The sequence below is a fragment of the Rana temporaria genome, chromosome 12 (assembly GCF_905171775.1).
Source record: "Rana temporaria chromosome 12, aRanTem1.1, whole genome shotgun sequence".
Taxonomy (NCBI): domain Eukaryota; kingdom Metazoa; phylum Chordata; class Amphibia; order Anura; family Ranidae; genus Rana; species Rana temporaria.
Window position 1 is genome coordinate 12,139,540 of NC_053500.1, and position 144,179 is coordinate 12,283,718.

General features: G+C 47.3%; 3 protein-coding genes across 9 annotated transcripts in view; 2 read left to right on the forward strand and 1 right to left on the reverse strand.

Annotated features, from left to right (window-relative positions):
- Positions 1 to 18,333: 18,333 nt before the first annotated feature.
- Positions 18,334 to 66,871, reverse strand: MAPRE1 (microtubule associated protein RP/EB family member 1). 6 transcript variants are annotated; one of them, XR_005744559.1, is made up of 9 exons: positions 50,285 to 50,392; positions 38,721 to 38,846; positions 31,097 to 31,242; positions 29,262 to 29,475; positions 24,553 to 24,618; positions 24,241 to 24,362; positions 22,889 to 23,041; positions 21,723 to 21,809; positions 19,562 to 19,651 (listed from the first exon to the last, which is right to left on the reverse strand). XR_005744559.1 is itself a non-coding variant. In XM_040331490.1 (8 exons), the coding sequence occupies exons 2-8, from the start codon at positions 38,839 to 38,841 to the stop codon at positions 19,595 to 19,597; spliced, it is 879 nt and encodes a 292-aa protein (XP_040187424.1). In that variant the 5' UTR covers positions 38,842 to 38,846; positions 66,816 to 66,871; the 3' UTR covers positions 18,334 to 19,594. The 6 variants fall into 6 exon arrangements, 5 of the variants coding, with proteins under 5 accessions (XP_040187424.1, XP_040187422.1, XP_040187423.1 ...); XM_040331490.1 differs by lacking the exons at positions 21,723 to 21,809; positions 50,285 to 50,392 and adding an exon at positions 66,816 to 66,871 and having other exon boundaries at positions 18,334 to 19,651; XM_040331488.1 differs by lacking the exon at positions 21,723 to 21,809 and having other exon boundaries at positions 18,334 to 19,651.
- A 3,821-nt stretch (positions 66,872 to 70,692) lies between these two features.
- On the forward strand, positions 70,693 to 88,632 carry COMMD7 (COMM domain containing 7). Its single transcript, XM_040330015.1, has 9 exons — positions 70,693 to 70,835; positions 74,382 to 74,435; positions 76,134 to 76,236; positions 78,842 to 78,898; positions 78,975 to 79,012; positions 81,462 to 81,552; positions 85,481 to 85,530; positions 86,876 to 86,924; positions 88,253 to 88,632. The coding sequence occupies exons 1-9, from the start codon at positions 70,755 to 70,757 to the stop codon at positions 88,327 to 88,329; spliced, it is 600 nt and encodes a 199-aa protein (XP_040185949.1). The 5' UTR covers positions 70,693 to 70,754; the 3' UTR covers positions 88,330 to 88,632.
- Positions 88,633 to 112,976: 24,344 nt separating this feature from the next.
- Positions 112,977 to 144,179, forward strand: part of NOL4L (nucleolar protein 4 like) — a 31,893-nt gene continuing 690 nt past the window's right edge. The window contains exons 1-8 of one of the 2 annotated variants that reach the window (XM_040331409.1): positions 112,977 to 113,164; positions 113,268 to 113,397; positions 124,243 to 124,502; positions 126,061 to 126,249; positions 131,259 to 131,477; positions 135,760 to 135,882; positions 138,447 to 138,633; positions 139,059 to 144,179. The exon at positions 139,059 to 144,179 is cut by the window's right edge and continues 690 nt beyond it. In XM_040331409.1, the coding sequence (XP_040187343.1) occupies positions 113,027 to 113,164; positions 113,268 to 113,397; positions 124,243 to 124,502; positions 126,061 to 126,249; positions 131,259 to 131,477; positions 135,760 to 135,882; positions 138,447 to 138,633; positions 139,059 to 139,258 (1,446 nt within the window). In that variant the 5' untranslated portion in view covers positions 112,977 to 113,026 and the 3' untranslated portion in view covers positions 139,259 to 144,179. The remainder of the gene's footprint in view (positions 113,165 to 113,267; positions 113,398 to 124,242; positions 124,503 to 126,060; positions 126,250 to 131,258; positions 131,478 to 135,759; positions 135,883 to 138,446; positions 138,634 to 139,058) is intronic. The other variant, XM_040331410.1, reaches the window with a different exon arrangement.

A 144,179-nucleotide genomic window follows, 5' to 3' on the forward strand; every position in this document is an offset into this window, starting at 1 on the left:
CGCAATCCTAAAACGACTAATCCTAACACCCCATTATATCCCACTGTGCGCAATCCTAAAACGACTAATCCTATCACCCCATTATATCCCACTGTGCGCAATCCTAAAACGACTAATCCTATCACCCCATTATATCCCTCTGTGCGCAATCCTAAAACGACTAATCCTATCACCCCATTATATCCCACTGTACGCAAACCTAAAAGTACTAATCCTATCACCCCATTATATCCCTCTGTGCGCAATCCTAAAACGACTAATCCTAACAACCCATTATATCCCACTGAATGTATACTGATGACTCTTACCTTTCGTTGGTCCATTTTTAGAGCATTGATGTCCTTGGCCATGGCGTCGATCGTTTCATGCAGGCTGTAAATCATCTTGGCTGGAAACAAAGAATATTGTTATTAGTTGATATTGTTCTACCGCTATAAAGAAAGTAATCTATCTATATTATTACCTACCTGTGGTTTCCTGCAGGGCCTTGTCCTCGGCCCGTGCCTTCTCAGGGTGCGCCTTTTCATCCTGTGCCGCCATCTCAGCCAACACCTTCTCGGCCCGCACGTTCTTGGTCTGAGCCTTCTTATCCGGTGCCCTCTCATCATCCTGCGCCTTCTCAGCTGGCACCTTCTCGGCCCGCACGTTCTTGGTCTGAGCCTTCTTATCCTGTGCCCTCTCATCATCCTGCGCCTTCTCAGCTGGCACCTTCTCGGCCTGTACGTTCATCTCTTTTACCTGGAAGTAGAAGAAGAAAATGTATGAAATCTCAAACCATTTAGTACCTTACAGTGTGTGATATGTAATGCAGATTATGGAGGCCGGTGGCACAAAGCATGATTTAACCCCTTTTGCTGCCTCCTATGTAAGACTTACACTGGCAGTAGCATGGGCCTACATACCACCCTGCCCCCCCTTTAGCCACCTCTCAGCTTTCTGATGGAAGTTAATAAGGTGGCTGCCATTCTCCCACCTGACCCCCCTTCCCCCTGCCGCCATGTATCCCAGGCTCTGCTGCTACCCCTGCAGGCTAGGGGTGGTCATGGCGGGTGTTGGGAGGAGATCAGTGAACTTCCATTCACCCATCGTCCCTTCAAGGGGACCAAATGTAAAAAATTTAATTTGTACTAAATTTTAGAAAAAGACAATGTTTAAAGCCCCCCCCCCCCCATATAGTCTTAGTTTACACAGCTCTGCCACACAGCACAGACCTCCCTAGCAGGGGAGAATACCCACTGTTGTAGTTCAGTAGGACTCACAGGTCTTGTCCTTCCCTTATCCCCCCCAGACCAAACAATGAAGAAGAAGCAAATGACTGGCTCCATATGCTTCTCCTTCCTTCCCCAGTCTGAGCTATGCTGTACAGGGACTGATGCCAATTCTTAGACCCCTAAACCCTAAGGCTATATTAATGAATGCAGATCTGCATTCACTTGTGTCTTTTATATCTGCATGGGGTTTGCATTTAGATATAATCTATGATTTTGTCTGCCAGTTCCAGAAATCAGACATCTATGGTGTTAATCATTAAAACTTTGCCATGGTCCTGCAATATCCCCTAAATATTCAATGATATCCCAACAATACTTACCATTGCCTCTATCTTTTTGTTCATCTGTCCCTCCATCTGCTTCCTGTCCTGGTCCCGTTTTACTTCCATCTCCTTCCTGTCCTGGTCCCGTTTTACTTCCATCTCCTTCCGGTCCTGGTCCCATTTGTCCTCTCTCTTTTTCATTTTGTCCTCCATCTCCTTTCTTTCCTTTTCCACCTGGTCTTCAGTCTTCTTTAATTTCTCCTCCATCATCTTCAGTTTGTCATCCATCTTTTTACATTCATTCTTTCCTTGGCTCTCGGCCTTTTTCAGTTTGTCTTCCATCTCTTCTAAGACCTTCTTTCTTTGGTCCTCCATCTCCCGTTCTTGCTTCAGATGGCCCTCGATCTCATTAAGTTTTCCTTCCAACTTCTTACATTGGTCCTCTTCCTCCTTTAGGGCCTTGTTTTGTTGGACCTCCATCTCCTTGCTATTATTTTCCATTTGGCCCTCAATCTCTTTCAGTTTCTCGTCTATCGCCTTTCTTTCGCGGTTCCATTTTTCTTCCATCTGCATCCTTTCATTGTTGTATTTTTCATTCATCTTGTTTTCCATATTCTTCTGTTCATCTTTCAGATGGTCCTTTTGGTCTTCCATCTCCTTTTCCCACGTTTTGATTTGGCCCGTAATCTTCTTCAACATTTCCTCCATCTTCCAAAGACTCTCATCCATGTGCCTGCGGTTGTTGTACACGTCAAAACTGATTTCTGCCAATTTTTTCTCTATCGGCTTCTTGTCCTCATTCCATTTGGCTTCCAACCCCCCCAGTTTGCCTTCCATGGCCTTCAAATTCTCTGTAAGTACTTTTCTCTGTTGGCTTTCGATCTTCAGTTTATCTTCCAACTCCTTCTTGTCTTTGTTACATTTCTCTTCTAGCTCCTTCCTCTCATTCTTCCAAGTTTCTTCTCTATTTTCCATTTTGGATTCAATTGCCTTCAGTTCTTTGTTGTGTTGGACTTCCATCTTGTCCACTTTCTCTTCCAACACCTTCACTGGTTCCCCCATGTCCTCTCTAGCAATTCTTAGTTGCTCCAGGACATCTATCAGTTTTCCATCCATAATTTTCATTTTTTTAACCATATAATGCCACTCGTTCTCCCTTTGTTCTTCGTTCGTTCGCCAATTCTCCCTAATGTTGTATTGAAGGTATTCCAGTTCCTCCTCTGTCTTCTTTTGTTCAATTTCCCTTTGCTCCTTCAATTCCGCCTCAATCCTCAGCCTCTCCTTCTTCCATTGCTCTTCTCTTGCTGATACTTCCTGTAAATACAACAAATAGGAAACATAAGTTCAGATCCTTCTTTTATAGAACACAGACACGAGTTACAACTTTCATAAAACTATTCTGGATGTTCTGCTGAATGATAGACTTCAATCTTCCCTGAGTACCGACCCCCAACCACAACCATGGACGAGCGCCAAGTTTAGTAGAATTTAAGTTTGCCGTGAAATTTGCCGTTTTATATTTGACCAAATATTAGCGGAATATAGACAAAATAATCCACGAGGGGGAAATATATCACTCCGGCAGCAGCTAACTGACACATCCAATCCTGCGGGAGTAGTCACCAGGGCCGCTGATAAGCCAGTACAACTGGCCCTGTTGTAGCTGGCCCCGGCCAGCAGGGGCCCGGATGGCAACCCCCTTAAAAAAAAAAAAAGGGGGCCCCAGATGGCAACTCCCCTTTTTTTATAAAACAATATATATTTTTTTTAATATATTTTTATTTTATTTTTTATTAAAGGGCCATTTTTTTAGAGGTCCGGAGGTCCCCAGGGGTCCGAAGGCCCCCAGGGCCCCGCATGTAACCCCCCCTTTTTTTTATTTATTTTTTCTAAAAAATATATATTTTTTCTAATATATATATATTTTTTTTACTATTAAAGGGGCAATTTTTTTTTCTTAGGGGTACGGGGGTCCCAAGGGGCCCGGAGATCCCCAGGGCCCGGGATGAAAACACCCCTTTTTTTATAAAAAAATAAATACATTTTTATATATTTTTTTATTTCATATATATATATATATATATATATATATATATATATATATATAATATTATTATTATTATTATTATTAAAGGGCCCAGAGGTCCCCGCATGGCTACCCCCTTTTTTTTATAAAAAATATTATTTTTTTATATTATTTTCTTTCATTTATTTATATATATATATATATATATATATATATATATATATATATATATATATATATATATATATATATATATATATCTTAATTAAAGGGCTCATGGGGTCTCCAGGGCCCCATGTGGCAAACCCCCTTTTTTTTATTTATTTTTTAAATGTTTTTATTTTATTTATTTTCTTATTAAAGGGCCCAGAGGTCCCCAGGGCCCTGGATGGCAACCCCCCCCTTTTTTTTTTTAAATAAATGTTTATTTATTTATTTTATATATTTATTTATTATTTTTTTATCAAAGGGCCCAGAGGTCCCGGATGGCAACCCCCCTTTTTTTGTAATTTCTTTTTATAAAATTTTTTTTTTTGTAAAGGGCCCCCCTCCGCTTCTCAATTTGCGGCAGCCCCCCCCCCCTCCCGCTTCTCAATTTCAGACGGCAGCCCCCCTCCCGCTTCTCAATTTCAGACGGCAGCACCCCCCCCCCCGGTTCTCTGCTCCAGGGGGCCCATGACTGAAGCTGTGTAAGGGGCCCCATAATTCCTGATGGCGGCCCTGGTAGTCACCATGAAGTCCTGGAAGTAGCGCTCACACTTCTTTATAAAGGTGGTACTCTCACACATTGGAGTACCTACCTTACAGCATAAGTGTGAGCGACCATCATCCAAAAGGAGACCGCCCCCCCCACAGTTAGAATCACTTCCTAGGTAACACATTTAACCCCTTGCTCGCCCCCTAGTGTTAACTCCTTCCCTGCCAGTGACATTTATACAGTAAACAGTGCATTTTTATAGCACTGATCGCTGTATAAATGACAATGGTTCCAAAATAGTGTCAAAAGTGTCTCCGCCGCAATGTCACAGTCACGATAAAAATCGCAGATCGACGCCATTATCAGTAAAAAAAATCAATAATAATAAAAATTATGTAAATCTATCCCCTATTTGATCAAACACCACCAAAAGAAAGCTCTATTTGTGGGGCATGGCGTTGAATGTCCGCGCAATTGTCATTCAAAATGTTACAGCGCTGAAAACTGAAAGTTGGCCTGGGAAGGGAGGGGGTAAAAATGGCCACTATTGAAGGTACAGGGATTAGATGCTGTGATAGGTATAGGGATCAGATGCTGTGATAAGTATAGGGATTAGATGCTGTGATAGGTATAGGGATCAGATGCTGTGATAGGTATAGGGATTAGATGCTGTGTTGGGTATAGGGATTAGATGCTGTGTTGGGTATACCTAACACAGCATCTAATCCCTATACTTCTCACAACATCTGATCCCTATACCTATCACAGCATCTAATCCCTATACCTAACACAGCATCTGATCCTTATACCTAACACAGCATCTGATCCTTATACCTATCACAGCATCTAATCCCTATACCTAACACAGCATATAATCCCTATACCTATCACAGCATCTAATCCCTATACCTAACACAGCATATAATCCCTATACCTATCACAGCATCTAATCCCTATACCTAACACCGCATCTAATCCCTATACCTAACACAGCATCTAATCCCTATCTGATCCCTATCACAGCATGTAATCCCTATACCTATCACAGCATGTAATCCCTATACCTATCACAGCATCTAATCCCTATACCTGGGATTGCATGCTATAATAGGTATAGGGATCAGATGCTGTGATAAGTATAGGGATTGGATGCTGTGATAGGTATAGGGACCAGATGCTGTGATAGGTATAGGGATCAGATACTGTGTTGGGTATACCTATCACAGCATCTAATCCCTATACCTATCACAGCATCTAATCCCTATACCTATCACAGCATCTAATCCCCATACCTAACACAGCATCTGATCCCTATACCTATCACAGCATCTGATCCTTATACCTATCACAGCATCTGATCCCTATACCTATCACAGCATCTGATCCCTATACCTATCCCAGCATCTGATCCCTATACCAGCATCTAATCCCTATACCTAACACAGCATCTAATCCCTATACCTAACATAGCATCTAATCCCTATACCTAACACAGCATCTGATCCCTATACCTAACACAGCATCTGATCCCTATACCTATCACAGCATCTAATCCCTATACCTAACACAGCATCTGATCCCTATACCTATCACAGCATCTAATCCCTATGCCCATCATAGCACTATACCTATCACAGCATCTAATCCCTATACCTATCACAGCATCTAATCCTGATACCTATCACAGCATCTAATCCCTATAGCTATCAAACATTTGCTAATATAAATAAAATAATAATCTTACCTTCACCGGCTGCTTGTTTTGGGTCGGCACTTTGGAGACTACGGGTGATTTCGCTTTGGGTTTCAGGTTGCGGATCACAGCCGCCCCTGCATTCTTGAAGCCCTGGTAGGCTGTGACACGGGGGGTGCTGCTGGTGGTGGCGGTGGCGCGCTTCTCAATGGTCTTTCTGGGAATCATTTTTGTAATTTTTTAATAAGAATTAGTAAATCTGGCTCTACTAATTTGTCTTTTCTCGCTCTGCGACGCTAAAAAAAAAAAACGCTATATGTGTATCTCTTTTCTCTTTGTTATCAGAGAGCTCCTCCTTCACTTCTGCTTCGATCCACACTCGACAGCGTTATGACGGAAGTTCCCTCTGCACCCCTTAAGTTGGCTTCTGCTATGACATGTTCTGTTGCCATGGATACCAACTGCCACTCTGCACTCTGCTGTGACATCACAACAACTGCCAGTCTGCACTCTGGTAAGGAGGCTACTTCCACTCTGGAATGTTCTGTTGCCATGGATACCAACTGCCAGTCTGCACTCTGGTAAGGAGGCTACTTCCACTCTGGAATGTTCTGTTGCCATGGATACCAACTGCCAGTCTGCACTCTGGTAAGGAGGCTACTTCCACTCTGGAATGTTCTGTTGCCATGGATACCAACTGCCAGTCTGCACTCTGGTAAGGAGGCTACTTCCACTCTGGAATGTTCTGTTGCCATGGATACCAACTGCCAGTCTGAACCCGGATTCAAATCTCCCAGCTGTGTGCAGTCCCAATAAAGTGCAATGTCAATCAGAATCACACGGCTATATCTGGGAAGAGGGCGCCTAATACACCAACATATTTATATCGTTTGAAAGATCAGCCCGAGACCTTCGATATCATCCCACATCGGTTATATGTTATGGGGGGGGGGGGGGGTTGTTTAAAAAGAATGGGAGTTGGCACTGTGCCAGGATTCTGACCGTTTTTTTTTTTAATTGCAAATGATTTCTGTGCTAGAAATATCCCACAATACAAGTAGATGGGGGAGGGGAGGATATTATTAACCACCTTAATGAGAGTTAAAAACATTTTATTTTGCTAGAAAATTACTTTAGAACCCCCTAGCAAAATAAAACGTATATACTGTGTATATCTATATATATATATATATATATATATATAAATATTTTTTTCTAACACCCTAGAGAATAAAATGGCGGTCGTTGCAATACTTTCTGTCACACTGTATTTTGCGCAGCGGTCTTACAAGTACACTTTTTTGGAAAAAAAATACACTTTTTTTTTATTAAAAAATAAAACAACAGTGGCCCGGATTCAGGTAGATTTGCCCCTTATTTACGGAGGCGCAGGGCAGCGTTTTTGCCCTGCGCCCCCGCAAATTTACTGCTCTACCCGCGATTCACGGAGCAGTAGCTCCGTAAATTGCGTGTGCGCTGTGTAAACTTGCCCTGCGTAAGGGCGCCTAATGTAGGGGGCGGGAATCATTTAAATTAGGCGCGCCGAGCGTAGAGCGCATGCTCCGTCGGGAAACTTTCCCGACGTGCATTGCCGCAAATGACGTCGCAAGGACGTCATTTGCTTCAAAGTGAACGGCGTCCAGCGCCATTCACGAATCACTTACGCAAACGACGTAGATTTCAAATATCGTGACGCGGGAACGACGGGTATCCTTTAGCATTGGCTGCGCATGCTATTAGGATGTGCAACCTTACGCGAAACCCGACGTACGCAAACTACGTAAATTGCGTACGCAGGGCTCGCGCAACGTTGTGAATCGGTGTTAGTATGCAATTTGCATACTATACACTGAGCACAATGGGAGCGCCCCTAGCGGTCATCGCTAGAATGCAGCCTAAGATATGCGTGGCATAAGAGCCTTATGCCACGCAGATTTTAGGCTGCAGTCGGCGTTACGATGTTCCGGAATCAGGAGCATTCGTAACGCCGGGGCAAGTAAGCAATTGCGCTGTGTAACCTATGGTTACACAGGCGCAATTGCTTCTTGAATCTGGGCCAGTAAAGTTAGCCCGATTTCTTTTTCATATTTTGAAAGATAATGTTACACCGAGTAAATTGATACCCAACATGTCACGCTTAAAAATTGCGCCCGCTCGTGGAACGGTGACAAACTTTTACCCTTTAAAAATCTCCATAGGTGATGTTTAAAAAATTCTACAGGTTGCATGTTTTGAGTTACAGAGGAGGTCCAGGGCTAGAATTATTGTTCGCTTCTGCACGCGAGCTCGGCGGGACGGGGCCCGTTTAAAAAAATTATTTTCTTATATATTTTACTTTTAATTTTTTACACAGTTTTAAAAAAATAAAAATAAAATTGTGTATCACTTTTATTCCTATTACAAGGAATGTAAACGTCCCTTGTAATAGAAAAAAAGCATGACAGGTCCTCTTAAATATGCACTAAAATGCAAAAAAAAATGTATTAATTAAATGTCATTTGAAAAAAAAAAAAAAAGTCTCTTTAACCACTTAAGCCCCAGGCCATTTGGCTGGCCAAAGACCGGAGCACTTTTTGCGATTCGGCACCGAGTCGCTTTAACTGACAATTGCGCGGTCGTGCGACGTGGCTCCCAAACAAAATTGGTTTGGTTTGCGCAAAAGTTATAGCGTCTACAAAATAGGGGATAGTTTTATGGCATTTCTATTACATTTTTTTTTTAATAGTTACGGCGGCGATCTGCGATTTTTATCGTGACTGCGACTTTATGGCGGACACATTGGACACTTTTGACACATTTTTACAGCGATCAGTGCTATAAAAATGCACTGATACTGCGAAAATGACACTGGCAGTGAAGGGGTTAACCACTAGGTGGCAATGAAGGGGTTAAGTGTGTCCTAGGGAGTGATTCTAACTGTTAGAGGGAGAAGCTACCAGTGACACGTCAATGATCACTGTTCCCAATCACAGGGAACATCAGATCACTGACGTGTCACTAGGCAGAACAGGGGAATGCATTGTTTACAAAGGCTTCCCCCTGTTCTGCCTGTGCCGACCGCAACATCGAGTTCCCGGTGCTCGCGGGCGCACTCATAAAGCATGCGGCGAGACGTACAGGTATGCCCATTTGCCTGCCTATGCCATTGTGTCGACGTATATCCGGTCAGGGGGATCTGCGCTGATTATCAGTGCAGCCCCCCCCCCCCGAGGATGCCCACTTCAGACCACCAGGGATGCCACCAGGACCACCAAGGATTTCCACCACTGATGACCACCAGGTATGCCACCCATGGCCACCAGGGATGCCAATCTGTGCCCAAAACCAATGCCAATCAGTGCCCACAAATGGTGCTAGTCAGTGCCCATCACTAATGCCTGCCAGTGCCTCCTATCAGTATCCATCAATGTCACCTATCAGTGCCCATCCATGCATATCTATCAGTACCACCCATAAGTACCCATCAATGCACCCCATCAGTGCCACCCATAAGTACCCATCAGTGTAGCCTTTCAGTGCCCATCAGTGCTGCATATTAGTGCCCATCATCAGTGCCACCTCATCAGTGCCGCTTTATCAGTGCAGCCTCATCAGTGCCCATCAGTGAAGGAGAAAACATACTTATTTCCAAATATTTATAACAGAAACAAAGAAACTTTTATTTTTTCAAAATTTTCTGTAATTTTTTAATTGTTGCGCAAAAAAAACCCCCAAGCAGTGATCAAATACCACCAAAAGAAAGCTCTATTTGTGGGAACAATATGATAAAAAAAAATGTAGTTTGGGTACAGTGTAGCATGACCGCGCAATTGTCATTTAATGTGCGACAGCGCTGAAAGCTGAAAATTGGCCTGGGCAGGAAGGGGGGGGGGGGGAGTGTCCAGGATTGAAAAAGTGGCAACCCTACATGGGGCACGGGTTGATGCATCCTAAGTGGCCTTGGCTGCCCATGTAAATGTACACAATGTGCAGGCAAGGAATAATCTCGGCCTTCATTCTGAAGGAGACAGATTTCGCTCACCATTGTGTTTTTTCTGAGGGATGTTGTTCAGCAGTTTTTACGGTTAATGTGATCAGCTGTTCTCATCCAGCTGGGAGGCCTCACTATAAAGCCATGGGACCTGATTGACTTTCTTCTCATGGTGGTCAGTGGTTGGAGAGGGAGGTTCTTCTGGAAGACTGTGAGCTTTACTAAGCATTTAACCACTTAACCACCGCACGCTGAAAAATAACGGCGGCAGGGTGGTTCCTTAACTCTGGGAGGATGTTATATAACGTCCTCCCAGAATCATGCTCCCGCGCGCCCCCTGGGGTGTGCACACGGGAGTGTCCGTGAACCACGGGAGTGTCCAGAGGACCCGGCGCATCACGGATCACGGTAAATTGCTGTTGATAAATTGCTCCATCTAATGACCGATCGGTACAGTAGGAGAGGGGGGAGAGCAGGTGGCAGCAGCGCTGTGGGCTGGATCTGTGACAACTGCAGTCACAGATCCATCCATCCATGCAATACTCTGCCATCACTGCAATACCCCGCCATACCCCAATACTCGGCTATACCCAGCCATACTCTGCAGTCTTCCCAGCCTAGAGGTGAGATGTGGGGTCTTATTGACCCCACATCTCACTGTAAAGAGGACCTGTCTTGCCATATTCCTATTACAAGTAATGTTTACATTCCTTGTAATAGGAATAAAAGTGATCAAAAAATATATTTCTCTTTCGTTCATGGACGGACACAGCCTTAATCTTGACTTAGTGGGTATTTGCCTTCCTTTAGGAGTTGACTAGGCAGAAACTTATATAAAAGGTTAACTTATCATACACACCCTATAGCCCCGCTATAGTAGTGCAAACATAAAAAGGAGGGGAGGGTGCTGTGTCCGTCCATGAACTCAGAGAAAGAGATTTTCCGGTGAGCATAAAATCCTATTTTCTCTTTCGTTGATGATCTTGACTTAGTGGGACGACCCAAAGCAGTGTCAAAATGAGGGGTGGGAACAGCAAAAAAATTAAACTTCACCCCAAAACAGAGCTCCTCAACTGAGGAGTTGTAACTCTAAACAGCCGCCTGCAAAACTTTGCGGCCGAAGAAGCATCCGAAGATGCACTCACATCAACTTGTAATGTTTAGTGATAGTGTGACCGGGCGACCAGGTTGCCACCTTACACACCTGGGAAACAGACACTTGATGTCAGAAACCCCAAGAGGCACCATTGCCCTGGTCGAATGCATCGTGATAGGGAGGCGCCCTAACCTTTATGGCGTAAGCCTGATCAGGATCTGTCAGGTCCACCTTGAAATGGTGGCCGATGAGACCGCTGGGCCCTTCTTGGGACCAGCCACCGAAACAAACAGTGAGTCTAAACTCCGGAATGGAGCAGTAACAGACAAGTATCTTCTCAGAGCTCTGACAGCGTCCGAGGAATGCCACGTTGTCTCCTTAGGATTTGACGGATGAGGACACAAGTATGGCAGTATAATGTCTTCCTTGAGATGGAAGGTCGAAATGACCTTAGGAAGAATCTAAGGCTGCGAACGCAGCACCATCTTATCCTTGTGGAAAATCAGATAGGGAGCCTTTCATGACAAGGCTGCCAGCTCAGAACCCGTCTTAGCTGACATAACAGCCACCAAAAGGACCACTTTCTGAGAAAGTGTCAACAAGGGAACTTCCCTAATGTTCTCAAACAGTGGTTCTGAGGCACCTAGAGGTCATGGCGTTAAGGCCATTGACTGTAAAGCAGGATGACCTATGGGACCTTGCGACAGCAGATCATCTCGTAGTGGTAGACGTCAAGGTGCGTCTGCTATTCAAATCCCCACAGAGGTAGTGGAGGACGGACCGGAAGGGCCACCTGCCGAACCCCCTGTAGAAATGTTCTCACTAGAGAGTGAGTCGCCAGGGGTTGCTGAAAGAAAACAGCCAGGGCAGATATCTGTCCCTTAACCAAATAAGTCCGTGGATTCCACTTCATTTCCTCGCAAAGGGCTAAGCAAGCTCTCCAAGTGCGATAATAAATCCTCCTAGAGGATAACTTCCTAGCCTTCCTTATGGTAGGAATCACAGAATCTGACAGGCCCCGGTTTCTTAGTACCTGGCTTTCAATAGCCATGCCGTTAAGCCAGCGACCGTAAAGCAGGATGAAGTATGGGACCTTGTGACAACAGGTCCTCTCACAGCGGTAGATGCCAAGGGGCGTCTGCTACTAGCCGCACTAGATCGGCGTACCAAGGACACCGAGGCCAATCCGGAGCAATTAGGATCATAGGAATCCCGTCTGCCTCCACTCTGCGAAGCAGAAGAGGCAGGAGCTTTAGAGGAGGGAAGGCATAGATTAGCCGGTACGGACTCCACGGCGCCACAAATGCATCTGTCGCGTCCGGCCATGGGTCTCCTGACCTGGCCACAAACCTCGATTGAGTCGAGATGCCAGGAGATCTACGTCTGGCGTGCCCCATCTTGGGCAAAGGAGCTGAAACACCTCCGGGTGCAGAGACCATTCAGCCTCTGGCAACACATGTAGTCCGCCTGCCAGTTTTCCACATCCGGAATGTATATAGCCGACAGTGCCGGTATGCTCCTTTCTGCCCACTTTAGGATGTGAGCGACTTCTGACGACCCTTCTGGGATGTCAACTGCCGCACCGCAGCCTGAAGGGTCTGCAACTTTTCCACAGGGAAGCAAACCTTTGCCTCTGAGGAGTCCAGAATCAATCCCAGATACACTAGGCGTTGAGTCGTTATCATTACTGACCTTTGAATGTTCAGTAGCCACCCAAGTGTCTGATGTTCTAGACACGCTCACCTCTAATTCTGAGGCTGAAGCGGCCAAGTAGCACACGACAGCGATGCCACGTTGTCTTAGTAGGGCGAGAATTGGGGCAATCACCTTGGTGAACACCCTTGTTGCCGATGCCAGGCCAAAGGGGAGAACCACAAATTAATAGTGGTCTTCCCCGACCGCAAAGCGCAGAAGTTTCTGATGCTTTGTGCATATGGGGAAATGTAGATAGGCATCCCTGATGTCCAAGGATGCCAGAAAGTCCTCCGGCTGGAGGGTAGTTACGACAGAGGGGATTGATGCCATCCGGAATCCTTGTACCTTCACAAAGCAATCGAGGACCCTGAGGTCCTTCTTTGGTACAATGAACAGATTGGAGTAAAACCCCTGAAAACGATCTTGTACTAGGACAGTAATAACCAACCCGCGTTCCAGCAGGTCTTAAACTGCCCCATCTAGGGCTTCCCGACGAGCCGGCAGTAGCTGGAGGTTGGAGGGAAATAAAATCTGTTTGGTGGGTAAGATAGGAGCTCTATCTTGTACCCTGATGAGACTACCTTGCGAACCCACCGTTCGGTCTGTGGGAGTAAGGTGCTCTTACCTCCCGGGCTGACAGCCATGCCGTAACTGCGTGGACGTTGGTTCTTTCTGGATTGTCTCCAGCCGGTGGTCGCAGGAGGGGTAAATAGCCTCCCCTTGCCATGATGGTTCGGCTGGTGCATTCCTGGGGAGGTCAATTGGGGGTCCACCCTACTTTCCTCTCTCTCCTTCCCTGCATTCTGAGTGGTCGGCCGTAAGGTGGGGGGTCCGCCTGGGGGGCTCTGTTCTGTGGCTGGGGGCTGCGGCTGCTGTCGGAGGTGCTGTGTGACCTTTGATGCTGTGTGTGCGGGGGGGGGGGGGAACCTGCAGTGGTCCTGGATGTTTTGCGTTTTTTTTTACTGTGTTTTTCACTGTGTGCGTTTTGCGACGTGCACTGCTGCCATTTTGCCGGTCACGGCCGCCTTTGACGATCAGCAGCCATTTTCTTGTAGCCCGCATGCTGTTTTTGCATGTCGGTGGCCATTTTGGATGGGGTTTTTGCCTCTAGTGGCCAGAAGAACGGCTCCAGCACACTGCCTGAGGTACGGCACATGGATGCTACGACGGCAGTCCTTGAGGCGTTTGTTGCCAGGATCGAAGCCACCAGTGGCCAAAAGGGGGTAAAAAAAAAAAAGCACCCCCTCCCCCCACCTTCTTCTGGGGGTGTCTCTGACACGGAATCGGGCCCTGCTACTGCGTCCGGCCCTGGTTCGTAATGTCAGAGGTTGCAGGCCTAGCCCACACGGACAGTGAGGATGACTCTGCTTCAGGGTCAGCGCTCTTATCACTGCAGTGCGGGATACTCAAAAACTTGAGGATTCGGCAGAGAAATCAGAGATGTCGGTCCCTTATGGGTTTCGCAAGCCAGCCCGCACCGCAAGTGTTTCCTTGTGTTCCTTATCTGAACAAAATTTTGTACAAGGAATGGGATCGGCCGCAGAAAGTTTTTTCTGTTCCAAAATGCTTTGCGGTCTGTTACCCGTTGGAGGACTTCCTAAAAAAAAAAGTGGACCTCTCTTCTGTCGGATCCCCGTGTCCAGACTGAACAAGGCGACCACGTTGCCTGTGGAAGGGGCTCCCGCTTTTAAGGACCCCGCAGATAGGAGAGCTGAGGCTGTGGCCCGCTCCATGTTCACAGTGGTGGGGTCGGCGGTGAGACCGGTCTTGGCCGGGGCTCGAATGTCCAAGACACTTACCCAACAGTCAAAGTTGTTGCTGCAGGAGCTGGAGGCGCATAATGCCTCAGATCTGTGTGGAGCTGGCCGACCAGTTGGTGCAGGGCCTAAAATTTGTCTGAGTCGGCCCTGGATACGCTTCCCCTACTTTCCAGGGCCTCCGCGGTAGTCTTATGCCGCCTTGTGTGGCTGAAGTGTTAGTCTGCAGACCAGTCTTCTAAAAAGGCCTCGGTGGACTTACCCTTTAAGGGTGAACGGCTTTTTGGGGCATATCTGGATGACATCATAAAAGATGCCACTGGAGTGAAGAGTACTCTGCTCCCACAATCGGGAAAAGGTAAGAAGCCTCGCCGTAAGCAGGGGCCCTCCTTTACCGCCCCCAAGCGTTTCTTTCGTCCGCCCGGTAAAAGTTTCCAGGGCGCCCGCTGAAAGGCAGGAGCGCCTCTGGTTCCGCAAGCCTGCTTCTGCATGAAGGTCTGCCCCCGCCCGTATCTCGGGTTGGGGGCCGGCTTTGCAGCTTGGTGGAGGTCTCTTTTTTCCGACCGGTGGGTTTGCGAAGTGGTTTCCTCGGGGTACAAGATAGAGTTTCTCTCTTGTCCGCCAAACAGATTTTTTCAGGGGTTTTACTCCAATCTGTTTATAGTCCCCAAGAAGGAAGGGGTCCGTCCAATCCTGGACCTCAAGCCCCTCAACTGTTTTGTCAAGGTGCAAAAGTTTAGGATGGAGTCGGTTTGCTCTGTAGTGGCGACACGCCATCAGGGGAATCCAAAAATGCAGGAAGAAAAGAGAAAAATCGCAAAAAATCTCCAGAGAACATGGGCCCAGAAGAGCCATGTCATCTCCTTTCGCTAGGCAGAAAAAAAAAACCTGAGGTTGCAGAACAGAGAATGGTGAAGTACCCGGGGGAACCGCCCCCTGGGAGGTACTGTGCTGTGTGTCTTAACACGCTGTTTTTCTGCCTAGTCAATCACCTAAAAAGAAGGATAATACCCCAAGGTCAATTGCTGCTGTGTCCGTCCATGAACGGACGAGAAAGACCCTTCAGCCATTAAAAGGTGCAGCCAGGGCATGTTGAGTCGGCGATGGACAGAAAGTAAGTAATAGCTAGATGGCTTTTTCTTTCTTTGGTATAAACCCAATTTAAGTGAAGTGTATGTGTACATTGGGCTATAATGGGGTGATAGGATTAGAACAGTTTGAGCCTTCTTATTTACATACGGACACCATGGAGCCCAGGGCCCTTGCCACCAGGATGAGGGAGAGCTCAGAAGACATCCTGACCAGCCAACTATTTCCCTCTATAGTGTGAAATATTGTATGTCTCTTTGTTTTATCCCTCAGGAAAGCCGAATCCCGTAACTCGGCGATAATCCAAAGGTGGCTGTCTGTAAAACCAACGCAGAAAGATTATGATTTTTGATTTACTCCGGCCCCCACAGTCATGTCTCTCACATGGTCGGGATTAGAGAGTTAGGGGTAAGCGGTTAGGGTTAAGTCATGGGGTGTGGGATGGGTTAGGAAAAGGGATGCGGTTAAAGGTTAGGATAAGGGTTAGGGAGTTGGGATTATGGTTAGGAGCTAGGGTTTAGGGTGTTGGGATTAGGGTGCTAGAGTAAGGTGTTGGGCTAGGTGGCTATGAGTTAGGGATACATTATTAAGTCATGTTGGGCACCGGCCTACCAGGGGGTCAGGAAGGAATTGTTCCCTATTGAAGCACATTAGACTGCACTTTAATAGGGTTTTTCGCCTTCCTCTGAATCAGAACCCTAGATAGCTGATTCAGGAAGTATGCAATCGTCCTGGAAGGTTAGGGCCATGGGTTAAGGTTTGGGCCATGGGTTAAAGGATCACTAAAGGAAAAAATTTCTTTGCTGAAATGACTGTTTACAGGGTATAGAGACATAATAGTTAACTGATTGATTTTTATCTATTTTTAAAAGCAATCAATCATATAATGTGCCTCTTAGACGCAAAAACGAAACTGAAAGTAGTTTAGTCTTTGCATGTTATTTTATGCCTCTGTGCTGGACAGTGCCATAGAGAGTCATGGCTAGGAAAACTAAACTCTCCCATGACTTTTATCATACAGAGCCAGACAACCAGGAAGTGTCCAGAGCAGTTTTACAGCAACATCAGAGCAAACACAGGCAATGAGGACATGAAACCAGGACTGCAGTAATGTAAAGGAAGCCATTTAGCAAAAAAAAAAAAAAAAAAAAAAAAAAAAAAAAAAAAAAAAATTCCTTTAGTGACCCTATTTGGTTTGGATTAGGGTAGACATGTGCAGAACCAATACATTTGTTTAGCTTTGAATCGGATAGATGCGTCATATTACTAATCTAGTGATTAGTTTTATTTATTCATTTTCTAACAAATTAAAACATGTGTCGAGAGTAGCTGGTTAAGGAGGGGGGGGGGGGGGGTTGGAGTCGGCTGCCGCATTCTTGACAGCCGATGAGTCATTGGTTGTTAGCGCGTTTGACAGCTGAAATGTAAAGAAAAGAATGCCGGCAATAAAAAAAAAAAACACACATTTTTTTAAATGTCATGGGGTCCCCCCCCCAAAATCTACACCAAACCCTTATCTGAGCATGAAGCCCAGCAAGCCAGGAAAGGGGGGGGTGGGCGAGTGCCCCCTGCTCCTGAACTGTAGCAGGCCATGTGCATTCAACATTGGGGGAGCCCCCTGCCCCAAAGCATCCCCCTAAGATCTTTGACCCCATTTTTATGGGGACAATGGCACTTCCCTATAACCCTGGCCCGGTGGTTGTGGGGGTGACCAATCAGAATCTGGAAACCCCTTTATCAAGGAGGCCCCCAGATTTCCACCGCTCCCTATGCGAATGATTATGAGGTTCTATAGACCCCATATTCATTCATATGGGGGCAGGGATCTGGGGGGACCCTTGTTAATAAAGGGGGCTTCCAGATTCTGATACGTCACCCTCTGCAACCCCACAACCACCAGGCCAGTATTGTGAAGAGCCCCTTGTCTCCATCAACATGAGGACCATGTGCTTTCCAAGATGGTTCATCAGCGCCCTCCCACAGTTCATTGAGAATTACAAGCTGTCTGCCACAGTGGCCTGATGGTACTAATAGTTCATTCAGAACTCTGAATGAATGACACAGCTGTGTGGATAGATCCCCACACTGCATTTGAATTGCGACAGCAGGTGTGGTGAGAGAATCCCCTGGCCGCTGTCACAATAGAGGATTGGGAGTGGCGGCAGGTGCGTTCGCAACACGTTACATCCTAAAAGTCACCAAGCCCTCGTTCGCATTTAAATCCCACAATTTCAGACAAGCGATTGACAGACATGCGTGACTTCATGCCCAGATGTCTATGCAAGTTGCACCTGAAAAGGGAGTTTGAATGAGTGAGTTTTGTAAAAAGGACTGTTTGAGAGTGCTCTGGCTCCTTTCGCTGCAAGCCTGTGCATGAGCCCGATGGGACCAAGCCATGCGGCCCAGACCTCTCAACATCTGAGCTCAGCCATAAAAGGAGCCTGCCTAGAGGACATGTTAAGTATATATACTGTTCCATTATTGTCATAGACTACATAGATAGCCACGGTTAGTACATGATATTCCTATTTTCTTGGGAAATAAATGCAACAGTGTTTACTGAGCTTATTGTATATGTCTTCATAATTCACACAGTATCATTAGGCCTAGCATACTCTGATAAAATAGCCTATTATAAACTGATACATATATGCAATAGTATAGAGTGTATAGCATTTAGAATTTTACTTTTTGAGCCAGCACAGAGCACGTCTTTACCATTTATATACAATTTACCCAAATAGAAAGACAAAAAACAAACATACAACACTGGAGCTTAATTCACTCTTGAAATACAGAAGTTTTTATTTAGAAATGGCTTAAAAGTAGAAAAAAACTGTTGAGAAAGAAAAGAAAAAAAAAAGTCGGACTAAAAATTGGAAGAAACTGAAAAAAAAAAAAAAAAAATAGGAGGGAATACGAGTCTTAAAAAAAGGCCACAAGAGATTTAGAAAGTATAGCACTGCAGTGTCTGACGGCTGGCTCAGTGAGGGGCGCGCACACGTCTTCCGACGCAGGGGCCCTTGGTACGTTACATGCATAACCACCAAACCATCCGTTCCAGGAGTGAATAACCCAGTGATCTGTAGGATACAACAGATACATAGAAAAAAAAAACACATCAAGAAGGAAGATATTAAATAATATATGTTGGCAAAATAAAGTTTTACAAAAAAACAAAAAAAAAAAATGGGAAGAACAGGATGGAGCATTAGGCTGCAGGACATCCGGTAGGTCTCTGAGCCTCGGTAAAATCTCACACTTAATGTCAATTAAATTTCCATTTGACTGCCGGAGGGCTGAAGCCATTTTTGTCGGAGGCGAGAAGGTAAAAAGGAGACAGAGGTAGAGGTAGAGGCAGTCACGCCAACTCGCCCCTCCCCTCAGCATCTTTACACCTTGAGCAGCACATTGGGACCACTCTACATGCAAGCATTAAAGAAAAAAAGAACCCCACAAGAGCAACCCCCAAAACTCGCAGCGAGGTGAGCACCTACCTAGTGAGACACAAACACTTACTAAGCCATATTATTACACTGAAAGAGCTTAGATATGATAACAAACTCCTTAAGGCATTTTCATCTGTCAACCATATTATATCTAATAGCAAATTTCCTTTTTTTGTTCAAAACGTCACAACTTGACAAGTCACCCGTTAAACTTTTCACTTCACAAAATTTCAAGTTTAAAACATTCTTGCTTGCTAGCGACTGAAAACCTTCAAGAGTCCTTAACTGAACGTTCCCGTGGGAACGGCAAAAAAAAAAAAAAAAAAATTGGGGGTGAGGGGGATAGTTTAATACTTTCTTGCTACAAAAAAAACAAAGGGGGGACATCTCCAAGGTTTAGCCACTGTAAAATGAGTGAAACTTTGGCAAAGTACACTTCTGAAAAGTGAGGAGCTGACCCAGGCCTCCGAGAATAAAAAGGGATTTTTTTTCTTTTTTTACAGTTAAGCATATGGACAAAAAAAAAAAAAAAAAAATATATAATAATTCCCAAAAAATATATATGACGGCATGGAGAAAAGAATCACATTAATATTCTTCCTGGTCCTCAGGAGGCGCGCCTTCATCTGGAATAACGAAACCCTCCTGCAGGAGAGAAGACAGAAGAGATCAGACTGATGGCACAACACAACCACATATTTAGAGACAAGTGAACGTGGAACGATTTGTACCATCAAAATTGGAATCCGAGGTGTGGGCTTGTTCACTAGCATTACATTGAATGGACCGTTGCGCAGTCATGCAACAATGTGCCCATATGACATTTTTATCAGTTTTGGTGGCACTTAATCACTACAGGGTGTTTTTTCTTTTGCTTAAAAAAAAAAATCATATTTTGTTATAAAAAAGGTAATTTTTTGCCTTCACTCGTGTGCCAATGAGGTGGCACTGATGGGCATTGATTAGCAGCAGTGGATGGCACCAAGGGGACGAATGTCCCTCTAAGGCTGCTTTCACTGGGGCGGTGTCGGCGGTAAAGCACCCCCATTTTTTCTGAGGTTTTCGGCAGCTAGCGGGATGCTTATAACCCCCGCTAGCGGCAAGTTAAAACAACCCACAAAGCTTTGCTGTAGCGGCTGTGCTGCCCATTTGTTTCAATGGGCAGGAGCAGTAGACTGCTCCAAATATTTTTTTAGCGCTTTTCAGGCACCTTTTTCAACCCAAAAGCCCCTGAAAAAAAAAATTATATTATATATATATTATATATATTATATATATATATATATATATATATATATATATATATATATATATATATATATATATATATATATATATATATATAATGCCCCAGTGTGAAAGGAGTCCAACAGAAACCAGTTAACGTCTTTTCATGCTGACAGCTTGAAAAAAAAAAAAGGAAGCGGATAACCGGCTTCTGTTCACGTCTGATCAGCTGTCATTGGCTGACAGCTGATCACATGGTAAAGGGCCCACTGTGATAGGCGCTTTACCCTGATCTGTAATCAGCTTGTCCCAAGGACTCTGCAATCAATGAGCACAACGCTGGCGCCCCAGGGCGATGCAGGCATAATGAACAATCCATGGACGCCTTCCCGGTGCATTGCCACGAAATGAGATTTGCCATGGAATGAGATGGTCCGCCTCCATCACATCCTATTGGCTCACTCCTGTCACGTGACATATTTAAACGTCAAGTATCGACGCAAACATCAGTCTCAGCTAGGCTATCATAGGGAGAGGATCTCCTCTCCCTGTGATAGCTGCTGGTGCACGGAGCTCGCCATCATGCCTCCCCGCGAGCGCGATAGATCCACAGCGCTATCGGGATCCCAATGCACCCAATAGCGTAGACTCACGCATGCGTATAGCACTTTTCACATATTAGAAAATACTTTAGAACACCCTACGCTATTTGCGTAGTGCTGCGCCTGCACACTACTACTTTACCTGCAGCCGATGCTGTACTTTCTGCTCCCCGTTCCCTGAGCCTTAACAGGGGACGGGGAGTAGAGCTGCGGGCGCGGGGTGTAGTTAGCGCTGGCAGGAGGCACGCTGACAGCGCTATTGGGCATTGGGATCCCGATAGCGCTGTGGATCTATCGCGCTCGCGGGGAGGCATGACAGCGAGCTCCGTGCACCAGCTCCGTGCAGCTTCAGCTATCACAGGGAGAGGAGATCCTCTCCCTATAATAGCCTAGCTGAGACTGATGTTTGTGTCGATACTTGACGTTTAAATATGTCACGTGACAGGAGTGAGCCAATAGGATGTGATGGAGGCGGACCATCTCATTCCATGGCAAATCTCATTTCGTGGCAATGCACCGGCATTTTAAGCCCATGCTTTAGTCTATAGCGTGGGCACCAAGCGGGTAAAGGCCAAGTTGAATATTTTGGAAAAACTAATAAATGCACATATTTTTGCATGAGAGAGAGAAGAAAAAGAAAGGGGGATAAAATGTGTATGGGGGGGGGGGGGCGCACATTTTAAACTGAGTTATATTCGCCTTTACTTAAAATGTTAAAGTCTACACGGGGGTTGTGGCGATGCACCCTCTCAAAATCCCAAGAACTGGAGGTGTGACCATAATACAAGTGCAAAGTGGAAAGATTCAGTGATGCCGGTCTTAGAATACTATAAAGTGACTGTAAACCTCAGACATGAAACGAACAAAAACATATCTACAGTGTGTACTTGTCTCAGTCCAGAGCACGAAGTGTAATTTTTGTCTGCCGCCTCCTTCCTCTGCCATCAGGGTGAGTCACTTCTGACAGGATTGTCCTGACACCAAGAAAAAATAAATAAAAAAAGGTGACAGGGGAGGGAGCTCCAGCACACAATTTGTGATCGACAGCCTCGCTTTCTTCCTCTGTGCTGTGTAAAGGAGGGGGGGGTGGTGTCCCTTCCCTCCAATCAGCTCTCACTGAGCTCTTCAGAGTGCAACTTCAGCTCCTTGAAATCTCAGACAAGCTGTAAAAATTCTGCACTTTGAATGGCTGTAAATTAGAGATGACTGAAGATAAACAGGTACATCTTATGTAGGAGTATTTGTTTAATCTTTATCACCTGAGGCCAGTCACTTCACAGGGTATATGTGTTTACAACCACTTTAAAGCACTCCAGCCAAAACGTTAACAATTTGGCGTTCGAGCAGAGACCGGTCGTAGCCTGTGCCAGGTTTTTACCACCATCTGGGTCTCTTTAGGCCCCTTACACACGGGTGCCTCCGGACGGATTCCGCTTGCTCAGTGGGGGATGGCTCCATTGATCCCTGGCTGAGCAGGCGGATGACAGGTCAGCATCTACTCACTATGCTGAGCGGAGACTGACAGTCCCACTCTCCTCTGAGGAGATCGGATGAAAACAGACCGCTTGTTCATTTTCATCCGATCCACAGATGGAACATAAAACCACCATCCATCTGGATTTGGCAAACAGGTTCAGATCAGATATCGGCGGACGTGTCACCGCTGACATCCGCTGCTCCATAGGGGTGAATGGAGGGTCCAATAAGGCCCGCCTGGAAAACCGACAGGTGGACCCGATGGGAGAGCCTGTGTGAAAGGGGCGCAAGGGGAGATTTCCCATCACTTCCCATCCAGGACAGGAAGTGATAGCAAATCTATCCAATCAGGTTTAGAGGCGCTGAAGTAAACACGAAATGTGTGTCAGTGCGAAAAGGAGGGCGAGTGAAGCACTTAAAGTTGCCTTTGCCTTACCTAAAATTGAGGAGATTGACATTATATATATATATATATATTTTACAGCCCGAGTACATGAGCAGTAAAAAGGAAGATGTATGAAAAAGCACACAACACCATGCAGGCTTTTTATTTGTCTCTCAATGGGATGATACTTACATCTGTGGCATACAGAATCTCTATGATCTTCTGGAGGACTGGGTCACTTTCTCCCTCGTTCTCTTGGCAAATCAGCTCAATATTCCTTAGCTTGCCGAAATAAAAGTCTCTTTCTTTCTCTAGATCTTCAACGGTGATCTTAAGAACATTTATCTAAAAAATGCCAAAGTGTACAAGTTACACACTGGAGACATGAAAGAAATCCAAAATGGAAAAAAAAACAACCTCTCATAATTGAGTATGTAGGAAGGTCTAAGGCACAGTAAATTAGAATTTTTTTAAAGAGGAACTTTAGTGTAAAGGAAAATTTGTTTTATTGCAGAAGTGACATAATAGGTCTCTCCACATCCAGGCCATTTTTTTGCAATACAGCACTGTAATTTTGACAATTGTGCGGTTATGCAATGCTGTACCCAAATTACATTTTTTGCGCTATAAACAAAATACACCCCCCCCTAAAATTAAATTTTTACTCAGTTATAAAAAAATAAATACAAAAAAATTAAAAATAAAGTCTTCATAATTAGTTTAGCATAATGTATTCTGCTACATATATTTGGTAAAAAAACTAAAATTCCAAGTGTTTGTTGATTTCCACACAGTGTATACAAACTATGAGATACATTTATGACATTTTTATCTCTTTTTTTATACTAGTAATGGTGGCAATCAGCGAATTCAGGCAGGACTGCCCTATTACTGCAGACAGGCACTGTTTGGGGACCAGTGATATGAACACAGACCAAGTAAATTGAGAGAGAATATATATATATATATATATATATATATATATATATATATATATATATATATATATATATATATATATATATATATATATATATAATCTCAATGTGTTTAATCCAGTGGAACTATTACATTGCAAAGAGACACAAGTAACTGCAGTCCCACCAGAACTTGGCAGAATTAGGTGGTTAAAACTTTTTCCTCTTGAGTGACCAACGTGCTTTGGGTCTAGTTTGCGAATGCCTCATATTGTAAGAAATATAAAGAATGAACATCTTCATGTCTAAAAGATGGCAAGATCTCCAACTGAAAAGAAAGATTAAGTAGAGCTGCACAGTGGCTAAGTGGTTAGCACTTCTGCCTGACAGCACTGGTTCAAAGCCCAACCACAGCACTACCTGCCTGAAGTTTGCATGTTCTCCCTGTGTGGGTTTCCTCCCACTCTTATACATACTGGCTCCCGTCTAAACTTGCCCCAGTATATGCATGTGACTGAACAATATACAGTATGTATAGTGCAGTGTAAAGTGATGGAGTACCAATGACAGCTGCAATGTCTCCTGTACCGACATGGCAGTCCTAGTATTCATGGTCACATGGCCTACCTGTTGGACCAGCTCTGCAGACTCCTCTTCTCCGTTGCCGATACCTGCGGGTTTCCTGGCAATCCCCTGGACAGGTTTGTTAGGGGCGGGGGTCCTCTGGGCTGGTACGGCCCTCTGTGGAGCTAGAGAACAGATACACCCATTATATACCGGGACCCATTTAGCGCCATAACCACAGTGAGCAGAAACTGTGCCAGACAAACCACCATAACCCAGAAACTGGTGAGACACCTCTAAGAAAAAGTGCACCCCTCTCCCTGACAAACAAGTACCAATCTTTATGTGCACCCCTCTCCCTGAAAAAACAAGTACCAATCTTAGCCATTTTCCTGCCGTCTTCTGTAGCTTTGGGAAGCCTTGTGGTTTCACTGGATTCATCTGTAGGGTAAGGTACAGTATTCATAGATCATAGACATTCCCAACCTCTGGCTGGTCACATTCAAACCTTTTAACAGATATTAATACTCAGGAGAGAAAAATAAAAATATTTCCCCAAAATTAGGCAGAAAAGTCAGTTTACAGATCTTTAAAAGAGAAAAAATAAAAATAAAAAACTAACCCAAGTTTCAGTATGGCGGTAAATGATAAATCCAGACTGACACCAGATTAGGAAAACACAAGTCTGCCCACCAATCCCTTCTCTCCACCCCAGCCATAAACTTTATGACTGCCATCAGTCAACGTGAACAAAATCACCTCGGGGGGGGGGGGGGGGGTAACGTGAGCATCAGTACAGAACTGGAATGACATTTTCTTTTACATCAAGTGGACAGCCAAGTTTGTGTGTCACTTACCAGGAGTAGAGTCGGCACCAGGATGCAGTATGGGTAGGTGGCAAGCTGGTAAAGGTAGCGAGATGCTTTGGGCAGTGTTCTGCGGGGAAACCTTGAGTCCAGCCATTCATTGGCATGGCACTTTTCACACATACACCACCTACCTACCTAAAAATTGTTGCTGGCAAAATACACTCCTTCAAGGAAATTGTATTCTGATGGCAGTGGCCTTTGTTTTACAAAAAACTTGGTGTTTTATTGAAAAGCGTAAAGGCAATATACAGTAAATGCAATGGCATAATCCTAACATGGTAGGTAAGTGTACATGAACGTGGTCATACATAAAATGTGTGTAGAAAATCGATCTTATATTACTACACTGCAGGAGTTAAAGTGGAGGTTCACCCTAAAACAATTATCCAACATTACATCCAGCATACTAACGACATGTACAGTATGCAGGTATTTTTTTTGCCGTACATACCGTTATATTGTTATTTTTCCCCCGGCTTCCGGGTTCTGATTTCCACAGGACTGGGCGTTCCTATTGAGAGGGTAGATGATTGACGTCTAGTGAAAAACTTCCCATGGCGCATCACCAGTTTTTCGTAAATAGCCGACCTGAGAGTCCGCGCTATACGGCGCCTGCACCCGCCGTGTAGAGCCGACTGCGCAGGCGCCATATAGAGCCGACTCCCAGGTCGGCTATTTATGGAAAACTGGTGATGCGCCATGGGAAGTTTTTCACTAGACGTCAATCATCTACCCTCTCAATATAAACGCCCAGTCCCGCGGGAATCAGAACCCGGAAGGAAAATATAACGGTATGTACAGCAAAAAAAAAAAAAAAACACAACTACATACTGTACATGTCGTTCGTATGCTGGATGTAATGTTAGATAATTGTTTTAGTGTGAACCTCCACTTGAAGGCGAGTACATGAACAATTTAGTTGCAGGATCTACCATCGGGAGGGCTCGAAGGCCCAGCATAGCTTGAGAAATGTTTTTATATTTCTGTCATTCAACCATCTCATTGCACGTAGCAGCATTACCCAGCCAGTCATCCCAAATCTTGCCATATTTTGCTGGGCATCCCCTGTGGACAGATTACCTTTTTATATGGTAGGACCTTATTAACCGCAACAACCCATTCCTGAATCGATGTGGGGTGCAGCCTGAAGCCACTTCCTCGCTATGAGTAGCCTGGCAATAAAAAGTGATTCTTGGAGGAATAGTTTATGGAACTTATCAGGATCTGGGAATATCCCCAGTAAACATAGTTTTGGGCATAGTGTCAGGGGAGATCCCATCTCATGAATGAACTTGACACTATGGGTCCAGTAGCCCTGTATTGCTGGGCATGACCATAAAAAGATGGAAGAAAGTGCTAGAGGGGCTGCTGCATCTTGGGCATAGGGGACTGTAGTCAGGTTTGCATTTGGCCAGCCGGATTGTGGGTCAAGTATGATCGGTGCAAAATGTAAAGTTGCATGGGGCGGTCAGACAACTTAGTTGACCCCTTCTTACAGGCATCAAGAGCATCTTCCCACTCGTCCTCCAGTCAGCCCACATCCCCAGACCACCCATCTTTCACCTTATAAGCAAAAGCCGCCGTAGTTGGACGAAGAAGGCAGTCATAAAATACTGAAATAAGTTTGCGGGAGTCTTGGCCCTTTATAATACATAGAATATCCAATTGTTCCAAGTTAAAGGGGCATCACAGAATTGTCTGGAGGGCATGGCCGAGCGGGAGGCAACGAAACATGGAATTAGCCATAGCGAACTCATCCTTAAAATTGCTGAAACGATTTTGGTTGAGCCAAAGGACATGGTCTGGTATAGTTAACAGTTCTTGTAGGCAGTGGCCTTTTAGCAGGATAATGTGCCTTGCCATACTGTAAAAAATAGTTCAAGAATGATTTGTGGGACACAACAAGTTAAAAGGCGTTGACTTGGCCCATATGTTCCAGATCTCCAATCAAGCAACTTTGGGATGTCCTGGAAAAAAAACTAATGCCATCCAAGTAGGGCCCACCTCACAACTTAAGTGAAATTCCACCCAAAAAAAAATAAAAATAAATAAATAAACTTCCGCTTTAAGTACAGATGACCACCTGACATTTTTTGTGGGGGATACTCTTTTTAGAGGCACCCAGCTCCTACTTCCTCCACTGGCACCCGAAGGAAGGAAGATCACCTCTCCATTTTCTGGGACACATCACAGGTCCCAGAAGCTTGGCTGGCCATTTCACAGCACAGCTTGCGCATGGACAGTCTGAAGCCACAACCGGGCACAGTTAGAATGAGGCATTGTAAAAGCGACATTCACAGACATGACTAGGCATGATGGGAATTATAGTACCTGAACTGGAAGGCCATAGCTTGGAGACCACTGCTTTAAAGGATCTGGATCTGTTACTGACGGCTTATTGCCGGATACCACAGGATACCTTCTAGTGGGGTCCATGCCTCAACAAGTCAGGGCTGTTTTGGCCGCAGAAAAGAGGCCTACTCAATATTAGGAAAGTGTTCAAAGTTATGGCTGATCAGTGTATACCCAGCCACCCTCCCCCTGTCTTGTCCCCTAGTGTCTGAGCTTACACTGAAGAGGACACAGCACCTCTCATGTGATTAGGTTTGGGCCTGGGGATTGCTCGCTCAGACACAAGCTCTGTTAGAAGAGGTCACTTGCTCCCCATCAAACCCTACTTTAGCAGAAACACAAGGTGCCAAGTGCAGAAAATGTCACTGTAAAAAGGTGACTGCCGCTTAAAAACAAGCAACACTGCAAAAAGGATTCCGCCCCATGTATAAAGCCTCACACACGATCGGATTTTCCATGGACAAATCGTAGGACTTTTGTGCGAAGGGCGTTTGCCGTGAACTTGTATTGCATACAAACGGCAAAGAACTGTTGGCCAAACATGAAACTACGTTGTTTTTCAGCTCTTTAGCGCCACCCTTTGGCCAACTTCTGGTAATGTTTTGTTATGGTGAGCACTGCTTATGAGCATGCATGTTTGTACTTTGGATTTTCGCGCAACAGACTACTGTACACCCGATCAGATAATCCATCACCACACATTTGTCAGAAAGTTTTAAAGCATGCCATCCCACATAAGTTGGCGGAAAACCCGGCAACAATTGTCCAATGGAGCATACAAACGGTTGGATTTTCCGACAACAGATTGTCTCACACAATTCCCGACGGAAAATCCAATCGTGTGTACAAGGCTTAAGATGTTTTGTTCCATATGCAAGCTAAATAAGTCTCATGGGCATAAGTCATATGCCTTGGATTGTAATCCAGTGGAAAATGATAGACTCCCCTTCCAGGACCACCAATGTGCCTCTGGTTGAACATGTGATCTACTTCCATACAATGCCGAAGTACAGCTGAATCTGGGAGGTAAAAGGAAGCGCTGCAATCTCACGCTTGTTCGTGATCTTATAAACGTGGAGATCTGCATACTCTGCACTGCAACACACCTGATTGGCTGTGTGCTGCACCCCCCCCCCCCAAGCTCTGCTATACAGAGGATTGCAAGAGGCTAACAGAAGAGTCCTAGAAACCAAAAACACTATGCCAATGGCTGTGCAGTATGATTGAATACTTATACCCCAAAAGGTAGTGAAGGGTCTCAATGACACCTGGCAAAGAAGGCTGGGGTGGTAGACCACAATAATGTAAAGCCGGTATGATTATTTGGCCTTACAAAGTGATTGTTACTTTGCCCATTTTAGCCGATGCTTTCCAATCGCAGCGAAATAAACAGTTCCTCAACTGTACTTCCCAGCTTCCCATTTCCATGCCTTCGCCATAACAATTGTGTGAGTGTAAACATTTTCTTAGCAGGAGTAAGTCTACTAAAGGCAGTGTAGTGTTTCTACAGATCTGCAACACACAAACACATGGCATTTTGCATACCAATCTACAGACCTGTATACCCATTACACCCTGCACTGTCTGATGCATGCTACAGATCCCTGAGCAACACTGGGAGTAGTGGGAGCAGAAACCAGACCCTAGCCCTGGAATGTGTAAACCACCGCTCAGCAACCCCTCTGTTAAAGACCAATGAAAACTAAAATGTCTTCGTTTATCTTCAAAGAACCCTTCTATAGGACTACATGAATAAATAAAGAAACCCTTTCATAGCACACCGCCCTCAGCAAAAAAAAAAATCTTACTGGCTGATCTGAGAACAGATGAAGCATTTACAAAAACTTCTCTACTGCCAGATACCTGAATTTGTTGATCCAATGGGTTTCTTGGGTTTGTTCAGGACTGGAGTTGGGAGAACTGGAGCAGGAGTTGATTCTTGTCCTTGCCCTTGTCTGGTAGCCACTGGGTCGTAGTCTTTTCCATCGTAATTTGCATCGAAAAACTTTTTAAACCACTGTACAAATTCAAAGTTGTCTTGGAACTTTCCTTTCACCAATCTGTCAACTGGAATTATCTACAGAAAGGGGATAAATACAATATATAATAAACTTTAATATACAACTACTATAATTTTAGAGATTGTAAGAAAAATATTATAACTCAGACATGCTGGCCGGTTAATCGGATCCTGTCTAAATTTGAGACCTTAGATTATAGGCTTGAGGGCAGGGACTGATGTGAAAAAAAAGTGTGTACACACACACACCACTACTTAAATTGATGCCGCTAAACATACACGTAAAATTAGGGCTGCAACCAACGATTATTTTCATAATCGATTAATCGAAACAATAATCGGCCAACTAATCGGATAATGGCCTTAAAAAAATAAAAAAAATCTGTTGGGCAGATTACAAAACACAAATTGCCGCAAAAAAAAAAAAAAAACACATTACATGCTTTTCTGCAGCTTCTCCATTGAAGTATATTGAACCAAAAAAATAAATAGCATCGTTTTGCATTAAAAAGTCCTTGCCCTTTCCAAATACTCAGCAGCTAAAAAAAAATCTTGGATGTGAACGTGTCCCATAGGAAAACATGTAAATGAACTGTAGTGTGTTTCTGCAAAAAGCACCAAAAAACAGAGGTGTGACCCCTGGCCTGAGATGTTTAGTAACATAATGGGGTTAAAAAAAACAATAAGTTAAAGAGCAAATAATTGCTACTGTAAGGGGTTCATTTTTTTACCGTGGGACAGTAAAAGTAATATTTACAGTAGTGATTTGCTTTTTTGTACTATAATATAAAGGGCTAATTTTAGTTTTAACCCCATTATGTTACTGGCCGATTAATCAATGAAAATTGTAATCAATTAATTTCATAATCGATTAGTTGTTTCGGCCCTAAATAAAATATCAAAATAAATGCATGCACAAATCTAAGTTTTGAATTATGAGTGGCACAGAAAGGATGCTCGTGCCGCGTTTTTCAAAGTGTACCAAGCCTGTGGTGGCAATGCTCACTCACTGTACTTATGGAGAAGTAGTGCTGCCACCCTAGGACAGGATTAAAGAATAATGTCTGCTCTCCTCCATAACATGGGGGGGGGGGGTTCTGTAGTCCAGAGGTGAACTGGACACCTCGCAGTAGAGGATCATGGGACCACCATGCCAGTATATGAATACAGAAAATACTGACATAGGACCCATGCAGTCATTTAACTTCATAGGCAAATGCCATTCTGTGAGTGTAGGATGTCATGGACCCCTCCCCCGAGCTGCCATCACCACACATCCATACTCTAAAGATGCAAATGGTGCCACTGATGTCTCATTAGCAATGGCATCCGCGAGACTAGAAGTGAGGCTGGAGGTGATCTTTAAAAACATTTTTTTATTCTTATATGTACACAACCACTATACAGTTCCCTTTAAAACAAAGTGGATTTCACTTTTCACTGCCACAGGCAGCATCAATATACAATGAACCCACAGTTGAATAAAATTACGTAACCCTGGCACTTTAGCCTAAAAACAAAACCATGCAGGAAAAGCTTTTGACCAGTCTTTACTTGTCTGAGAAATATTTCTTGCGGTAAAGGCTTCCTGTTTACAATCCCCCGCACAATGACAGACAGTGAGGAAGCCGTGAACAGGAACTTCTCATAGAAAGAGCAGTCATCACATCGCACTCACTTTATCAACACCCATTTTCTTGAAGCCGGCCTGCAGGACTTTGAAATTCTGGATGTACTCGTGTTCAAGCTTGGCTCCGAATTTCACTTTCTTTAGCGTGACGGATCCAGGAAACAACATGTCCATGAACTGACAAAACATGCTACCTGCGGGTACACAAAGAAATGGTGGGTCAGTGGACAGACTGGGAACGATGACATATGTACACGTAAATCTGAGCTTTACTCGCCCTCACCCCAACCATGCAAGGTCTCAGCACTCAGTTAGCAGGTGCCGATATCTATGGTCAGGCTTATGCCAATTTCTGATCTTCGGCCATTTTAATTGGCTGAGCCAAGATGACGCCACTCCTGCTTTAACCCACTTACCGACTGCCCAACTGTAATTATACGTCATTACTTTGACGTTAAATACCAGCAGCTAGCCGCCTTAACCCTCTGTGTATTTTCAGGAGGCGGCCAGCTTTGATAAAAGTGGTCCCAGCGGCGGATTCGCCACAAGAACACTTTTATACCTCTATGCCAGTCACAGAAATCAGGAGTGTATACAAAAGGCCATTTGCTCTCCAATAAACACTGCAGGCGCAGCCCTTATTACATTTCTTCACAGTCCATATATGAACAGTTCTCATCCAAATGGTCTTCAGACATCTATAACCCCAAACAATCACTTGCATTGCCCTACCACCGCTGCTTACTAGGACCAACGAACAACACAATCCTTAGCGCACAAACCGGATTGTTTGGTGACAAAATGTTAGGGATGCACCTAAACTGCTGCCGACGAAACACATCGCCCGAAAATTGCGTTTTCGGCACATTGCCAAAAAAAAAAAAAAAAAAGCTGATAATGGAGCCGCCCAGTACGGGGGTGTCATTCTGGAGCGCCCCAGTCCAAACCTCTCCCCTCCCTCCTCGATGCGATTTCCGTGTTTCACGGACAGAGCCGTCTATACCACAGGGCAAACAGCGGTTTGTGTGGAGGGAGACTGAAATGACTAGGAAGCTCAGGGGCACATATCTATCACGGTACACAGTGCTCAGCTGAATAGGAGATGGCTGAAAAGTTTTTAGAGGCAGAAAGCAAAACAGTGCTCTATGGAGGAAATCTGTCAGCACATAGTGTCAAGCAGCGGCTTGTCGGTATGATCAGTGGGAGGAGCATTGTCATTGTGCAGCACCCACGGGGGGGGGGGTTTAGAGTGCAGGACTTGTTTGATATGCTATTAGAAACAGGTGTCCCCTATAGGTCATCAGTTTAGCAATAATGGAGGTGGTCTGGTGCTAGAATTATTGCTTCATGGTCAGAATCCGCACCCGAGCCTGATCCAGCCAATCCTACCCCTATCACAGCCATTTACTCCAGCATGCGCAGTGATATGCAACATGCGAGTCTCAATCAATGTTTTCATGTGTAGACTTTTGTACGCATGTTTGTGTAGGGGGGGGCTCACATTTTTTGGGTGGTGGATTTTATGCTGGTGTGCAAAAAATATTAGGCAAAAAATAAATTTAAAGCAAAAAAATCCAAGTTAAGCCCAAGCGCATAAACTACCCCTCCAAAAAAAATTGAGCCCCCCACATGTACAAACAGCCAAGCATGAAAACAATGATTGCGATACATGTTACATATCATTGCGCATGCCGGAGTGAGAGCAATATTTCTAGCACCAGACCTCCTCCATTAACACCAAGTCGATTACCTATACGGGGCTTTTAAAGCGCTGCCTATGGAAAACATCAGGGAATTAAGGTTCGTTGCCATTTGCCGGGCGCACGCAAGTTTAAAGGTTTGACATGTTCGGTATTTACCTCGGTGCAACCTTGGCTTTTAAAAAGGAAAGTATAACCGAGGGCAGAATTTTTTTTTTGTTGTTGAGAGGGATTAGAGCCCCTGTCGGTTTTTTATTGCCGTCTATGCTTCCGTTAAGGAGATTCACCCTCTGTCTTGTTTACCATTATTCTTGAAAGCAAAAGAAAGAAAGAAAAAACAAAACAAAAAAAAAAAAAAACAGTTTTGGGTTGCCCCCAGAAAAGTAAGAGGAAATCGACCATTGGTACCAGGGCTGTGGAGTCGGTAGGTAAATGTTCCGACTCCTCAGTTTTATGTACTTCCGACTCCCCGACTCTGACTCCTCTGTATTAATATGCAAATGTATTTTATACATTCCTTGAGGGAAAGAAACGCAACCTACCACAGGACTACTGGCTGGGAAGCCAACAGTCTACTGTATTGCACAGTTTAAGCAAAAGACAAACAATGAAAACAATCAAGTGGCTGGATAGTAGCAGCAGGCATAAACATCAGGAACAGGATCTTTACCAGTTCAAAAATACAAACCACATTATTTGGTTGTTTTAGAACAAAAACAAAGCTTATCTATAATGAACCAAAAACAAAATCTGTAAAACCTAGAAATGGTTTATATTAATCTTGAAATGTAGTTCTAGGCTTAGCAAATGCAAATCAATTCAATGTAGAGTTCTAAGGAAGAGAATTGCCTCTGCCAGATCCTCTTTCATAGAGGCTCTTAAGTCAGACTTTATTATTTTTAGGGCTGAAAATAATCTTTCGACACTGACTTGGGTGGGTGGCATTGCAGTAACTATTCTGGCCACATCACTAACGGTCTCTGGATAAACAAGGATGGCTTCTTCAACAGTAAGTTTTGATGAGCGATCATACTTTTCAACTTCTTTTAGTGTTTTATAAAACTCCTGTTGGAATTTTTTTATTTGGACACTTACTGGTTCTCTAACATGCGTTCCCTGTAAAAGCAGAACACAACACTATGGAAAGTATAAGTATTGCAGCTCCTAATTGTGCGTTGCGTGCCATATAGTGAAGCACATGAAAAGCGCGCTTCTTCACGGTCACTTAACGTGTTAGTTTTGCGGTTACGTGAGGCACTGCATGCATTGGTCTTTATTCTTACAGTAGAGAAGTCATTAATTATAACTTTTTGTGAATTGGGACATTTAAACTTGCTTTTTTTTTTATTCCAATCTAAATTTAGTAGTAAATTTAGTAGAAAAAAAAACACACAGGGTATAGCGCCCCCCCCCCCCCCATGAGTGTCAGGGGGTTCACCAGCACTTAAAGCAGGAAGTTCCATTTTCGGGTGGAACTCCACTCTAAAGGGTTAACTTATTTTTTGCCATCTTTGTCCCGTTGGTGAGGGACCCCTTTGTTTCCTGTTCCATAGGAAAACAGAAGCGAGAGGAAAATCTCTGCAAATTAAGGAAATCTCTAGGGGTCCTCCAGGTCACCAGCACTAGTGTCCCCATTGCAAGATTTCCCATCCGACTTTTTGTCGAGACAACCCAAGATGTGGGATTTTCCCTTTACTTGTAAACTTGACAAAGACCATGAATCTCCCCCAACAGGGGCACAGAAAGCAATAAAAACCTCAGACGAGATTCCGCAATTCATCATTACTCTACCATGGGGAAAAAAAAGGGGGGGGGGGGTTAACTTTAGCTATACTTTGTTGTCCTAGCACTGGAAGCTTTAACGATTTTAACCAGTAGTCTCAACTGACCAGTTCTTTAGCATTCTCAAAGCAGGCATTGTTAGAAATGGGACAATAGAGAGTCACTGAGCAACAACACAGAAGCCACACAAGAGAAGGCTGCAAATGACTGCAACTCAACTGTCAATGACAAAAAAACAAAAACACATTCTCCTGACACCAAACAGAGAAACCTAAGCCAACTAAAGCTAGCCATAGATGGATCAAAATTCAGCAGGGAGTGAGCAGAATTAGATCTACGTGGGACTGCTTTCGCTCAACAGAAGTCAAGCCAACGATCGACTTGTAGGAATACGTCTCGATACGCGGGCTGCAGCCACAGATCAGTGCATCCCGACAGCAGAGGAATAGATGCACATTTTGTTTTACCTACAAAAATGTACATATACAATTTTTCTTAGGAGCCTGTAAAGCATTGCACTTGAGATCAGATTGTGGGTGCAATGCCACGCTGCTGCAGACTTGTCAGTGTAGCCATCTACCCGTACTTCCCATACAGGAAATTCTATGGAGTGCGCTCACAAGCACACTCGCAGCTCACTGAACTAGGGCTGAAGCTAACGATTATTATCATAATCGATTAGTTGGCCGATTATTGTTTCGATTGGATAATAGCCTTAAAAAATAAAATAAAAGTTAGTTACTTTTGGGCAAATTTGTTGTTGGGCAGATTACAAAACACAAATTGCCACAAAAACACATGTTTTTTCTGCAGCTTCTCCATTGAAGTATATTGTACCTAAAAAATTTAAATAAAATGGCACCGTTTTGTTTTAAAAACTCCTCGCCCTTTCCAAATACGCAGCAGCTGAAAAAAAAATAAAAAAAAAATAAATAAAAAAAATCATGGATGTGAAATTGTGTCCCATAGGAAAACATGCAAATGAACTGCAGTGTTTCTGCAAAAAGCACCAAAAAACAGAGGTGTGAACCCAGGCCTGAGATGTTTAGTAACATAATTGGGTTAAAAAAATAAACAAAAAGAAGTACACAAAGAGCAAATAATCACTACTGTAAGGGGTTCATATTTTTTTTTACTGTGGGACAGTGAAAGTAATATTTACAGCAGTGATTTGCTTTTTGTACTATAAAGGGCTAATTTTAGTTGTTTTAACCCCATTATGTTACTGGCCGATTAATCGATTATGAAAATTGTAATCGATTAATTTCATATTCGAATAATTCGTTGTTTCAGCCCTACACAGAACTACAAGCCATCAGCCTTCTATAGTCAGTCATTCACAGAACTGAGTAAATGATGCAGCGGCGGCATTGGCAGAGCTCCGCATGGCCACGCTTTTTTAAAATTTTGACGGGGGGAACAGCTGCAGGAACATGATACACTCTAAAAATGGGTGTAACCTGTAACATATTCCCAAAGGTGAACTTATTCTTTAATAGTTGAACAATGTGAGAACTTCAGAACAAAAATCCCTGAGCACCAGTAAAGCAAAACTAAAACCGTTGATTTACAAGTGGTGCGCTCTCTGCGCTGCCCCCCCGTGCTCACCGGAGCACTGAGCTGTGGAGGGGTAGGATTGGCTGATCAGGCTCACTGAGAGGAGTGCGGGTTCAGGCATGGGTGCGGATCCCGAGCCATAAAGTCACAATCTTTGCCGAGCCTGGACTGGCTCTGTTGACAGCAGGCCTCAGGATGAACTGCACTCCTGTGATTCACATAAGTACAGCCCAATGAGCTTTGGCTGTACACAATGTGATAACTTCAGAACAAAAAACTAGCACACCCAATGAAAAAGAATTCTCAGGAGGTCATAAATACAAGAAACAATACACATCGACACCGCCGCTTTATGTAGTACTCTGTGCGCTTAACTATAAAAGTCATGTATCAATATATTTTTGTTGTTTCATTGGAACTAGGGCTGCAACTAACGATTATTTTCATAATCGATTAGTTGACCGATTATTGTTTCTGTTAATCGGATCATAGCCTTAAAAAAAATAAAAAAAAAATTGAATTTTTTAATTTTTTTGCGCCAATTTGTTGTTGGGCGGATTACAAAAAACAAATTGCCGCAAAAACACATGACATGCTTTTCTGCAGCTTCTCCATTGAAGTATATTGAACCAAAAAAACAAAATGGCACCGTTTTGCGTTAAAAAGTCCCCGCCCTTTCCAAATACGCAGCAGCTGAAAAAAAAAATCATGGATGTGAACGTGTCCCATAGGAAAACATGTAAATGAACTGCAGTGTTTCTGCAAAAAGCACCAAAAACAAAGGTGTGACCCCGGCCTGAGATGTTTAGTAACATAATGGGGTTAAAAAAACAAAAATAAGTACAAAAAGCGCAAATAATCGCTACTGTAAGGGGTTCATATTTTTTACTGTGGGACAGTGAAAGTAATATTTACAGTAGCGATTTGCTTTTTTGTACTATAAAGGGCTAATTTTAGTTTTTTTTAAACCCCATTATGTTACTGGCCGAGTAATCGATTATGAAAATTGTAATCGATTAATTTCATAATCGATTAGTTGTTTTGGCCCTAATTGGAATGCTGGCTTTTAATTCTGGAGGTTTTTAGTGCTGCATTTGAAGCCCATCTCCAGGAAAATATTAAACCCACACCTTCCAAGTGATCACTAGCATGCCAAAAAAACACCACACACACACTGCCATGGTCATCTGATACTCCAAGTCCCCCCTCCTGTTTAGTTACCAGGAGGAGGGGTGCTTTTTCAGGTGTCAACGTCACTGCCTGCACAATATGGCCACTTCCTATTGTCTATCCAGCAGTGGAGTCCTCAGGATCCAGAAGAGGAGCAGGAACAAAGATTGTTTATGGACAGCCGCACTAAGCTATGAGCCATGAGCTATGACTAAGCACTAGTTTCAGTGCGAAACGCATCAGGGGTCGGGTTTTATTTTGCTGTGACTTGTAGTGCTGTCCTTTTTTTAATAAAGGCTACAATTTTTTCAGAGTGCGGCTGTCCAGAGACAATCTTTGTTCCTGCTTTGCCTGCACCTGAGTTGTCTGCAACGGAGGATATTCATCTGGGTTCCCACCTGGAGCGGCTACTCCCTGATGCAGAAGAGGAGCAAGCAGCCATGATGTCAGGGAAAGGGGACGGTACCAGGCCTGGTACAAGAAGTGGGGGGGGGGGGGGGAGAGAGGAGAAACGGAGAGCTGCGCATGATGGAATCATGCAAATGAACCAGTGTCAGGGCTCAGCAGCCATGATTATCTTGGTCTGTCTGCAGAGGGGAGGGTATAGTCAAACAGGATAAGCCAGGTTTTTTTAGGGTATACAGGGGGACAAATTAAACAGCAAACGCACTAACCCCTAAATAGCTTCCTTTACCTTAGTGCAGTCCTCCTTCACTTACCTCATCCTTCCATTTTGCTTTTAAAGTGTCTTAATTTCATCTGAGAAATCCTCACTTCCTGTTCTGTCTAACACAGTAATGTGAGGCTTTCTCCCTGGTACTTGGCCCCTCCCTTGGACTACAGGAGATCCAGGACGCTCTCTACGTTGCAGATAGAGTAAGGAGCTGTGTGTTAGTGGGTGTCCTGACTCTCCTGTAGTCCAAGGGAGGGAGCGAGCACGACACTCCACACCAGGGAGAAAGCCTTGCATTACTGTGTGGAGTTATAGACAGAAGAACAGGAAGTGAGGATTTTTCTGAAGAAAAAAAAAAAAGGCAAAAAAAAAAAAAAAAAGGGGAAGGATGAGCCAAGTCAGGGGTCTCCAAACTGCGGCCCGAGGGCCAGATGTGGCCCTTTGCTAGCCTTAATCCAGCCTTTGGGACACAATTCCTTCCACTGATATGAGGCACTATTTCTCCCACTGACACCAACAATGGGACACTATATCTTCCACGAATGACAATGATGGGATACTATTCCTCCTACTAATAGGGGGAATACTCCTCCTATTGACCACCAACCCTGAAGCCATATTTGTTCTCACTGATGCCGGGTCCGTGACATTTTCTGCCCCCGCTGGCCACAATCCGGCCCTCCTAAAGTCTGAAAGGCAATAAAGTGGCCCTTTGTTTGAAAAGTTGAGACCCCTGCCTTAGAATACCATTATTCACGTTTCTCCATTTAGTAGGACATTGTCATGTTACCTGAACAGAGTTGCTCTATCTTGGTCAGGTTGAGTTGCAGAGATTCGTTGATCCATGCCAGCATGTCATGACGACTCAGATTGTCACTTGTCACTGATGTGGAATAAACATTAACCGCCATGTCGTCTGAAATAAAAATGAAAAACATACATAAATCGAACTGAAAACCGGGTTTTCCATACAGGCCCTACTTCATCCCCTTCATGTTACTGCGATGGCAGACCGTTGCATCATCCTTGCCTGCACAGACATGTACCAATGTTAGCTGCTGGCAGGAATTATTGTTCTTGTAAATGGATTTTCCTGCCAATACTGAAACGCTGATTCTATTTAAGTGATTGTAAAGCTTTAATATATTTTTTTAACTGCACGCCTGTAATCCACAGATGTAGTACAGCCCAATGAGTTTTGACTACTTCTCCTTGAGCCCTTTCACACTGCCAGCGCCCGAAAAACGCTGGTAAAGCGTCGCTAAATCTAGCGGTGCTTTACCAGCGTTTTTCAAGCGCTAGCGGGGAGCTTTTAACCCCCGCTAGTGGCCAAATAAAGGGTTAAAAATAGGGTTGTCCCGATACCAGTATCGGTACCGATACTGAGCATTGCCCCCGATGCCAGATCCGATACTACCCCCGCCCCGCATACCGCAACGCCCCCGCCGCCTATTTAATCAGCGTGCAGGGAACATTACAGCTTTCATTTGAATAGCTGTCTGTTCCGCGCCGCGCATAGACACTCCCCCTTGCTCGGGATTGGACGGGTGATCTGTCTATCAAAGTGCAGATCACCCGTCCAATCCCGAGCAAGGGTGAGTGTCTATGCGCGGCGGGGAACAGACAGCTATTCAAATGAAAGCTGTAATGTTCCCCGCACGCTGATTAACTAGGCGGCATCTAGGTATGGGGGGGGGGGGGGGGGACATGGCTGCATCTGTGGGGGACAAAAAAAAAAAAAATAGGTATTGGCGAGTACTTGAAAAAAAAAGTATCGGTACTTGTACTCGGTCCTAAAAAAGTGGTATTGTGACAACCCTAGTTAAAAGCGCCACTGCCAAGGCGTTTGCCAATTGATTTCAATGAGGAGGTGCGCGTTAGGAGCGGTGTATTCACTGCTTGCAGGACTTTGACGCCCTGCCAGCGCAGCCCCTCAGTGCGAAAGTACTCAGGTTTTCACATTGAGATTGCAGATGAGGCTTCTTTCAGGGTTTTTTTTGGCGCTTAAGTGCCTAAAAACACCCCAGTGTGAAAAGGGGGTCTAAAGGCTTTCAGCACATCGCCCTCTACAAACTCGGCCGTGTCTAAAAATAAAGAACTACTGAGCATGTGCAGAGCAGCATGCCGTGTATTACTGGATTTTACACAGTAGAGGCACTTCTTTGGAATTATGTTTTGCATAGCTGTACCTGCAAAAGAGACCAACCTGCAGCAGTCTAGTAGGACCTAATTTTTCACTTTAAGCTCATTTGCCAAATCATTTCTGGAATCTGTTTGCATCCCATTTACAATCCCCTAACTGAAGACATTCCTCAACCTGCTACTGTCCCAACAGAATGTCTGAAAGGGAGGTTACAGAAGGCAGATTGCAGCAGGGTACTGCAGCCTGTCCAATAAAGCACACTCAGCACAACGTTTACAATGGTTTCCATGAAAACCATTTGAATTGCAAACGATCTGTAAACAAGACCATCCCCCCCCCCCCCCCCCCCATACAAACCACCTTCACTGTGTGCTCAAGGACACAAAAAAAAAAAAAAAAAAAGCTTTAAAAGGAAAACTCCACTTGTGACGTGGTGCCAAGCAGACCTTCATGTCATTCATTTATGGAGATCTGTGAATAAATAAACTACAGGTGCCATCTGCCACTGCTCATGTAGTCCATTGATACGTTAGAAAGCTGAAGGAAATACACACCTCAGATGGAGCTGCACGAAAGTTGGGCACTGCAACTGCGGTTCATCAATAAGACCCCTTTCACACCGACACGTTTTTCAGGTGGTTCAGCGCTAAAAATGGCGCCGCTATACCGCCTGAAAAAAAAATCGTGCCGTGCAGGCTTCAATGTGAAAGCCCGAAGGCTTTCACACTGAAGCGATGCGCTAGCAGGACCGCTCCAAAAGCCCTGCTAGCAGCATCTTTGGAGCGGTATATGAGCGGGGTGTTTACCGCTCCTTACAAATTGAAATCAATGGGAAACCGCAGTAATACCGCCCGCAATGCGCCTCTGCGGGCGGTATTAACCCTTTTTCGGCCGCTAGTGGGGGTTAAAACCGCACCGCTAGCGACCGAATATCACGGAAAATACGACGGTATATCAGCGCTAAAAATTGTGCCGCTATACCGTCACCGCACCTCCACTGCCCCATGTTTAAGGGGCCTTAGAGATGGAACGCTCTGCAAATAAATACACTTGTTTCTGCACATATATGTGCATTGGTTTATTTTTTTGCAAAAAGGTGGACTTAGCCTTTGAAGCGTCAAAGTGGAGCTCCATCCAAAAGGAGAAGCTCCGCTTATTTGCCTTCTGACCCCCCCCCCCCCCCTTCCACATTTGACACCTTTCAGGGAGTGGTACCTTTTGACAGGTACCCGCTCACACTACCAGGTGACTTCACCGTGGCAAAGTCACCCTCAAGTTCAGCTCCTTGACCTGCTGCTGGGCCATTCACACAGAAGTGCACTTCTTCATGCATGCGTTGTAGGGAACAGGCAGTTAAGCCCTTACAACAAATGGCGGCGGCACCCGAGAGCAGACTGAAGACACCGCTGGCTTTCTGGACAGGCAAGTGCCCAAATATTAAAAGTCAGCAGCTACAGAATTTGTAGCTGCTGACTTAATTTTTCTGAAGAAGCCTGGAGCTTCGCTTTACCACTTGCCGTCGGCATGATCCCGCGAGCGGTCATCGCTTACAAAAATATGTAAAGCTGGTAAAGCACCGCTAAAACTAGCAGCGTTTTTCGATCGCTGGCAGGGCGCTTTTAACCTCCGCTAGGGGCCGAATCAAGGGTTAAAAGAGTCCACAAACCACCGATACCAAGGACCTTTGCAGACGCTTCCCATTGATGTCAATGTGAAAGGGCGCTTTAGGAGCGGTGTATTCACTGCTCCTAAAGCGCTGCAAAGAAGCTGCTTGCAGTACTTTGACATGCCGGCACAGCGCCTCAGTGTGAAAGCACTCGGGCTTTCACATTGGGAATGCAGATGAGCCTTTTTTTTTACGTGAAAAACGCCCCATTGAGTTTTTCATTGTGTCTTAGGCCCCGTTCACACCTAGGCGTATATACGCCTGTAGTGTGAACGCCGCTGCCGCCCCGACACGCCAGAGGGATGCTTTAGCATTGCCCTCTATGGAGATGGTTCACATCTCCACGCCGGACGCCTGCAAAAAGGTCCCGGACCTTTTTTTCAGGCGTCTTTCGGCGTTCGGCTAGGAGATGTGAACCATCTGCATAGAGGGGGTCACAGGCTGCATTCACAATCGCTGCGTTTTGTCGCCACGAATAGCGGTACAAAATGCCGCTATTTGCCGCCGCAATTCGCGGGACAAAACGCGATTCAGTACGCTATAGTATGAATGCAGCCTTAAAGTGATGCAGTTTCATATCGCAAAAAAATGGCCCAGTCATTAAGCACCCAAATCTTCCAGGGCTGAAGTAGTTAAAGCAAGGGTCTCAAACTGGCAGACCTCCATCTGTTGCAAATCTACAAGGCCCATGAGGCAGTTGCAAAGCTGACCGTTACAAGCATGACGGAACTTGTAGTTTTGCAACAGCTGGAGGGCTGCTAGTTTGAAACACCCTGCTTTACGGCTACTTTCACACTGATGCGCTTTACAGGCGTTTTAGCGCTAAAAATAGCACCTGCAAAGAGCCTCTCCTGTAACTCCAGTGTGAAAACCGAGTGCTTTCACACTAAGGCGGTGCACTCTCACTTAAAGTCCTGCAAGCAGCATTTCTGGAGCAGTTTAAAGCGGTGGTTCACCCTCCATAACAACTTTTTAGCATAAAATTCGGCATAGTAGCGCGAGCTACAGTATGCCTGTCTATTTTTTTACCCCGTACTCACTGTGTACTCGTAGATAGAAGATTCCGACTCCCCGCGGGGAATGGGCGTTCCTATGGAGAGGGAAGGTGATTGACGGCCGGCTCTGGCACGTCACGCTCCCCGAAGACAGCCGGAACAGGCCTCGGCTCTTCACGGCGCCTGCGCACAGACTATGCGCAGGCGCCATGAAGCGCCAAGTCCTATTTCGGCTATTTCCGGAGAAGCGCGACGTGCCAGAGCCGGCCGTCAATCACCTTTCCTCTCCATAGGAACGCCCATTACCCACGGGGAGTCGGAAATCTTGTGTCTACGATTACACTGCGAGTACGGGGATAAAAAAATAAAGACAGGCATATTGTAGCTCGCGCTACTATGCCGAATTTTTATGCTAGAAGGAAAACATTTATTTTTTTTTTTTTTATCAATAGGGTGAACCCCCGCTTTAAGAGCGATTATACACCGCTCCTAAACCGCCACTGCCCATTGAAATGAATGGGTACCGCTGGCGAAGCGCCTGCAAAGCAATTCGGTGCTTTGCGCGCGCTATTAACCCCTTCGGCCTCTAGTAGGGGTTAAAAGAGACCCCGCTAGTGGCCTGAAAAGCACCGCTAAAACTAGATTGAACTAAAATTGGTGCAAAATCTTGAGCAGCTCTGCATAGAAACCAACCAGCCTCCATGTTTTATTGTCAAAGCTTAACTGAAGTAAGACCGCTTTCACACTGGAGGCGCTTTTTTCAGGTGCTTTAACGCTAAAAATGGCGCCTGTAAAGTGCTTGAAAAAAAGTCTAATCTGCAATCCCAGTGTGAAATCCTGAGTGCTTTCCCACTGGGGCGCTGGTAGGGCACCCAAAAAAGTCCTGCAAGCAGCTTCTTTGAGGCGCATTAGGAGTGGTGTATGTAGCCCCCACCCCCCTTCCCATTGAAATCAATTGGCAGCTCTGCCAAAGCTCCTCTGCAGCGGCGCTTTGAACCCTTTATTCAGCTGCCAGGGGGCAAAGTGCTGCTAGTTTTAGCGGCGCTTTACCGGAATTTTTGGGGCGCTGGCAGTGTGAAAGGGCTCCAAGAAGCCGATTGTTTTCCATGCACAGCTGCACCAGATTCTGCACTCTCCAGTTTTAGTACCTGAACCCCATTAGGACAGACTTCCCTGTGAGGAGAAGCCCTCCAGCACTGAGCTCCCAGTTCTTCCATCTGCCCAGTCCTCTTCAGCTGCTAGACCGCCAGGATTTCACAGCTGCACATTGCAGTCACCATGATGCATTAAAACCCCCAACCCGATCCAGCAACATGCAGCGCCGTCTCCTTTCCACAGCGCCGTCTCCTTTGCACAGCGCCGTCTCCTTTGCACAGCGCCGTCTCCTTTGCACAGCGCCGTCTCCTTTCCTATTGGACAGAACGATAGCAGCAGCCATTGGCCGCTGTTGCTGTCAAATACTGCGAGGAGGGAGCCCAATCACCCAGTCTGTCAATAGACACAGTCTGGGTGGCTCAGGAGCGAGCATGCATTGGAGCCAACACGCCCCCCCAGGAAAGTGGCTTTCCCTGGGGACGCTCGCCGAAGAGGAGGGGTCTAAAGCGCAAGTGGGGGACCCCAGGAAGAAAAAAAAAGTGCCGCTTTGTGCCAAACCATTGCAGAGCCAGCAAGTATCCATTTGTTATTGTAGTTTTAAAAATAAATGGAATAGGTGTGTGCTGTGAAGACTGGGTAGAATTTTATGGATGCCACAACCTTTTCACAAAGGACAATATAGGGATAACGGTTACAACATGACTCCTTTTCTGCATTAATTTGTATTTAAAGTGTCCATTCATGCGTCAGGCAAGGGAAATGCGCACAAGAAGCTACCTGAACTGCTGATATCATGACAGGGACTAGTTCCTTCTTTACCCAATTCAGCTACCCCCCCCCCCCCACGTGGTTGAATCTCAGGCAGTGTTATAAAATAACAAAGCTTTATTGGATCCTATACAGGTTACTGCCTGCCCTTCAAAAGGGTTCCCTTCCAAGCCATGAACAGGAGACAACGCAGAGGATCCTCTACAACAGAACATATAAAAAAGTCCAGCAATTCTGGGTGCTCCGATTTCCTCCCACACTCCAAAGACATGTTAATTGTCTCCTGTCTACATTAGCCCCATTATGTGTATGTAGAATGCGAGTTAGGGGACGTTAAAATGTTCCTCCTTGAAGGCAGGGGCCGATCCGAATGTATAAATATGTAAAGCCAGGGCTTGACAAATCCCAGGCGCCAGGTCACCATGGCAACTAGAAATTGCATCCTGGCCTTTGTCAGCCCATGCCTGTAGACGGCTGCACTGCGTGTCCTCCGTCTCCCACACTCCTCAATCTCCCTTGCACTCGCTGTCATTGGTTACTAGGACTGACAATGTCTTAGCAACCAATGCCGCTGTGTGCACGCACATGGGATTCCCGTCAGCTGCAGCACAACTGCGCATTTTTTATGGGTCATCTGCACACCGCATTCAGATTGGTTGCCCAGCCACCATCGCTCTGCTCTTATTGGCTGTAGAGGCGGCAGGATACGCATTGACTGGCTAAAGGAGTCACACTTTGATTGGCTCGAGCAGCAGCGCCGCATTGTTTCACAGAAGACGTGGCTGCCGCTTTACCCGACAACCTAAAGAGAGAGTAAAGAGGAAGGCATGCCCACTGCCATCATCATTATCGCTCTCACCAGAGACCACCCAGAGTAAGGCCCCATACACACCATTAGATTTTCTGCAGATTTTTGTCTTAAGATTTCCCAAAACTATTAAATATGGAGATCAAACCTTAAAAGAATTTTTCACTTCCTGTTTCTCCTCAGTAAGCGGTTCGGCCTGACTAACCCCCAGCCAGATGATGGGGGCAAGTTTACCGAGGAGGAACAGGAAGTGAGAAATTTAGACAGAAAAAAAAACATTTAGAAGGGAAATTGAAGGAAAAGGTAAGGGAACCAACAATGCATGAGCTCAGGGGTCTCCAAACTTTCTAAACAAAGGGGCGAATTACTGTCCTCCAGACTTAAAAGGGGGCCGAACTGTGGAGTACAAAATCCCGCCCCACCACTGGCGTCACCGGGAGGAACCCTGCCCCCACCACTGGCGTCACCGGGAGGAACCCTGCCCCCACCACTGGCGTCACCGGGAGGAACCCTGCCCCCACCACTGGCGTCACCGGGAGGAACCCTGCCCCCACCACTGGCGTCACCGGGAGGAACCCTGCCCCCACCACTGGCGTCACCGGGAGGAACCCTGCCCCCACCACTGGTGCCAATGAATAAAAAAGCACCCGAAGCCGGATAAAAATCAAGCAAAGGGCCACATCTGGCCCCCAGGCCGCAGTTTGGAGACCAATGCACTAGGTTAAAGGAACCAATTTATAAAATAAAAAACAAACCTTTACAACCCCTTTAAAGCAAAGTACTGCTGAATTTTTTTTAAAAAAAGTCAGCAGCTACAAATACTGCAGCTGCTGACTTAACATTAGGACACTTGCATGTCCTGGGCGCCCGCGATGTCGGCGCCCGCGATGTCGGCACCCGAAGCCAATCTGTGTCAGCTCTTGGGTGAAAGCGCCGCCATCTTCGGTAAGGGAATCGGGAAGTGGAGCCTTGTGACTTCACTTCCTGGTCCCCTACCGCACATGCCTGAGTCCTACTGTGCGATCCCACTGGTCTTTGCTGTTTTCTGGGACCTGCGAGTCTTCAAGACGACAGCGGTTGGGGGGGGGGGGGGGGGGGACGACGGAGGAGATGGACATTGTGTAAATCGCTGCAGATACTGCAGCGACCTATGCCCAGAAGTGGGAGTAATTACCTGGATTACACAGTTATCTGCTCCCCCGGAGGGGGGGGGGGGATACAAAATGCAGAAATTCCATTTTTTGGGCGGAACTCCACTTAAGGCTGCATTCACACCTGAGCGTAGCCTTTTTACCGCTACAAGACAGTGTTTTTTACCGTGACATAACGCAGCGTTTTTTTACCGCGGTTTACCGCCTAAGGCTGCATTCACATCTAATCGCGGCGTTTTGTCCTGCGATTTGCGGCGACAAAACACCGCGATTTTAACCCCCAGGTCCACATCTCCTAGCCCGAACACCAAAGCCGCCTGAAAAAAAGGGTCCGGGACTTGTTTTGAGCTTTAGGCGTTCGGCATGGAGATGTGAACCATCTCCATAGAGGGCAATGGTATTTCTCCCCTCCAGCGTATCGAGCGTCGGGCGTAAATACGCCTAGGTGTGAATGGAGCCTAAGAGTTTCAATTTGTATGCAATCAGACAGGCATTGCACTACATGGTTTTGGTAAAGCTGCAGAAAATCTAATAGTGTGTATGGAGTCTAAGACACTGAGCACAATGCCGGCATCACCCCGGGAGATAGAGAGAGAGATAGAGAGATAGAGAGAGATAGAGATAGAGAGAGATAGAGAGAGAGAGATAGAGAGAGAGAGATAGAGAGAGAGAGATAGAGAGAGAGAGAGAGAGATAGATAGAGAGAGAGAGAGAGATAGATAGAGAGAGATAGAGAGAGATAGAGAGAGATAGAGAGAGATAGAGAGAGATAGAGAGAGATAGAGAGAGATAGAGAGAGATAGATAGAGATAGATAGAGAAAAGACCAACGCCTAACTTGGTTAGCTGGCTCCTAGATTCAAAGGATATGTGTCAAGCCTTGTGTAAGGCGCTGCGTTAATTAGATGGCGCTATACATGTAATAGTAATAATAGTCCATTTAGAAAATCAAGTACTGCAGTCATGACTGTACATTTCTCATAGCAGAATTTTAAATCCACCCAACAGAGACGGCAGATCATTTAAAGGGCCCTTTCACATGGGGAAGCCTCTGATCCAATCAATGGGGCGTCTGTCTGCTGATCAGGCTCAGTTTAGGGCAGGGGGTCTCAAACTGGCGGCCCTCCAGCTGTTGCAAAACTACAAGTCCCATGAGGCATTGCAAGGCTGACAGCTACAAGCATGACTCCCACAGGCAGAGGCATGATGGGACTTGTAGTTTTGAAACAGCTGGAGGGCTGCCAGTTTGAGGCCCTTGATTTAGGCTGCATTCATACCTTCGCGTATTTACGCCCGACGCTCGTGCCGCTGGAGGGGTGATTTTACATTCTTGTCTATGGAGATGGTTCACATCTCACGCCGAAACGCTGTACGCCTGAAAACAAGTCCCGGACCCTTTTTTTCAGGCGGCGTTCGGCATAGACATATACATAAACAATGTGTTGTAAAAAAAAAAAAAAAAAAAAAAGGTTAAAATGACCCGTTTTGTCGCGGCAAATCGCGGTACAATACGGCACAATTTGTCGTGGCAAAATACGCCGCGTTATAGTGTGAATGCAGCCTTAGGGAGACCGGACGCCGCTGGGCTCTATTGGCAGCCGGGTGTCAACGGTAACCTTCATCTTTTTATTTAGTGGGCCTGAGCAGACCCAGAGGTAGGCGACCCAGACACAACCCATTTACCCCCCCCCGCCCCGCCGGTCCAGAGGAAAACATGGACCTTCTGATCAGGTCCGCCTGAATAACTGACAGGCAGACGCGATTGGAACGCCCGTGTGAAAGGGGCCAATCATACATGTTGATATATTGAACACTGTCGTCTTACTTCCTGCCCTCCCGACGTCCGCTCAACTCATTTCCTGTTTGGAGCTCATCTCCTCTATGCAGGCACAGGCAATAAAATCTGACAGATGTTCAACTATTCCATTAAAAAGCCAAACCGATCCGATGCCGTGGGTTACACACCAATGTAAAAGATTTAAAGTTCCATTGTGGGGGAGATTTACTAAAACTGGAGACTCTGTGCATGGAAACCAATCAGCTTCCAGGGTTTATGGTCAGAGCTTAAAGTGGTTGTAAAGGCGGAAGGTTTTTATTTTAAACCTTCATTTATTCTGTAAAGGAGGAAGAACAAAAAAAAAAAACACACACCTTGTGTCCCGCTGCCACCCCCCCCCCCCCCCCCAAATCTACAAGCTACATGTGACGCCATCATTTGTAACGACCGGGGAGTTTTTAATGCGACAAGGAATTCTGGTGAACGCCAAGAGAATAAAGTTACATCAGCCGCCATCACTGACCGCAAACTGAAATCGCAGTTTTGAGGGGAGATAAGACCGTTAAAAATGTAACCCGCTAGGGTGCCAATGATAATGACAACCACTGACCTGACAGGTGCAGCACAATACAAGGCGGGTAAAAGGTGACAAGTAAAATATACCAACTGAGTATATAGAGTGACAAATCACCAGTGTATTATACATGGTGAGTATTTAAAGTAACAGATGACATAAAGGGGTCTGGGAGATCAGGGGCACGGGCTCACAAGCAAATGGGCAACAAGGGGGCGTGAGAATCAATAGGCACAGCAGAGGGGGGGGGGGGAAGAGTTGTGACGAGACAATTGATAGCTGAGAGGAAGGGGCAATCAATGGGCACAGGGGGGTATGGTGAGAGGAAGGGGCAATCAATGGGCAAGGGGTGTATGGGGAAAGGAAGGGGTAATCAATGGGCATGGGGCTCACAATCAAGATAGATATATGAGGAGTGGGGTGACAATTGATATATGGGGGGTGAGAATTTATATAAATGGGGAGAGGAAGGGGCAATCAATGGGCACAGGGGGGGTATGGGAGAGGAAGGGGCAAGCAATGGGCACAGGGGGTATGGGGAAAGGAAGGGGCAAGCAATGGGCACAGGGGGTATGGGGAAAGGAAGGGGCAATCAATGGGCACAGGGGTATGGGGAAAGGAAGGGGCACAGGGCTCACAATCAAGATAGATATATGAGGAGTGGGGTGACAATTGATATATGGGGTGTGAGAATTTATATAAATGGGGAGAGGAAGGGGCAATCAATGGGCACAGGGGGGTATGGGAGAGGAAGGGGCAATCAATGGGCACAGGGGGGGTATGGGAGAGGAAGGGGCAATCAAGGGGCACAGGGGGGGGGTATGGGAGAGGAAGGGGCAATCAATGGGCACACAGGGAGGGGAAGTGGCAATCAATGGGCGGGGGGGGGGGGGGGGGAGAATCAATGGGCATGGGGCTCACAATCGAGATAGATATATGAGGAGTGGGGTGACATCTGATGGATAGATGGGGTGTGACAATTGATATATACGGGGAAGACAATTGATAAATAGGGGGTGAGAATTGATATAAATGGGGTGTGACTATCGATATATACAGGGGATGACTATCGATATATACGGGGGAAGACAATTGATAAATAGGGGGTGAGAATTGATATAAATGGGGTGTGGGGGTGACAATTGATGGATAGATGGGGGAAGGGATGGCCAATGAATGACTGGCGGCTCCCCATAGGTCAGGCTTGGAGTCTCTCCTCACACCGGCTATGAGGTAAAATGAAGGAAGACTCAGCATTAGACGGAAGCGGTGACAGGTCCCCGGTAACGGGTGCCCCGTAGCGCACACAGTCCCGGTGGCCGGCTCCCATCCCCTCCCCCAGGCCCGGTTCCCGCTCCTCACCCGCTCCGGCCGTTACCTTCTACTCCTCGCTCAAACCGGCCTCACCCGTGCTGATGTCACGCGCTTGAAGAAGAGCGTGCCGTGCGTCTTGACGTCAGCTCATGAATCATTCACGCCTTGCGCTTGTTGCTAGGTGACGCTTTATCTGCCCGAGCCCCGGACCCCGCCCAGCGACCACGTGACCCACCCTCGTTCTTTCTCAGTGGTCTCCTTCCGCGGCGCCATTTTACGTGAGGCGAAACGCCCTGGTTCCCGTGACCCGTCTTGTCCACAGCAATATGGAGGGCGCCCTAGAGAACTGCGCGGACTGAGGACAGGTTGTGAATAGGAAAGGTGTTCCTCTGTGGTGTGCGGGGAGATGGATGTGAACGGTTAGCATGCAGACACTACCGCAATGAGCCGCTGGTGGGCGGGGAGCTAGACACTGCAGAGCCACGCCTGCTGCCTGTCATACTGCAGCGCTGTAGTACCCGCAATCCGCCGCCAGGGGAGCCATAATGGCCGATGTATATATATAGACACACATAGGGGGCATATAACCTATATATAGAGATTTTTATCTCTTACAATATTAGTATAATTATAATATTTTATCATTTATTATAATTTATAGTTAAAGTATTGTTAGCTGGTATTATTATTATAAAAATACAATTTTTATTAATATTTGTTATAATTAATAACAATGAGATAAACATTATTTTAATTATATTTATGTAGCATTAATCATTTTAATATATATATATATATATATATATATATATATATATATATATATATATATATATATATATATATATATATATATATATAAAAAATACAAAATATTACATAAATATAATAAAAAAATTGCATTTTTTATTTTATTATATATTAAAATTATTTATTATATTTATTATATATTGGAATTACTTTATTATATTTATGTAATATTTTTTATTTATTATTTTCTTTAAAGTATTATTATTATTATAAATACAATTTGTATTAATATTTGTTATAATTAATAACAATGAGATAAACATTATTTTAATTATATTTATGTAGCATTAATCATTTTAATTTATATAAATAAATAAAAAAAAAAATATTAAATAAATACAATAAAAAATTGCATTGTTATTTTATTATATATTATAATTATTTATTATATATTGGAATTATTTTATTATATTTATTATATATTTTTTATTTATTATTTTCTTTAAAGTATTATTATTATTAATAATAAATAATAGTATATTTATGTAGTTTTATTATTAAATTGTATTTGTATGCTTATTACTAACAATACAATGACATTTTCTATGATATTTATGTATAGTTTTAATTATTTAGTATTATTAATCATATTGGTATTATATTTCTGTATTGTTATTTAATATTATCACTTATGAGGATGTTGTTGTTAATATTATTAATCACTTATTATTAACCTCCGGAAAAGTTTTACCCCCTTCATGACCGGGGCATTTTTTTTTTTTGCTATTCAGCACTGCGCTACTGTAAATGGAAATTGCGTTGTGCATCTCTGTACGTTAATAAAATTTATAAACGCTAGAAAACGCTAACCTTGAAAAACGCAAGAAAACGCTAACCCTAAAAAACCCTAGAATAGATGATGCTAAAAACATTGAAAAACTCGCTGCAAAGCTACTGGCGTTTTTTATAAGGTTATTATAACGTCCAGTGGGCATGAGGCCTCAAAGGGTATTTAGTAAGAGTCATGGCGAGTTTTTTTGAAGTTGTAACTTTTTACCATGTGATCAGCTGTGTCCAATCATAGATCAGCACGTGTATCACCTGAAATACCTGGCTGATCCTGCCAGTTTCTACCCTCTCCTCTGTATGCTGACCACGATATATCAGGGCTACTGAGCCCTGACACCGTTGTCAGCGTACGTGCCTCCGTCAACCGCTTCTATCTGCAGCTCTCCTGTCTCCCTCTGTCCTCCTCCCCCCTCCCTGTCTGTCATCTCTCGCTATCACTGATCTGCTCATTTCCCCACTGTTTAAAAACGAAATAATCTGTTCATCATCCCTTCTGTCAGATACAGAGGGGATGATATAAAGATGAGATAGTAGCTTAACAACCACTTCAAGCCTTTAGAAACACTAAGGGGCAGATCCACAAAGAGAGTACAGTAGATACGCCGGCGTACTTTCAAATTTCTCGCGTCGTATCTTTGTTTTGAATCCTCAAAACAAGATACGACGTCATCTGGGTTAGATCCGACAGGCGTACGTCTTCGGATCTTAGATGCAATTCTTCGGCCTCCGCTAGGTGGCGTTCACGTCGTAATCCACGTCGAGTATGCAAATTAGCTATTTCCGACGATCCACGAACGTACGCGCGGCCGTCGCATTTGTTTACGTCGTTTTCGTTCGGCTTTTTCCGGCACATAGTTAAAGCTGCTATCTGGTGGCGTACTCAATGTTAAGTATGGCCGTCGTTCCCGCGTCTAAGTTTGAAAATTTTACGTCGTTTGCGTAAGTCGTCCGTGAATGGGGCTGGACGCCATTTACGTTCACGTCGAAAAAACAATGACGTCCTTGCGACGTCATTTAGCGCAATGCACGGCGGGAAATTTTAGGGACGGCGCATGCGCAGTTCGTTCGGCGCAGGGAGGCGCTTCATTTAAATGAAACACGCCCCCTACCTGCCGAATTTAAAATTCCGCGCCCTTACGCCGCGAGAGATACACTACGCCGCCGTAACTTACGGCGCAAATTCGTTGTGGATTTGAAAACAAAGTCAAGTAAGTTACGGCGGCGTAGCGTATCTTAGATACGCTGCGCCGGTGCAGATCTATGTGGATCTGCCCCTAAGTATCAGAAAGAAAGTAGGCCCCTGATAAAAGTAGACCCCTGATGACATCACAGATGAAGATGGTGCATCAGGAGGCTGGCTGTAAGTACCAGGATGAGACAGCTGGTCTCATGATGACATCATCTGATGCCCCCCCCTCTCCCTTCCTGATGAACGCCACTATGCATGCACAGTAACATACCCTGAAACCTCCTGGGATGTATGGTATAGGTAGGAGATTATGGGCAAGTGACCCTAGAAGAGAATATAGGAATTTTTATTAATTTTTGGACAAGGAAAGGTTATAACTTGTGAGATTTCTTTTCTCCCCCATCTGTCCCCATTGGGGACATTTTCCTTCTCTTCCTGTCCCAAAGCCACAACAGGAAAAGAAAGGAAATCTCTCCAAAGTGAAGGAGTCCCCATAGGGAGATTTCCCCTCTACTGTCTACTGTTCTGGTGACAACTTAAAACCAGGGTGAATCTTCGTAACATGGGGAAAGAGAATAAGATGGCCGATGCTGCTGTTTTTGGTCCCCTCCAGAAAAGTGCTGGTGCCTCACTCTGCTCTATCCTGCCATTTGTAGAACAGGCCGAGTAATGTGCCCCCGAGCTGCCGCTCTGTTCTCATCAAACACTGCGTGTCCTCAGCTAGAGATGGAGACTGTGCAGGCCCGCAGTTTGAACAGCCCAGTGCGCCTGCTACTAAGCTAAGCTGGAGCCTGGAGAGGGCACACTGTGCACAAGCTCGGGAAGGCTGCTACTAAGCTAAGCTGGAGCCTGGAGAGGGCACACTGTGCACAAGCGCAGCTTAAATGGCTCGGGAAGGCTGCTACTAAGCTAAGCTGGCGCCTGAAGAGGGCACACTGTGCACATGCGCAGCTTAAATGGCTCGGGAAGGCTGCTACTAAGCTAAGCTGGAGCCTGGAGAGGGCACACTGTGCACAAGCGCAGCTTAAATGGCTCGGGAAGGCTGCTACTAAGCTAATCTGGAGCCTGGAGAGGGCACACTGTGCACAAGCGCAGCTTAAATGGCTCGGGAAGGCTGCTACTAAGCTAAGCTGGAGCCTGGAGAGGGCACACTGTGCACAAGCGCAGCTTAAATGGCTCGGGAAGGCTGCTACTAAGCTAAGCTGGAGCCTGGAGAGGGCACACTGTGCACAAGCGCAGCTTAAATGGCTCGGGAAGGCTGCTACTAAGCTAAGCTGGAGCCTGGAGAGGGCACACTGTGCACAAGCGCAGCTTAAATGGCTCGGGAAGACTGCTACTAAGCTAAGCTGGAGCCTGGAGAGGGCACACTGTGCACAAGCGCAGCTTAAATGGCTCGGGAAGGCTGCTACTAAGCTAAGCTGGAGCCTGGAGAGGGCACACTGTGCACAAGCGCAGCTTAAATGGCTCGGGAAGGCTGCTACTAAGCTAATCTGGAGCCTGGAGAGGGCACACTGTGCACAAGCGCAGCTTAAATGGCTCGGGAAGGCTGCTACTAAGCTAAGCTGGAGCCTGGAGAGGGCACACTGTGCACAAGCGCAGCTTAAATGGCTCGGGAAGGCTGCTACTAAGCTAAGCTGGAACCTGGAGAGGGCACACTGTGCACAAGCGCAGCTTAAATGGCTCGGGAAGGCTGCTACTAAGCTAAGCTGGAGCCTGGAGAGGGCACACTGTGCACAAGCGCAGCTTAAATGGCTCGGGAAGGCTGCTACTAAGCTAAGCTGTAGCCTGGAAAGGGCACACTGTGCACAAGCGCAGCTTAAATGGCTCGGGAAGGCTGCTACTAAGCTAAGCTGTAGCCTGGAGAGGGCACACTGTGCACAAGCGCAGCTTAAATGACTCAAGAAGGCTGCTACTAAGCTAAGCTGGAGCTGGGAGAGAGTGCACAGTGCATGAGTGCAGCTTGAACAGCCTGAGGGGGGCGCTACTAAACTAAACTGGAGCCGGGAGAGGAAAAAGCAAAAAGCACTGCATGTCATACACAGCTTTTTGTTCAACCCTTTTCTGGCCAGCCCCAGTGTCCCTTCTAATGGTTCTTTACGCCTGGGTGGTGGGACATACTGCCCGATGACATGACCACTGTGATTGGCTGTCACCAGGGGAGGGCTGGGCCAGGAGGCAGGGTGGCAATTGCCTCCCAGGCCGCCCTGACTTGTGTTCAAAATGTCCGGCAGCTGCTGCCCGCTACCATTTTTTTTATTCTGGTCTAGGAAGTTGGGCCGGGGCCATGGCCACGGCAGTTGACCGCTAGCTGTTGCATTCCGGGAGTCGTAGTCTACGCTCAAGCTCCCGGTGGGTGGAAAACAGAGCTGTGCAGAGGAAACCACAACTCCCGGAAACTGGATTTTTGGAAGCAGGCAGGGAGTCGGGACGCAGGGCTGGGTGCTGGCTGCAACGTGACCCCAGGGCCAGGAGCATTACCCCCGCAGGAGGCTGTGGCATGCAAGGACCTGCTGAGATCACTGAGGTGAGACCCTGAAACCCATAGCTGACCCCCCATCCACCCCATGTAACCTGCCCCAGTGATCAGGCTGCATTGGTGAGGCTGCATTGAAAAACCAGATGGGCCATAGATGGTGAGCTGATTTGGCGGTTCAATGGCCACTTGACTGAACTTGCCCCCCAGGCCTAAGGCTGTCAGCCCTCCCCTGGCCGTCACAGTGCTTACACGATCGGAAGCCCACCATTAGCAGAGGTCAGGATCAGTCTCTGTGCTGGGAGTACATCATGAGCGCCCTCTCAGCACAAAAACCTTGGCTGCCCATACTGTAGATATGGTAGTTAGGTAGGATATACTGTAGGCTTCAAAGCCCAACCTCTTTGTAGCTGCACATATGCGCTACGTGGGTGGAAATAGGTTGGGTAAAATTCTTGTTTTCACCTTTTTTCATCCATTTTTGTGTCTCAGTGCTGCTGATCTCCTGCAGTCTCTCTGCAGCCATGTCCTCGTCTTCACATCGGAGATCTGGCTTTTTGGATGAAGTTCTTCCATGAAGACCACTTCTGGCCAGTCTTCTCCAGACAGTAGATGGGTGTACCTGGGTCCCACTGGTTTCTGCCAGTTCTGTGCTGATGGCACTACTGGACATCTTCCAGTCTTGAAGGGAAGTAAGAAGGATGTATCTTTCATCTGCTGCATTAAGTTTCCTTGGCCGACCACTGCGTCTACGGTCCTCAACGTTGCCCGTTTCCTTGTGCTTCTTCAAAATAGCTTGAACAGCACATCTTGAAACCCCGGTCTGCTTTGAAATCTTTGCCTGGGAGAGACCTTGCTGATGAAGTGTAACTACCTTGTGTCTTGTTTCTGTGCTCAGTCTTGGCATGGTGACATCAAGCTGTCTTCCACAACCTCACCTTAGTAGCAGAGTTTGATTGTTCCTCACCCAGTTTTAAGCCTCCTACCCAGCTGTTTCTGTTTCAGTTAATGACTTTCAACCTACATATGAAATTGAAGATCATTAGCACCTGCTTGGTACATCTGGTTAATCATACACCTGACTCTAATGCCGCGCACACACGATCGTTTTTCGGCATGAAAAAAAAAACGACGTTTTTAAAAACGTCATTTAAAATGATCGTGTGTGGGCTTCACATCGTTTTTCGGCTTTAGAAAAACAGCAAAAAAAAAATTCGAACATCCTGCATTTTTTAACGTTGTTTTTCGGGTTGTAAAAAATTATCGTGTGTGGGCTAAAACAAAGTTTTAACCACTTGCTTACTGGGCACATAAACCCCCTTCGTTCCCAGGCAAAATTTCAGCTTCCGGCACTGCGTCGCTTTAACTGACATTTGCGCGGTCGTGCGACGTGGCTCCCAAACAAAATTGGCGTCCTTTTTTCCCCACAAATAGAGCTTTATTTTGGTGGTATTTCATCACCTCTGCGGTTTTTATTTTTTGCGCTATAAACAAAAAAAGAGCGACAATTTAAAAAAATATATATATTTTTTACTTGTTGCTATAATAAATATCCCAATTTTTTTTTTTTAAATTTTTTTTTTTCTCAGTTAAGGCTGATATGTATTTTTCGACGTATTTTTTTAAAAAATTAAAAATAAATCGCAATAAGCGACTGGTTTGCGCAAAAGTTATAGCGCCTACAAAATGGGGAACATAATTATCATTTTTTTTAATTTTTTTTTTTTTTTACTAGTAATGGCGGCGATCTGCGATTTTTATTGGGACTGCGATATTGCAGCGGACGTATCAGACACTTTTGACACAAATTTGGGACCATTCACATTTATACAGCGATCAGTGCTATAAAAATGCACTAATTACTGTATAAATGTGACTGGCAGTGAAGGGGTTAACACTAGGGGGTGAGGAAGGGGTTAAATGTGTATCCTGGGTGTGTTCTAACTGTGTGGGGGGAGGGGGTGACTGGGGGAGGTGACCGATGTTGTGTCTCTATGTACAAGGGACACAGATCGGTCTCCTCTCTCCTCTGACAGCACATGGAGCTCTGTGTTTACACACAAAGCTTCACGTCCTGCTGTGTTACCGACGATCGCGTGTACCCGGCGGACATCGCGGCCGCCAGGTACACGCATCGGCTTCCCAGCGATGCGCCGGGACAGTTTACCCGCTGCTCGCCACCCAGAGGTGCACGCGGGTAATGCACTTTAAAAGACGTCCAAAGATGTCCACCCGGCACTTGAGAGCCGCGCTGTTGACGTCTTTTGTCAATAGCGCGTGTCTCAAGTGGTTAAACCCGCACATGCTCAGAAGCAAGTTATGAGACGGGAGCGCTCGTTCTGGTAAAACTACCATTCATAATGGAGTAAGCACATTCATCACGCTGTAACAGACAAAAAAGCGCGAATCGTCTTTTACTAACAAGGAATCAGCTAAAAGCAGCCCAAAGGCGAATAGAACTTCCCCTTTAGAGTGCCCTCGTACGTTTTGTACGTCACCGCGCTTTGTTCATCATTTTTCAAAAACGATGGTGTATGGGCAACATCGTTTTTAATGATGAAGTTGGAAAAACATCGTTTTTTTTTCATGCCGAAAAACGATCGTGTGTACGCGGCATTATCCTACAAAATCCCTGACTTTGTGCAAGTGTACAAAGTGTGCAACTGTAAAAATTGATGCTGGTTTGAAGCCAAAGGGGGGTCACACCAAATATTGATTTATTTAGATTTAGATTTTTCTTCTGTTCGCACACATTGCATTTTATACATTGATTATAAATAAACAATTAAAATTGATATTTTTGTTATTTTACAGCATTTCTTCACACCTGACGAAAATCTTTGCACAGTACTGAAGAACACACACTGAATGCAAGATGATAGAGGACCTTGGTTTCGGCATGAAGGGTCACTGGCGCAGGTGGCATGAGCCAAAAATATATCAAAAGTAAAATGTCCTACAGTGCCTTGAAAAAGTATTCATACCCCTTGAAATGTTCCACATTTTGCCATGTTACAACCGAAAATGTAAACATTTATTTTATTGGGATTTTATGTGATAGACCAACACAAAGTGGCACATAATTGTGAAGTGGAAGGAAAATCATAAACGGTTTTCAATTGTTTTTACAAATAAATACGTGAAAAGTGTGGGGGGATTTGTATGGCGCCTCCCTGACTCAATACTTTGTAGAACCTCCTTTCTCTGCAATTACAGCTGCAAGTCTTTTTGGGGTGTCTCTACCAGCTTTGTACATCTTGAGAGGGGCATTTTTGCCCATTCTTCCTTTCAAAATATCTCAAGCTCTGTCAGATATTTTTGTTATTTTTGATATAATAAGGGCAAATTATTTAGTCACATCACCCCCTGCCTTCACCCCCCTCTGCCACCAACACCCCCTGCCTTCACCCCCCTCTGCGGTGCCACAATCTCCCCATGCCTCCAATCTCCCCCAGGCCCCCTGCCTCCATCCCCCTCTGCGGTGCCACCAACACCCCCTGCCTCCAATCACCCCCTTCCTCCAATCTCCCCCAGGCCCCCTGCCTCCAATCTCCCCCAGGCCCCCTGCCTCCACCCCCCTCTGCGGTGCCACCAACAACCTCTGTCTCCATCCCCACCCTCTGCGATGCCACCATCCCCCTCTGCGGTGCCACCAACACCCCCTGCCTCCAATCTCCCCCAGGCCCCCTGCCTCCAATCTCCCCCAGGCCCCCTGTCTCCATCCCCCTTTGCGGTGCCACCAACAACCCCTGTCTCCATCCCACACCCTCTGCGGTGCCACCATCCCCCCTCTGCGGTGCCACCAACACCCCCTGCCTCCAATCACCCCCTGCCTCCAATCTCCCCCAGGCCCCCTGCCTCCATCCCCCTCTGCGGTGCCACCAACAACCTCTGTCTCCATCCCCCACCCTCTGCGGTGCCACCATCCCCCTCTGCGGTGCCTCCAATCTCCCCCTGCCTCCACCCCCCTCTGCGGTGCCACTGCAGCCACCTTCACCCCCTGCCTCCAATCACCCCCTGCCTCCAATCTCCATGCGCAGTTCCAAGCCGAACCGATCTCGGCTATTTTTACTGGCACATTTCCGCAACCACAGACATTTACGAACGGGGGAAAAAAGTGCCCGTTTTTACGAACTGTCCGTAAAAATATGGAAGGTTGGCAACACTGCTGGAAAAAGAGAGGTTTTGACGGTCAAAGTCTAATGCCTCGTACACAGGGCCGGACTTTCCGAGAAAAAAGTCAGACAGGCTTTTTTTCTCGGAAAGTCCAACCGTGTGTAGCCTCCATCTGACTTTTTTGGTCGGAAGTCCGACGGACCTTAGATAGATTCTGTTCTCTTTCTGTCCGTCGGACTCAGGGCCGGCCTTTGGGGTGTGCGAGCTGTGCAGCCGCACAGGGCGCCATGGGCAACAGGGGCGCCGTGCGGCCATCCAGAGACATACTGGGGGGGTGGGGGTGTACCACACACTGGGGGGGTGTCAGACCGGCAGGGGGGGCTACTCTGAATGGGAGGTCTGCATTGAAGGGGTGAATACACTGAAGGGGGGTCTGTGTAACATGCAGGGGGTCCAGAGCTGCAGGGTTCTGTTTATTGTAAAGGGGTCCAGTGATGCAGGGTGCTGTGTAATGTAAAGGGGTCCAGTGATGCAGGGTGTTGTGTAATGTAAAGGGGTCCAGTGATGCAGGGTGTTGTGTAATGTAAAGGGGTCCAGTGATGCCGGGTGCTGTGTAATGTAAAGGGTTCCAGAGGTGCAGGGTGCTGTGTAATGTAAAGGGGTCCAGTGATGCAGGGTGCTGTGTAATGTAAAGGGGTCCAGTGATGCAGGGTGCTGTGTAATGTAAAGGGGTCCAGTGATACAGGGTGCTGTGTAATGTAAAGGGGTCCAGTGATGCAGGGTGCTGTGTAATGTAAAGGGGTCCAGTGATGCAGGGTGCTGTGTAATGTAAAGGGGTCCAGTGATGCAGGGTGCTGTGTAATGTAAAGGGGTCCAGTGATGCAGAGTGCTGTGTAATGTAAAGGGGGCCAGTGATGCAGAGTGCTGTGTAATGTAAAGGGGTCCAGTGATGCAGGGTGCTGTGTAATGTAAAGGGGTCCAGTGATGCAGGGGGCTGTGTAATGTAAAGGGGTCCAGTGATGCAGGGTGCTGTGTAATGTAAAGGGGTCCAGTGATACAGGGTGCTGTGTAATGTAAAGGGGTCCAGTGATGCAGGGTGCTGTGTAATGTAAAGGGGTCCAGTGATGCAGGGTGCTGTGTAATGTAAAGGGGTCCAGTGATGCAGGGTGCTGTGTAATGTAAAGGGGTCCAGTGATGCAGGGGGCTGTGTAATGTAAAGGGGTCCAGTGATGCAGGGTGCTGTGTAATGTAAAGGGGTCCAGTGATGCAGGGTGCTGTGTAATGTAAAGTTAAATTAAAACAAATGATTTGTTACAAATATTTTTTTCCTCTTTGTGTATGTTTAGGTGACCAGGGGGCGAGGGGGTGAAGATGGGGGGGGGGGGGGCCACAGGATTAGCCTGAACACCTAAGGCTGGCCCTGGTCGGACTTCCGACCGGCTCACAGCGGGCTTCAATGGGGGGGGGGGGGATGTATGTGGAGAGTCAGCCTGGGACAGGTTAACGTGATTGGAATGGAAGATTTTTATTTTTAAAATAACAAACATCTCTATACGTACCTGCTCTGTGCAATGGAATTGTACAGAGCGGCCCTGAACCTCCTCTTCTCGGATCCCCCCACCTTCCATGGGCCAAATTCGCTAACTAAACATTTTTTATCTTATCCACTGGTCTTCAACCAGGCATTTTCTGTCACTTTTTGTTTACATGTGAAAATCTGTTTATTTTTTCTAGAAAATGTATTAGAACCCCCAAACATTATATATATTTTTTTTAAAGCAGAGGCCCTAGAGAATAAAACTTGTGGGTTTTCCAATTTATATATGTCACGCGATATTTGTGCAGTGGTTTTTCAAATGCAGTTTATGGGGAAAAAAATACCCTTTTTTTTGCATTAAAAAAAAAAAAACACACAATACATAACCCTTTTTTTTTGTAAAATATAAATGATGTCACGCCGAGTAAATATATACAAAACATGTCACGCTTTAAAATTGCACACGCCTGCACACAACGACGACAAGCAGCGTCGATTTTACGATCCATAGGCGACACTTTAAAAGCCTTTTACAGGTTACCACTTTAGATGTACAGAGGAGGTGTTGTGCTAGAATTAGTGCCCATGATCTGACATTTGTGGTGATACCTCACATGTGTGGGACGATCTGCGTGCGTTCGGGACCGACGCATGCGTTCCCCTGTCATGGCATTGCTTCCGGGTTACTACATCCGAGACCAGATCAAAGCCAATACTGGCTTTCTTCGTGTCTCCGGCCAGCCAACGGATGTGGTGGCTGGTGGCTCGGGTCTCCTGGTGTGACACAAGAGCCTGGGCGAGCTGGGGAAAGGTGGGGGCTCTGGCTTTCTTCATGTCTCCGGCCAGCCCGCGGACGTGCCAGCTGGTGGCTCGGGTCTCCTGGTGTGACACAAGAGCCCGGGCGAGCTGGGGAAAGGGGGGGGGCTCTGGCTTTCTTCGTGTCTCCAGCCATCCAACGGATGTGGTGGCTGGTGGCTCGGGTCTCCTGGTGGGACACAAGAGCCCGGGCGAGCTGGCTTTCTTCGTGTCTCCGGCCAGCCCGCGGACGTGCCAGCTGGTGGTTTGGGTCTCCTGGTGGGACGGAAGAGCCCGGGCGAGCTGGAAAAAGTGGGGGGCTCCTGCTTTCTTCAGGGCTCTGGCCAGCCGGCGGACGTGCCAGCTGGTGGCTCGGGTCTCCGGGTGGGGCGGAAGAGCTCGGGCGAGCTCTGGCTTTCTTCAGGGCCCCCGGCCAGCCGGCGGACATGCCGGCTGGTGCCTCAGGTCTCCCGGTGGGCCGGAAGAGCCCAGGCGAGCTGGGGAAAGGGGGGGCTCCGGCTTTCTTCAGGGCCCCTGGCCAGCCGGCGGATGTGCCGGCTGGTTAGTTTGGGTCTCCCGGTGAAACGGAACAGCGCGGTCAAGCTGGGAAAAGGGGAGGTCCTGCGTTCTTCAGGGCTCTGGCCAGCCGGTGGACGTGCCAGCTGGTGGCTTGGGTCTCCCGTGGGATGGAAGAGCACGGGCGAGCTGGAAAAAGTGGGGGGCTCCTGCTTACTTCAGGGCTCTGGCCAGCCGGCGCACGTGCCAGCTGGTGGCTCGGGTCTCTGGGTGGGGTGGAAGAGCCCGGGCGAGCTCTGGCTTTTTTCAGGGCCCCCGGCCAGCCGGCGGACATGCCGGCTGGTGCCTCAGGTCTCCCGGTGGGGCGGAAGAGCCTGGGCAAGCTGGGGAAAGGGGGGGGCTCTGGCTTTCTTCATGTCTCCGGCCAGCCCGTGGACGTGCCAGCAGGTGGCTCAGGTCTTTGGGTAAGATGGAAGAGCCCAGGCGAGCTGGGGAAAGGGGGGGCTCTGGCTTTCTTCATGTCTCCGGCCAGCCCGTGGACGTGCCAGCAGGTGGCTCAGGTCTCCGGGTGAGATGGAAGAGCCCAGGCGAGCTGGGGAAAGGGGGGGCTCTGGCTTTCTTCAAGGCCCCCAGCCAGTGGACGTGCTGGCAGGTGGCTCAGGTCTCTCGGTGGGACGGAAGAGCCCGGGCGAGCTGGAAAAAGTGGGGGGCTCCTGCTTTCTTCAGGGCTCTGGCCAGCCGGCGGACGTGCCAGCTGGTGGCTCGGGTCTCCGGGTGGGGCGGAAGAGCTTTCTGTTTGCTGACCAACAAAGCGGACTTTACGTTTACTGAAATGTCTGATAATAGCCCGTTTACAATTGGTGGAGAATGCGGGCAGTGTGAGGGGTGCAGGCAAGTCGCATGTCCTGGGTTACGCCATGCAGTGGGGTGTTGTATGACCGATCGCATGTTCAGCGGGCACATTTCTACATACACTATATTACCAAAAGTATTGGGACGCACAGGAACTTTAATGGCATCCCAGTCTTAGTCCGTAGGGTTCAATATTGCGTAGGCCCGCGCACGTGGGTGACTGACAGATGACAAGCACAATGGGCATACTTCTATACAGGGTGCAGTGACAGATGACGGGTATAGTTGTGCTCAAAAGTTTTCACCCCCTTGGAGAATTCGTAATATATTCAGTGGGCTAGATTCAGAAAGAAAAGCGTATCTTTCTGCGGGCGTAACGTATCTCAGATACGTTACGCCGCCGTAAATTAGGGCGCAAGTTCCGTATTCAGAAAGAACTTGCGCCCTAAGTTACTGCGGCGTAACGTATGTGGGCCGGCGTAAGCCCGCCTAATTCAAATAGGGATGATGTGGGCGTGTTTTATTTAAACGAATGGTGACCCCGCGTATTTTACGTTTTTTTACGAACGGCGCATGCGCCGTTTGTGAAAGAATCCCAGTGCGCATGCTCGAAATTCCGCCGCAAATCGTCATTGCTTTCGACGTGAACGGAAATTACGTCCAGCCCTATACGCAAACGACGTAAAATTTTCAAAATTCGATGCGGGAACGACGGCCATACTTAATATAGGATACGCCTCCTGTAGCAGGGGTGACTTTACGCCGGAAAAAGCCTAACGTAAACTGCCTGATCCGTCACCAAGATGGGGTAAGTGGCAGTCAGACAGCGAGCGGGGGTCACAGTGGCTGCATTTGATGGGGACAGTGGCTGCAATTAATGGGGACAGTGGCTGCAATTGATGGGTCACAGTGGCTGCATTTGATGGGCACAGTGGCTGCAATTGATGGGCACAGTGGTTGCAATTGATGGGCACAGTGGCTGCAATTGATGGGGACAGTGGCTGCAATTGATGGGGACAGTGGCTGCAATTGATGGGCACAGTGGCTGCAATTGATGGGGACAGTGGCTGCAATTGATGGGGACAGTGGCTGCAATTGATGGGCACAGTGGCTGCAATTGATGGGGACAGTGGGCTGCAATTGATGGGGACAGTGGCTGCAATTGATGGGGACAGTGGCTGCAATTGATGGGCACAGTGGCTGCAATTGATGGGGACAGTGGTTGCAATTGATGGGCACAGTGGTTGCAATTGATGGTCACAGTGGTTGCAATTGATGGTCACAGTGGCTGCAATTGATGGGGACAGTGGCTGCAATTGATGGGCACAGTGGCTGCAATTGATGGGGACAGTGGTTGCAATTGATGGGCACAGTGGCTGCAATTGATGGGCACAGTGGCTGCAATTGATGGGGACAGTGGCTGCAATTGATGGGGACAGTGGCTACAATTGATGGGCACAGTGGCTGCAATTGATGGGGACAGTGGTTGCAATTGATGGGCACAGTGGCTGCAATTGATGGGGACAGTGGCTGCAATTGATGGGGACAGTGGTTGCAATTGATGGGGACAGTGGCTGCAATTGATGGGCACAGTGGCTGCAATTGATGGGCACAGTGGCTGCAATTGATGGGGACAGTGGCTGCAATTGATGGGCACAGTGGCTGCAATTGATGGGAACAGTGGCTGCAATTGATGGGGACAGTGGCTGCATTTGATGGGGACAGTGGCTGCAATTGATGGGGACAGTGGCTGCAATTGATGGGCACAGTGGTTGCAATTGATGGGCACAGTGGCTGCAATTGATGGGCACAGTGGCTGCAATTGATGGGGACAGTGGCTGCAATTGATGGGGACAGTGGCTGCAATTGATGGGCACAGTGGCTGCAATTGATGGGGACAGTGGTTGCAATTGATGGGCACAGTGGCTGCAATTGATGGGGACAGTGGCTGCAATTGATGGGGACAGTGGTTGCAATTGATGGGGACAGTGGCTGCAATTGATGGGCACAGTGGCTGCAATTGATGGGCACAGTGGCTGCAATTGATGGGGACAGTGGCTGCAATTGATGGGCACAGTGGCTGCAATTGATGGGAACAGTGGCTGCAATTGATGGGGACAGTGGCTGCATTTGATGGGGACAGTGGCTGCAATTGATGGGGACAGTGGCTGCAATTGATGGGCACAGTGGTTGCAATTGATGGGCACAGTGGCTGCAATTGATGGGCACAGTGGCTGCAATTGATGGGGACAGTGGCTGCAATTGATGGGGACAGTGGCTGCAATTGATGGGCACAGTGAAGGTTTGTTTGCGCCCCCCAGCCGTTATAACGATGTTTAACCGTTTTGAAAATGCTTTTCAGGTGCTTTGCCTAAAAATGGGCGGGGCGTTTTGGAAGCACTAAATACAGCGCCCCCAACACGCCCCACAGATGCTGCTTGCAGGACTTTTTCAGAACGTCCCGCAAGCGCCCCGCCCCCAATGTGGAAAGTCACACTGGAATGAAACGACAACTGATGGGCACAAGGGGGTGTGGCATGACAACTGATGGGCACTGGGGTGTAAGGTGACAATTGAAGGGCACAGAGGGCTGTGGGGTGACAACTGATGGGAATGGGGGATGTGTACTGACAACTGATGGGCACATGGGGGTGTGACAAGACAACTGATGGGCACATGGGAATGTGGCATGACAACTGATGGGCACACGGGGGTGTGGTATGACAACCGATGGGCATTGAGGAAAGATGACAACTGATGGGCACATGGGGGTGTGGCAAGACAACTGATGGGCACATGGAATGTTGCATGACAACTGATGGGCACATGTGGGTGTGGCATGACAACCGATGGGCACATAGGGGTGTGGCTTGACAACTGATGGGCACATGGGGGTGTAGCATGAAAACTGATGGGCACATGTGGGTGTGGCATGACAACCGATGGGCACATAGGGGTGTGGCTTGACAACTGATGGGCACATGGGGGTGTGGCATGAAAACTGATGGGCACATGGGGGTGTAGCATGAAAACTGATAGGCACAGGGGGCATGGCATGACAACTGATGGGCACATTAGGGTGTTGCATGACAATTGATGGGCACATTGGGGTGTGGCATGACAACTGATGGGCACATTGGGGTGTGGCATGACAATTGATGGGCACATTGGGGTGTTGCATGACAACTGATGGGCACATGGGGGTGTGACATGACAACTGATGGGCACTGGGGTGTGGGCTTACAATTGAAGGGCACAGAGGGCTGTGGGATGAAAATTGATGGGAATGGGTGGTGTGGGATGACAACTGATGGGCACAGGGGGGTGTAAGGTGACAATTGATGGGCATGGGAGGGCTGACAACTGATGCAGGCTGGGTGTCCCTCCTCATACGGGCTATGGGGTATGAAGCAATAAGCGGGAGAGATGACAGGTCCCGGTAACGGTGGGCAGTCCTTTTATCACACCCGTTTCCCCCTCCCTCCCAATTACCGCTCCTCACCCGCTCCGCCCCTTACCTTCTCCGCCTCGCTCAAGCCAGCCTTCCCGTGCTGACGTCACGCACCTGTGAAGGAGAAGCGTGCCGTGCGTCGTTACGTTAACTCATGAATCCCTTCACACCTCGGGTTTTTTTGTTGCTAGGAGACACGTTGTCCGCCCGAGCTCGGGACCCCGCCCAGCGACCACGTGACCCCACCCTCTTTTTGTTTGTTATTATTTCCTCTTATTATTATTGTCGTTATAATTATTATTTATCATTTGAATTATTATTTATATCTATAGTATTATTATTAATATCGTTATTTATAATAAAAATGAATAATATTAATAATAATGTTGGCATTCTTTTAATTATATGTATGCATTATTATTTATTATTAATATTATTTTAGTAGTAGTCTATTAATAATATCAATAACAGAAATAATAATAATAATATTGCCATTATATTTTTTCTTATTTTTGTAGTATTTCTATTTATTATTATTTAAGGTAATTATTATTATTATTATTATTATTATTATTATTATTATTATTAAATTATTATGTTGTTATTTTATAGGTATCATTAATACAAATAATAGTAGCAGTGTTTATATTATATTTAGGATGTATAGGTATGTATTATTAATATTCTTATTAAAATGCTATTATGTTGTTGTTATTATATTTATATTTACCATAGAATAAATCAGTCACTGTGATTTAAAGTAGAACTAAAGGCAAATCTTTTTTTTTTTCATTTTGATTATAGTTAGAACCTCTGCCATTATTTTATTTTATGTTTTTATTTTTTTTAGACGTCTGTGTTCCATTGGTGAGATTTCCATTCATTTCCTGCACCATGGCCAAAACAGGAAGTGAGAAGAAATTCATGCAAATTAAAGTATACCTAAAGGATTTTTTTTTTTTAGTTTTAGATACAGTGGAAATGGATTAGAACCCTTGTCAGTCTTTTATTGCAGTCTGTGCCCCCATTAGGGAGATCCCCCCTCTCTATTTGTCCTGTCAACTATTATCATTGGGTTGTCTCCAGAAAAGTAATAGGGGACATATTCCAATGAGTACACTAGTTCTGGTGACCTGGGAGTTTTCCTTAATTTGCAGGGATTTCCTCTCACTTCCTGTTTGGCTATAGGACAGGAAGTGAAGGGAAATCTCCCCGATGGGACACAGATAGTGTGGGGGGGGGGGAATCTCACAGGGGTTGTAACCCTCCCTTACCCCATCCAAAATGAAAAAAAAGTTTTGCCTTTAGTGGACTTTAGTAGACTTTAAGGGTACCACCAGATCACCAAAACTGGATGCTGGTGACTTTGGAGTTTGCTGACCCAACTGCGATGTAACATGGCCGCCCCTAAAGGGTTCGGATATGAAGAGTATGAAGGTCACATTACATAAACAGCACCTCGCTCCTTATATACATTATGTTTTACTGTAATTCCGCATACGCTCACCGGCCACTTGCTAGTACCGGGTTGGACCCTTTTTTGCCTTCATTCTTTGTGGCATAAATTCAACAAGGAGAGAGAGTGAGAGAAAGAAATAACAAAAAAGGAAAGAAGAGGGATGGAGGGAGGAAGAAATAAAAAAAGAAAAAGAAGGAGGGATAGAGGGAGAGAGAAAGAAAGAAAAAGAAGGAAAGATAGAGGGAGAGAGAAAGAGAGAAAAAGAAGGAAAGATAGAGGGAGAGAGAGAAAGAGAGACAAAGAAGGAAAGAAAGAGGGAGAGGGAAAGAGAGAAAGAAAGTAAGAAAGAAAGAAAGAAAGAAAAAAAGAAAAATAAGGAAAGAAAGAGGGATGGAGGGAGAAAGAAAGAAATAAAGAAGGAAAGAAAAAGAAGGAAATAAAGAGGGATGGAGGGAGAGAGAAAGAAAAAGAAGGAAAGTAAGAAAGAGGGATGGAGGGAAGAAAGAAAGCAGGATAGAGGGAGAGTGAAAAAAAAAAGAAAGAAAGAAAAGAAGGACATGGCCTAGCACAGTGATGGTGAACCTTGGCACCCCAGATGTTTTGGAACTACATTTCCCATGAGGCACAACTACACTGCAGAGTGCATGAGCATCATGGGAAATGTAGTTCCAAAACATCTGGGGTGCCAAGGTTCTCCATCACTGGCCTAGCAGGAGCAAATTGCACCATGACCAAAAACATAAAATGCTGGGTGGGGCTTAAAGGGGGTGTGATTAAATAGAGTCTGAGGTGATTTACATATTGGAGAATGTGGTTATATAGAGGGACAGAAAAAAGAGAAAGAAAGAAAGAGGGATGGAGGAAGAGAGAAAGAAAGAAAGAGGGATGGAGGAAGAGAGAAAGAAAGAAAGAGGGATGGAGGAAGAGAGAAAGAAAGAAAGAAAAAAAAAGAGGGACGGAGGGAGAGAGGAAAAACGAAAGAGGGATTAAGGGAGAAAGAAAGAAAGAAAAAAAAAGAAAGAAAGAGGGAGAAAGAAAGAGAATATAAAAAAGAAAGAAGGAAATCAAGAGGGATGGAGGGAGAGAGAAAGAAAGAAAAAAAGAGTGATCAAGGGAGAAAGAAAACAAATTAAAAAAGAAAGAGGGATGGAGAGAAAGAGAAAGAGGAAAGAAAGAAAGACAGTGGGATCAAGGGAGAAAGAAAGAAAATAAAAAAATAAACAAAGAGGGATGGAGGGAGAGAGAAAATTAAAAAAGAAAGAAATAAGGAAAGAAAGAAAGAGGGATGGAGGGAGAGAAAGAAAGTGGAGTGAGAGAGAAAGAAAGAAAGAGGGATCAAGGGAGAAAGAAAGAAAGAAAAGAAAAAAAAGAAAGAGGGATGGAGAGAGAGAGAAAGAGGAAAGAAAGAAAGAAAGAAAGAAAGAAAGAAAGAAAGAAAGAAAGAAAGAAAGAAAGAAAGAAAGAAAGAAAGAAAGAAAGAAAGAAAGAAAGTGGGATCAAGAGAGAAAGAAAGAAAAAAACAGGGATGGAGGGAGAGAGAGAAAGAGAAAATTAAAAAAGAAAGAAAGAAGAAAAGAAAGAGGGATGGAGGGAGAGAGAGAGAGAAAGAGAGAGAGAAAAAAAATAAAGAAGAAAAGAGGGATGGAGGGAGAGAGCGAGAAAGAAAGTAAGGGGGATAGAGGGATTTCTGTGAATGTCTCAGGCAGATCGGGATTGTTGCCAGCTATGCTATAGTATTAAAGTACTCACTGCTCTCCCAGCACCTACATCAAAGTTATGTAGGGAGGGAGGTGAGGGGGGATGTGGAGGAGCTGGGCCAGCACAGACAATAATTAGACACTATTAGAAGAGCAGGAGTGGAGGAGCTGGGCCAGCACTGACAGTAATTAGACACTATTAGAAGAGCAGGAGTGGAGGAGCTGGGCCAGCACTGACAATAATTAGACACTATTAGAAGAGCAGGGGTGGAGGAGCTGGGCCAGCACTGACAGTAATTAGACACTATTAGAACAGGAGACTTTACTGGGAAACGACTCTCGTCTAGAAAGTTCATTTGAAGTTGTGTGTTGTGTAAGTGAAACATAGGAAACAATGGGCCAGAAGAAGAACGCAGGGGGAATGAGACCTTAATTTTTCTGTAATATTTAATAACGGATGACAGGGTCTCTTTTAATGTCATGTGACCTATAATTGTAAACCCGGTACTGCCCCTTTAAATCTCTTTGCCTGATAGCACCGCCCACCGCACTGCAGAGTGACAGGCACAGGAGCCAATGGAGCGGCTAGAATACACCCCGTGCCCTGTTCTGACCAATCACAGCACGCCTTTCCTTAGAGACCCGTTTGGATAGTGAGGGGAAAATAACATTCCTGATATGACTGTTTCCTAAAAGAAGAAATATAAAGTGAAATGAGACCGTCCGGTTGTGTTTTGTTACCTATGGCCGGGATAACACGGCGGGCTCCGGGAAAATGTCTCCCGCGGTAGGGAAGAGCGCGCTCTAGTGGAAGGAGTCATGTGACGGGTCAGCTGATCAGGCGGCTGTCATGGCTCTTCGCTGCTCTCCCGTTCCGCTGCCGGATTCGGTGTCCGCGGATATGCAGAACATGAAGCAGCTGTCCGGGGAGGTGAGGAGACTGAGAGGGCGGTTCATAGAAGGTGAAGGCTGAATGACAGTCATCAGCGTGCCCCCCCCCCCATTTCAGCTGCCGCTGTGGTTCGTTCCAGTACAGAATACAGCAGAGACATAGGGGTGGTCGGGAGGTACCACAGTATCAAGAGGGGAGGGGACAATCAGAATGCCACATCCGCGTGTGTCCCCTTCCCCCTGCTGCTGTGGTTCATTCCAGTGGAGAACACTGCAGTGACATGGGACGGTCGGGAGGTACCATAGCGGGAGAGGGTGGGGGATTGGCATATAATCTGACACACCTAGAAGTGTCGAATAGTGGCAGTGCCCACCCCACAAAATAAAAAAAAGCCTTTTTTTTTACTTTCCCTAATCTGTGGTCACATGACACTGCAGACCTCAGTCTTCTCCTTTTACTTCCTGTTTGGGTCCTTCTTCGGGTGTTAGTGCCAGCATGAAATGGACACTTCTGATTGGATCTTCAGAGGTGGGGTCTCTCAGGATCCGTAGGGGTTCTTATGTTATCACAGGGAACGGTGCCCACATCAGTGCCTGCATGAAATGGACATTTCTGATTGGATCTTCAGAGGTGGGGTCTTTCAGGATCCGTAGGGGTACTTATGTTATCACAGGGAACGGTGCCCACATCAGTGCCTGCATGAAATGGACACTTCTGATTGGATCTTCAGAGGTGGGGTCTCTCAGGATCCGTAGGGGTACTTATGTTATCACAGGGAACGGTGCCCACATCAGTGCCTGCATGAAATGGACACTTCTGATTGGATCTTCAGAGGTGGGGGTCTCTCAGGATCCGTAGGGGTACTTATGTTATCACAGGGAACGGTGCCCACATCAGTGCCTGCATGAAATGGACACTTCTGATTGGATCTTCAGAGGTGGGGTCTCTCAGGATCCGTAGGGGTACTTATGTTATCACAGGGAACGGTGCCCACATCAGTGCCTGCATGAAATGGACACTTCTGATTGGATCTTCAGAGGTGGGGGTCTCTCAGGATCCGTAGGGGTACTTATGTTATCACAGGGAACGGTGCCCACATCAGTGCCTGCATGAAATGGACACTTCTGATTGGATCTTCAGAGGTGGGGTCTCTCAGGATTCTGAGGGGTACTTATGTTATCACAGGGAACGGTGCCCACATCAGTGCCTGCATGAAATGGACACTTCTGATTGGATCTTCAGAGGTGGGGTCTCTCAGGATCCGTAGGGGTACTTATGTTATCACAGGGAATGGTGCCCACATCAGTGCCTGCATGAAATGGACACTTCCTATTGGATGTTTTGAGGTGGGGTCCTCTCAGGATCCAGAATAGGACTGGCAGCATCACGGATAGGCTGGTAGGTGATCTCGTACACCACGAAATTGGCGGTTCCCTTTCACCCAGCAATGGATTTAGGTGAGTATATCTGGCTTCACAAGGTAAGGGGGCCAGAAAGGGGCTTTAAAAAGGAACTTCATTCCTCCCAACCCCCCAGTTCCACCTCTCCTCCACCACACTTAACTTTTTGCTGGGTGACCTACAAAAAACATCCAGCGGTGTTCTATAAGGATCCACTGGACCATCCTGGGTCCTGCGCCACCATGTCGTCAGGAGGCTGTCTGCAAAAACCCAAAAAGACTATGACATCACAGATTAGGATCAGGGATATTTTCTGTAAGTACCAGGAAGAGACAGCCCCCTCCCCTGATGACATCACAGTCTAAGATGGAGCACATCATCAGGGGGTACTGGATGCAAGTACTAAAGAGACAGCCGCCTCCCCTGATGACATCACAGATAAGGTTGGCACAGGTGCATACCCCACAGTATATCCTCGGGGGCAGCTGCACATATCAGAAAGAGAGCCATCCCCTTATGAATGTCACATTACAGTGACATACCCTGAGGCTGTCTGCAAAAAGACTATGACATCACAGATTAGGATCAGGGATATTTTCTGTAAAAGCCAGGAAGAGACAGCCCCCTCCCCTGATGACATCACAGTCTAAGATGGAGCACATCATCAGGGGGTACTGGAGGCCAGTACTAAAGAGACAGCCCCCTCCCCTGATGACATCACAGATTAGGATGGAGCACATCATCAGGGGTACTGGCTGTAAGTACTGGAAAGAGACAGCTGCTCCCCCTGATGACATCACAGATAAGGTTGGCACAGGTGCATACCCCACAGTATATCCTAGGGGGCAGATGCACATATCAGATAGAGACCATCCCCTTATGAATGTCTCATTACAGTGACATACTCTGAGGCTGTCTGCAAAAAGACTATGACATCACAGATTAAGATCAGGGGTATTTTCTGTAAGTACCAGGAAGAGACAGCCCCCTCCCCTGATGACATCACAGTCTAAGATGGCGCACATCATCAGGGGGTACTGGATGCAAGTACTAAAGAGACAGCCGCCTCCCCTGATGACATCACAGATTAGTATGGAGCATGTCATAATCAGGGGTACTGGCTGTAAGTACTGGCAAGAGACAGCCGCCTCCCCTGATGACATCACAGATTAGGATGGAGCACATCAGGGGTACTGGCTGTAAGTACTGGAAAGAGACAGCCGCCTCCCCTGATGACATCACAGATTAGGATGGAGCACATCATCAGGGGTACTGGCTGTAAGTACTGGAAAGAGACAGCTGCTCCCCCTGATGACATCACAGATTAAGATGGAGAACGTCATCGTCAGGGGTACTGGCTGTAAGTACCAGAAAGAGACAGCCACCTTCCCTGATGACATCACAGATTAGGATGGAGCACATCATCAGGGGTACTGGCTGAAAGTACCAGAAAGAGACAGCTGCTCCCCCTGATGACATCACAGATTAAGATGGAGCACGTCATTGTCAGGGGTACTGGCTAAAAGTACCAGAAAGAGACAGCCGCCTCCCCTGATGACATCACAGATAAGGTGCATACCCCACAGTATATCCTCGGGGGGCAGCTGCACATATCAGAAAGAGAGCCATCCCCTTATGAATGTCTCATTACAGTGATATACCCTGCGGCCTCCCGGGTTGCATAATATGGGTATCCCAGGCAGGTGACCCTAGGAGGAGGGAGTCGGGGAAGTCCAAGGAGAATTGAACACCTGCCCAGATGGTGCTATTTATCATAGTAAATAAATATGTATCGTCAGAGCCATCTAGTGGCCATAATGCAGTATTTTTCCCCAGCCCTAAAACATTTCACGCATGAATAACGTTCAATCTGGAAAGCAAAATAGCCTAATAACATTCTTTTTTTTCCTCCCCGGTTGCACAGATTAAATAGAAATACAAATCACATTTTTTTTTTTTAATAAACCCTTGTGTGATTGGTTTAGATGTTGGACATTATGTGGCAGTTTGGTATGATGGCGTCTTGTAGCGCTTAATGATAGACTGGAGCCAGAGATTTCCCTGAGCTCATTATACGTTGTGCTGGGGGTCAGGTAATGAGGAAATGATGGGATTATGTCAGGAAATGGGAGGATACAATGTATACATTTCCATCGCTGACCTTTACTTGTCTTCTCTTCCGCAGCAAGTGTGCCGACTCTGCAAAGTCATCTTCTCCTTTATGAAGGAGCAGAAGGAGGTAATTTCTAACAGTCCTCAACATTGTCTGGGATAGAAAAATAAAGAAGAGGAAATAGAAATCTCTTCTCTTGGGAGCAAATAAAGTAGTTGGAAACCCTAAGGGCCCCGGGGTGGGGGGTGGGGCTTAGCTGCAATTTTACTGCCCCCCCCCCCCCCCCCCCCGACCGTCTGCCTCAACACTAACATGCACTATGCATGCATTTGCAGTGCAGTAGAAATAATTCCCATGATCATCAGCTCCATCTAGTGGCCAAAATGCTGTATATTTTCTCATTGAGGTATTCTTCACTGAGGCATCCATTGTTGCATGCCACTGTCGACATGGAATCCAGCAATGGTTGCATGGCATGATTACTGGTGGTGGTGACAGTGGGCGGGCACAAAATTACTGATGGTGATGGCAGTGGACTGGCACATGATTACTGATGGTGGCAATAGTGTACTATTACTGATGGTGACAATGGAGGGTGGGCACATGATTACTGATGGTGACGACAGTGGGCGGTCACACGATTACTGATGGTGGTGACGACAGTGGGCGGGCACACGATTACTGATGGTGGTGACGGCAGTGGGCGGGCACACGATTACTGATGGTGGTGACGGCAGTGGGCGGGCACATGATTACTGATGGTGGTGACGACAGTGAGCGGGCACACGATTACTGATGGTGGTGACGACAGTGGGCGGGCACACGATTGCTGGTGGTGACAAAATGCATGTATATTTTCTCATTGAGGTATTCTTCACTGAGGCATCCATTGTTGCATGCCACTGTCGACATGGAATCCAGCAATGGTTGCATGACATGATTACTGGTGGTGGTGACAGCGGGCGGGCACAAAATTACTGATGTTAACGGCAGTGGACTGGCACATGATTACTGATGGTGGGAACAGTGTACAGGCATGCGATTATTGATGGTGACAATGGGGGGGGCGGGCAGACGATTACTGATGGTGACAATGGAGGGCGGGCACATGATTACTGATGGTGGTGACGACAGTGGGCGGGCACATGATTACTGATGGTGACGACAGTGGGCGGGCACATGATTACTGATGGTGACGACAGTGGGCGGGCACATGATTACTGATGGTGATGACAGTGGGCGGGCACATGATTACTGATGGTGACGACAGTGGGCGGGCACATGATTACTGATGGTGGTGACGACAGTGGGCGGGCACATGATTACTGATGGTGGTGACGACAGTGGGCGGGCACACGATTACTGATGGTGGTGACGACAGTGGGCGGGCACACGATTGCTGGTGACGACAATGGGCGGGCACACGATTACTTGTGGTGACAACAGTGGGCCGTGCTTGTCTAATGGGTATTGACATAGCCACTTGTAGTTCCTCCTTGGTCCATGTGACAACGCAGAAGCACAGAAGTCACATAAGACCTAATTCAGACAGCCAATTGGCTTCTCCATGAGTAGGAATCTGTGATTCTTACTGGTGGAGAAGCTTCGGCCCCGCGTTCAATGTTTTTTTATCATTATGGAAGGGAGATCTCACTGGTTGGGCAGTCAGGGTTGTCTGGCCACTATATTATAAAATACATTCAGCACGGAGACGATTGGTGGATTTAGATCCGCACACTATCTATGTAGCCGTTGTAGTTCCACATTTAGTTTGCTGACTTTGAGTCTCCTGAACACATTTTCATCTGATCTGTTCTGATGCAGGTTGATCAGTTCACGTCGCAGTTGGAAGACTTTGCCAGAGACAACGGGATCATTCTGGGGCCCCTGAGGAACATAGTGAGGAGCGTTCTTCTTGTACTAAACGGTGAGGCTACTGTAGTTTAGGGAATGCTGATTGGGTATCACCTCCTTCTTCTTCTCTTGTTTTTTTCCCTTAGTTCCTCTTTACTTGTCTATGGATTGCATCAAAAATAAAATCATTTTTGCAAAACCGTCACCAAAAGAAAGCTTTGCTTGTCCTAAAAAAAAATATATATACAAAAACGCCTTTTTAGTAGGAGGGTTAGAACTTCTGCCTCTCCATTTCTTAAACGGGTGTCACACTCACAGGAAGTGGGAAAATTCTCAATGGTGTCACAGATTAACCACTTCCCTACCAGCCGCAGTAGATCGATCGATCTATCAATTTTTTATAGATGGAGATATATAGATCTATAATATGAGAGAGATATAGCTAGATAGATCTAAATATAGAGATTTTATATATGTGTGTGTGTGTGTGTGTATATGTGTGTGTGTGTGTGTGTGTGTGTGTGTGTGTATTTATATATATATAGATAGATAGATAGATAGATAGATAGATAGATAGATAGATAGATAGATAGATTCACGTGGGCAGCGCATATTTGTGTGCGGGCGTAACGTATCCTATTTACGCTACGCCTCCGCAACTTTGACAGGCAAGTTGCAGTATTCACAAAGCAAATTTGCGGCGGCGTAGCGTAAATAGGCCGGCGTAAACCCGCCTAATTCAAATCTGGAAGAGGTGGGCGTGTTTTATTTAAATGAATTGTGACCCCACGTAAATGACGCTTTTTCCAAACGGCGCATGCGCCGTCCGTGAAAGTATCCCAGTGCGCATGCTCCAAATTAACCCGCAAAAAGCCAATGCTTTCGACGTGAACGTAAATGACGCACAGCCCTATTCGCGAACAATTTACGCAATCGACGGAAAATTCGACGCGGTCCCGACGTCCATACTTAACATTGGCTGCGCCTCATATAGCAGGGGTAACTTTACGCCGGAAAAAGCGTTACGTAAACGGCGTATCTGTAATGCCACAGCCGGGCGTACGTTCGTGAATTGGCGTATCTAGCTGATTTACATATTCTAGGCGTAAATCAGCGTACACGCCCCTAGCGGTTAGCGTAAATATGCAGTTAAGATACGACGGCGTAGGAGACTTACGCTGGTCGTATCTTAGAGAAATTCTGGCATATCTGATTCTTTGAATCAGGCGCCAAGATACGACGCCTCAGAGTCAGAGATACGACGGCATATCTGGAGATACGCCGTCGTATCTCCTACCTGAATCTGGCCCATAGCTTGTGTGTGTGTGTGTATGTGTGTGTATATATATATATATATATATATATATATATATATATATATATATATATATATATATATATATATATATATATATATATATATATATATATATATATATATATATATATATATATATATATATATATATATATATATATATATATATATATATATATATATATATATATATATATATATATATATATATATATATATATATATATATATATATATATATATATATATATATATATATATATATATATATATATATATATATATATATATATATATATATATATATATATATATATATATATATATATATATATATATATATATATATATATATATATATATATATATATATATATATATATATATATATATATATATATATATATATATATATATATATATATATATATATATATATATATATATATATATATATATATATATATATATAAAATTTCTTTTCTCTCTATCGCAGTAGGAAAGAGGTTAGACCCGGTTCATGGTCGAAGCTACAGCCATGACCCTGGTATAAATTTTTAGGGCTGGCTATTCTCTTTCAGGTAAAAGTACTCTGAGCGGCTGGGCAGCCACTAAAATACTTTTATAGGTGGCAGAACAGGGAACTGCCATTACCGGTCTCTCCCGAGCGATCGGGAAGCCCAGTGACAATGCGGCTGGCGGCATCCAGCTTCGGCCTCTCAGTGAGAGTAACTGAAGCTGTTTCTCCCACTGTGTGGCATCAGAACCTGGAAGCGATGACTATTTTGTCACTTCCGGTTCCGGCTTTTTGTTTACTGGTGGCTTAGCGACCAGTGAAGCAGCAGATCTGTGTCTGATCGGCTGCAATAGAGTGGGGGGGCCTCAGGTACCTCCTCTCTCCATTAAGCATACCTGTCATTGCTAAGAGATGTTTACATTCCTTTTGACAGAAATTTAAGTAATCAAAAAAAGAAAACACTGTAAAAAAAAAAAAAAAAAAAGTAATAAAATAATAAAGATTTTTTAAAGCGCCTCAGTCACCCGGTGCGAACACACAGTGGCGAACACACACGTCGGTTCCGCACACATATGTAAACGGTGATCGCGCCACATGTGAGGTATCACCGTGAACGTTGGAGCAAGAACAATAATTCTAGCACCAGATCTCCTCTGTAACTCCAAACTGGTAACTTGCAAAGGCTTTTAAAGCGTCACCTTTAGATAATTTAACGTGCCGCAATTTGTCGCTAGAAAAAGCTTGAAAGGAGTTGTACATTTTCCGTAACAAAAAAAAAAATGGCTGCATATAAAAAAAAAAATAACATCCACTGATTACGGTTTGTGTTCCCCTCTGATCTAGCTGCCCTGAAAAGAAACCTAAAATGGGAAGAGCTGAGAGCGGATCTCATCACCCTAGGTGAGAAGATTGTCTCCTGTACATGGTATAGATGTCACCCCGGTGTTGTGTGCTGATTTCTGTTCTCTATACACAGGGCTGGATGAGGAGAAAGCTGCCTATTTTGCAGAGGAGGTGAGTGATTCTGGTCCTTGTGTATCCAACAGGGATTGACCCTCAAGTGGTGACTCGTTCCACCGCAGCAGGGGGCGTAATAGCGCCATGTGTTTTTGTTTTTTTTAACCACTTGAGGACCTTGCCTGTTTTTCAGATTCGGTCTTTACAAGATTAAAACAGTTTTTTTTTTGCTAGAAAATTACTTAAAACCCCCAAACATTATATATATATTTTTTCTAACACCCTAGAGAATAAAATGGCGGTCATTGCAATACTTTTTGTCACACCGTATTTGCGCAGCGGTCTTACAAGCGCACTTTTTTTGGAAAAAATTCACTTTTTTGAATTAAAAAATAAGACAACAGTAAAGTTAGCCCAATCTTTTTTGAAAGATAATGTTACGCCGAGTAAATTGATACCTAACATGTCACACTTCAAAATTGCGCCCGCTCGTGGAATGGCGTCAAACTTTTACCCTTAAAAATCTCCATGGGCGACGTTTAAAAAATTCTATAGGTTGCATCTTTTGAGTTACAGAGGAGGTCTAGGGCTAGAATTAATGCTCTCGCTCTACCAATCGCAGTGATACCTCACATGTGTGGTTTGAACACCGTTTTCATATGCTGGCACTACTCAAGTATGCGTTCGCTTCTGCGCTCAAGCTCGTCGGGACGGGGCGCTTTAAAAAAATATATTTTTTTGTTTTCTTATTTATGTTTATTTATTTTATTAATTTTTACACTTAAAAAAAAAAAAAAGGGTTACTTTTATTCCTATTACAAGGAATGTAAACATCCCTTGTAATAAAAAAAAGTATGACACGTCCTTCCTAAATATGAGATCTGGGGTCAAAAAGACCTCGCATCTCATATTTAGACTAAAATGCATTTATCCACTCGCCAACCCGGCCTTTTATGGCACTTTATTGATTACAAGTTTAAATCAGTATTTTATGCTAGAAAATAAATATACTTAAAACCCCCAAACAGTGTGTGTGTGTGTGTGTGTGTGTGTGTGTATATAAATATATATATATATATATATATATATATATATATATATATATATATATATATATATATATATATATATATATATATATATATAAATGCGCTATTTGCGCCAAGGTTTTTCAAATGCAAGTTTTGGGAAAAAAACGCAATATATAGCACATTTTTCAGGATTTTTTGGGTAAAATATGAAAGATGATGCTACTCCGAGTAAATGCATACCTAACATGTCACACGTTAACCACTTCCCGCCCGCCATATAGCAGAATGACAGGAGGAAAGTGGTTTTTATTATCCTGACTGGGCGTCCTAGGAAGTCCAGCAGGATAACCCACGATCAAGTGCCCATCAGTAATGCCTGCCAGTGCCTCCTCATCAGTGCCGACTATCAGTCTCCATCAGTGCCACCTATAAGTACCCATCAGTGCCGCATATTGGTGCCCATCTGTGAAAGAGAAAACTTATTTACAAGATTTTATAACAGAAACAAAGAAAAAAAATGTGTTTTTTATTTTTTTTCAAAATTTTGGGAAAAAAAAATGTGCATTTATTATTTTATTTGCATTACATGTTTGCTTTGGAGTCTGAAAAGCATTGCAACTGCTATCAGTAGATGGCGGGGGCAATGCACCGGATCATGCAGACTATTCCTTCAACCCCAGGTCTGTATGGAGGTACGGACCTCCACTTATGGGGCTGGAGGAAAGTAATCAATGGTATACAAGTGCAGTGTTGTCGCCTCCCTTTTGCCGCAGTGGCAGATGGGATTTGTAGTCTTCCGTGCACAGTTCCTGGGTAATGGATCACTCGGGCTAATTCAAGCGCAGACGCACTGAAAAAAAATGTGAAGAACCCCCACAATTGAGGTGTGCTGGGCTCAAGGGGCCTTGAAGTTGCATGAAAGTTGGACCCAAGTAGTGCATGAACTACTTTGACATCTCTGTGGATTTAAGTCTCGCCTACATGAATGGTTATCATTGGAAAACATGGGGTATGACTTGTAATGCGACTTGAAGTCGTATGACAAGCGTGAATTGGGTGTCAGGCTCTATTCACACTGCTGTGACGGCAAAGTTGCCTGTGACTTCCTTTCCGACTTGAATGCTATTGGAGCTGAAATCGCATCCAGGTCAGACCAAAGTAGTGCAGGAAGTCGGCGCGACTTGTTTAGCATCAGTTAAGATGGTTCTCATAGGGAAACATTGAATTTGACGTGGCATGTGACTTGGGGCCTCACACGTCGGATCCCATGTCGTAACGGTGTGAACCGAGCCAAAGACCCGTTGCCTTGTTGGAAACGTGCCCATTCAGGTACAAGTCTTAGTGGAAGTCAGGTTTTAATATTTATTGTGTAGAGGGCAAAACCCAATACATGTCATTACAATGGTATGGATTCCTCTATTGTGATGTAGGGTGCATGCTATGACCTAATCTGCTTTGTATTCCTCTGATTGCAGTGGCGTCACGACGCAGCAGCGCTGTCGCGGCTGGCAGTTGGTCGAACACTCAGTATTAACCAATTGGTGGACATGGAGTGGAAGTTTGGAGGTGAGTTATGTGAACATGATTGCGTCTAATTCTTACTTAACCACTTGCGGGGACCGCCCGCCGCCATTGTACTTTGACGTTAAATACCGGGGGTATGACAGTAGATGGCTGCCATAATATAATGTTTGGGGTTCTAAGTAACCATAACCCCCGGGTATCTTTTTAAATTGGAGGGCGGTCGGCTTTCAGATTAAAAGTGTTCTCTGCAGCGGATTTGGCGCAAGATCACTTTTACCGGGGGCCCCCTCCCGCCGCTCTCTCTCGTGGTCTCCGCCGTTTACCAGAGCCGTTGGTAGCGGTAGAGCCGATCTGGTCCTCTCTCCTCTGAGAAATGGAGGGAAAGATGGGCCCCCATTCAGCTCCATACCATTGGAAGACGGAAGCGACGTCGCTTCTGCCCAGTGGTCTTTAAAGGGGACTTATTTTTTATTTTTTTCATTTAAAGGGTAAGTTCACCTTTTTAAAGAAAAATCTGTAAAGTGACCTTACACAGGACCCCCCCCCCCCCCCTTCCAGTCCCGCTGACCTGAAAGGCGGCGATCGCCCGTTCTGAGCCCCGGTATAGCCACCTCACGGCCCGTCCTCTCAGCGGGAAGAGAGCTGAGATGATTTCTAAGCCTGGAAGCCGTGAGGCGGCTATATCGGGGCTCAGAATGGGCGAGGGGGGGTGAGGAGAGGGGGTCCTGTGCAAGTTCACCTTACAGATTTTTCTGTAAAGGGGAACTTACACTTTAAAGGGGTTGTAAAAGTTAGTTTTTTATTTTCTAAATAGGTTCCTTTAAAGGGGTTGTAAAGGTAAGTTTTTTTTACCAAAACATCTGACAGCACCGCCCCCCCTCGAGCCCTTGTTTTACTTACCTCACTGTTTGAAAGTCCCGGGCGCGTGCTTGTCATCTTGTTTGGGTCCCAGCCTGGCCGTTGATTGGCTAGGCTGGGCGGATTGATAGCAGCGCAGCCATTGGCTGGCGCTGCTGTCAATCACAGCGGATGACGTGGCGTGCCGGGGGGCGGGGCCGAGTGATACAGTCGGCGGCTATGGCCGCCGATGTATGACGGGAGCGTGCTCGCAAACGCTTTCCACCATGCGAGGGAGCTTGCATGAACGTGGAAAGCTTTTGCAAAGAGGAGCCGAGACAGTCGCCGAGGGACCCCAGAAGACATGGATCGGGGCCACTGTGTGCAAAACGAACTGCACAGCGGAGGCAAGTATAATATGTTTGTTATTTTAAAAAATTCTGCCTTTTAGTGTCCCTTTAAGCAAGTGCATTAGTGGTTCACTTACCTTTTCCTTCGATTTCCCTTCTAAATGTTTTTTTCCTTTGTCTGAATTTCTCACTTCCTGTTTCTCCTCAGTAAACTTGCCCCCATCATCCATGGGGTTTAGTCAGCCAGAACAGCTTACTGAGGAGGAACAGGAAGTGAGAAATTCAGACAAAGAAAATAAACATTTAGAAGGGAAATGGAAGGAAAAGGTAAGTGAACCAACAATGCACTAGCTTAAAGGGTCACTAAAGGCAACATTTTTTTTTTTAAATAACAAACATATAGGGCCAGATCCTCAAAAGAGATACGGCGGAGTAACTGCTGTTACTCCGTCGTATCCCTGGTCCTAACTATGGTACTGATCCACAGACTCAGTTTCCCATAGTTAGGACGAAGATCCGACATGTGTAATTGAATTACACTGTCGGATCTTAAGGATGCAATTCTAGGCCGGCCGCTAGGTGGCGAGGCCATTGCGGCCGGCGTAGAATATGCAAATGACCAGTTACGGCGATCCACGAACGCTCCGACGGGCCCGTCGCTCTAAATCTACGTCGTTTACGTCGAGTTCCGCCGCGTAAAACTAGGGCTAAGCCCTAGTTGTCTTAAGCCATGTTAAGTATGGCCGTCGTTCCCGCGTCGAATTTTAAATTCTACGTCGTTTGCGTAAGACGTCCGTGAATGGCGCTGGACGCCATTTACGTTAACGTCTAAGCAAATGACGTCGGAGCGACGTCAGTTAGCGCAATGCACGGCGGGTAATTTACCCGACGGAGCATGCGCAGTACGTCCGGCGCGGGAGCGCGCCTAATTTAAATGGGACTCGCCCATTTGAATAGGAACGCCTTGCGCCGGACGGATTTAAGTTACAGTGCTGCAAAATTCCAGGTAAGTGCTTTGTGGATCGGCACCTAACTTTGGAATTTTGCGGCGGAGTAACTTAAATCCCAAAAGTTACGTTGCGCCGCGGCTTTGTGGATAACCCCCATTATATTTAGGCCCCATTCACACCTAGGCGTTTTTACGCCTGAAGCGCACTGCTCACAAACGCCAGAGGGGAGAATTAACATTATTCCCTATGGTGACTGTTCACACCTGAACGCCCAAACGCCTGTCGCGCGAAGCTCAAACAAGTCCCGGACCTTTTTTTGTCGCGCGTATCGTGCGGTTTGGGCGTATTTGAGCGTTTTTTTTCCCCATAGAAAGTAATGGGAAACGCGCGAATTGAGCGTATCGCGCGACAACGGGCGTTTGCTACGGGCGTTTCATTGCTTTAATAAATAGAACTTGTCGCCCATGCAGAAGATTAAAAAAATCTACCAACATAGCAACAAGTGATGAAAAGATGATCATTTTTCCTATTGGCTAAAATAAAAAACGCCGAAGTACAAAAACGTCGCACGACGCTGTATGCAAACGCGCAAATACGCGCGACAAAACGCCCAAAAAAACGACCGAACGACCGACGCTCAGGTGTGAATGCAGCCTTACCTCCACTGTGCAGCTCGTTTTGCACAGAGTGTCCCCTAACCCGGTCTTCTGCGGTCCCTCGGCGGCTGTCTCGGCTCCTCCTCGCAAAAGCTTTCCACCTTCATGCGAGCTCGCATGGTAGAAAGCTATTGCGAGCGCGCTCCCGTGATACAGCAGCGGGCATAGCCGCCAACTGTATCACTCGGCCCCGCCCCCCGGCGTGCCGCGTCATCCGCTGTGATTGACAGCAGCGCCAGCCAATAGCTGCGCTGCTATCAATCCGCCCAGCCTAGCCAATCAACGGCCAGGCTGGGAACCGAAGAATGTCACATGGACGCGCGCGGGACTTTCGAGGGGTCAGGTAAGTAAAACGGGGGTTCGGGGGGGGGGGGCGGTACCATCGGATATTTTTTTTACCTTAAAGCGGAGGTTCACCCTAAAAAACATCTATGCAGCATACTTGCGTCAGCTACAGTATGCTGTTGTTTTTTTTCGCTGTACTTAGCGTTTAATCGTTCATTTTCTTTTCTTCCTCCCGCGGGGAATAGGCGTTCCTATGAAGAGGCGTAGATGGTTGACTTGTGGCTAAGGCGCGTCACGCGTTCCGAAAATAGCCGGACTAGTACTCGGCTCTTCACGGCGCTATACGGCGCCTGCGCACAGACTAGGAGCTGACTGCGCAGGCGCCGTATATAGCCAAGTCCTAGTTCGGCTATTTTCGGAACGCGTGACGGGCCTTATCCGCACGTCAATCATCTACGCCTCTTCATAGGAACGCCTACTCCCCGCGGGAGGAAGAAAAGAAAATGAACGATTAAACGGTAAGTACAGCGAAAAAAAACAACAGCATACTGTAGCTGACTCAAGTATACTGGATGGGATGGTATTTAATTGTTTTAGGGTGAACCTCCGCTTTAAGGTGAAAAAACATTTACCTTTACAACCCCTTTAAAGGAACCTATTTAGAAAATAAAAAACAAACCTTTACAACCCCTTTAAGTGTAAATGTGAGACGTGAGGTCTCTTTGACCCCCAGATCTCATATTTAAGAGGTACTGTCACGCTTTTTTTCCCTGTTACATTCCTTGTAATAAGAATAAAAGTGACCCAGTCCTTTTTTTTTTTTTTGTTTATTTTGTTTTTGTTTTTTTTTTTTTTGATTCATAGATCTAACTCTCTTTATTATCTCTTGTAGTTACAGCAGCCAGTAGTGAACTGGAAAAATCTGGGAGTATTTTCCTGCAGGTAAGTGTCTCGCTATCCACTGACTACCTACCTACGCCTTAAGAACTGTACCCTGCATTTAGTCATCACTGCCATGTTAGTCTTATGCCGCGTACACACCATCACTTTATGTGATGAAAAAAAACGACACTTTCTGTGAAGTAAAAAATGACGTTTTTGAAACTTCAATTTTCAAAGACGAAGTTGCCTACACACCATCGTTTTTCTCACAATGATCTTGCAAAGCGAGGTTACGTTCCACCACGTTTTTCCATTGAAGCTCGCTTCATAAGTAGCTTCTGGGCATGCGTGGATGAAAAAACATCTTAGAAAACGACGTTTTTTGCTACACACGGTCAATTTCTGTGAAGTAAAAAGTGCACTTTTGAAAAACGACACATAAAATTGAAGCATGCTTCAATTTTTTTTGGTCGTTTTTTACAAGACATAAAACGATGTTTTCCCCCACACACAGTCAATTAAAGTGACGTTTTTAAAAACGTAATTTTTTTAATCACATAAAGTGATGGTGTGTACGGAGCATTATATCAACCAATCATGAATCGGGCAATGTTTGTGGCGCAGTAGAACAGATCACATTTATTATGGCCCCATCATTGGGCTTGGTTTTAGATTTTTTTTTTTTTTACTTTGAAGTAGTTGTAAAGGCTGAACGTTTTTTTTTAACCACCTGCCGACCACCTGCCATCGTTAAACGTCGGCTGTTGGAAGAGAAATATAATTGTTATGGCAGTAGCTAGCCATAACCCGGCCGAGCTCGCATGCAGAAGCGAACGCATAAGTCAGCAGCGCCGACATATTAAAAAACGTTGTTCAAACCACACATGTGAGGTATCGCCACGATCGTTGGAGCGAGAGCAATAATTCTAGCCCTGGACCTCCTCTGTAACTCAAAATTTGCAACCTGTCGCATTTTTTTGAACGTCGCCTATGGATATTTTTAAGGGTAAAAGTTTGTCGCCATTCCACGAGAGGGCGCAATTTTGAAGCGTGACATGTTGGGTATCAATTTACTCGGCGTAACATTATCTTTCACAATATAAAAAAAATTTGGATGAACTTTACTGTGTTTTTTTTCTTTAGTTTTTTTTTAAAAAAAGTGTATCTTTTTTCACAAAGAATTGCGCTTGTAAGACCGCTGCACAAATATACGGTGTGACAGAAAGTATTGCAACGACTGCTATTTTATTCTCTAGGGTGTTAGAAAAAATATATATATTTATAATATGTATGTGTGTGTGTTCTAAGTAATTTTATAGCGCAAAAAAAAACATTATTTTAAGAATTTAAGAAATGTTAAGGTTTACAGTCGCTTGAATGACCTGTTTTTTGTGTTCCCTCTTAGTTGAAGATGGTCATTAGAAAAGGCAGCCAGTTGGAACCTGTGTATGTTGGTGAGTTCATTTGTAGTCCATCAAAGATCTTTGTTTTCTGCAAGAAATCTGAATTTGTGCATTAAAAGTTTTATCTAAACCGAACAAGGTAAAATGTAATATATTGCAGCTTATCAGTCCTTGGATGTGGTGGCTGAGGAGGACATTGCTGGGGGGGTGAAGGGGGCAGAGGTGGACATTACTGGGGAGAGGGGTGAGGGGGGCAGAGGACAACATTACTGGTGAGGGGGGCAGAGGACGACATTGTTTAGGGCGGGGGGGGGGTGAAGGGGGCAGAGGTGGACATTACTGGGGAGGGGGGTGAGGGGGGCAGAGGACGACATTGTTTAGGGCAGGGGGGGGGTGAAGGGGGCAGAGGTGGACATTGCTTGGGGGAGGGGGGGTGAAGGGGGCAGAGGAGGACATTGCTTGGGGGGTGAAGGGGGCAGAGGTGGACATTACTGGGGAGAGGGGTGAGGGGGGCAGAGGACGACATTACTGGTGAGTGGGGCAGAGGACGACATTGTTTAGGGCAGGGGGGGGTGAAGTGGGCAGAGGTGGATGTTACTTGGGGGGGTGAAGGGGGCAGAGGAGTACATTGCTGGGGGGGTGAAGGGGGCAGAGGTGGACATTACTGGGGAGGGGGGTGAGGGGGGCAGAGGAGGACATTCTTTAGGGCAGGGGGGGTAAAGGGGGCACAGGTGTATATTTCTTGGGGGGGGGGGTGAAGGGGGCAGAGGAGGACATTGCTGGGGGGGGGGGGGGGGCAGAAGTGGACATTACTGGGGAGGGGGGCAGAGGACGACATTGTTTAGGGGGGGGGGGTGAAGGGGGCAGAGGAGGACATTGCTGGGGGGGTGAAGGGGGCAGAGGACAACATTACTGGGGAGGGGGGCAGAGGACGACATTGTTTAGGGTGGGGGGGGGGGGTGGTGAAGGGGGCAGAGGAGGACATTGCTGTGGGTGGCAGGTGCGGTGAGTTCCCACACTTCTTCTTTTTTTTTTTTTTTTCCCATGACTTGACCCCTGATGTAAACAGATAAATACATTTTCTCATCAGCAGTATATGGCAGTTTTGTGACTTCTATTGGTGTCTGGTTGAAGCTTGTGGGAGGGGTTTTTCTCCCCCGCCCCTCTGTCTGGACAGTGCTGATTGGCCCTGTGTTGATCACATGCCCTCTCCCAGGAGAAAAAAAAACTAGCAACACACACCAGTCTGAGCATGTGCAGCCCATCCTCTTGCTCTGTAAAGATCAGGTTATTTTTTTGGAGATAGTGGAAGAAGGGGAGGATCAGATTTTTTATTTTGTTAAGAGTTCCACTTTAACGGCTCTCTGTTTTCTCCCCAGAGCTGACCCTGCCGCAGTTCTACAGCTTTCTGCATGAGATGGAGCGAGCCAAGAGCAGTCTGGACTGTTTCACGTGACGGGGGCGCCGCAGAAGCCATCTTCTATAAAGACTCCACCAGCGGCAGAGAAATCGGTGCAGATCACACTGTGCGGGACTGTCTTATGGAACGCAGGAGACGGAGAGCCGCAGCGACCAATCCGATTCTAGCGTTCCTTCATTTCTTCGAGTCATTCAATCATTTCATTTCTACAGTGAAGCCTGGACTTTGGTTGCTCCGCATAGAACCTCTGCTGTTTTCTTTGCTTCATTTATTCTTGTGTAGGTTCTTCTGATCCAATTTCTCTGAAAAGTTACACCAGAAATAAAACTTTATACTTAACTTCTGTCTAATATGTAAAGTTTTCTGCAATGCCGTGAGGTTTTAGGATGACGTGGAAATCCACAGAAGTTTAAATGGAAGTGATCTCCCATCTCTGACTTTTACCTATAGGCCAGCCTAGAATAAGGTCTACCTATAGGTAGTGTAAATATCTCCTAAACGTACACAATTTAGGAGATATTATACTTGACGTGCAGCCGGTGACGTCACCAGCGCATGCGCTCTGAAGGAACAATCATCTGGGCCGTTCCTTCAGGGCCCTGTGTCATGGACGGTGGCTCCCGCGCACATGCATGCATACTAGCACTTTATAACTTTACCCTTTAGGTTGCAAAAGAATAAAACACAGCAGTTTACTACTGCTTTAACCACTTAAGCCCCGGACCAATATGCTGGCTAAAGACCCAAGGGGTTTTTACAGTTCGGGACTGCGTCGCTTTAACAGACAATTGCGCGGTCGTGCGAAGTGGCTCCCAAACAAAATTGGCGTCCTTTTTTCCCCACAAATAGAGCTTTATTTTGGTGGTATTTGATCACCTCTGCGGTTTTTATTTTTTGCGCTATAAACAAAAATAGAGCGACAATTTTGAAAAAAATTCAATATTTTTTACTTTTTGCTATAATAAAAATCCCCCAAAAACATATATAATTTTTTTTTTCCTCAGTTTAGACCAATACGTATTCTTCTACCTATTTTTGGTAAAAAAAAATCGCAATAATCGTTTATGGGTTGGTTTGCGCAAAATTTATAGCGTTTACAAAATAGGGGATAGTTTTTTTGCATTTTTTTTTTATTTTTTTTTTTTTTACTACTAATGGCGGCGATCAGCGATTTTTTTCGTGACTGCGACATTATGGCGGACACTTCGGACAATTTTGACACATTTTTGGGACAATTGTCATTTTCACAGCAAAAAATGCACTTAAATTGCATTGTTTATTGTGAAAATGACAGTTGCAGTTTGGGAGTTAACCACAGGGGGCGCTGTAGGAGTTAGGGTTTACTTTGTGTGTGTTTACAACTGTAGGGGGGTGTGGCTGTAGGTGTGACGTCATCGATCGTGTCTCCCCTATAAAGGGGATGACGCGATCGATACGCCGCCACAGTGAAGCACGGGGAAGCCGTGTTAACACACGGCTCTCCCCGTTCTTCAGCTCCGGGGAGCGATCGCGACGGAGCAGCTATAAACAAATAGCCGCGCCATCGTCCCGGATGGCTCCCCGAGCGGACCCGACCTCCGCATGTACCGGGGGGGTCCCGATCGGACCCCCCACCCACGTCTAGCAGAGGACGTACAGGTACGTACATGTGCCTGTCCGTGCCATTCTGCTGACGTATATGTACATGAGGAGGTCGGGAAGTGGTTAAAGGGATACTTGAATCCATCCCAAAGTTGTTCTATCGGGTTGAGGTCAGGACTCTGTACAGGCCAGTCAAGTTCCTCCACCCCAAACTCCCTCATCTATATCTTTATGGACTTTGCTTTGTGCACTGGTCCAAATCATTGGGTGGAGGGGGGATTATAGTGTGGGGTTGTTTTTCAGGGGTTGGGTTGGCCCCTTAGTTCCAGTGACGGGAACTCTTAAGGCGTCAGCATACCAAGACATGTTGGACAATTTCATGCCCCAACTTTGTGGAAAGAGTTTGGGGACGGCCCCTTCCTGTTCCAACATGACTGCGCACCAGTGTACAGAGCAAAAGCAAGGTCCATAAGAGCACTTTCACACGGACAGCGTGCCCGCGTTAGCATTAAAGCGCTGCTAGTTTTAGCGATGCTTTACTGTCATTTTAGAGGTGCTTTTCGGCCGCTAGTGTGGCCCTTTTAACCCCCCCGCTAACGACCAATTAAAGGGTTAAAAGCACACTACCAATCGCTCTGCCGGCGCTTCGGTGGTGCTGCCAATTGATTTATTTCAATGGGCAGGGACGTATTAGAAGCAGTGTATACACCGCTCCTAAAGCGCCCCAAAGATGCTGCTTGCAGGACTTTTTTTTTTTTTTTTTTTTACATCCTGTTAGTGCCCCAGTGTGAAAGAACTGGCTTTTACACTGGGACTGCAGATGAGGCATTTTTTCAAAAACGCCTCCAGTGTGAAAGGGGTCTAAAGAAATGGATGAGCAAGTTTGGGGTGGAAGAACTTGATTGGCCTGCACAGAGTCCTGACCTCAACTAGAGCGGAGGCTGCGAGCCAGGCCTTCTTGTCCAACATCCATGCCTGACCTCACAACTGTTCTTCTAGAACATGGGTGCTCAACCCGTGGCCCTCCAGCTGTTGCGGAACTACAAGTCTTATTGCAAGCTACTGACAGTTTAAAAGCATGACTCCCAAAGGCAGAGGCATGATGGGAATTGTAGTAGTTTTGCAACAGCTGGAGGGCCGCAGGTTGAGCACCTATGTTCTAGAAGAATGGTCAAACATTCCCATAGACACTCCTATACTTTGGACAGCCTTCCCAGAAGAGTTGAAGCTGTTAGAGCAGCAAAGGGCGGGGCCAACTCAATATTGAACCCTACGGACTAATAGCTAGATTCAGAGAGATTTACGGCGGCCTATCAGTAGATACGCCGTCGTAACTCTGAATCTACGCCGTCGTAAAATTAAACGTATTCTGGAAACCAGATACGCTTAAATTAGGCTAAGATACGAGCGGCGTAAGTCTCCTACGCCGCTCTTAGGGTGCATATTTATGCTGTATCTTAGGGTGCATATTTATGCTGGCCGCTAGGTGGCGCTTCCGTTTTTTTTTTCGCGTCGAATATGCAAATGAGCAGGATACGCCGATTCACGAACGTATGTGCGTCCGTCGCAATTAGTTACGCCGTTTACGTAAGAGATACGCCGGCATAAAGATAAAGCTGCTCCCTAGGTGGCGCAGCCCATGCAAGGTATGGACGTCGGAACAAACCTATCTTTTTACGTCGTTTGCGTAAGTCGTATGCAAATAGGGCTGGACGGAATTTACGTTCACGTCCAAACCAATACGTGCTTGCGGCGTACTTTGGAGCAATGCACACTGGGATATGTCCACGGACGGCGCATGCCCCGTTCGTTAAAAACGTCAATCACGTCGGGTCACGAGTCATTAACACAAAACACGCCCCCCTGTTCCTCATTTGAATTAGGCGCGCTTACGCCGGCCCACTTACGCTACGCCGCCGTAACTTAGGAGGCAAGTGCTTTGTGAATACAGCACTTGCCTCTCTTGACTTACGGCGGCGTAGCGTATATGCGATACGCTACGCCACCTCAAAGTAAAGCCAGTCTTTCTGAATCTGGCTATAAGACTGGGATGTCATTAATGTTCATATGTGTAAAGGCAGGTGTCCCAATACTTTTGACAATATAGTAAAAAAAAAAAAAGATTGCCATTTTATTCCCTAAGGTCTTTGCTAAAAAAAAAAAAAATGTTTCGGGGGTTCTAAGTAATTTCCGAGCAAATAATACTGATTTAAACTTGTAAACAAAAAATGCCCAAAAAGTTTTATGTATACATAGATTACGCAGACCGTGGCCAATCCTTCATTGCGCGGATGTCTGTCACAGAGTCGCATTTTTTATTTGTGTAACAATACTGTACAGAACATTACAGCATTTCAAGGTGGAGTTTAATGTCTGTCTCAATTGCTTCTGTAGATTGAAGGCCACTTTCTTTTTATTTTTCTTGTACTGTCTTGTTCCTATTGTTTTTTTTTTTATGTTTCTTTTCTTTGTTGTATGAAACTTCAAAAACTCGAAGAACCCTGTTTTTCCAGATGTAGAATAAAGCCTGCTTTCCAAGTAAAGCCTATCTAAGCCTGCATGGCCCGGGGGGGTTACTTTTAAAGCAAAGCAAGGTTTGACTCTTGGTAAGGACATGGGGCAGATTCACAGAAGAAGTACGCCGGCGTATCTACTGATACGCTGGCGTACGTTCAAATTTCCCGCGTCGTATCTTTAATTTGAATCCTCAAACCAAGATACGACGGCTTCTGGGTTCAATCCGACTGGCGTACGGCTTCGTACGCCTTCGGATCGTAAATGCAATACTTCGGTGCCCGCTGGGTGCAGTTTGCGTCGTTTTCCGCGTCGGGTATGCTAATTGGCTTTTTCCGTCGATCCACGAGCGTACGCGCGGCCGTCGCATTCTCTTACGTCGTCGCTAGTCGGCTTTTCCCGGCGCATAGTTAAAGCTGCTATTTTGTGGTGTATAGTTAGACTTGCCATGTTAAAGTATGGCCGTCGTTCCCGCGTCGAATTAAATATTTTTTATTTTTTTTGCGTAAGTCGTCCGTGAATAGGAAAGGACGTAACTCACGTCTAAGTTCAAAAAATTACGTTGGTGCGACGTCATTTCGCGCAAAGCACGGCGGGAAATTTCGAAATGAAGCATGTGCAGTTCATTCTGCGCGGGGACGCGCTTCATTTAAATGAATCACGCCCCCTACCCGCCGATTTGAATTACACGCCGAGAGATACACTACGCCGCCGTAACTTACGGCGCAAAATCTTCCTGGATTCGACTTGGAGCCAGGTAAGATACGGCGGCGTAGCGCATCTCTGATACGCTGCGCCTTTCTAATTCTACGTGAATCTGGCCCATTGTGCCTAGAGCTGAACACCGAACTCCAGTTAAGGTGTCGCCAAACCCACATCATAAAAAAAAAAAAGATACCAATAAATGGTGTATTACATGCTGTTCATAGTCACTCAGTCACTATGGGATTGGTTTTCTCTATTCTGCAACAAACCTGGTTGATCCTGCTGCTCTCTATCTCCCCCTTCTGTCCATGTCCCCAATTCAGCTAGGGATTTTGCAGAACAGTGTTGTCAGTTTTGCACATGCTCAGTTTTTAGTAATTTTTTTGCATATACACAGTGACACATGTGGGCGTATACACAGTGATAAATGACAGCCCACTCCCACCCTCCTCCTCCTCCATGCCCACTAAACCAGCTAAACACAATGGCCCAGATTCAGGTACATTTGCGCTTTATTTGCGGAGGCACAGGGCAACGATTTTGCCCTGCGCCCCCGCAAATATTTTGCGCTGCCCTCGATTCACGGAGCAGTAGCTCCGTAAATTGCGAGGGCGCGCCGGCAAAATTGCCCGGCGTAAGCGCGCGCAATGTAAATGATCCCGCCGGGGGCGGGAATCATTTAAATTAGGCGCGCTCCCGCGCCGAGCGTAGAGCGCATGCTCCGTCGGGAAACTTTCCCGACGTGCATTGCGGCAAATGACGTCGCAAGGACGTCATTTGCTTCAAAGTCAACGTGAATGGCGTCCAGCGCCATTCACGATTCACTTACGCAAACGACGTAGATTTTAAATATCGCGACGCGGGAACGTGGGTATCCTATAGCATTGGCTGCGCCTGCTATTAGGATGTGTAACCGTACGCGAAACCCGACGTACGCAAACTACGTAATTTGCGTACGCAGGGCTCGCGCAACGTTGTGAATCGGTGTTAGTATGCAATTTGCATACTATACACAGATCACAATGGGAGCGCCCCCTAGCGGTCATCGCTAGAATGCAGCCTAAAATCTGCGTGGCATAAGAGCCTTATGCCATGCAGATTTTAGGCTGCAGTCGGCGTAGCGATGTTCCTGAATCAGGAACATTCGCTACGCCGGAGCAAGTAAGCAATTGCGCTGTGTAACCTATGGTTACACAGGCGCAATTGCTTCTTGAATCTGGCCCCATGGCTTTTGGACAATACATGTAGATCAATGTAGGCTTCAACTCCCTCTTATTCTAAGACACAGGCTGGAGGGGCGTGACACAGCCCTGTGACTGGCAGAAATCCGCCTACACCATGGTATATATTTTTTTGACAATTTAAGACCGTTTATTGATATTAATTATTTTTACTCTGTATTACAAAGGCTGCGTTTTTTGTTTTTTTTTTAACATGTGACCCGCAGCAGAGGACTAGAAGCTCCTCCTGCTTATGTTTCCCTGCAGACAGGCTGGGAGAGAGCTGGGTCATGTGACAGCTGGATATCGATTAGGAAAAAAATTATTTTAGATTATTATAATTTTTTATTAAAATATTTACAGTGCTAGGAAGATTTACATAATTTGGTGCACACAGAATCTGGTGAATCTGTGCATAGTAGCCAATCAGCTTCTAGGTTTAAGGTCGGGTTCACACCGCTCCAAAATGGAAGTCAAGACGACTTCCGATCCGACTTTACCCTGCGACTTCATGTGCGACTTCAATGAATGGGATCTGACTTTGATCTGACCATACCAGGGCCTTTGAGTTCTGAATTCTGAGGGGAAACACCATGCCAAAAAAAAATACTGTGTGGGGGTCCCACCAATATCCATACCAGTCCCTTTGAGTCTGATATGAATTCTGAGGGGGAAATACCATGCCAAAAATAAAAAAATGTGTGTGGGGGGGGGTCCCCCCAATATCCATACCAGACCCTTATCTGAGCACAAAGCCCAGCAGTTCAGGAAAGGGGGGGTGAACAAATGCCCCCCTCCTGGACCATACCAGGCTATGCCCTCAACATGGGGAGGGGGGTGGTAGGTGCTTTGGGGCAGGGGGGTCTCTGTACCCTCCACCCCAAAGCACCTTGTCCTCATGTTCATAGGGACCTCTTCCCGACAACCCTGGCCGGTATTTGTGGGGTTTGCAGGTAGGGGTCTTATCGGAATCTGGAAACCCCATGTGAATGAGTATGGGGTACATTGCACCCAAACATTGGCACCCAAAAAAGTGGCAAAAATTTATAAAAACAGTACAAAGTCCTTTATTAAAAAAAAGAAGTGTGTCCCACATAGCTCCAACGTCTCTTCTCCCTCTTGTTCTTCTACCTCTGGTTCTTCTTCCAGTTCTGCTTCCGACGCTTGCGCCCACTGTTATTTTTGCTCCGTGTGTGACATTTCTTATATAGTTTTGAGGTGTGATCATCCGGAGACCCCACTAATTGTGATATCACCGCCCCATCCTGCCACGGGCAGTGAGGTCACAAGGGGTTGGGTCGCCAGGTGACTACTGTGCTTGGATAAGGGTCTGGTATGGGTTTGGGGGGGACCCCATTTTGTTTCTTTTATTTTAGCATGGGGATTACCCTTAAAATCCATACCAGACCAAAGGATTCCCCTTCAAGACCTTACAAGTCCAGCACAAGTCGCATGCCACAAGTCAGATCAGTTAAGATGATGATCCGACTTGGATGCGACTTATCAATGGGCTGAAATCGTGCCCAAGTCAGACCAAAGTAGCGCAGGAACCTCTTTGAAAAGGTTCCTGCACTACCACCCCCTTTTCCTGCATTCCACCACTCCACTCTAACAATTGCTTATTTTTAATATATACAGTTGTGCTCATAATCCTTACTATCTGCCACACGTAAGGGCTGTTACCAGGGCCGCCATCAGGAATTATGGGGCCCCTTACACAGCTTCAGGCATGGGCCCCCTGGAGCAGAGAACTGGGGGGGTGCCACGAATTGAGAAGCGGGGGGGGGGCGGGCCTTACCTCTGGGCCCTTTAATAAAAATTAGAAATTAGAAATTAAAGTGCAATATAGAAAGGAATATGCAATGTATATGGTATAGAATGTACTGCACTTAATGTATAGGGCACGGGATGTACTGTATAAAATGTATAGGGTATAGAATGTACTGTATTCAATGTATGGGGTATGGGATGTACTGTATACAATATATAGGGTATAGAATATACTGTACTCAATGTATAGGGCATTTTATGTACTGTTTACAATGTGTATGGCATGGGATGTACTGTATACAATGTATAGGACATAGAATGTACTGTATACAATGTATAGGGTATAGGCTGTACTGTATACAATGTATAGGGTATGGGATGTACTGTATACAATGTATAGGGTATATGGTGTACTGTATACAATGTATAGGGTATATGGTGTACTGTATACAATGTATAGAGCATATGATGTACTGTATACAATGTATAGGACATATAATGTACTGTATACAATGTATAGGACATAGAATGTACTGTATACAATGTATAGGACATAGAATGTACTGTATACAATGTATAGGACATAGAATGTACTGTATACAATGTATAGGCTGTGCTGTATACACTGTATAGGACATAGAATGTACTGTATACAATGTATAGGGTATATGATGTGCTGTATACAATGTATAGGACATAGAATGTACTGTATACAATGTATAGGGTATATGATGTACTGCATACAATGTATAGGGTATATGATGTACTGTATACAATGTATAGGGTATGGGATGTACTGTATACAATGTATAGGACAAAGAAGGTACTGTATACAATGTATAGGGTATATGGTGTACTGTATACAATGTATAGGGCATATGATGTACTGTATACAATGTATAGGGTATATGGTGTACTGTATACAATGTATAGGGCATATGATGTACTGTATACAATGTATAGGGTATTGGATGAACTATATACAATGTGTGAGTGCAGATGTGGAGGGTGCTGTATATACAATGTGTGGAGAGTATGCAATGTGGAGGGTGCAGTACTCCTAGGCAGCCTGTAGAGGTCAGTGTACCGTCTGTCCCCGCCCCTCCTACTCCCCGGGACGGTGGCCGGGGAGGCCGGTGACGTCACGCAGTCCCTGCCCAGCCGCAGCTGTCACACGGCGCCCGAACACCCGGATCCGGGCTGAGGTGGGAGCGGGATGGGGGGAGGGGGGTCGGTGTGTAAAAGAAGGGGGGATGTGGTCGGGGGAGGGAGAAATGCCGGGGCCCCAGGCTGTAGGAGGGCCCCTTATATACATACAGGCCGCCCGATACAATGGCGACAGACTCCTCATCTCCATCCCTCCCCTCCCCCTCCCCGTCATTTCCATCCCTCCCCCTCCCTCCTGTCATCTCCATCCCTCCCCTCCCCCTCCCCGTCATTTCCATCCCTCCCCCTCCCTCCTGTCATCTCCATCCCTCCCCTCCCCCTGTCATCTCCATCCCTCCCCTGTCATCTCCATCCCTCCCCCTCCCTCCTGTCATCTCCATCCCTCCCCCTCCCCTGTCATCTCCATCCCTCCCCTCCCCCTGTCATCTCCATCCCTCCCCCTCCCCTGTCATCTCCATCCCTCCCCTGTCATCTCCATCCCTCCCCCTCCCTCCTGTCATCTCCATCCCTCCCCCTCCCTCCTGTCATCTCCATCCCTCCCCCTCCCCTGTCATCTCCATCCCTCCCCTCCCCCTGTCATCTCCATCCCTCCCCTCCCCCTGTCATCTCCATCCCTCCCCTGTCATCTCCATCCTCCCCCTCCCTCCTGTCATCTCCATCCCTCCCCTCCCCCTGTCATCTCCATCCCTCCCCTGTCATCTCCATCCCTCCCCCTCCCTCCTGTCATCTCCATCCCTCCCCCTCCCCTGTCATCTCCATCCCTCCCCTCCCCCTGTCATCTCCATCCCTCCCCCTCCCCTGTCATCTCCATCCCTCCCCTGTCATCTCCATCCCTCCCCCTCCCTCCTGTCATCTCCATCCCTCCCCCTCCCTCCTGTCATCTCCATCCCTCCCCCTCCCCTGTCATCTCCATCCCTCCCCTCCCCCTGTCATCTCCATCCCTCCCCTCCCCCTGTCATCTCCATCCCTCCCCTGTCATCTCCATCCCTCCCCCTCCCTCCTGTCATCTCCATCCCTCCCCCTCCCTCCTGTCATCTCCATCCCTCCCCCTCCCTCCTGTCATCTCCATCCCTCCCCCTCCCCTGTCATCTCCATCCCTCCCCCTCCCCTGTCATCTCCATCCCTCCCCTCCCCCTGTCATCTCCATCCCTCCCCCTCCCCCTGTCATCTCCATCCCTCCCCTCCCCCTCCCCCTGTCATCTCCATCCCTCCCCTCCCCCTCCCTCCTGTCATCTCCATCCCTCCCCCTCCTGTCATCTCCATCCCTCCCCCTCCCCTGTCATCTCCATCCCTCCCCTCCCCCTGTCATCTCCATCCCTCCCCCTCCCCCTGTCATCTCCATCCCTCCCCTCCCCCTCCCTCCTGTCATCTCCATCCCTCCCCCTTCCCACTGTCATCCCCATCCCTCCCCTCCCCCTGTCATCCCCATCCCTCCCCTCCCCCTGTCATCTCCATCCCTCCCCTCCCCCTGTCATCTCCATCCCTCCCCTCCCCCTCCCCCTGTCATCTCCATCCCTTCCCTCCCCCTGTCATCTCCATCCCTCCCCTCCCCCTGTCATCTCCATCCCTCCCCCTCCCCCTGTCATCTCCATCCCTCCCCTCCCTCCTGTCATCTCCATCCCTCCCCCTTCCCACTGTCATCCCCATCCCTCCCCTCCCCCTGTCATCTCCATCCCTCCCCCTCCCCCTGTCATCTCCATCCCTCCCCCTCCCCCTGTCATCTCCATCCCTCCCCCTCCCCCTGTCATCTCCATCCCTCCCCTCCCCCTGTCATCTCCATCCCTCCCCTCCCCCTCCCCCTGTCATCTCCATCCCTTCCCTCCCCTGTCATCTCCATCCCTCCCCTCCCCCTGTCATCTCCATCCCTCCCCCTCCCCCTGTCATCTCCATCCCTCCCCCTCCCCCTGTCATCTCCATCCCTCCCCCTCACCCTGTCATCTCCATCCCTCCCCTCCCCCTGTCATCTCCATCCCTTCCCTCCCCCTGTCATCTCCATCCCTCCCCCCCCTGTCATCTCCATCCCTCCCCCTCCCCCTGTCATCTCCATCCCTCCCCTCCCTCCTGTCATCTCCATCCCTCCCCCTCCCCCTGTCATCTCCATCCCTCCCCTCCCTCCTGTCATCTCCATCCCTCCCCTGTCATCTCCATCCCTCCCCTCCCTCCTGTCATCTCCACCCCTCCACCTCCCCCTGTCATCTCCATCCCTCCCCCTCCCCCTGTCATCTCCATCCCTCCCCCTCCCTCCTGTCATCTCCATCCCTCCCCCTCCCCCTGTCATCCCCATCCCTCCCCTCCCCCTGTCATCTCCATCCCTCCCCCTCCCATCTCCATCCCTCCCCCTCCCTCCTGTCATCTCCATCCCTCCCCTTTTTGTCATCTCCATCCCTCCCCCTGTCATCTCCATCCCTCCCCTCCCCCTGTCATCTCCATCCCTCCCCCTGTCATCTCCATCCCTCCCCCTGTCATCTCCATCCCTCCCCTCCCCCTGTCATCTCCATCCCTCCCCTCCCCCTGTTATCTCCATCCCTCCCCCTGTCATCTCCATCCCTCCCCTCCCCCTGTCATCTCCATCCCTCCCCTGCTCCTGTCATCTCCATCCCTCCCCTGCCCCTGTCATCTCCATCCCTCCCCTGCCCCTGTCATCTCCATCCCTCCCCCTGTCATCTCCATCCCTCCCCCTGTCATCTCCATCCCTCCCCCTGTCATCTCCATCCCTCCCCCTGTCATCTTCATCCCTCCCCCTCCCTCCTGTCATCTCCATCCCTCCCCCTCCCCCTGTCATCTCCATCCCTCCCCCTCCCTCCTGTCATCTCCATCCCTCCCCCTCCCTCTCCCTCCCAGTCATCTCCATCCCTCCCCCTGTCATCTCCATCTCGCCCCCTGTCATCTCCATCCCTCCCCTCCCCCTCCCTCCTGTCATCTCCATCCCTCCCTCTCCCTCCCAGTCATCTCCATCCCTCCCCTCCCCCTGTCATCTCCATCCCTCCCCTGTCATCTCCATCCCTCCCCTGCCCCTGTCATCTCCATCCCTCCCCCTGTCATCTCCATCCCTCCCCCTGTCATCTCCATCCCTCCCCCTGTCATCTCCATCCCTCCCCCTGTCATCTCCATCCCTCCCCTCCCCCTGTCATCTCCATCCCTCCCCTCCCCCTGTCATCTCCATCCCTCCCCTGTCATCTCCATCCCTCCCCTGCCCCTGTCATTTCCATCCCTCCCCCTGTCATCTCCATCCCTCCCCTCCCTCCTGTCATCTCCATCCCTCCCCTGTCATCTCCATCCCTCCCCTGCCCCTGTCATTTCCATCCCTCCCCCTGTCATCTCCATCCCTCCCCCTCCCTCCTGTCATCTCCATCCCTCCCCCTCCCTCCTGTCATCTCCATCCCTCCCCCTGTCATCTCCATCCCTCCCCTCCCCCTGTCATCTCCATCCCTCCCCCTCCCTCCTGTCATCTCCATCCCTCCCCCTCCCTCCTGTCATCTTCATCCCTCCCCCTGTCATCTCCATCCCTCCCATCCCCCTGTCATCTCCATCCCTCCCCTCCCCTGTCATCTCCATCCCTCCCCCTGTCATCTCCATCCCTTCCCCTCCCCCTATCATCTCCATCCCTTCCCTCCCTCCTTTCATCTCCATCCCTCCCCCTCCCCTGTCATCTCCATCCCTTCCCTCCCTCCTGTCATCTCCATCCCTCCCCCTCCCCTGTCATCTCCATCCCTCCCCCTGTCATCTCCATCCCTTCCCCTCCCCCTGTCATCTCCATCCCTTCCCTCCCTCCTGTCATCTCCATCCCTCCCCCTCCCCTGTCATCTCCATCCCTCCCCCTGTCATCTCCATCCCTTCCCCTCCCCCTGTCATCTCCATCCCTTCCCTCCCTCCTGTCATCTCCATCCCTTCCCCTCCCCCTGTCATCTCCATCCCTCCCCTCTCCCTCCTGTCATCTCCATCCCTCCCCCTCCCTCCTGTCATCTCCATCCCTCCCCTCCCCCCTGTCATCTCCATCCCTTCCCCTCCCCTGTCATCTCCATCCCTTCCCCTCCCCCTGTCATCTCCATCCCTCCCCTCCCCCTGTCATCTCCATCCCTCCCCCTCCCTCCTGTCATCTCCATCCCTTCCCCTCCCCCTCCCTCCTGTCATCTCCATCCCTCCCCTCCCCCTGGCATCTCCATCCCTCCCCCTCCCCCTGTCATCTCCATCCCTCCCCTCCCATCTCCATCCCTCCCCCTCCCCCTGTCATCTCCATCCCTCCCCCTCCCATCTCCATCCCTCCCCCTCCCCCTGTCATCTCCATCCCTCCCCTCCCCTTATCATCTCTATCCCCCCTCCCTCCTGTCATCTCCATCCCTCCCCGCCCCCTTTTGTCATCCTCATCCCTCCCCTCGTGTCATCTCCACCCCTCCCCCTCCCGTCATCTCCACCCCTCCCCCTCCTGTCATCTCCATCCCTCCCCTCCCCTTTTTGTCATCTCTATCCTCCCCTCCTGTCATCTCCATCCCTCCCTCCTGTCATCTCCATCCCTCCCCTCCCCTTTTTGTCATCTTCATCCCTCCCCCTGTCATCTCCATCCTTTCCCTCCCCCTCCTGTCATCTCAATCCCTCCCCTCCCCCTTCTGTCATCTCCATCCATCTCCATCCCTCCTGTCATCTCCGTCTCTCCCCTTCTTCTGTCCTCCCCTCTTCCTGTCATCTCCATCCTTTTCCTTGTCATCCCTGTCCTCCCCTCCTCCCGTCATCTCTGTCCTCCCCTCCTCCCGTCATCTCTGTCCTCCCCTCCTCCCGTCATCTCTGTCCTCCCCTCATCTCTGTCCTCCCCTCCTCCCGTCATCCCTGTCCTCCCCTCCTCCTGTTATCCCTGTCCTCCCCATCCTTCCTCCTGTCATCCCTTGTCAGTCTTGTCCTCTCTTTCTTCCCTCTGCCTGTGTCACTGCAACTCCCATTCTGATCAATGGAGCCTCAACCATCTACCTACCTTGTGCCGTCATATTTATTTCCTGTGTACCGTACATACCTCTCTATATATACTACTGTTATATATACCTTACCTGCAGGTATTATATACCCCACCTACCCCTGTTATTATATGTATCCCCATATACACTACTAGTGTGTGTATATATATATATATATATACCTTGGCTGTATACATATACTGGTATCAGTGGATAAAATAATAACCCCCAGCATTGGTGTCAGTAGATGTAATAATAACCCCCAGCATTGGTGTCAGTGGATGTAATAATAACCCCCAGCATTGGTGTCAGTGGATAAAATAATAACCTCCAGCATTGGTGTCAGTGGATGTAATAATAACCTCCAGCATTGGTGTCAGTGGATGTAATAATAACCCCCAGCATTGGTGTCAGTGGATGTAATAATAACCCCCAGCATTGGTGTCAGTGGATAAAATAATAACCTCCAGCATTGGTGTCAGTGGATGTAATAATAACCTCCAGCATTGGTGTCAGTAGATGTAATAATAACCTCCAGCATTGGTGTCAGTGGATGTAATAATAACCTCCAGCATTGGTGTCAGTGGATGTAATAATAACCCCCAGCATTGGTGTCAGTGGATGTAATAATAACCTCCAGCATTGGTGTCAGTGGATGTAATAATAACCCCCAGCATTGGTGTCAGTGGATGTAATAATAACCCCCAGCATTGGTGTCAGTGGATGTAATAATTACCCCCAGCATTGGTGTCAGTGGATGTAATAATAACCCCCAGCATTGGTGTCAGTGGATGTAATAATAACCCCCAGCATTGGTGTCAGTGGATGTAATAATAACCTCCAGCATTGGTGTCAGTGGATGTAATAATAACCTCCAGCATTGGTGTCAGTGGATGTAATAATAACCTCCAGCATTGGGCCATGTGTTGGGTACCAGGGCTATATACTGTTCTATGATTATATATGTATATCTCTATACTCCCTCCTCTATACTGTTATTATATGTCATATGTATGATTATGTCCAGTCATTGTGTTATTATCTTCTATATCTCTCAGCCCCTTGTACTACTACCCCCAGCATTGGTGTCAGTGGATGTAATAATAACCCCCAGCATTGGTGTCAGTGAATGTAATAATAACCCCCAGCATTGGGCCATGTGTCTCAGCCCCTTGTACTACTACCCCCAGCATTGTACAGTACTATGATGTGTATAGATAGGCCTCACAATAACTCCCCCAGATAATATCCCCCCCCCTTTTGTAATGATCCGGGAGGGGGGGGGCGTGTCATTGTGTTTTTTATTAACATTTTTATTATTGTTTCCAATCCTTCTTTTTTTTTTTTACTATTTATTGCAACATTTTTTATCAGCTCTCTTGGGGGGTCTTTGGTGAGATATGGGGGGGTCTTAACAGACTCCTGACATCTTCCCTTTGAGACAGGGAAAGGGACTGAGGACACAGACTCCCCTTTCTCAGCAGCACTGAAAATGAATGGAGAGAAGACAGCGGCTCCTCTCCATTCATAAACTGAGACGTAAACACAGGTTACAATGTTTCAGTTATGTGAATGGACAGAGTCACTGATCACTGACGGGTTTACCGGCTCCTACCTCCGCTCTCCATCCTGACAGATCAAGGGCGGAGGGGGACACGGAGGGGTGCACGGAGCAGAACGGAGGGGGACACGGAGCACAGAGGGGGACATGGAGCACAGAGCACGGAGGGGGACACGGAGCACAGAGGGGGACATGGAGCACGGAGGGGGACACGGAGCACGTAGGGGGACACGGAGCACGTAGGGGGACACGGAGCACAGAGGGGGACATGGATCACAGAGCACGGAGGGGGACATGGAGCACAAAGGGGGACACAGAGCACAGAGGGGGACTCGGAGCACGGAAGGGAGCACGGAGGGGGACACGGAGCACGGAGGAGACTCGGAGCACGGAGGGGGACTCGGAGCACGGAGGGGGACATGGAGCACGGAGGGGGACACGGAGCAGAACGGAGGGGGACATGGAGCACAGAGCATGGAGGGGGACATGGAGCACAGAGCATGGAGGGGGACACGGAGCACGGAGGGGGACATGGAGCACAAAGGGGGACACAGAGCACAGAGGGGGACTCGGAGCACGGAGGGGGACACGGAGCACGGAGGAGACTTGGAGCACGGAGGGGGACTCGGAGCACGGAGGGGGACATGGAGCACAGAGCACGGAGGGGGACACGGAGCAGAACGGAGGGGGACATGGAGCACAGAGCATGGAGGGGGACACGGAGCATGGAGGGGGACATGGAGCACAGAGCATGGAGGGGGACACGGAGCACGGAGGGGGACATGGAGCACAGAGCATGGAGGGGAGCACGGAGGGGGACACGGAGCACAGAGGGGAGCACGGAGGGGGACATGGAGCACAGAGCACGGAGGGGAGCACAGAGGGGGACACGGAGCACAGAGGGGAGCACGGAGGGGGACACGGAGCACAGAGGGGAGCACGGAGGGGGACATGGAGCACAGAGCACGGAGGGGAGCACGGAGGGGGACACGGAGCACAGAGGGGAGCACGGAGGGGGACATGGAGCACAGAGCACGGAGGGGAGCACAGAGGGGGACACGGAGCACAGAGGGGAGCACGGAGGGGGACACGGAGCACAGAGGGGAGCACGGAGGGGGACACGGAGCAGAACGGAGGGGACAGCAGCATAACGGAGGGGGACTGGAGGAGGATACAAGGACAGTCAGCGGTGATCGGTGCGGTGGGGGAGTTACAAGCACCGATCACCCTGTATAGATTTCACTAAAGCAGCTGCCAGTTTTTTAGGCGGACCTGAACGGGCGCTCCGTGCTCCTCTATGGAGCCGCGGATGTCATCGGTGACATGCCCACTGACATCCGACCCGCTCCGGCGGATCGGATCGGGTGAACACGGACAGACGGTCCATGTTCATCCGATCCCCCCATAGGGGAGAGCGGAGAAAAGACAGGGCGGTCCCTGCACAGTGTGTGGGGAAAAAAAATACACCTTTTTGAGTAAAAAACAAAACAGTAATTGGCCCAATTTTTCAGTATAATGTAAAAGATAATGTTACGCCGAGTAAATAGATACCCAACATGTCACGTTTTAAAAGTGCTCATGAAATGGTGACAAATTTCGGTTCTCCATAGGCGACGCTTTAATATTTTTTTTTTTTTTGCAGGTTACATGTTTAGAGTTACAGAGAAAGTCTAGTGCTAGAATTATTGTTCTCGCTCTAACGATCGCAGCGATACCTGACGTGTGTGGTTTGAGCACCGTTTACATATGTGGGTGTGACTTACGTGTGCGTTCACTTCTGTGTGTGAGCTCGGAGGGGCGGGGCTTTTTAAAAAAAAAAAAACGTTTTTTTTTTTGTTTTTGTTTTTACACTGTCCTCTAATTTATTTATTTTTTGATCACTTTTATTCCTTTTACAAATAGGATTGCACCGATAACATTTTTTTAAGACCGAGACTTTTTTTTTTAAGTACTCGCCGATAGCGATTATCAATACTTTTTTTTTTATGTCATGTGACAGTGGCACTAATATGCAGCACTGATGATGTGTGGACTATGTCAGTAGTTTTTATTTTATTTTTTTACAATTTTATTTTTTTACAATTTAATTTTTTTACAATTTTATTGTTTACAATACTTTTTTTTTTTGGGTGGGGTGAGTGTGTTTTTTATTTTTTTATTTTTTTTACAATTTTATTATTTTTATTTGGAAGTGGGGAGTGGACGGTGTCAGTGTGTTTTTTTATTATTTTTAAAATTTTTGTTTTGCAATGCTTTTTTTGGGGGGGGGGTGGACGTGTCAGTGTGTTTTATTTTTTTTTATTTTTTTTTTTACAATTCAAACTTTTTCAAATGTATTTATTACAATTTTTTTTTTTATTCGCCCTGTTTGTGGGGGGGCTTTGGTGAGATATCAGGGGTCTTAATAGACCGCTGACATCTCCCTTTTGAGAGAGGGAAAGGGACTGAGGACACAGGTTCCCCCAGTCCCTTTCTCAGCAGCCTCAGCTGCACTGAAGATGAATGGAGAGGAGACAGCAGCTCCTCTCCATTCATAAACAGTGGCCCAGATTCAGGTACATTTGCGCTTTATTTGCGGAGGCACAGGGCAACGATTTTGTTTTGCGCTGCCCTCGATTCATGAAGCAGTAGCTCCGTAAGTTGCGAGGGCGCGCCGGCAAAATTGCCCGGCGTAAGCGCGCGCAATGTAAATGATCCCGCCGGGGGCGGGAATCATTTAAATTAGGCGCGCTCCCGCGCCGAGCGTAGAGCGCATGCTCCGTCTGGAAACTTTCCCGACGTGCATTGCGGCAAATGACGTCGCAAGGATGTCATTTGCTTCAAAGTGAACGTGAATGGCGTCCAGCGCCATTCACGAATCACTTACGCAAACGACGTGAAATTCAAATTTCACGTCGCGGGAACAGCGGCTATACTTTAGCATTGGCTGCCCCTACTATTAGAAGGGGCAGCCTTACGCTAAAGTTGCCGTACGGAAACTCCGTACCTTGCGTACGCAGGGCCCGCGCAACATTGTGAATCGGCGTAAGTATGCAATTTGCATACTATACACTGACCACAATGGGAGCGCCCCCTAGCGGTCAATGCAAGAATGCAGCCTAAAATATGCGTGGCATAAGAGCCTTATGCCACGCAGATTTTAGGCTGCAGTCGGCGTAATGAGTTCTCTGAATCAGGAGAACTCGTTACGCCGGCGCAAGTCAGCAATTGCGCTGCGTAACCTATGGTTACGCAGGCGCAATTGCTTACTGAATCTGGGCCATTGTTTGCTTATATATATTGTTTGCATATACAAACTTACTGACTTTGGCGTCTCATAAACCAAAGCCAAGGCAGTCACTTCCAAAGCCAAAACTAGTACACAATAAACTACAGATTCAATTTGATTGGTCCTTATGGATAACACCTCCCCCCCCTTTTTTTTTTTATAATTCCACCAGCGGTCTCAATTTGACACTAATATCTACAAATGAGATGGATATAATTGCATTTTCCGGCTGTGCATGGCGGGATAGGAGGGGCGGGCGCGCGCCATCGAAGCGTTATCTGGTATAAAATGGGAATAATCATCTTCAATGCTGAAGAGACAAATTAATTGGCAGGAAATTGATCGGGTCTCATGTTGTCACGCCAATTATTCCTGAACGCCGCCAATCAGCCTCAACTTGTAAATGTTGTTAATTAGTTATTAATTAGGACTGGAGTGTCGTCCTTTTCATTTGGCTTCGCCCGCTGATTACAATGAGACGCGGAATGTGATCAGAGTATTGGAAATACATCTACATGATTGGTTTATCGATCTTGTGTTTATGGATTTATTATGGTTTTGTGTTCAGTGGAGTCTTATTTGTTTATATTTTCTTTTTTCTTTTGTGTGTATTTACTATATATGTATATATATATATGTGTGTGTGTGTGTGTGTATTATATATATATATATGTGTGTGTGTATTATATATATATATATGTGTATGTGTATTATATATATATATGTGTATGTGTGTGTTTATACTACATATATAGTATACACACACACTGACCGATCCTCATCTGCTACAATCAGACAACTTTGGCTGTCACTATCGGTCGCCATGCCATTTTTATCTCACTCGAACATTGTCCAATTTTGATCGTGATGGTGTTTTTTTTTTTGTTTATTTTTTAACGTGATGGTGTCTTTTTTTCTTTTTATCGTGATGGTGTTTTTTTTTAACGTGATAGGTTTTTTTTGCGTGTTTTTTCTTTACGTAATGGTGATTTTTTTATTGTGATGGTGATTTTTTTATCTATGGTGTTTCTTAGTATCGTGATGGTGTTTTCTTTTTTTAACGTGATGGTGTTTTTTTTTTGTCGTGATGTTTTTTTTTTATCGTAATGGTGTTTTTTTTGTTCTTTATCGTGATGGTGTTTTTTTTTTTATCGTGAAGGGTTTTTTTTTGTTTTTTTTATCGTGAAGGTTTTTTTTTGTTTTTTTTATCGTGAAGGGTTTTTTTTTTTTTTTATCGTGATGGTGTTTTTTTTTTAACGTGATAGGTTTTTTTTGCGTGTTTTTTCTTTACGTAATGGTGATTTTTTTATTGTGATGGTGATTTTTTTATCGAGATGGTGATTTTTTTATCTATGGTGTTTCTTAGTATCGTGATGGTGTTTTCTTTTTTTAACGTGATGGTGTTTTTTTTTGTCGTGATGTTTTTTTTTATCGTAATGGTGTTTTTTTTGTTCTTTATCGTGATGGTGTTTTTTTTTTTATCGTGAAGGGTTTTTTTTTGTTTTTTTTATCGTGAAGGTTTTTTTTTGTTTTTTTTATCGTGAAGGGTTTTTTTTTTTTTTATCGTGATGGTGTTTTTTTTTTTATCGTGAAGGGTTTTTTTTTTATCGTGATGGTGTTTTTTTTTTTTATCGTGATGGTGATTTTTTTTTATCGAGATGGTGATTTTTTTATCTATGGTGTTTCTTAGTATTGTGATGGTGTTTTCTTTTTTTAACGTGATGGTGATTTTTTTATATTTTATCGTGAAGGTTTTTTTTTTTATCGTGATGGTGTTTTTTTTATATTTTATCGTGAAGGGGATTTTTTTATATTTTATCGTGATGGTGTTTTTTTTAAACGTGATAGTTTTTTTTTGCGTGAAGGAGTTTTTTCTTTACGTGATGGTGTTTTTGTTTTGTTTATTGTCATGTTTTTTTTTCTATCGTGATGTTTTTTGTTATCGTGATTGTGTTTTATTTATTTCTTTATCGCGATGGTGATTTTTTTATTGCGATGGTGATTTTTTTATCGTGATGGAGATTTTTTTTCGTGATGGAGTTTTTTCTATCGTGATGGTGTTCTTTTATCGTGATGGTGATTTTTTTTATTATGATGGTGTTTCTTAGTATCGTGATTGTGTTTCTTTTAATTTTTTTCATGATGGTGTTTCTTTTTTTTGTCATGATGGTGTTTCTTTTTTATCATGATGTTTTTTGTTTTTTTTTACTGTGATGGTGTTTCTTTTTTTATTGTGATGGCGATTTTTTTTATTTTTATTGTGCTGGTGTTTTTATTTTTGCACGAGGAAGAGAGAGGAGATCAGGTGTCCCCCATTGAATAAGTTCCTCTTTCTTCCTGTTCTGGTGACAACATTTTGAAGTGGTTAAAAAAAAAACTCGGCATGCATTCCTGTGTAATTCTGCATCCCCACGTGGTGCCATTTTTTAGCTCATTCATTTGATTGGGCTGAAATTGAATGGAGAAATTAGTGTGACTTTTAAAGAAAAAAAAAAAAAAACGCGCCGCACCAAATCGCATCGGTGCATGCGATCTGGTGCCCACCAACAAACTGCGTTTGTGACCTGCGCTTGGGGTGTCGTTGACAAAGCATTGGCACCGGCGGCAGATCGGAAAGGCAGTGCGTTTTGAAGGCGGTGCCGGAGCGATTCTTGAACTGTCAAGTCGCACCGGCGTGAATTGGGTCCTGTGGGGGGTCTGTATTGGTGATGGTTTGTAGGGGACAGTGAAGGGGAGTGGTGGGAACTTTCACACTTTTTGCTGCTTGTTTTTGTCTTCTTTTTTTTTTTTTTTACTAAAAGGCGCGGCTGTACCTTTAGCCTGGGTTCCCCCCCCCCCCCCCGTCCTTATTTAGAAGTGGTCCCGCCCCTTTAATACATAGCTGCAGTGACAATGGACGACCTTTAAACCCTTTACACCTGTCTGGTCCTCCTGCTTTGTTCAGACACATTGTGGGCGGGATTCCCAGATAGCGATCTGCGTTTTTTCCCCGCGGAGGAGACGGTTTTCCATTCTTTAGGGATTTGCACATCGCTGTTCTCTGTCCTGGAAATCCCTCGTTGCCCCTTTCTAACCCTTCATACCGGATAAGGAATACAAAGGGGCAGATCCACAAAGGAAGTACGCCAGCGTATCTACTGATACGCCGGCGTACTTTCAAATTTCCCGCGTCGTATCTTTGTTTTGAATCCTCAAACCAAGATACGACGGCATCTGGGTTTGATCCGACAGGCGTACGGCTTCGTACGGCTTCGGATCTTAGATGCAATACTTTGGCGTCCGCTGGGTGGCGTTCTCGTAGTTTTCCGCGTCGAGTATGCAAATTAGCTATTTCCGACGATCCACGAACGTACGCGAGGCCGTCGCATTCTTTTACGTCGTCTGTAGTCGGCTTTTTCCGGCGTATAGTTAACGCTACCGTTTTGCGGCGTATAGTTAGACTTGCCATGTTAAGTATGGCCGTCGTTCCCGCGTTTAATTTGAATTTTTTTTTATTCTTTTTTTTTTTTTGCGTACGTCCTCCATGAATCGGGATGGACGTAACTCACGTCTATGTTCAAAAAAAATGACGTCCTAGCGACGTCATTTAGCGCAATGCACGGCGGGAAATTTCGGGACGACGCATGCGCAGTTCATTCGGCGCGGGGACGCGATTCATTTAAATGAAACACGCCCCCTGATCGCCGATTTTGAATTCCGCGCCGTTACGCCGCTTGAGATACACTACGCCGCCGTAACTTGAGGCGCAAATTCTTTGAGGATTTAAACCAGCCCAATGTAAGTTACAGCGGCGTAGCGTATCTCACATACGCTATGCCGATCTACTTCTATGTGGATCTACCCCAATGTGATTATTTCTAGGAGATGGAAACCTAATCGCCAAGTCTCACATCACCCTTAATAGCCACCAAAGAGTAGAGCTGTGGGAGGGGCCCAGCAGGCTCCACCCACTACAGAAAACTACAGGAGGGGGCGGAGACAAGACCAGTGATCCTACACAAGGAGAGAGAGTAGAGCTGTGGGAGGGGCCCAGCAGGCTCCACCCACTACAGAAAACTACAGGAGGGGGCGGAGACAAGACCAGTGATCCTACACAAGGAGAGAGAGTAGAGCTGTGGGAGGGGCCCAGCAGGCTCCACCCACTACAGAAAACTACAGGAGGGGGGCGGAGACAAGACCAGTGATCCTACACAAAGAAGAGAGAGTAGAGCTGTGGGAGGGGCTCAGCATGCTCCACCCACTACAGAAAACTACAGGAGGGGGCGGAGACAAGACCAGTGATCCTACACAAGGAGAGAGAGAGGAGAGCTGTGGGAGGGGGCCCAGCATGCTCCACCCACTACAGAAACTATAGGAGGGGGCGGAGACAAGACCAGTGATCCTACACAAAGAAGAGAGAGTAGAGCTGTAGGAGGGGCTCAGCATGCTCCACCCACTACAGAAAACTACAGGAGGGGGCGGAGACAAGACCAGTGATCCTACACAAAGAAGAGAGAGTAGAGCTGTGGGAGGGGCTCAGCATGCTCCACCCACTACAGAAAACTACAGGAGGGGGCGGAGACAAGACCAGTGATCCTACACAAGGAGAGAGAGAGGAGAGCTGTGGGAGGGGGCCCAGCATGCTCCACCCACTACAGAAACTATAGGAGGGGGCGGAGACAAGACCAGTGATCCTACACAAAGAAGAGAGAGTAGAGCTGTAGGAGGGGCTCAGCATGCTCCACCCACTACAGAAAACTACAGGAGGGGTTCTAGCCAAGAGCAGTCTCCCTGCAGGAGAAGAAAGATCAGAGCTGTAGGAGGGGCCGGCAGGCTCCACCCACTAAGAAAACTCCAGTAGGGGGGTGGAGAAAATGACAGGAGGGGCGGAGACAAGACCAGTCACCCTGCACAAGGAGAGAGAGCAGAGCTGTGGGAGGGGCCCAGCATGCTCCACCCACTACAGAAAATGACAGGAGGGGCGGAGACAAGACCAGTCACCCTGCACAAGGAGAGAGAGTAGAGCTGTGGGAGGGGCCCAGCATGCTCCACCTACTACAGAAACTATAGGAGGGGGTGGAGACAAGACCAGGCACCCTGCACAAGGAGAGAGAGCAGAGCTGTGGGAGGGGCCCAGCATGCTCCACCCCCTACAGAAAATGACAGGAGGAGGCGGAGACAATACCAGTTATCTTGCACAAGGAGAGAGAGCAGAGCTGTGGGAGGGGCCCAGCATGCTCCACCCACTACAGAAACTATAGGAGGGGGTGGAGACAAGACCAGGCACCCTGCACAAGGAGAGAGAGCAGAGCTGTGGGAGGGGCCCAGCATGCTCCACCCCCTACAGAAACTATAGGAGGGGGCGGAGACAATACCAGTTATCTTGCACAGGGAGAGAGAGCAGAGCCGTGGGAGGGGCCCAGCATGCTCCACCCACTACAGAAACTATAGGAGGGGGCGGAGACAAGACCAGGCACCCTGCACAAGGAGAGAGAGCAGAGCTGTGGGAGGGGCCCAGCAGGCTCCACCCTCTACAAAAAACTACAGCAGGCACAAGGAAGTGATCAAAAAATAAAATAAAAGGACAGCGTAAAAAATAAAAGTAAAGTACGAAGAAAATAATGTTTTCTATATATTTATAAAGCGCCACATCCCTCATGTGCAGAAGCGAATGAATACGTAAGCCGCCAACCTGCCTTTTCCTGGCGCTTTTTGTTTACAAGTTTAAAATGATTTACGTTTTCTATAAAGTTATAAAATAAAGTAAAGAACATAAAAAAGGAGGAAATGATGGTCTTCCCGTGATAAACCAGTTTGTCTGCTATGGAGGAATGTAATGCCGGATTTGGTTGTCGGTCAGTCCAATCTGGTTGTCAGTGGGTCTTCCAGGGAACACAAATTGTTAGTTTCAGGTTGTGATTGGACCCCTGCCCCAGGAAGGTGATTGCTGAGAGCTGATTGGTTGCTCCAGCCCCTCTTCCTCTGCGCTGAGCTCTTTGTTGTGATCAGGACAGAGGACTCTGGGATGCCTCCAGCCTGCACCCAACTTCCGTATTCAATTTTTATTGCCTGCAGGAGAGGTGGCCAAAGTCTGAGGAGTGCCTGGGGACGGGCTGCCGGCCTCACCGCATGCTCGGCGCCTCTCGCTTCTCATGGCCTCCAGGTAGAGTGTGCTCTGACCTGTCACGGGTGATGGAGAGATGCCTGCAGGGTTAGACTGTCTGTCTGTCCTCTGGACTCACAACATCATTTCTTGTGTCTTTCAGGATGAGATCTCGGTGAGAGGGGACGAGACGGATATGAATGACCCCACATGGGCAGATAAGTCGGGGTGCCCCAGCGAGGAGGAGGAGAAGATGAGGAGCCCCCAGAACGCGCCGGGCCCCGGTGAGGACGGTGAGTTGGCTCTGGGGGGGGGAAGGGTTACACGGAGGAATGTGCTGCAGGAGCAGGTCAGGCTTTCAGAGGGGTGTGTTACACCTGGATGAGCCGCATTGTAAAAGGTAAATAGACTAAACAGACACATTGCCATTCAGGGCAGAGAGCACTTCCAGGGAGTGCGGGCAGAGGCCATCTTGTGTTACTACTGAGCAGGAGAGGACAGAGTGTCAGGGGATAGGCTGCAATGTGCTGGGAGATGAGCAGGAATATAATGCAATGTGGTGGGAGATGAATGGGGATGTAATCAATAATGCAGTGTAGTGCAGGATGAGGCAATGGGGTGCAGTGTAGTGCACGATGAGGCAATGGGGTGCAGTGTAGTGGGGGATGAGACAGTGGGGTGCAGTGTAGTGAGGGATGAGGCAATGGGGTGCAGTGTAGTGGGGGATGAGACAGTGGGGTGCAGTGTAGTGGGGGATGAGGCAATGGGGTGCAGGGTAGTGGGGGATGAGACAGTGGGGTGCAGTGTAGTGGGGGATGAGACAGTGGGGTGCTGCGTAGTGGGGGATGAGACAGTGGGGTGCAGTGTAGTGGGGGATGAGGCAATGGGGTGCAGTGTAGTGGGGGATGAGACAGTGGGGTGCAGTGTAGTGGGGGATGAGACAGTGGGGTGCAGTGTAGTGGGGGATGAGACAGTGGGGTGCAGTGTAGTGGGGGATGAGACAGTGGGGTGCAGTGTAGTGGGGGATGAGACAGTGGGGTGCGGTGTAGTGGGGGATGAGACAGTGGGGTGTAGTAGGGGATGAGACAGTGGGGTGCAGTGTAGTGGGGGATGAGACAGTGGGGTGCGGTGTAGTGGGGGATGAGACAGTGGGGTGCGGTGTAGTGGGGGATGAGACAGTGGGGTGTAGTAGGGGATGAGACAGTGGGGTGCAGTGTAGTGGGGGATGAGACAGTGGGGTGCGGTGTAGTGGGGGATGAGACAGTGGGGTGTAGTAGGGGATGAGACAGTGGGGTGCAGTGTAGTGGGGGATGAGACAGTGGGGTGCGGTGTAGTGGGGGATGAGACAGTGGAGTGCAGTGTAGTGGGGGATGAGACAGTGGGGTGCGGTGTAGTGGGGGATGAGACAGTGGGGTGCAGTGTAGTGGGGGATGAGACAGTGGGGTGCAGTGTAGTGGGGGATGAGGCAATGGGGTGCAGGGTAGTGGGGGATGAGACAGTGGGGTGCAGTGTAGTGGGGGATGAGACAGTGGGGTGCTGCGTAGTGGGGGATGAGACAGTGGGGTGCAGTGTAGTAGGGGATGAGACAGTGGGGTGCAGTGTAGTGGGGGATGAGACAGTGGGGTGCAGTGTAGTGGGGGGATGAGACAGTGGGGTGCAGTGTAGTGGGGGATGAGACAGTGGGGTGCGGTGTAGTGGGGGATGAGACAGTGGGGTGCAGTGTAGTGGGGGATGAGACAGTGGGGTGCGGTGTAGTGGGGGATGAGACAGTGGGGTGCAGTGTAGTGGGGGATGAAACAGTGGGGTGCAGTGTAGTGGAGGATGAGACAGTGGGTGTAGTGGGGGATGAAACAGTGGGGTGCAGTGTAGTGGGGGATGAGACAGTGGGGTGCAGTGTAGTAGGGGATGAGACAGTGGGGTGCAGTGTAGTGGGGGATGAGACAGTGGGGTGCAGTGTAGTGGGGGGATGAGACAGTGGGGTGCAGTGTAGTGGGGGATTAGACAGTGGGGTGCGGTGTAGTGGGGGATGAGACAGTGGGGTGCAGTGTAGTGGGGGATGAGACAGTGGGGTGCAGTGTAGTGGGGGATGAGACAGTGGGGTGCGGTGTAGTGGGGGATGAGACAGTGGGGTGCGGTGTAGTGGGGGATGAGACAGTGGGGTGCAGTGTAGTGAGGGATGAGACAGTGGGGTGCGGTGTAGTGGGGGATGAGACAGTGGGGTGCTGTGTAGTGGGGGATGAGACAGTGGGGTGCGGTGTAGTGGGGGATGAGACAGTGGGGTGCTGTGTAGTAGGGGATGAGACAGTGGGGTGCAGTGTAGTGGGGGATGAGACAGTGGGGTGCAGTGTAGTGGGGGATGAGACAGTGGGGTGCAGTGTAGTGGGGGATGAGACAGCGGGGTGCAGTGTAGTGGGGGATGAGACAGTGGGGTGCAGTGTAGTGGGGGATGAGACAGTGGGGTGCAGTGTAGTGGGGGATGAGACAGTGGGGTGCAGTGTAGTGGGGGATGAGACAGTGGGGTGCGGTGTAGTGGGGGATGAGACAGTGGGGTGCTGTGTAGTAGGGGATGAGACAGTGGGGTGCAGTGTATTGGGGGATGAGACAGTGGGGTGCAGTGTAGTGGGGGATGAGACAGTGGGGTGCAGTGTAGTGGGGGATGAGACAGTGGGGTGCAGTGTAGTGGGGGATGAGACAGTGGGGTGCAGTGTAGTGGGGGATGAGACAGTGGGGTGCAGTGTAGTGGGGGATGAGACAGTGGGGTGCAGTGTAGTGGGGGATGAGACAGTGGGGTGCAGTGTAGTGGGGGATGAGACAGTGGGGTGCGGTGTAGTGGGGGATGAGACAGTGGGGTGCAGTGTAGTGGGGGATGAGACAGTGGGGTGTAGTGGGGGATGACACAGTGGGGTGCAGTGTAGTGGGGGATGAGACAGTGGGGTGCGGTGTAGTGGGGGATGAGACAGTGGGGTGCAGTGTAGTGGGGGATGAGACAGTGGGGTGTAGTGGGGGATGACACAGTGGGGTGCAGTGTAGTGGGGGATGAGACAGTGGGGTGCGGTGTAGTGGGGGATGAGACAGTGGGGTGCAGTGTAGTGGGGGATGAGACAGTGGGGTGTAGTGGGGGATGACACAGTGGGGTGCAGTGTAGTGGGGGATGAGACAGTGGGGTGCAGTGTAGTGGGGGATGAGACAGTGGGGTGTAGTGGGGGATGAGACAGTGGGGTGCAGTGTAGTGGGGGATGAGACAGTGGGGTGCAGTGTAGTGGAGGATGAGACAGTGGGGTGCAGTGTAGTGGGGGATGAGACAGTGGGGTGCAGTGTAGTAGGGGATGAGACAGTGGGGTGCTGTGTAGTGGGGGATGAGACAGTGGGGTGCAGTGTAGTGGGGGATGAGACAGTGGGGTGCAGTGTAGTGGGGGATGAGACAGTGGGGTGCAGTGTAGTGGGGGATGAGACAGTGGGGTGTAGTGGGGGATGACACAGTGGGGTGCAGTGTAGTGGTGGATGAGACAGTAGAAATCATTGTGTACAGAATAGAGTGTGCTGATCATCTTGTGCCCGGCCTCCAGTACAGTAAAGTGACATTGTCAGTTGGGTGTCACCCGGGGGCAGTGAGGGTCGGGCTGGGGGGATGTGTACACTGTGTGACTGGCAGGGATAATACAGCGTAATCCTTGTAAGATCAACTGAGATTCTGTGAAAGAAGGAAATGGGGGAGGGGAACGTCTCCTGCCACTGCCAACCCCGGCCGGTGCAGATCTGCAGCCCACACACACTGGGGGACACATAGATCCTGTACACAGACACTGATACATGCACTGGGGGACACACTGGGACACATACATGTACACACAGATCCTGGACACACACACACACTGGGACACACACATGTACACATAGATCCTGTACACACACTGATACACACACTGGGACACACATATGTACACATAGATCCTGGACACACACACTGACACGAACACTGGGACACATACATGTACACACAGATCCTGTACACAGACATACACATGTAGATACTGTACATACACACACACACACACACTGATACACACACTGGGACACATACATGAATGTACACATAGATCCAGTACACACACATGTACAAATAGATCCTGTACACACACACATGTACACATAGATCCTGTACACACACATGTACACATAGATCCTGTATACACACATACACACACACACACACACACACATGTACACATAGATCCTGTATACACACATACACACACACACACACACACACACACACACACATGTACACATAGATCCTGTACACAGACATACACATGTACATGTAGATACTGTACATACACACACACACACACACATGTACACATAGATCCTGTACACGCACATGTACACATAGATCCTGTACACGCACATGTACACATAGATCCTGTACACGCACATGTACACATAGATCCTGTACACACACGTATTGTGACACACATACACTCACACTGACCCACCTATTTATAGTGGCCTATAACTGTATCTTTATTATATTTTGTATAGTATACACACATATATAATAATAATACACACACACACATATAATAATAATAACGACACACACACACACACACACACACACACACACACATATAATAATAATAATACACACACACATATAATAATAATAATACACACACACATAACCCTAGATGTAGTGGTATTGCTGTGTACACGGGTCACGCCCTCTGCTCTATAGGGAGTAGTAAGGGGCGGAGTCTTGGTAAAAGGGGTGTCATCATCAGGAAATGAAATATCTTTTTCTCTCTGTGATCATTATCAGAGGAAATCAGATTTGTGTTTTTATTCCTTCCTTTGCTCCGCCCTGAAGTCTGGATCCGGGGGATTTCTGTATATTTCATGTACATGACAAAGTCGGCGTCCTTTTCTAATAATTTCCAGGCGTACAATGTACGTTCACCTTAAAGAATTTCCTGTAAAGGTGAACTTACCCTTAATGGTGAAAAACCTTTTATGCTGCAGCAACCCCGCATCGTTCCGCTTCAGCCGCTGTCTCGGGTCCTCATTGGATAGATTGATAGCAGCGGGAGCCATTGACTCCTGCTGCTGTCAATCAAATCCAGTGACATGAGAGTGAGGGGCGGGGCCGAGTCCTGGTGTCTGTGTCGATGGACGAAGCAGCAGCAGGACTCGGGATCGCGCCCGAATGAGTGCCTCCTTGGAAAGGTGCTTTCTGTGGGGGCACTCAAGAAGAGGAGGAGCCAGGAGCACCGTGGGGGGACCCCAGAAAAGGAGGATTGGGGCCACTCTGTGCAAAACCCTTGCACAGAAGAGGTAAGTATAACATGTTTGTTATACACTCTGTACGTAACGTACTCCAGAACTCTGAATTCAGCACAGCACACATTTGAACTCTGTACACAGCACTCCTGAACCCCGCACTCTGTACTCAGCACACCCATGAACTCTGTACACAGCACTCCTGAACCCTGCACTCTGTACTCAGCACACTCCTGAACCCTGAACTCTGTACACAGCACACCCCTGAATGCTGCACTCTGTAAACAGCATACCCCTGATCCCTGCACTCTGTACACAGCGCACCCCTGAGCCCTGCACTCATGCACTCCTGAACTCTGTACTCCCTGAATCCTGCACTAAGTACATAACACACTCCTGAAGTCTGTACTATGTGCTCAGCACACCCCTGCGTCCTGCACTCAGTACATAACACATTTCTGAACTCTACTCAGCACACTCCTGAACCCTGCACTCAGTACCTAATGCACTCCTGAACCCTGAACTCTGTACACAGCACTCCTGGACCCTGCACTCTGTACTCGGCACACCCCTGAACCCTGCACTCAGTACCTAATGCACTCCTGAACCCTTCACTCAGCACACCCCTGAACCCTGCACTATGTACTCAGCACACCCCTGAACCCTGCACTCAGTACCTAATGCACTCCTGAACTCTGTACACAGCACTCCTGGACCCTGCACTCTGTACTCGGCACACCCCTGAACCCTGCACTCAGTACCTAATGCACTCCTGAACCCTGCACTCAGTACCTAGCGCACTCCTGAACCCTGCACTCTGTACTCAGCACACCCCTGAACCCTGCACTCAGTATCTAATGCACTCTTGAACCCTGAATCCTGTACACAGCACTCCTGGACCCTGCACTCTGTACTCGGCACACCCCTGAACCCTGCACTCAGTACCTAATGCACTCCTGAACCCTGCACTCAGTACCTAGCGCACTCCTGAACCCTGAACTCTGTACACAGCACACCCCTGAACCCTGCACTCAGTACTTAATGCACTCCTGAACCCTGAACTCTGTACACAGCACTCCTGGACCCTGCACTCTGTGCATAGCACACCCCAGATACAACTGGCCCTCTGAGTGCAGCCATACTGCTGATGTGGCCCACAATGAAATTGAGTTTGATACCCTTGCTTTAAAAGAAACCCATCATGATAGAATCGACGTGCTGCCATTGCTGACCTCCTGGAAAGGTTTGCTCCTCCCTTACCACCTCTATCTTGTATACCTTCCCTTCAGGCCATCCCCTGACATTCCATATTGGGCCATGACTGTTATCCAAACACACACGTGACCAATGCGGCTTGGACCGTACAGTGACCGGCCCTTTAGTCGGAGTCTCCAGCCAGCGCAGATGGCACACTGTCGGTGTGAGATGGCACTTTTTTTTGTTGCGTATTCCCCAGGATTTCCCCTCCCCCTTGTTTTCCTTCCTTCTTTCTCCTTGGATCTCGGAGGCTCTCCGGCTCTCGGAAATAATCCTCTGTCCTTCCATTCCAGAATTAGCTAAATTCCCTGGGAAGAGGAAGGAGGCTTTGCTGTAAAGGAGGCGGCCCTAATCTGACGGGAGCTCCAGTCTCCGGGCAGATCTGGCCCCTCCATCTGCAGATCTGGTCCCTCCATCTGCAGATCTGGTCCCTCCATCTGCAGATCTGGCCCCTCCATCTGCAGATCTGGTCCCTCCATCTGCAGATCTGGCCCCTCCATCTGCAGATCTGGCCCCTCCATCTGCAGATCTGGCCCCTCCATCTGCAGATCTGGCCCCTCCATCTGCAGATCTGGCCCCTCCATCTGCAGATCTGGTCCCTCCATCTGCAGATCTGGTCCCTCCATCTGCAGATCTGGCCCCTCCATCTGCAGATCTGGTCCCTCCATCTGCAGATCTGGTCCCTCCATCTGCAGATCTGGTCCCTCTATCTGCAGATCTGGTCCCTCTATCTGCAGATCTGGCCCCTCCATCTGCAGATCTGGCCCCTCCATCTGCAGATCTGGTCCCTCCATCTGCAGATCTGGTCCCTCCATCTGCAGATCTGGCCCCTCCATCTGCAGATCTGGCCCCTCCATCTGCAGATCTGGCCCCTCCATCTGCAGATCTGGTCCCTCCATCTGCAGATCTGGTCCCTCCATCTGCAGATCTGGCCCCTCCATCTGCAGATCTGGTCCCTCCATCTGCAGATCTGGTCCCTCCATCTGCAGATCTGGCCCCTCCATCTGCAGATCTGGCCCCTCCATCTGCAGATCTGGTCCCTCCATCTGCAGATCTGGTCCCTCCATCTGCAGATGGGTCTCATTACCCAAAATAAATCACTTTGCGTCTTTCATCGGCTTAAAGGGCCAGTTCCCCAAAACTGCTATTTCAGGCTAAAATGGTAAAGTGGTCTCTTGTGTGTTTTGGAGGCTATTGGTGAGCCTCCCCGTTATGAGAACCGTCCACTCTCCTTCCCACGGACTTCATTTTCTCATTGACATTGGGGTAGATTCAGAGAGCAATTACGCAGGCGTATCCATAGATACGCCGCGTAATTGCTAAGTTGCGCCGGCGTATCTACTTTCTGTATTCAGAAAGCTCGATACGCCGACTGTAGCCTAAGATACGACTGCCATAAGTCTCTTACGCCGTCGTATCTCAGGGTGCATTTTGACGCTGGCCGCTAGGTGGCGCTCCCGTAGTTTTCTGCGTAGAGTATGCAAATTGCCTACTTACGCCGATTCACAAACGTACGCGCGCCCGGCGTTCGTTTTTTTACGTTGTTTGCGTTAAGACTTTTCCGGCGTAACGTTGTTCCTGCTATTAGGAGGCGCAGCCAATGTTAAGTATGGACGTCGTTCCCGCTTCGAAATTTGAATTTTTTACGTCGTTTGCGTAAGTCGTTCGCGAATAGGGCTGGATGTAAATTACGTTCACGTCGAAACCAATACGTCGTTGCGCCGTACTTGGAAGCAATGCACACTGGGATATGTACACGGACGGCGCATGCGCCGTTCGTAAATCACGTCAGGTCATCACATATTAACATAAAACACGCCCCCCCTTCCACATTTGAATTACGCGCGCTTACGCCGGCCCCATTTACACTACGCCGCCGCAAATTACGGAGCAAGTGCTTTGCTCCTGTAAGTTGCGGAGGCGTAGCGTAAATACACTACGCTGCGCCGCCGTAACTTTAAGCAGAGATACCTGAATCTACCCCATTGACTTCTTCTTTCCTGACTTGGCTGACTCTTCTGGCACATGGAATTTGCATGAGTGGAAATTAATGTAACCGGCAGCCAAGCCCCCGCCCCCCCCCCCCCAGGCCATTTCATGTGGCCTTTGCACCTCTCCTCATTCGTCCCTGCACCCACCTTGTCTCAGAAGTTGGCAGCAGAGAAGACAGAACTCCTCTGCCAGAATCTGTGCTTCTCCGTGCAGCCGCAAAGATGCTCATCTATACCCCCCTGTCTCAGCAGTCAGCAGCAGAGAGGACAGAATTTTTCCTACAGCTCCTCTACCTCTCTGTGCAGCTGCAGCACCCCTTTGTCTCTGCCCACTTCTCAGCAGTGAGGACAGAACTCCTCTTACAGATCCTGTGCCTCTCTGTGCAGCTGCAGCACCCCTTTGTCTCTGCCCACTTCTCAGCAGTGAGGACAGAACTCCTCTTACAGATCCTGTGCCTCTCTGTGCAGCTGCAGCACCCCTTTGTCTCTTCCCAATTCTCAGCAGTGAGGACAGAACTCCTCTTACAGCTCCTGTGCCTCTCTGTGCAGCCGCAGCACCCCTTTGTCTCTGCCCTCTTCTCAGCAGTGAGGAGGACAGAATTCCTCTTAAAGATCCTGTGTTTTTCTGTGTATCCGCAGCACCCCTTTGTCTCTGCCCCCGTTTCAGCAGTGAGGAGGACATAACTCCTCTTACATCTCCTGCAACTGTACCCCCCCCCCCCCCCCCATTCGCCCCTGTCCCCTCTTGTCTCAGAAGTTGGCAGCAGAGCAGACAGAACTCCTCTGCCAGAATCTGTGCTTCTCCGTTCAGCCGCAGAGAGGCTCATCTATACCCCCCTGTCTCAGCAGTCAGCAGTAGAGAGGACATAACTTTTCCTACAGCTCCTCTACCTCTCTGTGCAGCTGCAGCACCCCTTTGTCTCTGCCCACTTCTCAGCAGTGAGGACAGAACTCCTCTTACAGATCCTGTGCCTCTTTGTGCAGCTGCAGCACCCCTTTGTCTCTGCCCACTTCTCAGCAGTGAGGACAGAACTCCTCTTACAGCTCTTGTGCCTCTCTGTGCAGCCGCAGCACCCCTTTGTCTCTGCCCTCTTCTCAGCAGTGAGGAGGACAGAATTTGTCTTAAAGATCCTGTGCCTCGCTGTGTAGCCGCAGCACCCCTTTGTCTCTGCCCCCGTTTCAGCAATGAGGAGGACAGAGCTCCTCTTACAGATCCTATGCCTGTCTGTGCAGCCACAGCACCCCTTTGTCCCTGCCCCTGTCTCAGCAATGAGGAGGACAGAGCTCCTCTTACAGATCCTGTGCCTCTCTTTGCAGCCACAGCAACCATTTGTCTCTGCCCCTATCTCAGCAGTGAGGAGCACATAACTTATATAGATTTTGTGCCTCTTTGTGCAGCCTCAGCACCCCTTCACCTCTGCCCCTCTCTCAGCATTGAGTAGGACAGAACTCCTCTTACAGATCCTGTGCCTCTCTGTGCAGAAGCTGCACCCCCTTCGTCTCAGCCCCCCTTTCCCCCCATCTCCGCAGTCTGCAGCAGAGAGAAGTACATAACTCCCCCTACAGATCCTGTGCCTCTCTGTTCAGCCCATTTCTGCATCCATGGCAATGGGGCGAGACTGCATTCATGGCAATGGTGAGACTGCATTCATGGCAATGGGGCGAGACTGCATTCATGGCAATGGTGAGACTGCATTCATGGCAATGGCGAGACTGCATTCATGGCAATGGCGAGATTGCATTCATGGCAATAATTAGGCTGCATTTGTGGCAATGGTCAGGCTTCATTGATATGCAAATGAGTATTTACGCCGATTCAGAAACGAGCGACCGCCTGGCGCTTTTTTTTTACGCCGTTTGCGTTCGACTTTTTCCGGCGTAAAGTTGCCCCTGCTATATGAGGGGTATGTGCGACGTATCCTATGTTAAGTATGGACGTCGTCCCTGTGTCGAATTTCGAAAATGTTACGTTGTTTGCGTAAGTCGTTTGCGAATAGGACTGGACATCATTTACGTTCACGTCGATTCCAATACGTCCTTGCGGCGTACTTTGGCGCAATGCACACTGGGATATTTTACGGACGGCGCATGCGCCGTTCAAAAAAACCGTAAAAAACGCGGGGTCAAGTACAATTTAAATAAAACACGCCCCCAACATCCCCATTTGAATTACGCGGGCTTACGCCGGACCAGATACGTTACGCCGCCGTAACATAGGGCGCAAGTTCTTTCTGAATACGGAACTTGCGCCCTAAATTACGGCGGCGTAACGTATCTGAGATACGTTACGCCGGCCGGAGAGATACACAAATGTATCTGAATCCGGCCCAAGGTGCGTGTTATATGCGACTGCCTGATTGGATGCAAATGAAATGGGTTATGTTATGTAGGAAGACCGACACATTACATCGTTTTGGTAAATCTAAAGGAGATTGATTACTGCCTCCCAGCTTCTGAGTGTGCATAACTTATACTGCAGGTGACCTCTGACCTCCCAGCTCAGTGTATAGCTTTGTTATATAAGCCCCGGTATGAATGGGTCCCTATAAGGGGAAATATGTATTTGTATGGATTTTAACCATTGTTGATCTCGCTTTGTCCCTTTTTCAGATGAGTCTTCCTCAGAGAGCTGCAACGGGAACCCCTTTTCTGTAGCCAACCCGTCCGCCGCCCCCACCAGCTCCGCCCTCAACTGCACGCTACCTGACATGAATGGGAACCCCCCTGCCCCGGAACTCACCACCACGTCGGAAGAGCAGCCCATGAACCTCAGTGACAAAGTCCGGCCTTCCCCGGGGGTCCCGCTATATCCGTCCGACGCCGAGGCCCTGCGAAGCCGCGGGAAATACGCCCCGAAAGCCACGTCTGAGGTAGGTGCACTTCAACTTCATTGTGGGGGAATTAGGAGACACACCTTTATGGTATAACCCCCCAAAAAAAATTATATCCTTCTCCTCTCCTCTCCTGAAGACTCCTGGGATGTATGACATCATTTGCCTAGGCAGAAAACCAGGAAGTAACTGAAAAATTAAAAAAAAAAAAAGATTAAAACGAATAAAGATGATACACTTTCCTTTCTATTTATTGATACTAGCATCATGAGAATTAAAAATAATCAATGCTGTGTTCAATAAACAGAAGTTTACAAAAAATAATAATAAAAATAATCAATGCTGTGTTCAATAAACAGAAGTTTACAAATAATAATAATGATAATAAAAATAATCAATGCTGTGTTCAATAAACATAAGTTTACAAAAAATAATAATAAAAATAATCAATGCTGTGTTCAATAAACAGAAGTTTACAAAAAAATAATCAATGCTGTGTTCAATAAACATAAGTTTACAAAAAATAATAATAAAAATAATCAATGCTGTGTTCAATAAACAGAAGTTTACAAAAAAATAATCAATGCTGTGTTCAATAAACATAAGTTTACAAATAATAATAATAAAAATAATCAATGCTGTGTTCAATAAACAGAAGTTTACAAAAAATAATAATAAAAATAATCAATGCTGTGTTCAATAAACAGAAGTTTAGGAAAAAAAATCAATGCTGTGTTCAATAAACAGAAGTTTAGGAAAAAAAAAATCAATGCTGTGTTCAATAAACAGAAGTTCACAAAAAATTATAATAAAAATAATCAATGCTGTGTTCAATAAACAGAAGTTTACAAAAAATAATAATAAAAATGATCACTGCTGTGTTCAATAAACAGAAGTTTACAAAAAAAATAATCAATGCTGTGTTCAATAAACAGAAGTTTACAAAAAATAATATTAAAAATAATCAATGCTGTGTTCAATAAACAGAAGTTTACAAAAAATAATAATAAAAATAATCAATGCTGTGTTCAATAAACAGAAGTTTACAAAAAAAATCAATGCTGTGTTCAATAAACAGAAGTTTACAAATAATAATAATGATAATAAAAATAATCAATGCTGTGTTCAATAAACATAAGTTTACAAAAAATAATAATAAAAATAATCAATGCTGTGTTCAATAAACAGAAGTTTACAAAAAAATAATCAATGCTGTGTTCAATAAACATAAGTTTACAAAAAATAATAATAAAAATAATCAATGCTGTGTTCAATAAACAGAAGTTTACAAAAACATAATCAATGCTGTGTTCAATAAACATAAGTTTACAAATAATAATAATAAAAATAATCAATGCTGTGTTCAATAAACAGAAGTTTAGGAAAAAAAATCAATGCTGTGTTCAATAAACAGAAGTTCACAAAAAATTATAATAAAAATAATCAATGCTGTGTTCAATAAACAGAAGTTTACAAAAAATAATAATAAAAATAATCAATGCTGTGTTCAATAAACAGAAGTTTACAAAAATAATAATAATAATAATTAATGTTGATGGGGAGAGTGAATTTCAAGTGTCCCCCTTTTTGTTGTCAGTCCCCTCCATACAGCTCAGGAAGTTACGACTCCATTAAGACAGAAGTGACAGAAGTCAGCGGCTGCGCAGAGGACCTATCGGCGGGCAGAGCTGCGGCTGTGGATGACGATGACGACGACGACCACGAAGATAACGACCGCATCACAGACACGGAGGGGCTGGACCCTGAGCGTCTGAAAGCTTTTAATGTGAGTTACAGGACATAAAGCTCGGTGCTAGATCATGCCGGGGAAACCAAACTCCCGCAGTCACCGGAGAGAAAGGTGCCGGTGTTGTGCCGAGATGGGTCCCCCGTCGCATAATGCCCGCCCTGGACTGAGCAGGCACCGTGCAGTACGGAGCACAAAGGAGCTGCCGAAAATCTCAGAAGATGAACAGCTGTACACGGCGCCTGCGCAATCAACACTGCATTGCCCCACACGCCGCCGCACTCTCGACGCTCGTGCAACTCTGCAAGGGGCGGGGGATGCATACAGAAGAGGCCGCATGCTGGGCAGAACTCATACGATGGGGGTGGATTTCTCAAAGGGGCGGATGTATTATTGAGAAGCGTGTAAGGGGCGGATCTATTATTGAGAAGCGTGTAAGGGGCGGATGTATTATTGAGAAGCGTGTAAGGGGCGGATGTATTATTGAGAAGCGTGTAAGGGGCGGATGTATTATTGAGAAGCGTGTAAGGGGAGGATGTATTATTGAGAAGCGTGTAAGGGGCGCATGTATTATTGAGAAGCGTGTAAGGGGCGCATGTATTATTGAGAAGCGTGTAAGGGGCGGATGTATTATTGAGAAGCGTGTAAGGGGCGGATGTATTATTGAGAAGCGTGTAAGGGGCGGATGTATTATTGAGAAGCGTGTAAGGGGAGGATGTATTATTGAGAAGCGTGTAAGGGGCGCATGTATTATTGAGAAGCGTGTAAGGGGCGCATGTATTATTGAGAAGCGTGTAAGGGGCGGATGTATTATTGAGAAGCGTGTAAGGGGCGGATGTATTATTGAGAAGCATGTAAGGGGCGCATGTATTATTGAGAAGCGTGTAAGGGGCGCATGTATTATTGAGAAGCGTGTAAGGGGCGGATGTATTAATTGAGAAGCGTGTAAGGGGCGGATGTATTAATTGAGAAGCGTGTAAGGGGCGGATGTATTAATTGAGAAGCGTGTAAGGGGCGGATGTATTAATTGAGAAGCGTGTAAGGGGCGGATGTATTAATTGAGAAGCGTGTAAGGGGCGGATGTATTATTGAGAAGCGTGTAAGGGGCAGATTTATTATTGAGAAGCGTGTAAGGGGCGGATGTATTATTGAGAAGCGTGTAAGGGGCGGATGTATTATTGAGAAGCGTGTAAGGGGCGGATTTATTATTGAGAAGTGTGTAAGGGGCGGATGTATTATTGAGAAGCGCGTAAGGGGCGCATGTATTATTGAGAAGCGTGTAAGGGGCGGATGTATTATTGAGAAGCGCGTAAGGGGCGGATGTATTATTGAGAAGCGTGTAAGGGGCAGATGTATTATTGAGAAGTGTGTAAGGGGCGGATGTATTATTGAGAAGCGTGTAAGGGGCGGTTGTATTATTCAGAAGCGTGTAAGGGGCGGATGTATTATTGAGAAGCGTGTAAGGGGCGGATGTATTATTGAGAAGGTGTAAGGGGCGGATGTTTTATTGAGAAGCGTGTAAGGGGCGGATGTATTATTGAGAAGCGTGTAAGGGGCGGATGTATTATTGAGAAGCGTGTAAGGGGCAGATGTATTATTGAGAAGTGTGTAAGGGGCGGATGTATTATTGAGAAGCGTGTAAGGGGCGGTTGTATTATTCAGAAGCGTGTAAGGGGCGGATGTATTATTGAGAAGGTGTAAGGGGCGGATGTTTTATTGAGAAGCGTGTAAGGGGCGGATGTATTATTGAGAAGCGTGTAAGGGGCGGATGTATTATTGAGAAGCGTGTAAGGGGCGGATGTATTATTGAGAAGCGTGTAAGGGGCAGATGTATTATTGAGAAGTGTGTAAGGGGCGGATGTATTATTGAGAAGCGTGTAAGGGGCGGTTGTATTATTCAGAAGCGTGTAAGGGGCGGATGTATTATTGAGAAGCGTGTAAGGGGCGGATGTATTATTGAGAAGGTGTAAGGGGCGGATGTTTTATTGAGAAGCGTGTAAGGGGCGGATGTATTATTGAGAAGGTGTAAGGGGCGGATGTTTTATTGAGAAGCGTGTAAGGGGCGGATGTATTATTGAGAAGCGTGGAAGGGGCGGATGCCTACAGAGCACGCCGTATTTTGCAAAGACGTGTCGTTTATTGAGAAAACCACCCCCAACTTATCAGCTCTGCCCATCATTATTTGGCCCCAAAAATAAATCTGCGATTTAAAAAAAAAAACTTGATTCACGATTCAAATCAAGTTTTTTTTCCCTGATGAACACCGCGCCGGTCCTACGTTTTTAGTCAAGGCCAAGGCCAATCCTGGGAAACGGCCACAGATTAGGCCGAAGCCGCGGCCTCGCCTAAAAAAATCCTGGCCGCAGCTCGCCGCGATCCTGGGAAAAGGCCGCAAGCGGTGCCCGGCCTTGCGACCTTTTCCCAGGATCGCGGCGAGCTGCGGGCTGGATTTTTTAGGCGAGGCCGCGGCTTGAAAAATGCACTGGTTACTGTGAAAATGACACTGGCAGTGAAGGGTTCTTACTGTAGGGGGGCGTGGCTTGCTGTGACACGTCACTGTTCGTGTTCCCGATGACAGGGAATGCGATCAGTGACAGTGTCACTAGGCCGAACGGGGAGATGTTGTGTTTACACTAACATCTCCCCGTTCTATCTCTCCGTGAGACGATCGCGGTTATGCCCGCGGCGTTCGAGTCCGCGGGACCCGCGTCCACGCAGATCGCGGCGGGCGCATGTGCGTCCACAACAACCGCTTCTAAAGGGGAGGTATATATACGTCCTTCTGCCTGCCCGTGCCATTCTGCAGACATATATCTGCGTGCGCAACGCGGTGCGGTATCGCAAAAAAAATGGCCTGGTCATTAAGGGGGCAAATCCTTCCAGTCCTTAATTAGATCACGGTGGGCGCACGCGCGCCCGCAACAACCGCTTCTTAAAGGGGACGTACAGGTACGTCCTTTTGCCTGCCCTTGCCATGCTGCAGACGTATATCTGCGTGCGGTGGGCGGTTAAAGAAGCTGCGGACTGCACATTCGCCGGTGACGTCACTACAGTTTGCAGGACGGATTATGAAGAAAGAGTAAGTAAAATTTCACAGGCAGCCATCAGCTGCCACTACTATGCAGATTGTAATGAGCTAAAGTTGTAGTGGAGGGTGTCCAAAAAAGTCTTCCTGTGTCCTTCAAAATAAGACTTTTGCACTCACCGGAAGATCTTTTTTTTAGTAGTTTCTTCCCTCTGTTTATTATCAGTACTGCTTTGCTAATAAACTGAGGTAGGGCGGTAGTAGAAGTGGCTATCCTGGGCTAGCCTACGTTTTTTTTGCCTTTGTCAAATCCTCCAGTAGGTGGCAGTATAACCCCCAAGGTTAAAGTCTTCCTTCGTTCCTACACAGACACCAGATCATGGGCCAGATCCACATACCTTTACACCTGCGCCGCATTTCAGAGATACGCTACGCCGCCGTAACTTTTCCGGCTTTGGTTCGAATCCTGAAAGCTTGCGCGCCGAAAGTTACGGCGGCGTAGTGTATCTCTCGGCGCGTAATTCAAATCGGCGGGTAGGGGGCGTGATTCATTTAAATGAAGCGCGTCCCCGCGCCAAATGAACTGCGCATGCATCATTCCAAAATTTCCCGCCGTGCTTTGCGCGAAATTACGTCGCAACAACGTAATTTTTTGTACTTAGACGTGAGTTACGTCCATCCCTATTCACGGAGGACTTACGCAAAAAAAAAAAAATTCAAATTTCGACGCGGGAACGACAACCATACTTTAACATGGCAAGTCTATCTATACGCCTCAAAATAGCGGCCCAGATTCAGAGAGCAATTGCGCCTGCGTAACCATAGTTACGCAGCGCAATTGCTGACTTGCTCCGGTGTTACGAATGCTCCTGATTCAGGAACATCGTAACGCCGACTGCAGCCTAAAATCTGCGTGGCATAAGGCTCTTATGCCACGCAGATTTTAGGCTGCATTCTTGCGATGACCGCTAGGGGGCGCTCCCATTGTGCAAAGTGTATAGTATGCAAATTGCATACTAACATCGATTCACAATGTTGCGCGGGCCCTGCGTACGCAAGTTACGGAGTTTCCGTACGGCGTCTTTAGCGTAAGGCTGCCCCTTCTAATAGTAGGGGCAGCCAATGCTAAAGTGTTCCCGCGTCGTGAAATTTGAATTTCACGTAGTTTGCGTAAGTGATTCGTGAATGGCGCTGGACGCCATTCACGTTCACTTGGAAGCAAATGACGTCCTTGCGACGTCATTTGCCGCAATGCACGTCGGGAAAGTTTCCCGACGGAGCATGCGCTCTACGCTCGGCGCGGGAGCGCGCCTAATTTAAATGATTCCCGCCCCCTGCGGGATCATTTACATTAGGCGCCCTTACGCAGGGCAATTTTAAAGAGCGCACACGCAATTTACGGAGCTCCTGCTCCGTGAATCGCGCGCAGCGCAGTAAATTTGCGGGGGCGCAGGGCAAAAACGCTGCCCCGTGCCTCCGTAAAAAAGGGGCAAATTCTACCTGAATCTGGGCCACCAGCTTTAACTATACGCCGGAAAAAGCAGACTAGAGACGACGTAAGAGAATCCGCGTACGTTCGTGGATCGTCGGAAAAAGCTCATTTGCATACTCGACGCGGAAAACGACGCAAACTCCACCCAGCGGACGCTGAAGTAAATGCATATGCGATCCGAAGGCGTACGAAGCCGTACGCCTGTCGGATCGAACCCAGATGCCATCGTATCTTGGTTTGAGAATTCAAACTAAAGATACGACGCGTGAAATTTGAAAGAACGCCGGCGTATCAGTAGATACGCCGGCGTACTTGCTCTGTGGATCTGCCCCAAAGGGTTTTATGGTGAGTACACAAATCGTATTTTTACACAAAGGCTCGTAATTGTTTTAAAATTGCATTAGTGTTATTTATGTGGCCATTATAGAAACTTATAGCAACTTGGTGATGTTCTTCCGTAAAAAACGGAATGCCCGCTGGCGTCAGCCGTCTTAATAAATGGCGTTTTTTTCCCCATCTACTGAACACCAGATGTTTGTGCGCCTCTTTGTGGACGAGAACCTGGACCGCATGGTCCCCATCTCCAAGCAACCCAAGGAAAAGATACAGGCCATCATCGAGTCGTGCAGCCGCCAGTTCCCAGAATTCCAAGAACGCGCCAGGAAGCGCATCCGCACCTACCTGAAGTCCTGCCGGCGCATGAAGAAGAACGGCATGGAGATGGTGAGGCCGGATGCTCTCAGGGTCTGTGTGAGTTCCCCGGCGTACAATTCTCTGTGTGTCTTTGTTATGGACTCGAGTGATTTGCGTCTCTCACAATTTGTGTGACTTTGTGAATGTCGTGCCAATGTACAGAGCAAAACATGCACCCCTTCCATCTGTATACAGTGTACACCCATAGACCAGAGCAATTTATACATTTCCACTATGGGCCTATTTATTTGGCAATAACTTAAAGGGGTTGTAAAGCTTTGTGTTTTTTCACCTAAACGCATTCTATGCATTAAGGTGAAAAAACATCCGATGCCTACAAGGCCCCCCGGTTTACTTACCCGAGCCCTCGAAAGTCCCGCGTCGTGAACGCGCCGGCTACTCGCCCCTGTCTTCAGGCTGTTCTCAGCTCTTCATTGGATGATTGATAGCAACGCAGCCATTGGCTGTCAATCTAATCAATGACGTGGCGCGATGAGGGGGCGGGGCTGAGTGATACAGTCTGTGGCTATAGCCGCCGGCTGTATCACGGGAGCGCGCCCGCAAGCTAACCCCCATGGGAGAGCGCTTCCCATGAAGGGGGTTGGCTCTTGCGGGGAGGAGCCGAGACAGCCGTCGAGGCAATGCTGTATCCTGGCCTAGGCCAACAAGGCCCAGGCCTAGGGCAGCACTTTGCAGGGGGGCAGCACGGACAGTGTCCCCGCCGGCTTGTGCTACACTGTTGGGCAAATTAGTTTAGCGCCCCATAAATCGGCCGCTCTGCAACTGTGGGGGGGGGGGGCATCGCTTCTAATTTTTTACCATCCCTGTCCCATTGTAGAGATTTCCCTTCACTTCTTGTCCCATAGCCAAACAGGAAGTGAGAGGAAATCTATGCAAATTAAGGGAACACATCGCCAACCCGCCCCCCCCCCCCCGCCCCCAGGCCATCAGAACTAGTGTCCCCACTTGAAAATTTCAGGGTGGGTCTTAAAATGCAAGGGGTGTGGCCTTGACAGGAAGGGGTGGGTCATATTTAAATTAGGGGGTGCACGAGTTTAGTCAGGCCTAGGGCAGCACAAAACCTAAATACACCCCTGCGTCGAGGGACCCCAGAAGACGAGGATCGGGGGCCACTCTGTGCAAAACGAGCTGCACAGTGAAGGTAAGTATGACATGTTTATTTAAAAAAAAAAAAAAAAACCTTTACAACTCCTTTAACCACTTCAGCCACCGGAAGGATTTTCCCACTTCCTGACCAGGCCATTTTTTTGTGATTCGGCACTGCGTCGCTTAAACTGACAATTGCGCGGTCGTGCGACGCTGTACCCATACAAAATTTAAGTCCTTTTTTCCTTACAAATAGAGCTTTCTTTTGGTGGTAATTGATCACCTCTGCGATTTTTATTTTTTGCGCTGTAAACAAAAATGGAGCGATAGTTTTTTAAAAAAAACCAATATTTTTTACTTTTTGCGATAATAAATATCCCCAAAAAAGATATAAACATTTTTTTTTTTCAGGTGTACTGCCTGTACCCCCCTGATTGCGGCCCTGGGAATAGTACACCATTGTTGGTGTCATTGGAAGGAGTAGTGCACCATTGTTGGTGTCAGTGGGAGGAGTAGTGCACCATTGTTGGTGTCAGTGGGTGGAGTAGTGCACCATTGTTGGTCTCAGTGGGAGGAGTAGCACACTATTGTTGGTGTCAGTGGGAGGAGTAGTACACCATTGTTGGTGTCAGTGGGTGGAGTAGTGCACCATTGTTGGTGTCAGTGGGTGGAGTAGTGCACCATTGTTGGTGTCAGTGGAAGGAGTAGTACACCATTGTTGGTGTCAGTGGGTGGAGTAGCACACCATTGTTGGTGTCAGTGGGTGGAGTAGCACACCATTGTTGGTGTCAGTGGGAGGAGTAGTGCACCATTGTTGTTGTCAGTGGATGGAGTAGTGCACCATTGTTGGTGTCAGTGGGTGGAGTAGTGCACCATTGTTGGTGTCAGTGGGAGGAGTAGTGCACCATTGTTGGTGTCAGTGGGTGGAGTAGCACACCATTGTTGGTGTCAGTGGGTGGAGTAGTGCACCATTGTTGGTGTCAGTGGGAGGAGTAGTGCACCATTGTTGGTGTCAGTGGGAGGAGTAGTGCACCATTGTTGGTGTCAGTGGGAGGAGTAGCGCACCATTGTTGGTGTCAGTGGATGGAGTAGTGCACCATTGTTGGTGTCAGTGGATGGAGTAGTGCACCATTGTTGGTGTCAGTGGGTGGAGTAGTGCACCATTGTTGGTGTCAGTGGGTGGAGTAGCACACCATTGTTGGTGTCAGTGGGAGGAGTAGCGCACCATTGTTGGTGTCAGTGGGAGGAGTAGTGCACCATTGTTGGTGTCAGTGGGTGGAGTAGTGCACCATTGTTGGTCTCAGTGGGAGGAGTAGCACACTATTGTTGGTGTCAGTGGGAGGAGTAGTGCACCATTGTTGGTGTCAGTGGAAGGAGTAGTACACCATTGTTGGTGTCAGTGGGTGGAGTAGCACACCATTGTTGGTGTCAGTGGGTGGAGTAGTGCACCATTGTTGGTGTCAGTGGGTGGAGTAGTGCACCATTGTTGGTGTCAGTGGGTGGAGTAGCACACCATTGTTGGTGTCAGTGGGTGGAGTAGCGCACCATTGTTGGTGTCAGTGGATGGAGTAGTGCACCATTGTTGGTGTCAGTGGGTGGAGTAGTGCACCATTGTTGGTGTCAGTGGGTGGAGTAGCACACCATTGTTGGTGTCAGTGGGAGGAGTAGCGCACCATTGTTGGTGTCAGTGGGAGGAGTAGTGCACCATTGTTGGTGTCATTGGGAGGAGTAGTGAATGTGCTTTTTGAATGTCAGACTCGTGATGTCATATGGAGCACCAGCCAGTCCTACAAACCACATCACGGCGGGTCATATCCCAAAGGAGCTGACAATCTAATGCCCCACCACAGTCATAGAGAAGCCGTATTGGTATGAGAACATGTCTCTAGTGGAATTTACAGAGCTAGGGGAAAGACACTCAAATCCGAACACCACATCCCGTATATAGAAACTAAAAAAGAAGAGGGAAGAAGGGCAACAAACCCTGGGACTTTATACAGTGTCCAAATGATGTGGGTAGAAATACAGTAACAGCATTTGGAGTTTCAATTTTTATTATAAAAAAACAAGCACAGGTTAAAAACCATCCATATGTAACACATGACACTTTAGCCAAACGCATACAAGGCTGCAGTAAAATCGCTCGACATGTTTCGCCGCCGAAAAAGCCTTACGCAAAAGACGTAAAAAACGAACGCCGGGCGCACGTACGTTTGTGAATCGACGTAACTAGGTAATTTGCATATTCTACGCCGAAAACAACGGAAGCGCCACCTAGCGGCCAGTGTGAGAATGCACCCAAGATACGACGGCGTAATTGAATTACGCCGGTCGGATCTTAGGCTAATGTCGGCGTATCTAGCTTTCTGAATGCAGAAAGTAGATACGCCGGCGCAGCTTTGAATTTACGCGTCGTATCTATGGATACGCCGGCGTAATTCTTTGCTGAATCTAGCCCCTAGTGTGAATCGCCAGATAGAGCAGAGAGAGCTTACCTATTGGCAGTCTGGATGATTCATGGACAGAGGGGTTAGGGGGTTAGAGTCCGGGTCAGGGTTTCCCATTGAAGAATATGGCTAGGACTCAGGAATTGGAACAGGGACCTCCCCCAGTGGTCAAAGGTCAGAAGGCGGGTTCCCAGAGGTCAAAGTTTACAGGGCGTGGCTGACCCACCCCCACCAAAGTGTACCGCCTACCCCAACTAAGTCGGGGAATGAACAAGTCGTCGAATGAACAAGTCGGGGTAAGCGTCTTGCGTCTGTCATGAGTTTTGACAGGGATCGCAGCATTTGCCGCGCTCTTAAATACCTCCCATCCCGGCGGCGTCTGACATCACCGCCGGGATACGGACGTGACGTGGAGACACGAGGTGCGCATGCGTGACCCACACATCAGCAAGGGGGAGCCGATCGCATATTAGAACGAATGAGTTTACAGGTCCGGCACATACCAAGTGATGTACGGGAAACCACAAAGGTCATTTTTATAATAAAAATGTAAACCCCCAAATGCTGTTACTGTAGTCCTACCCAAATCAGTTGGACGCTGTATAAAGTTCCAGGGTTTGTTACCCTTCTTTTTTATGTCTCTAGTGGAAATTAGAACCACAGCTGCGGTGCTTCTTCCTGGTAAGATGTGTTAGTGGCAGGTATAGTTCATGTTCGGGGTCTGTCTCCTTTGTGTGTGATATCTCTCACTCGTCTCTCATACTCAATGCTGATTGTGTTTCCAGGCCAGGCCGACTCCGCCTCATCTAACCTCAGCCATGGCGGAGAACATTCTGGCGGCAGCCTGCGAGAGCGAATCCAGAAAAGCCGCCAAAAGGATGAGACTAGAAGTTTATCAGTCCGCTCAGGTAATGTACCCCCCCCCCCCCCCCCCGGTCCCTGGAAGTATTGGAAAAGACTGTGTAGACGTGTATAGGATGTGTGTTGTCGGTAATCTGAGAACACCTTTTCTTATCAGTTTGTAAAGCACAAGAGGTGTTCCCAACCACACCCACTGCAAGCCTCATTCTGCCTCTCGCAAACAGAACGCTTTCTCACGGTATGACCAATGCTTGGCTTAGAATTGTGAATCTGATTGGTGATCCATCATACAGAGAGGAAGGGGCGTGGATTCAGGAAGCAGACCCACCCACATCACATGCAAGGAGCTGTGTGGAATCTGCCTGCTGTGCATTTCACAGAAATCCGTTCCTGCTCAGTTGGATGTATTTCAGTATAGTTACAGTGTTCCCTGGTATAACAAGTCACATACTTCTTCCGTTATATTGTTCTGGGAAAGTGACAGCTGCAGTCCGGTTGGTGTACGGGACGCGGATTCTTCTTCAGCTTTTATTGAGCACGTTTTATATTCCAGGTGGATGGAGTTATGCTGTGGTCATGGCTCTTCTCATTCCTCCCTCTCCCATCTGTATATCTTTTTATTTCATTCAGCCAGTGGTGCTGAATGAGAGAAATCTCCCAGTGTAAAATTTCCACTGATCTCATTTTCTTCTCTCCAATCTATCACTCTTCTCTTCTGTTCCCTTTCCTTCCCTTCTCTTCCCTTCCCTCCTCTCCTCTTCTGTTCTCCTCTTCTCTTAAATGTTCTCCTCTCTTCTCTTCATTCCTTCCCTCCAAACTCTGCCTCTCCCCTCCTCTCTCTTGTCCTCCCCTCCTCTCCATTGTTCTCCCCTCCTCTCCATTGTTCTCCCCTCCTCTCCATTGTTCTCCCCTCCTCTCTCTTGTCCTCCCCTCCTCTCTCTTGTCCTCCCCTCTTCTCTCTTGTCCTCCCCTCCTCTCTCTTGTCCTCCCCTCCTCTCCATTGTCCTCCCCTCCTCTCTCTTGTCCCCCCCCTCCTCTCCCTTGTCCTCCTCTCTCTTGTCCTCCCCTCCTCTCTCTTGTCCTCCCCTCCTCTCTCTTGTCCCCCCCCCTCCTCTCCCTTGTCCTCCTCTCTCTTGTCTTCCCCTCCTCTCTCTTGTCCTCCCCTCCTCTCTCTTGTCCACCCCTCCTCTCCCTTATCCTCCCCTCATCTCACTTATCCTCCCCTCCTCTCTCTTGTCCTCCCCTCCTCTCTCTTGTCCCCCCCTCCTCTCCCTTGTCCTCCTCTCTCTTGTCCTCCCCTCCTCTCTCTTGTCTTCCCCTCCTCTCCCTTGTCCTCCCCTCCTCTCTCTTGTCCACCCCTCCTCTCCCTTATCCTCCCCTCCTCTCTCTTGTCCTCCCCTCCTCTCTCTTGTCCACCCCTCCTCTCCCTTATCCTCCCCTCATCTCCCTTATCCTCCCCTCCTCTCTCTTGTCCTCCCCTCCTCTCTCTTGTCCCCCCCTCCTCTCCCTTGTCCTCCTCTCTCTTGTCCTCCCCTCCTCTCTCTTGTCCTCCCCTCCTCTCTCTTGTCCTCCCCTCCTCTCCCTTATCCTCCCCTCCTCTCTCTTGTCCTCCCCTCCTCTCTCTTGTCCTCCCCTCCTCTCCCTTATCCTCCCCTCCTCTCTTTTGTCCTCCCCTCCTCTCTCTTGTTTTCCCCTCCTCTCTCTTGTCCTCCCCTCCTCTCCCTTGTCCTCCCCTCTTCTCTCTTGTCCTCCCCTCCTCTCCCCTATCCTCCCCTTCTCCACCCTCCTCTTCCCTTCTTTTTTCTTCTCTTCCCTTCTTCTTTTCTGTCCTCTTCACTTCTATTTCTCCTCTTCTTTCTTCATTTCTTCTCTTCTCTCTTCATTTCTTTCCCTCCTCTTCTCTCTTCATTGCTTTCCTCCCAACACTGGCTCCCCTTCTCTCCTGGCCTGGCCTCTCCCCTCCCCTCTTCTCTCTTCATTCCTTCCCTCCCAACACTGGCACTTTTCTTCACTCTTCTCTTTTCTCTCCGCTCTTCTCTTTTCTCTCCACTCTTCTCTATTCATTCCTTCACTCCTCTATTCATTCCTTCCCTCCCTCCCGACACTGTCTCGTTTCTTCTCTACTCCTCTCCTTTTTTCTCTTCTCCTCTTCGCTCTTCATTCCTTCCCTCCCAATACTGGCTCTTCTCTTCACTATACTCTCTCCACTCCTCTCATCTTCTCTATTCATTCCTTCTTGCCTCTTCTCTATTCATTCCTTCCCTCCTGACACTGTCTCGTTTCTTCTTCTTCTTCTTCTTCTTCTTCTTCTTCTTCTTCTTCTTCTTCTTCTTCTTCTTCTTCTTCTTCTTCTTCTTCTTCTTCTTCTTTTCTCTACTTTTCTCCTCTTTTCTCCTCTCCTCTTCCCTCTTTATTCCTTCCCTCCCAACGATGGCTGCTCTCTTCACTTTTCTCTTCTATTCACTTTTCTCTTCTCTTTACTGTTCTCTTTTCCCTCCTCTCCTCTTCTCTTCTCTTCTCTCCTCGCCTCTCTTCATTCCTTCCCTCCTAACACTGGCTATACAACTCAATATGGCGTCTGGTCACATTGTGCCCTTCTATCCCCCCCCAGGAAGAGAATGTTTCCTTAGAGAAGACTTCCAGCCTCTCACAATCCACCTACACTCTGCCGGCGACCAACTTTGCCCAGGATCCCGTCTATGTGAATGGAAGTCTTCACTACACTTATCGCGGTTACGGGTCCGTTGGAGGCAACCTGGCGCCTCCCACCTCACTGCAAACTGGAAACCACTGCAATGGTATGTTATACCCACATGCAATAATCATCAGATGGACATTATCATATGGAGGGTGATAAGGTGTTTCTGTAGGGTAGATGTTATATGTGTACTATTATATTTGTGTACTTAAAGTGGAACTAAACCTAAAGGTTTAACCGTTTTCCAAAACTGTTACATTCAAGCCATGCCATGGATAATACCTGTCACAGTTGCTTCTGTTCTCAGTTAAACTGTCAAGCCATCAAATGGTTGGTATCATAACTGATCACATGGGCAGCACCGTGACTAATGCAGATCAAACAGAGGGTAAGATGGCAGCTGCCTTTGCTGTAAAGCATAGGAGGGTTTAGTTCCACTTGAATAATGTGACCAGTGAGGTTATTTTTATCCTTCCACAGCTAATAATGGCTCCAGCTTTGACATTGTTCTGTCCCTTGAAACAGGTCCAACTGATCTCAGCATGAAGTCTGTGGCTTCTGGCAGCACCCACTCCAACTCCTCCAACCGGGCAATGCCGTGCGCCCAGCTCAGCCCCACCGAGATCGGAGCAGTGCGACAGCTGATCGCCGGGTATCGAGAGTCGGCCGCCTTCCTTCTGCGCTCAGCCGATGAACTGGAGAATTTAATATTGCAGCAGAATTGACCAGAACCCTCGGGCCCGGACCTCGACCTCTCACTCTACAGACTGAGAGAAGACAGCGAGGTGCCTCCGCCCCCCTCCCCCCTCCTTTTCCCAAGACAGTCGCAGACACTGAACTTGCTCACTGAGCAGGAGCCATATTTTATCTCCCGCTGGGCAATCGGAAGAACGCTGTCCCTGCGCTTACTGCGCTCTACTGATAGAACGAGCTCCGCCCAGCGGCGGGATGGACGTCAATCACATATTTATTGAGATAAGGATTTCTTCTTTTATTAATTTATTTTTCTGAATTTTTTTTTTTTTCATTTGTACAATATATTCGTGTTTGTATGTGTGTAAGTGGACCCATCAACTAACCAGAGCGAAGTCGTTTTGTAGGCCAGTAGGTGGCATTTCCAAGAAAAAGGTGCAGCCCCCCCAGGCCCACATCACGGCCTCTGCTCTGTAAAGGTGACAGGTACACCTTGAAGAACTCTACCATCCAATGGTCATTCCATCTCTTCCCAGCGTCCAAGGCCGTTTTTGGCTTTGGGCTGGATCCATTCCACTACGCCATTCTTTTTCGAGGTCCACTTCGACATTCCACCATATACATTGTGAGCACTCCTCTCTAGGAGCAAGGGGGAGGCCATTTTCTTTACTGTCCTTGTCTCCTTCCCTCGCTCTCTGAGACCTTCCATCACCTTTTTTGGACCATACCATTCCACACTCAAAACAGGTGACGTCACACTAAATCGGGCTAAGCAACGACTGAAATACCTCCTTCATTCCTCTTTCCACCTCTCATCCACCGGGGCTGCTGAATCATGTTAACACACTAACATTCGCTTATTGCTGCTATCGATCGCCTTTTTTTCAGGTAAAAACTCAGCCGCCCCCCACCCCCTTCCTCTCTTGACCACGAGACCTCTCTTTTTCCTTGCACGTCCGTTCTTACAGGTGTTTTTTGCACAGAACCTAACAAATACCTTGTTTTTTCAACTGCACACAACTCAGGCGGACAACCGGCTCAATCCTCAACCTGAACCTTTTTGGTTCGGACCTCACTTTACAGCTCTCTCTCTCTGTCCCGATGAACCAACCACTGTCTCCGTTTTTTTTGGTCCACCTCATTTCAGAACATTCCATTTGAAGTCGCCATACCCTCCTCTGCTTGTTATATAATCCATGTTTTTTTTTTTGTTAAGTGTTTTCTTGTAAAGCCATTCCTCCTGCTATCGTCCTTTATATTCACATCAAGTCGAGCACTTTGCAACTAATCGTTTTTTTTTTTCCCCCTCTAGGGTGATTCAGGAACTTTGTAGGACTCTATGTAACTAAGGTAGTCCTCAACTGCAAGCTGCATTGTGTGCGGTGACTGTGGATTTACAGCTTTTAGCGGCATCGCTTCTGTCGGTCGTGTAGCTTTTATCATGGCTGTCCTCACGCGGAGGATACGCCGGTAGCGTGAGTCTCCGCTAAGCACTTGGTGAACCTTTTTTTTTTTTTTTTTTTTACCAGACCGACCTCATCTTCAAATCGGTCAGGACTTTCTGTCTTTGTAGGTGGGGTTTGATGCACTGACAACAGAACAAGACCCGGCAGCCTTTTTATTTCTTCTTTTTGTATAATTTTTTTCGTGGTGCTTTTAATTCTTTTACTATTATTACTTTGTCTTAGCTGAACACACGTTCCTTCCGACAGCTTTAATTGCGGTGAACGCGTGCGTTTTTTTAAGTTTTTTTTTTTTTGTCAATTCCAATTTCGGACTACGAGTGTCCTGTTTACATATATGGATGCCCCAGCTCTCTTGCAAGGGGACTGGAGGGGGCGCTCCTCTCCATACTGAAAGCCACAGGTACACCCACCCCCCCCAATGGCAAACAGCGGCGCCTTTGAAAAGAAGCGCGTGATTCACTTTACTCCCACTGACTCAGGTAGAAAGGAAGTCACACTTGATGACTACTGGGTTTACGGACTGGCTTTCGAAAGTTATGGGATCCGCCCCCTTTTTAATCCGCAAAAAGGTTTTGGCCAGGTGAGGCCACGCCCGCGTTGGCTTGGAATGCATGGATTGGCCAAGTTACGGTCTACCTATGACTATATAGTGTGAGGGCCCACCTGATTGGATATATAACCTCACACCACACAAAGACTAAGCTACACTGGCAGTTTTAATTGAGCGTGTTCCATTGGAAAGCTTTAAAATTATGAGATTAAAAATCTAATGTACGGGATGTGCTATCGGTGTCGGCTAAGGGTGGTCTTCTGGATGATACCTCCACACTAGCATGAGCCTGTCACCTGGCACACAAATACTGCATCATCTTGTAGAATGAAGATATCACTTCTCATCCTGTGACAATAGTAGCTGGGGTGGGTACACTCATGGCAGCAGATGGGGGAAGACCTCTTCCTCAGGGTCTTGGGTGGCTATGGAGGGTTCCACCAAACACTTGGAAAGAGGTTTTGGATGGAATTTTTCTGCTATATTGTGGACGGGTTGACTTTAAGGGGGTGTCATCATTAGTCTCTAGGGTTGTAGTGCATTTCATTGCTGGATAGGGGTACAGGTGACTGAGGCGCACCTAAGATCAGTGCCGGGTGGGGGTACACCCAAAACATTCCACAGCAATCAAAGTCCATCCAGCATTGGTGGGAGTGGGTGAAGACACCAGTGTAGAGCCAAGTTCACAGTTCTGCCCCCCACCCGAAACATCCCACAGCAATCAAAGTCCATCCAGCATTGGTGGGAGTGGGTGAAGACACCAGTGTAGAGCCAAGTTCCCAGTTCTGCCCCCCACCCAAAACTTTCCACAGTAATCAAAGTCCATCTAGCATTGGTGGGAGTGGGTGAAGACACCAGTGTAGACCAAAGTTCCTAGCTCTAACCCCCCACCACCACCACCAGTCATTTCCATGGGTTCCAACTGGGTAGACTTTCGGATGGACTTTTTTCTCCTATATTGTGTGAAGATTGGCTTTAAAAGGGTGTCATCCTAGCATTGTAGTGCATTTCAGTGCCGGGTAGGGGTACAGGTGACTGACGGCACCTAAAATCGGTTCTGGGTGGGGGTACACTCAGCAGTCAAAGCCCATCCAGCATTGGTAATGAGTGAAGGCACCAGTGTGGACCTAAGCCCTCTCCCCCCACCTAAAACATCTCACGGCATTCAAAGCCCATCCAGCATGAAAGTTAGTGAGGACACCAGTGTAAACCCAAGTTCCTAGCTCTGAACCCCCCAAAAACATCCCACAGCAATCAAAGTCCCATCCAGCATTGGTGGGAGTGGGTGAAGATACCAGTGTAGAGCCAAGTTCCCAGTTCTGTCCCCCGCCCTATCTACCACACAAAACATCCCTCAGCACCCAAAGCCCATTGGTGGAAATGAGTGAAGGCACCAGTGTAGAGCCAAGTTCCCAGCTCTGCTCCTCTACCCAAAACATCCCACGGCATTCAAAGTCCTTCCAGCATTGGTAGGAGTGGGTGAAGGCCCAGTGTAGATCCAAGTTCCTAGCTCTTAACCTCACCCCCCCCCCTTTCCTTACACACACACCAGTAATTTCCTTGGGTTTCAATGGGGTTTTTAACAGATTTACTTTCGGGTGGACTTTTTTCTCCTATATTGTGTGAAGGTTGGCTTTAAGGGTATGTCATCACTAGTCTCTAGCATTGTAGTGAATTTCAGTGCCGGGTAGAGGTGCAGGTGATTGGCGATCACTTAAAGTCGGTGTTGGTTGGGGGTACACCCAAAACATCATCCCACGGCATCCAAAGTCCATCCAGCACTGGTGGGAGTGGGGAAAGACACCAGTGTAGACCCAAGTTCCCAGCTCCCCCCCCCCCCAAACATACACACTAGTAATTTCAATGGGTTCCAGTAGGGTTTTAGGGCAGACCTGTATTCTCTGGGATAGGTAGAAAGGCTGAAATATCTACCTTTCCTGGTGGCTACCTTCAGCGCGTGGACTTGGTCATATGATCTTCGCTGTAGGGTATAACCAGCCAATCTGAATTCTACAGAAAATAAAAAAAATAAGCACAACGGGGATATCAGCAAACGGTTGTCCTTTTATTAATCATGGTGGATAAAAGCCATAAGAAATTCCAGCACGTTTCGTCCGCTTAACGTCCAAGCAGCCAAAATGCATTGGGATTTCTCATGGCTGTTATCCACCATGTTTAATAAAGGATGACCATTTGCTGATATTACCGTAGTGCCGGCTCTTTTCTGACGATTGTACATTATTGGAAGTTTACAAAGACCTTCCAGCCAAAGCTGGAGCTTTTTAGAGCTTTTTAGCTTCAATCTGGAAACTGATCCTCCCTTGTGGCAGGAGGTCACATGACCAAGTTGCTTAAGAGACCTGTGGTCAGCACTGCTGGGAGCGCAGCATTTTCCCCAGTCAATATTTCAGTTCTGGGATTTTTGTTCCATGGATGCTAAATTGTGATTCCAGCTGAAGGAGAATGCCTGTGGGTAACTCCGCTAAAAACAATAGATAACACGTATATACGAGTTGTTGGTGCTCCTCCCCCCCCCCCTGATTTGTAGAATTGAATGGAAGATCCCTCAAGAGTTTTTTTTTTAGCAGCGAGATTGTATTCGAAACAAGTAACAATTAATTTCTATAAAATTTTGTATTTATTTAACGTATCACAATATCAAGAAAATGTATAAGCATGGATACATAGGAGTCGTAAAAAGTCGTAAAAAGCAATTCTGGTCATGACATAAAAAAAAACCCACAGAACTCATCAGCAGTGGGAAAAATACACATGAATTCAAATTGTAAGATGTGAAATTTCACATAATATCCCTACGCGTTTCGACCTGTTTGGTTAACGGTCTTCTTCAGGAGAATTTATTCTATGCGAGAAAGATTTGTGGATTATACTGTCTATAAATACTCCGCTATAAAGTGTCTGCTCATATAAAGTGGC

Coding starts and splice junctions, on each gene's coding strand:
- MAPRE1 (XM_040331490.1), bottom strand. CDS start 38,841: ATGGCGGTTAATGTTTATTCCACATCAGTGACAAGTGACAATCTGAGT. Junction 24,619..29,261: donor CATTGGATCAACAAATTCAG/GTATCTGGCAGT, acceptor CTTACCCTACAG/ATGAATCCAGTGAAACCACA. Junction 19,652..22,888: donor AGATTCTGTATGCCACAGAT/GTAAGTATCATC, acceptor TCTCTCCTGCAG/GAGGGTTTCGTTATTCCAGA.
- COMMD7 (XM_040330015.1), top strand. CDS start 70,755: ATGGCTCTTCGCTGCTCTCCCGTTCCGCTGCCGGATTCGGTGTCCGCG. Junction 74,436..76,133: donor TTATGAAGGAGCAGAAGGAG/GTAATTTCTAAC, acceptor GTTCTGATGCAG/GTTGATCAGTTCACGTCGCA. Junction 86,925..88,252: donor GTTGGAACCTGTGTATGTTG/GTGAGTTCATTT, acceptor TTTTCTCCCCAG/AGCTGACCCTGCCGCAGTTC.